We start from the raw sequence: 124,007 nt of genomic DNA, 5'->3' as shown, positions 1-124,007 counted from the left end.
GGGTCCCTCCAAATTCTCTTATAAAGTGCAAAAAAATAGAATAAATTATAAAACATCCCCTCAATATGTCACATTCATTCTCTATTTCTTTGTTTTAGAGAATAGGTTGGAGATGCTCTTACACTCATGGACCAAGCTTCCATCCAGTTTTTTATCCTCCATTTTGATTCAATTTATGTCCGTGCTAGACCTGCATCTGACCTATAATAATGATCAAAACCGTTGATATTTTAAATCTTTTAAAGAAGTACGTTCACTTAGAAAATTTATAATATAATCAGATATCGATAGTTATATTAATAGCTTAGATTTGTCAATGACTAAATAGAGGGTGAAAGTTTGGACAAAGTATCCTGTATTTTACAAATATAAGCTGTTCATGCAGCTATTGATTTCCGAACAAGCAAATTTTTTACAAAGACGTAGTATTTCTATCTAAGGTCTAAAATATGAGCGAATTTGAACATTGTTTTAGATCCTACACGGGTCCATCCACAGCACAAAAATGAACCAAAATGAAAGATAAATGAATTGAAGGTTGGTCCTAAATCCATAACCTAAAAAGTATACAACCACACACAAAATGCACACAGATATATGAACACACAATTAAACGTCACGTACAAGCAGTTCAAAAAAAATTAATAATAATCTCATACAATACGTGGTGAGTGAGTCAATAAGCCTGCAAATGAACCAAGCAGCTCGCAAACTCGGCTCCGACTCATTAATGCTCGATGATAAGCACCCAAGATTGTATGATCGAGGTGCTTAAGTCCTCTTTTTGGTAGCATATTTATTTATAATTCGTCGTTTTTATTCGATATTACCCGTAAGGTAGTTTGTTTAGTGTTATAGGTTAAACGTCCTAAAAAGGTGTATTTTGGGCACGAGGCTAACCCCCAAGAGAGTTCAAATATCTGCACCAAGTGAAACTTCTACCATGAAGACTCAAGAGCGAAGGCGTGACATGTCGAGCGAGCTCTGGAGGCCGTTGGCTGCCAAGATTTGAGGGCTGGCTTGAAGACCTGGATTTAGTCTCTCCGTATCGATACAGCCTTAAGCTGGCTGTATCGATACGCGTTGGCTTACTGGAAAGGCAGCAAATGATGTATTGATACGGATTAAGGCCATATCAATACTAGAGCTTTACGGGGAAAATAGCCTTTTCAACTTAGCAATGTGGTATCGATATAGTCCTTAATAAATATCGATACCACGAGCCTTCGGCTAGATATTTGTTATTTTTTGGACTTTCCACTTATGGAATTTTTACTACTTTTAGTATGTTTTCGATATTTTGTTGAGGGAGAGAGGTAACTTTGTATAAATAGGGTCATTCTCTCACTTCTTTGTACCTAGCACTTAATACTTCTAGTCTTTTTCTCCATTAAAGCTCTTTTCAAGCTTTTAAGTCATTTCCTTCAAGAACCTTGGCAAGTTTAAGTCATTTGTTAATTTTTCAAGTATTAAAGTTGTAGTTTTGGACTAGATTCTTCTTAATATCAAGTTTGTTTTCATTTTCATCGATTTAAAGTCATGTCTCGTTTTTATGCTTTCTTTTGAGCCTTAGCTATGACCTATGAGTGAGTAATCGCTTGGGTAAGTCTCGGGGTAATATTTCCCAAGGATTTAGGTGGTTATTTGGTTCTCAAACCTTCGGGCTTAAAATCATGATTTTTGGAATCGAACTAACCTAGCCATTTTGATCTAAGCGAGGGGTGTTAACTCTTTGATATGTTGTTTAGTCAAGAAGGTCTTGGCAAGCGGCATATTGAGGGCTTGTGGCCTCTTACGTGCTTGATACATTAGCAAAAATAGGTTGATTTAATTCCGTTTAATTAAATCTTTTGATAAACGTAGTCTTTAAAGTTAAATCTTCCGAGTGTGAGCATGCGGTCATGACTCTCGCTTGAGTTATAATGGAGAACCGGTAGCGGCCTTTGTCGAGGGATAGACAATCCTTGGACTTGCCTCTTTTAAGTTCATTAAGTACATTCGTAGTCTTTTCATTTAGTAATTTCACTGTTTAAAACAAAACCAAGTTGACCATCTTAAACGCCGAAATCCATCTCACAATACTTATAATCCGATTAAGCTATCTTCGAATTCCTGTGGTACGATCCCGATCTTACCGGTTTATTATGCTACCGACGATCTAGCCTACGCTTGGGGTTTTCTCAACCTTACATTTGAAGGCGAGGTTTACGGAATTAAGCACTCGACTTGACTCATTTAGTAATCGAGTCTAGTTCGAGCTCAAGTTTTCGACTCGTTTAGTAAACAGGAGCTCGGCTAATTGTTCAGAAAAAGCTAGGGTCGATTAAAGAGACTCGTTTAATAAATGACTAAACTCGACTCTATAAGGGTTCGGCTCATTGAGGGTCAACCCGAGATCTAGCTCAAGTTTTTTGCTTATTTAGTAAACGAACCGAACTCGAGCTCGACACAGCTCGGCTCGGCTCGTTTGCAGCTTATGTATGATCTCACATATTTATGTACGTATATATGCATATTTGCATGTGTGTTTATTATGGGTATGGTATTAGACTCGTTCTTAATCCTCTCTCTCTCTCTCTCTCTCTTAATTATGCGTATCTCAACTTATCTCTTTCCAGGTCCGGTCAGAGGTAAGCCATCCACGTCGATAATTCACAAAATATTACTCCCTCCGTCCCTAAATAAGTGTCCGGCGCACAAAACTAGGTCTTCAAAAAGATGCATTTGTTTCGTTAAAAAAATTAATTTTTTTTTTACAAATCAATAGATAGCAATGAGTTCTATTAAATTGTGAAAAAAAATTAAATTTTTTAATAAAAAATATGTATATTTTATAAAGCCTAATTTTGCGCACCGAACACTTATTTAGGGACGGAAGGAGTACTTTCTTACGGCATAACCTCAAAAATCGAACCTTGCTCAAGTGTTTGGAGAGCAAGCCCACCGACCAACTAGACTAACTCCCCCTCCCCCCTCTCTCTCTATACGTGCATCGGTGAATGTAGAAGTGTTTTAATTTTTAAGGTACGAAAGACAGCAATTTGTCCACTGACTACCGGGAACGACCAGTTGGCGTTTGGTCTTGTTTGGCAGGCCGCTTTCAATTCTTCTTGATGGAGTTGTTACCTGCCGCTGCAGTGGTCGGTTGTCAGCAATGCTGGGCTATTTTTGCTCTGCTTTGGCCTTTGAGGGCCATTTTGCTTTGCTTTTTCCTTTGGCCTGCTGTCCGGTTTAGCTTTACTCCTTTTGGGGCTAACCTCTCTTTAATGACCACAGTTGGCGTTGGAGTGACGATAAAAAATGCTCGGGATAACTAGACATTTCAAGTTAGGATGACATTCCCCTCTCTTTCTAGAATCATTATTCGACGTTCCCGAAAAATCATGTTGCGTTGTCCAGTGCCTGAGTGGTACTCTTAATAATTAACTTAGCGACAAATTATCCTGTAGGAACACTAAGAGTTCACTTTTAATTGGACAGTTGAAACTTGAGAGATAAATAGTGATGCATATTGTGCGGTGACAATCTTTTATTTGCGGGGGAGTACCCAAATATTGGCACTTCTTTCTAGATACATCTCCACACAGGAGAGAGAGAGAGAGAGAGATTTTCCTTTTGATCTTTTAGTTAATCTCAATTTATATCAAATCGAAGGTTATTAGTTATTTAGTTCCGATTCCATGTACTTGTTCATCACATTAGGGTACGATAGTATTTTCCAAACTAAAAACGAATACATTGCAACTCGCGTGATCAATTTTGAACTAACAACCCTTGCTTAACACAAAGTTTTGGTGTGAAATTCATACATCTTCTCTTTCACACATGAAAAGGGTAATCATGTAATTTCACATCACTTAAAAAAAAAAAAAAGGGACTGCATTTGGATAAAAGGGGAGTGTGAAAATTAATGCCAAAATAAAAGGCAACAAGTAAAAAACTGTTACAAATTTAAAATAGGGGGAGTAAAGTGAAATACAGAACTTTGGTGTTGTGCCATGTTTGAAGAGGTGTAAAGGCAGTTATTGGAAGAGATCTTCTCCAGTAAGAAAAGCATAGTCAAGGTCCAACGCTAACTAGCTATGATCCCTTCTTCTTAAAGAGCTTTTCCATCTTTCCCTTCTTGGCTAAATTTGAACGAAAGTTCAAAAACATGCACTTTAATCCCATTACTTTTCAATCGTCATTTTGATTTTTGTCTGCTGTCCATGCAAATTTTGCAAGCCAAAGAGGGCATTATTTGAGGGCAAAGTTCTACTCCTATTTATTATGTAAAAATGACAAGTACAAACATTGAGGATGGCCCAACGGTAATTTAAAAAGTTCTACCTATTTATAAATGGATTCACACAACACATCCAAACAACAACCGACCCCCCCCCCCCCCCCCCCCCCCCTTAAACTTCTCATTGAGGTTGATACAGCCTTAATCACAAAATCCTAGACAATGCGTTTTGCACCCGTTTTCAATTTTTACTTTACTTTGCGCTCGCTCTCTTGATCATCGCTCTTGCAAATTCTCGTTGTTTGGAATATTATTTAAAGACGCTTTCACGTCGCACTATTGCTCATGCACACGCACATGAAAATCGTGTGGCTTTGTTGATACCTAAGCTACTTTTAGTCATAATAAAATGTAATGACATGTATGACAGGATAGTTAGATCATATTATTTTTCATGCTTAAAAACCCTCTATATATCTTTATATAGAGAATTGCCCATGTTTCAAGGAGACTTTTAAAATTTAAATACACAAATCTTGAAGCATAACCCCGGGCAGAAAGTGGATTAAGAGGGGCATAAATTTTGGGGATAGGATATTCTCCAATTCAAAAGAAATGGTCCATTTCAAAATAAACGATTGTGATAGTGCTAAAGTAACAAATTAATAATTTCGGGCTACGAAACGCTTGAGGGGACTTAAAGCTCGTAAGGACAGTATCGGTAACAGAAAAAGAAGTTTGAATTTTTATCTGGTAGATTTTATGCAGAAAAGGAGGGATTACAATTAAATTTCTGATTTATTAATGGATCTCAATATACATGTGCTCCTTTCAAAAAATATACATGTGCTAATCCAAATGATCTTGATAGAAACAGCAGGGGACGCAGGATTTGTATTTAGCAAGGGTCCGAATCACATATATTTTTATATTGGTAATAAAAAATATATTTTCAAGTATATGTTGCCACCGGCGGCTGGAGGGGAGGAATTAATTTTTGCCTTTAGATCTAATTTTCCCTTCCCCTCCTCTACCCAAACCGCTTGCCACTTGTCACCGCTCTGCTCGCCGCCGGTGGCTTCTTGAGTCGTTGGCTTTAGAGCTTTGATCGGTAGAGGGTTAGACAAGAGAAAGGTTGCTCAATGACGGAGGGGAGTGTATGTTTTATTTTATTTTGTTTTTGTCCGGATTCAATCCGGTGGGCTGTTGATTTCCGTCGGTTTTTGATGCTGTCTTTGATTTGAAGCTCCGCCATCCCGAGGCGTTTGGTGTCTGGGTGCTATAGCTCCACTTATGCCTAAAATGAGCGATGATTCTTGCTTAGGCGTAAGACATCAGTTTCGTCTCTTTGCTTTTCTTGCATATCGTTAGTTTTAGGGTTTGACTGGGTCTCTGTATTTGGGTGAGAATTTGTTACTGACATATGACTTGATCTGTATTTCAATAATAATCTATAGATGTTGTATGACTTTTATAAATGAGCATGCTTCTTCCGTTGACCAAAAAAAAAAATCTAAAAATTAATATAATACGCGAGCGTATTTGGAGTTGTGTAGGGACCTGCGCCCCCCCCCCCCGGATAGAAGTGTTAAAAGGACAAGAGTTTACTTCTTCCTAAGGTCTTAGATTCAACACCTCTTGTTGTAACGAAGGCTATGAATGCAAGCTAACAACGAGAAAGAGAAAACTAAAAAAGAAATCACAAGAGACACAAGATATATGGTTTCTCAAGATGGGTACTAGAGAATTCACAAAATATTACTTTCTTATGACCTGACCTCACGATGGGTACATCCACAGGCAAGGAGAGAGACGATTCACTAACTAACGTGGAGAAAAGATACAAAGAGCTGGTTGTAATTCGTAACTCTAAAAAGGCCACAATATGAAAAAGGCCACAAAAGAATTCCCCAGAAGTCCTATTTATAATAGGCTACAAAAACGGAAACAACATAATTAAACAATGTAGGACAAAAGAATTGTAGGCATTCCCAGCACCTCTAAGATGTTATTAACTTCTTTAGAATCAATCTATATGGGCCCTACTCCAATTTTAATTGAGCTCCTGTAATGAGCGGCGGAATTGATCCCAAATATATTCGAAGTATGCATAAATGGTCTGCACGCCTGAATTATCAAAAAGCTAACTTTATCTTCAACAACCACTACTTAGAATTGAAGATAGTAGTATATTTGTACACATGGATGTGTATTATTTTGTGCACACATTACCGTCCATGTCCTAGAATAACATCACCTTCCCTCCAAACCCAAATATTCGAAGGGGAAAGACCAGCATGTGCACCATGTTTCTCTTTTCTCTCAAGTGATCACCATCTTGATACAGATATCTACAGAGATGTATTCTCTGTAGTCCTTTTTAGAGATTGGACACCGTTTATTTTCCGTGCTTGTGGATCATTTTTTTTGGCTCGTTTCTATAATTCAAACTGTTTATTTTTTGAGCTCGCCAAGAATATCAATGTCAAAAATTAATTCCATATAAGCAGATGATCGTATTATATTTATCTTCAGATAAATGGATTCTACTGAAGTGTACTAACCTATTGGGTAAAGACAAAATCATATTAAAATCTTAGTCTTCGATATGTGTGGTAGACATGGTTGATGTTCTCGGCAAGTGTTAACAAGAGTCATGATCATCAAAGTGGTTGAAAAAAAACTCACAAATACTGAAACAGTACGGTCCAATCCCTTTTACGGATTGGAGAGGATCCAAACCAATTAATCTATCTAGTATATTTTTGTGTATGTAAAGAAATACTCCTCCTATATGAAAGTGTGTGTAAAGGCAGAACGAACATAAAAGTATGGAGGAGACTAGACTTTGTTTTGACGTTAGGAATGTTCGGTTATTATCTGCTTGGCCTAATAACCATTTAATTAGTTATTTCCAAAAGCCAATGAAAAGATATCGTCTAAGTAGATCTCAATCTTAGTCCTCAAGTACTCTTTCCCCATTTCCAATGTTTAATGACCTATGATTACATTCTTCTTTACTCTTTAATTAGCTGTAACAACTGTACGTGTCTCCCACACACAAATATTGTTTCTTTCTTATCACTAGTAGTATACTGTATGTTTTAGAGGCTCAAGGAACACTAAATAAGCAACTCTTTATAAAAATATATATGATATTAAACTCTTTTCATCGGCAGTAGCAGCAGTGGAAACAGTGGATTTTCTCTATCTCTTCCGTTGTGGGTCCTTACTGTGCGTTTAATGCTATAATCCGAATCGTTCATCTTTTATGTGGGGCCGTTGTGGGTCTTACCGTGCGTTTAATGCTATAATCCGAATTGTTCATCTTTTATGGCCCACATAAAAGTAAATTAACGCCAAAAAACAAAAACAAAAACACAAAAAAACCAGCTTAATCAGACATCGATAGATCTATCAAAAGTTGAATTTTAGTTTATAAAATGGACGGTCTAATTGTGTCGAGTTAAACTGTCCATGACCATCCATTTTATAAAGCAAAATTTATATATTTTGATGATATATCTGTCGATGTCTAATTAAGCTGATTTTTTTGTATGAATATTCAACTCTGCCTGTCCTAGAAGATAAACGATTTGTCACCAATAAATACACCATAGGGCCCACAACAGCAGTGGTGGATAATCCACCATTTTCACGGCGGGTGGAAGTAATATATTGACTATTCACTTTAGAAAGAAAGAACAGCACGCCTTCGCAGAATCTTAAAATATACACCCAAATATCCAAATATATACGAATACATTTTCATATATAAGTCTCCCTCCAAAATTTTAACGTTATTTGGTGACAAATCAACTTTACGAATAACTGACATAATCGAAGGGAGAATAAATTCTTTATACCACCGGTGTAAATATTTGTTTCCTCCAAATCAATTGCATTGCGCTACGTTGCCATGTTTTATTAATTGGGACCACTGTTTTGACACGTGTCGCAATGCAATTAATTTGGAGGAAACAAATGTTTATACCGGCGGTATAAAGAATTTATTCTCAATCGAAGGCGCATGCATTACCATTTCAACAATGCTATCACTATGCGTAAACACACACACTCACAATAGAAGAGAGTCCAAAAAAAAAAAAGAATTCTCCGAAGGCATCTTGAATATAAATAATTAAATATTACTAAATATTTATATGTTTTTTAGATATTCTTCACATCTTCAACGCACTTGTTGTCTTGTCTGAACCTTTAACATTTTCCCTCTTTTTTAGAGATCCGACGGATTCCTCATTCCTCAATTTTCTTTGGGGTTACCGAAATCCACTTTAAATCAGAAAGTCCCATGCAATATGGTTAACTTATCCGATGGGCTCTTTTCTAACTGAGATGATGTCTTAAAGGGACTTCTTTGGCCCAAAATGATCTGAGTCACTTTTTCATTTGATGCATACATATTACTTAGTGGGCCTTACATGTAGTATATTGCACGAATAAGTCCAGACTACTCTCTCTCTCTCTCTCTCTCTCAAAACTTAGAGTCAGAGAAAAATTTAGTCCTTGAATTGGCCAGACTAGTTCCCGAATATGGGTTGAAAAAGCGATTCATCAAACCGTTTGGCTTCTCGACGTGCAAAAAATCACACTAATCTGGTGGGGATAGTCTCATATGGACTATGGAGACATGTTTGTCTCGAAGATAATTCTCAAAATTATACTAGGCGTGAATTTTTTAAATACAAAAGGAAGATTTTCTCCACGATAGTGATGAGCGACCAGTGTGATATTTCGCATGCACGATAACCTAACGAGGTTCAAAATACATATCGAGACCTGAGGTTTGAGATAAAGGTCCAGATACCTATGTGAATAAAAGAAGAGTTGGAAAATCAGAGAATGGGATACTACAAAAAGGAAGAAAATAAAATGCATGAACAAACATGAATACAAAAGGATAACTCCCAAAGGGCTGAAAATAAAGAAACCAGAAATGGATCATCCATTACAGAACTGAGTATAAGGGGTGCCAGGCGAATGATTTTAAGCAGGCTCCCCATCAATAACAGAAAAAAAAAAATGAAGGGTGCAAAGCAAAATTTTTTAAAGTAGACTTTCCAATATTGGGTGGAAGAGAGTTGAGTTTTATTCATCCTCCACTTAAGAAGGTGAACATTACCCTCCTTGTTGAAATGATGTGGATCTTACTACAAAGTGATGTCATGCTTACCAAAAAGTGTATTGCATGGTAAACATGACATCACTTTTTGGTGGAATCTACACTATTTCAACTAATAAGAGAGAAGGTAATGTTCATCATTTTTAAGGAGGGTGAACAAAATTGCACTCGGTTGGAAGATCACCAAGATTTCGTGATTTACTGCCGTGGTGAACGGGTGCATAATGCGTGGGAATCTGGCAAACAGTTCGGACCAAATCCTGAAGAAAGCTAAAAAGCGCGAACTTATTCATCATCAGTCATCACCTTCATCTTAGCTTAAGCCTTAAAGTAACATTGAGCCATTCCAGAGAGCATTTGAATCCATACAACCAACGAATCAACCAAACTAAACTACAATAAACTACATCATGTGCTTCAATATTGATAAGGTGTCAAGTTAGATTCAATAGTCGAGGTGCGCCTAAGTCGACACCTGCGCCTAAGTCGACACCTTGACCGTTGAAAAAAGAAGTTAGATTCAATAAGTTCATCTAGTTTCCGGTCATTTTGTCGAGATGGACGACCGAATCAGCTGCATTACCACATTTCTCATTCCCCGTTTTCCACATATCATTCAATTTAGGAAGCCAAACATGTTTCAACTTTAACTAAATGCTACATCAGCGAGCGAGAGAGAGAGAGAGATTCACAACCAAACCATCTGCAATTAACTACGTGCGGAGTAAAGAAAAATACACTGTGAAAATGTTAACATAGAAAAAGGCAATGAACTCATGGACCTGGCAAAATACAGAGAAAATAGAGTAAGTGCTACTTGTTTCCAGATCTACCCCTGAATGACTGCCAGAAAACAGGCCAGTTCTTCCGAGCCTCAGTCCAACCCAAGAGTGACCCTTCCCTCAAGGGATCCCAACTGGAGGACACAATCCCATAACTAACCCCCAAAAGGGCTGTCCCAAAGAAGACAAACGACACAATGAAGGGCACCCAGTTGGGCACGTCAATCTTCAACCCAACTTTCAAGTAATAAAAGAAAGGAAAAAACAAGAGCCCAATGAACAGAGGGATACCCACCGAGAATCCCATCCTGCTTATCATCCGGTTGGTCACTATTTCCGGAATTACCCCTTCCTCTGCATCATCCTCTTCTTCTCCCTCTTCCTCTTCTTCATCATCACTGTCAAAGCCTTTCTTCTGCTTCTGCTTTTTCTTCTTTGGCCTCTTGGTTTTCTTGCGTGAGGATCCAAAGCCTCTTGGGCTGTTCAGGGTTGCTGAGAGGGGTGGGAAGTTGGTCATGTGGGTTTGGTTTGGGTAAGGTTTTGGGGCGGAGATTGGGAATTGGGAGATGGGTTTGGTTGGGGATGAGAGAGATGAGGAGAGGAAGGGTAGTGCTCTTGGAATTGAACAGGTTTCCATGTTTTGGTTTCCTCTTTTCTCTTTGGTTTCTGGGTTTTCTTTTACATGTCTTTCCAATGGTTGGAGGTGGTGATGTTGTGGAGGATATATATTTGGACGAAGGAAAAGCTTATCTGCATCCGAGTAGATGTAAAATTACTCGGATACCCCCAGTTTCAGTGAAAGTAGTGTTTACCTATTTTGTTGTACATATGTTTGATATCGGGTCCTCTGCACCAACAGCTTCTTTGTGCCAGTTCACAGCGAAAGCTCCCGGAAAAAGAAATATCCATAGAGAAGCTTGGATTGACGGTAAGGTGCTCTCTCTCTCTCTCTCTCTCGTAGTACATCTATACCTAGTTATGTACATATGTACACGAATTTAGCGAGTATGCAGTCTTTCATGAGTGTTTTTTTCGTGGGTGTCATGTGTTTGTTATGTTGCAAATTGGATCATTTCAGGGTTAAATGTGACTGTATATTTGTTTAGGGTAAACTTTTTTCCATCAGATAATGCAAGAGTATTGTGTTTGTTTGTTGAGAAAACACATGAAAAAGTGAAGAGAGCAAGCTCTGAAATTAGCGTTTCCCCTTTCTACCTCTCCAATTTACGTAAACTCTGTGAAATTGAAGTTAGCTGGATGGTTGTTTAACAAATATGGGGATTTTTGAGCTGTTTCGATTGACCTCTCCAATTCTTACCCATTTTTTTCACCCAAATTTGGGTAGAGATTTGGGTAAGGGATCTCCAATGCTAAACCCATATTTTTACACAAATCTATTATGAAATGACATACTTTTAATTAATGAGTGGCACACTTGTAATTAATGAGAGTGAAAAGAGGGTGAGAAAAAAATGGGTATGAGTTTGAGTTTGAGTCTATCCAAATTAGGATTAGGAAATAGGTAAAACTCAAAATGGGTATAACATTTGAGATGAGTTTTTGGGCTTTTTACTCAAATTTTGGGTATGGATAGTAAAATGGGTAACGATTGGAGATGCTCTTGAGGGTTTCTTTTTCCTGTTCGAATGCTTAAGGGTTTCCTTTTCCTGTCCCTCGAAACAGGAAACCAATGGGGCCAATTGTCTAAATTGGGAAAGGGGAGGAGATAATTGCAATTAAGAAAAGTCATGTTATAAAAACGTAGTCTTTGTAGGATGGTTGATAGCAGGAATTCGAATTATGAAGTTCGTTGGTCAGCAAACTTTATATGATTAAGGTAGTTCACTTTCAATTTGGCTTCCTGTAGCAACACAGAATTCACGTTTTAGAACTTGAAAGGGTGCAATGCTCATCCACATCGGTTAACAAGAAGAATCTCTCGTTGCATATAGGTGAAGATTATGACTATGAGTAATGCTAGGTGTTCCCTTCATGCGACGTGTTGCGCCTGCCTTAGTGTGCTTCGAACGAAATGCAATGGGCATTATGCCTGTCTCGGGTTGCTTAGAATTTTTATTTTCCAGGGGCATTGTATCAGCACCCGGGTGTGGCGATGAATTTGGTAGCTTGGAGTGGCATGGTTAGGGTAGATGGAATCAACAAGGGGAAGGAGAGACCAAAATTAACTTTGTAGGCAGTAGTTCGAAAGGATCTACATTTTTTGCATATCCTGAAAAACGATTCCCTCGACATAACTCAATGGAGAAAATGGTTTCATGTAGCCGGCCCCAATTGCTGGGATTTAAGACTCGGTTTTGTTACTATCCACTTGGGCGTGTGCCTTGTATTTAAGTGGGTATATCTACTTCATAATCCAAGCCTTGGATTCCCGGTTTTCAAAACCAGCATTATTTTAGGGGTACCTTATTGTAAAGGTGATAAAGAAGAAAAAAATGTAATATCTAACTGTTAGTTTTGGAGTAAACCATTTGATTAATGCTTTATTCTGCTGACTCTGCTCTTTTCCTAAAACATGGTGGGTGGTTTATTTGAAAATTTTAGGTGATTATGTTATTAGTGAGTATAGAAAAAAATAAAATCATTTTACCCATAAAAAGACAGAGAAAGTAAAAATCCCAACTCATTGGCTGCATCAGCCCTTTTATGCCAAACCCCCTTGAACAAAGGCTATGATTTTAGTTAAACTAAATGTATCTTTTTCTTGCTATATCAACCTATTTTTGTTCTGGTCTTTCTCGCCCCTTAGCAAAATCCTTGCTGTGGAAAGAGGTGTATATACATGTGGTATGCTACTGACTAATACTGACACTGAAGTTTTCCCATAGAGAGCAAGCTGCTTGGAAGTGTATGCTCGTCTTTTGGTCAATCGGCATGTGGTAGATTGTAATTTAGGTGCTTGAGAAAGCAAAATAGGTTCCTGAGTTAGATGCGCCTAGGAGTCAGTCTTGACTACTTCTTCCATTAGTGTGTCAGACATGAGTCACATGACAGTTTCTGTCAACTTTGATCCACGAAATCACATGTTTCACATCCTTGTCATTGTTGATTATGAGAAGTTTTGAAACCTGGGGTGTAAGAATGCTTGAGTTGAGTCTTTGGGATGCTACAATGCATCACATATGGTATTACAATTTGAGGGTTCTGAACCAAGATCCACGAATGTTCAAAGCATATTCACAGGTGAATCTCAGTGTGGAAGATAGGAAAAACGACACAATGCTACAATAAATAATGGATTCCAGTCCTTAAATGCATGACCTTCCTTAATTGACTGTTTACTGATAAGGTCTCATCTTTCTAGAATCATATACCTCCTTCCCCGAGGAATATTGGTTCTATCACTCATTACCAAATTGTCTTAGCTGATGCTTCTGATCCATCACTTTTTTGTGCCATTCTGCCAATACACACGTGGTAAAATGGAGTCTGATGGCAGCTCAGATAGCTCAGTTGTTGAGCTTAAGGGTTCCATACAAAATTGGAGTGTCTAGGTCGAAACACAATTGGTGTTTTACATCCTAAGTCCAACTGATTGGCGAAATAATGTACTTTTCAGACTCTCATCCATCACATTCCTGCTTTCTACCCTAATTTACTCATTGTTGCAATGCCATTTAGTTGAACCATACACCTTCTTCGTTGGGCCGATATCGGTTGTCAAAAATTACCAAATTGACTCAGTTGATGCTTTTGATCCGTCACCATGTGGTGCCATTCTGTAGAATTAAGGTTTTTGTGTATACAGTTTTTTCTGTACATCGACCTTGATTGAACGAGATCATTTTGTTTTCAATTAGAATACAATTTGTTTGGAGACCTCCAAGAGGTAGGTTCCGTTTCTTTTCTTTGTTTTTTTTAACGGTTCTTTCTTTTTCTTTCCCGTGTTGTCCAGTAGTTTACCATGTTATTTATAGACCGAAAGTAAGTCAGTAGGAAATTCGTAGTTTTGCATGAAGGTAGTGTAAGTCAAGAATAAGAATACATTATTGTTTCTTGATTTTTGCCAATTTTTAGGTATATAATGTTGATAAAGTAATCTGAAATAGGAGTCCAACATTGGAGTTAATGTTCAGGTCCACGGTCTTCTTGTCTCTGATATCCCTCTTCTACCCTATATGTATAGGGTTCACTCCTATTAGTTTCAAGAAAGGATGTTATTCCATGGCGCTTAAACGAAGAAGAGGAGATTATTTGACAGTAATTTTGGAAAATGATGGGTACGTATTTGGGGTATGCCTTTTATGTTATTATATAGGGTGGACTATCCTCGGAGATCTGGTAGCTTTTTACTCCTTGTCGTGGAACGGAGCTTCAAAAAGTAACAACCACAACTCGTCCTGAATTAAGGACAACGAAGGTCTGATTCCTCTTTCATAAAAGGTTGATTCTGTTGCCTAGAAATCTATACATCTGTATTTAAATGTCTTATATCTAAAGTTAAACAAGTTTCCTGGAAATGTTGTGCGCATGAGACACATTATGAGTTCCACTTACTTCTTATGAATTGTTTTGTGTATACCTACTCTGATTGCAGGTAATAATGATCATAAAAGGCTTGTTCAGGAGATATGAAAGATGGAATCCAGTGCATCCGACTTCTGGAGCCTTTTGGGGCATGGGCATTGGCTTTGGCTGTGGGGTCGGATGGGGTCCTGGCTTTGGCCCTGAGGTGATCGGTTATGTTGGAGCGGGCTGTGGTTTTGGTTTTAGTGTTGGCATCACTCTGGCTGGTTTTGGCATTGGTCTTCCTGCCAATTATGTCCTGGAAGTTCCTTATTCTGGTACTCTCCTGGTTCTTCTGTGGGATTTGGATTTTGGATTCTAATCATTATCATATTTCTCTCTCCACTTTTTATCTCTATCTTCAATTATTACTCTTATTTTTCTCTCTATCTCTCTCCAATCATTACCCCTATTTCCAATCATTATTATATTTCTCTCTACACTTCTTTACCTACAAATCCAAATCCAAAATTTCAAAACAAACAGGCCCCTCACATCACTAATTAACTTGCTTTTATATGGCTCTCCGTACGTATGACTAATTATGAAATCATCTTTTACAGTCCTATTCAGTAGGTGTTTGTTGTAGCTGAACTTCTAGTAGAAGCTGATTATTGGGAAGTAGAAGCCAAAAAGCATACACCTATGAAGTACCGACACTCCAAAAGGGCACCGTGTCCACGTATTGGACACGGGGACACGCCCAAATATGTATTGGACACGCCACGTGGTGTGTCCAATAAGTTTTATTATTTTTTGATAAAGGGACACACAGGGGACATGCCGGGGACACGACTGTGGGTCAAAATGTGATGTATTTTTAATTTTGAGGGATTAATATGAAATTATTCAAAACATTTGAGTTAACTGTAATTATGCCTATATTTGAACCATGTTAATCTCATACATTCATATAGGATATGTCTTCGTCAACTACATGGAAGAAAAGAAAAAAAAAAATATGTATATATGTGTGTGTGTATATATATATATATATATATATATATTTATTTATTTATTTATTTATTTATTATTTATTTATACATGTGGCGTGTCTCCCGCCGTGTCTGTATCCCATTTATATAGAATTGCCGTGTCCTGTGTTCGTGTCCGTATCCGTGTCTGTGCTGCATAGGCATACACAATTTAGCTTCCCGAAAACCAGGTTTTGCTTGCGTACGTTTTAAGTATTTTAGCCCACAAGCCAAAAGTTCAACATGTGCCAAACGTATTGGCACGACTTCCTAACAGAAAAATTCATGAGGTCTAACACTGGCCAGTAACATGAACACTAACCTGAAGAATTAGTATGTAGGAGTTTTGGGTTTAGTTTGTATATGTTTTCTGATGTTATAAATGTGCATGGACTTCTACAAGTGTTCAATCGGAAGTTGATCTCTCTCTCTCTCTCTCTCTCTCTCTCTCCAGCTGTTATGGCCACAAGAAGTAGTGCATTGGAGATCGCCAGATCCAGTGGTTTACTCTACTTGAGAAATGTTTCAGCAAGTGGCTGGAGTAACATTGGTCCACACATCTCCGGCGTACGACAGAAAGCGCTTGGAAGGCTTTCTAGCTCCAAGCTTAGAGATTCGTTCAATTTGTCTGAGATGCCTAGGGTATTGTCTACCCATACTAGGTCTATTCTGGATCATTTACAGGAATTTGGCGCGAACTTACTCCATCCTCCCAAAGGTATGCAAACAAAGACAATTCACTGCTGGTAAATGTTGTGTTAAAACTTAGCCCTCTCTTTTCAAACTTCAGAGTTGGACTTGGAGCCCTTTGCCAAAAAGTAAAGGGGTGGATATAGTTTTCTTACATTTACTCGAAAAAATTGCCAGAGTTTTGTTTTCTTGCTACTCCATTTTCGTTTCTAAGATGATCTCCAGAACTTCAACGCCAAAATGGACCAATTGTTTAATACGTTTCATATGTTTGCTTCTCTTTTATTTGTCTTAGTCCTATTTCATCCAAACGTCTAGCATATGCCAGAAAGAGGAAAGTAGGAAATAAAAGATGTTATGACACGGGTTGGTTAATTCATATGGTGTTGTGTTCGTGTCCGGGGAAATTGTTTAGTTATGGAGATCTACTTTTTCGGGATATGTAGCCCAGGTGACCGGATCCTTCTTCCTCCTTTATGTTCACTATTGTTATACCAAGTGTAACTTTCTAGTTTGCATTCCTTGTAGTCTACTCTTGGCTCTCCAATTTATTTTCTTTTATTGTCTAAGGAAACGGTCAAAAATGACATTTTGTTGTCACGTATTTGCAGGCTTCAAAGATTGATTCCAAGGATAATTCTGACTCTCTCGATTGTATTGTATGAAACTATGAATTGTAAGCATATGATTTGACATTCTTCTAAACTTGGTCGTTGTGACAGAATTATAAGTCAACAACAAATCTATTTCGCATGGTGGAGTGAAGAGAAGGCTTCTCTGTAACTATATAAGCACTGGACAAGCATTAACAACATGTACTTGATTTGGTTCAACGATACACGACCGCCAGCACCAACAAGATCTCGGGTTCAAATTCCTTTAGAAAATACATGAAGAGAGAGTGAGAATCACCCGTTTGACGAATCAATGACAATGAAAGCTTTGGGTGTCTAATTTATTAGCATATACTCAGAGAATAAGAATATTGCTTTTGCAGACGTAAGAACATTGCCCAACTCCGTCTTGGTATCAACCAGGAAAAATTCAAACTAGTTTTTTTTTATTAATCTGATATTTAAGTTTGTTCTTAACTTTTTTTTCAAAAAAAAAAACTTCTTCTGCAAACTAAAAAGTGTGTGAGTTAACAACTGAGTCTGTCAATGAGCTCTAACTCAGTTGGCATCTCTTGGTCTTTCCCGTGTGAGAGGCCAAGGTTTGAGCCCCATTATGGGCGTTTGGGATTCAGGACTATGGATAGCCTCTGAAATCCATTGCGGAGTAATCTACTGACTTCCCGTTGGGCTTACATAATTGAAAAAAATAAAATAAAAACAACTGAGTCTAACTTTAGGATGTGTTTCTCTTTGTTTTCTGGGATGCTAGGTAGTATCTTGGTTTTCTATTCCTTTTGTTTTTGCTTTCCTAGGGTTATGCCCTGTAGTGTTTCACTGTTTGTATCTTTGCTTTTTTGGTGAAAAGAGTAAAAATTCACCAGAAAGACGTGTGTGTGCTTGTCTTTATTTTTTTTTCCCTCTTGTTTCAGAATAAGGAGAAGTTTATCCTATGTCAGATGGAAATGATTTTCGCACTCTATTTTCTCATAAATACACTCCAAAATTTATCTCTTTTTGGGGGGTAAAAATTAAAAAAAGAAAAGAAAGAAGAAACACCACAATTTATAGTGTATACTAGATGAAAGTATGGGAGTGCATTCATAAAAAAATGGCGTGCGAAATGGGCCAAAAAAGAATGAAATCTACATAAACGGGAGACTCAAAGAGTGTTAGATTGGTTTTTCTTTGGCTATAAGAAAAATTGAGTTATAAGTGACTAAATATTGAAATCTACTTATTTTTACTCTATATGATGTTACCTTAGTGACCCTCGACAACAACTTGTCAATCGTTATCATCAACCACCAAAATCAATAAGACTTCACACTTACAATTGCGCATTCGGCATTAAATATTATCAATCCATATCTCAAGTCAAATCCAACAATATTCTTGATCGACTAAATAAATGAGTTGTCATCTATCCAACGTTATAGCAAAGCAAAAGCTTGAATAAAATACTTAAATACCATTTAGTAACATGTAGAAAATTTCAATAGAAACATTGATTACTTTCAAGAGGGACGAATTATAAACAAGAAATAGAGATCTGAAAAATGGCATAACCATTTGCTCAAAAATCCATGCTAAATTTCTCTTGCATTGCTGTTTGTATTCATTTGCTCCTTTTTTCCTTGAACAAAAACCATGCCAAGCTTATTGAATTATGCTCTGAGTGCATGAACCCTCATTGGTGCCTCCATTTGATGATGAACGACTCGCGAACTGCAAGAGGTAAAAGTCCCGTTTTCACAGAGCTTGCAATCGACCTAGTGCGTATTTTGTCCAAGAAAATTCACAGAGAGATTAATTTTGCTCACAACAAGACAGAGGACTCCGAGTTGAAGTTCCAGCAATGATGCCATTAGAGACCTTGCATGAACAAAGCAAGAAACTCTTCAAGAATAACTATAATAACAAGCAGATAGAGATTCAGGTGAACGATGCCGTGGAAGAAGTTTGCGACTGGAAAATCAGCTCCATGACCCAAAAGGTGAGGACGCATCTCGTATCAAGGGGAGAACTGAGGAATTTAAACTTCTTTTGCAATGTAAATAAGATTTCTTTTGAATTCAAGTAGAACTTTTTCTTGTGCCTTCCGAGCTGGGAATAAAAATTTTGAGTTGTTTTTTCCGTAGATGAATGGTAACCATAACTGGAAAAAAAAAATCGACTGTATCGAGAAACTATAACTTCTTCATAGAAGATGGGGATACTGCCCCATAGCAAACATAAAAAGATACTAAATAGTAAATACGAATACTTTAACAACTGATATACATTCTCAAGACAATTTGTCCTTAACAGTAAAACACAAAAGCATAATCACAATTAAGCTCAAAACCAATGTCACAATCTATTTGGGTATGTCACCTCCAATTTATTTGGGTATGTCAGCATGGGCGACTTCCCGCTGATCACGCTAAATGCGCAGAAGTCCGCCGACGAGCTCCGCGATTCATCCTTGACTTTGTCCAAGACTACTATGGCTAAGCGTATGTTCCTGTCCCCCCTGGGTTCTCTCCGCTCGATTCCACGATCAATCCCAGATCCATCCATTTGAGGGAGGTCAAATTCCGCGAGTTCCTAAAGCCAGGACAATGTCCCGGTCTTGCATCCCGCTTGGACTATAGATGCGTAGCTCAGATGAATAGATGTAGCTTGCTAAACAACTTGCTTGTTTCGGTTTCTGTGACTTCTATTATACTTATTCCGATTGTCGTATAAGATGAACGATTGAGATTACTATAATAAATGCACAATGGGGCTCACAATGTGTGGTGGAAACATGGGATTTTCACCTCATCCGGAGAGAATTTAAACTCTTTCATGTATTGTACCATTTTTGAAAGAATAGTGTTCTACAAATATAAAGAACGCTGCTACTGGTACAGCAGGAGGTGCAAAGCAACCGCGCACAGATCGCTTTTGCGTCCGTCTCGGGTCCCGCAAAGATGATCGGAGCCGCTCATTTTGTTCAAAATACTTCGTTTAGGGTCTCTGTAAAAAATCATCTCAATCCAATATCCGGAAGAGTGTTTACGAATCATCCAACTTTGCTTCAAAATTTAGGCAAAATTTTGAAGCAAAGTTGGATGATTTGTAAACATCCTTCCCGATATCGGATTGAGATGATTTTTTACAGGGACCCTAAACAAAGTATTTTGAACAAAATGAGCGGCTCCGATCATCTTTGCGGGATCCGAGACGGGCGCAAAAGCGATCTATGCGCGACTGCTGTGCACCTCCTGCTGTACCAGTAGCTTTACTGAAATATAAATTCTCTTTTTCTTTTCTTCTAATTTTTCTTCTTAATTATTTTCTCTTCCCCATCCTTCGCTTTCCTCATTTTTCACGAGTTTCAAACTAAACCAACTGACCGGCGTGATCCCAAGCCTTCCTCAGTAGATGCGGGAGTTCGAGCCCCACATGGAACATGGGAGGGGTTCATGGCTATGCACAGCCTCTGAACCTCCAGTGAACTAACTTACTATCCTCCAACCCCCTAACCCACTGATGTACTACTCCTTCCGTTCCAAATTAGGAGTCCCTTTTGGGGATTCCAACTATTTAAGGGGACATGCAATGATTATACTTACAATGCCTATCATTTCTACCATTACCCTTATATTCTACCTATTTTATACGAGCAACATTTATACTCACCATTTATCAAAAAAAAAAATTCACCTATGGCTATGAGGGACATTTTTAAAAAATCACTGAATTTTTTCTTCCCTTCTTTAAAAAGGACCATCATTTTAGAATACCCACAGTGAAATAATGGACTCAATTTGAAACGGGAGACTATAAGTCATGACCAAAAAAAAAAAAAACACTCAACCGACGGCCTTAATTGAAATATTAACGCAAATGTTTTAGGGAGGGAAGGTGAGAGGACAGAGGTCATCGGCAAAAGTGAGGAAACTGCTATCTTCCCAGACTCCAAACCGTACCGCCCTCTCTCTAAACACTACCGCGCGCTCTCTCTCTCTCAAACTATAGTCGATGGGTCAAAAAAAGATAGCCCGGAAGAAGCGAGCTCCACTGGAAGACTCTCCTTCTGATCCGTCTTCTTTATCATCATCGCAAGAAGATGAACAACTCACCGACCAAGAAGAAGAAGAAAACCACTATCCAGAACCAACCAAAGAAACACCAGAATCTGAATCTTCCAAAGACGAAGAAGAACAAGAAGTTCAAGAAGTAGAAGAAAAGGTAGAGAAAACTAAACCCTCTGTTAAAAAACCCATCACTCCAGCAAAACCCCAACACCCTCAGTCGTCGGACTCCGACCCGGGATCCGATTCGGAGACCCATTTGGGCTCTCCGACTTTCACGAAGTCCATCGCTTCCAAGCCCAAGAAACCCACCTCTTCTAAACGCCTCATGCAAGAGTTTGAAAAGACTGCCAACCAGTCACAGAAGAAAAAGAAGGCCAAGGTGGTTGAGGAGGAGGAGAAGAAGCCTGTCGGCGCGATTAACAGGTTGTGGAGCGAGAAAGATGAGGTTTTGATACTGAAGGGATTGATCGACTTTCAGTCCAAGAACGGTTCCGACACGTATCCGGATATGGTTGAGTTTCATGAACTAATCAAGGAATCTCTTAGTGTTGATGTTTCCAAAAATCAGTTTGTGGATAAGATTAGGAAGCTGAAGAGAAAGTACAATATCAATGTTGAGAAAGCAGTTTTCTCACGGCCCCATGAACGCAAGTGTTTAGAACTTTCAAATAAGATATGGGGTGGGGGAAAGGAGAAGAATGGGATTGATGGGAATGAGAAGACCGTCAAGCTCAGCGATTCTGTTGTTGTGCCTAAAGAAAATGATGGGAAGGAAGGTGCATTGGGAGATGAGAATAAAGACGGTGTTGATGGGAATGGGGAGAGTAACGAAGTTGATGAGAATGGGAAGAGCAGTCGCAGTAAAAGAGCGAGAAAGACTGATTCGGTAGCTTTGCCTAAAGGAAATGGGAAAGAGGAGGTTGCATTGGGAAAGAAATTGAAAGGAGGAAAAATGAAGGATATGGAAGTTGATTAAGTGGGGGACTTCTGGGCAATGCACCCGTGCTTGAAGGAGTCGTTGGAGATGGAGACGGACACAGGGATGCCTTCCGATTTGTTAAGGAAGAATCCTGTGAGGAGATTTTTGAAGGAAAATATGAGTACAATTGGGAACGAAAAGACGATGGAGCTGGAGAAGAAGTGGAAGAATTTGCGTGCGGCTGAAGTTACTTTAGCTCTAAAGCGGGGGGAATTGATGAACGAGCAGACAAAGCTGGTGTTGGATGCAACGAATGCTTCAAAGGATTAGGGTTTTGTAGTATCGAATAACTGGTGAAGTTTTATGCTTCTGATGATGGTTATGGGGCATTTTTTTGGTTAAATCCACAGGTGTTTTTGGAATTTTAGTTAAAGTTACTACATGTCTGGTGCCGGATCGAAACTAATCGTATATTAGCCTTCAAGTGTTGGATGAACTTATTTCATATGGTTTATGTTAATATTACTAGTTTTGTTAGATATGGGTCTCGCATATTTCACGGATGATATATGCCGTTGTACACGGCTGTAGTGGTATCTAACTTCTGATTCATGTTTACAATTCCGATTTTGTTGATGAAAAACTTGAAATATGCTGGAATTAATTAGGATTTTTTCTTAAGTTGAGGTAAACTTCTGAGTTATCGATTAGTGTCATGCTTTGTAGATTTAAGAGGTCTCTTATCCAATGGATTGATTTCACTCTTGATTGTTGAGCATTTTGTTCAAGATTTGAGGAGTGAATCTGTAAACACAACAAATCAATGCGGCACTTCCTCATCGGCGATCAAACATAACTACTGAACTGATTACAAATGAGGCCGTGGCACATTCAGATGTTGTACAAATTCTTGTGTAACTCATCGTGCAAAAAAAAGAAAAGGAAGAAATAAATGCTTGAGTAAATTCAGCATTTCATCATTGTATCCTTCTTAACTTTTATCTTCAGCTTTGATAGCTATGTTTCTCCTTGTGTAAGTATTCAGCATATGGTTCAAGTTGGTTTGTCGTCATCGACAAATGGTTTATGGAGTGAGTGGGAGCATGTGTCGAGGATCTCTTTCGCACAAAATCATTCCGGTTGCGTGCAATGGTAGAAAAAACATATCCCAGAATCTGCTGTTCTAGGTATGGTTCCCCTTAGGAATTAGTGGTGAAACCAACATCGGAGAAGGCAGAAAACAAAGTTCGGTTCGGTCATTCATCTTCTGCTTGGATTTGGCCCTTACTTATTTTTGTAGGTGTCTAAAGTAGTACTCCGTAATATTTATTCTTGTCATTGACGTTTCCATATACCTGTCAGTGTTTCTGGTTCGATGGAGAGAGAAAGAGAGGAGAGAGCATTCTAGATGCCTTTGTTTGATGAGCACATCTTGGAGGATGTCCAAGATTTTGTGATAATCGATGAAGAAGGAGCGTTGGTGGAGTAGGATTCACAGACTGAGTTGGGGGCAAACAATAGGTGGTGATAGTAATGCAGTAAACCAAGACTGTGGCGGTAAGAATCGTGTATTTAAAAATAAGAAGAAGAGGGGGAAAAAAAAAGGAAGAATAGGAGAGAGAAAGCGAGTTCGGGGCAAAAGTGGCGTATATTAACAAGTTCTTGTTCTCTGATAACTTCTCTTGTTTATTTATACGCATGAAGAGAAAAAATTAACTGTCTCGGCCATATCCTCCCTTATACCGTCTACATTATTTGTTGTGTGATCCAAGAACAACGCAATTGACTTGAATTCTAATATCAAGTTAGTGCGTTTGTGGCTTTCTCTGTCCGCTACAAGGTACAATTTTAGCAAAAGAAAGCATCAGTTTTTTGGCCTGTGCCCTGGGTTCGGTGTTGGGGAAAGGGTGTTAAGGGTTGCATTCTTTTGAATTTGATATCATTTGCAGGTTGTTTCAAACCTTTGTAAATGCTTGAAAGAGAAAACAACATATCTCTTGTGCACTGCCATGGGCTGCCTTGGTGTTTCTGGTTTGATACATCTCGTTAAAGAGGTATATCACTTGATTCATTTCCATTTCACTTGATATAGCTGTTCTGATGTCATTATCAAATATGCTGAAAGATAGGTTTCAAATGAAATTGATGCATTACTTAGACTTCGACTTGAGAGTTGCAGATAAGGTGTTATGGACATATTGAAGTTAGAGTTAGCAGCTTGGTTGAAAAGGAAGAGGATACAAAAAAACCACAAAACTTCAGTTTATTGTGAAGTGTGTGTAAAATGCATACTGTTTTCCCAGTGCATTCAATATTGGCACTTCTCATAAGTAGTTCATGTTTGTTTCCAGTGCGTCCTGGTCGATTGGGGTTGACGATATGAATCTTTTTTATCCCTTAAGTTTAATTACTTGGTATCCTTTTTTATCAACACATCTCAATTCTCATCTCAATTCATGGCTCAATGTTCACCTATAATTTTCGGTAATGTATTTATTGAATTTATAAATCAAGGATATAGCTGCTGTTACTTATTTCCGTCAAGTTTAACCAAAATTTTCTTGTTTGCAGTATGCTGATATTCTTGAAGTTATCAGGAATCGGTTCAGTTTTATTGTGCTTCTGTTTTCACATTTTTAGTTGGTTTCAACTTGTTTAGGTTTTGGTTTTGAATTACTAGTGAATAGAAGTTGCAGGTCGATTATTGAATTTATCATGTTTTTGGATTACTCGGGTTTTTTTTTTTTTTTTTTAATTATTGAACGGCTTGGATTATCCGTGTGGGATCCAGAGTGGGCCCCACATGCCTGTTGGTAACCCATCGGTATGAATTTCATTGGTCCCAATAGACGGGTTCCTCTTATAAACTCGTCAGACTTCCCGATGTGGGAAGCCCACCCACGTCGAAGGTCCAAGAGCCTTTCCAACTCACAAGAGCGGTGGGTACCATGACGTGCCAAAAAATCCCGACATGACATGGCATGTCTGGGCGTCATATATATATATATATATTTTATTGTCATAAAGCACGGGACTCACAATAAGACTACATCCAGACAATTGCTTTTTCGATTGAAATCAAACACGGCTGTGGAAAACCACATTTTTCTTAGTTTTGACATTCGAATAATTGAAATTAATCAGGAATGACGACTAATGTTCCGTATGTTGGAGACCTATAACGTCTTCCATACATTATATTATTCTGTTCTTGTATTACGTTTTCGATTGTTTATTCGCTGTTTATGTTCTCCACGAGATTTGACAGAGCCGGATTGAAGTTGTTAAGTTGAGCTCTAGTGGCTGCAATACTCCCAGGGCTGTTCATGTCAAGTGTTAGGCTCTTCTGAACTTTTTCTAGTATTGCTTGCAAGTACTTCCCTTGTGCCTCTATTCTCATGTGCAACTTCTTTATACCTATTGCATATTCGAAAAGAAAAATAAAAGCTCCTTTATATTTCAATACCAAGTATTTCCGCCAAAAATAATTTTTCTGCTAATAATTTTCTTGTAAACTTTGTGTTGAGAAATTCTATTTTCTGGAGTTTGTTGCAACTTCTGAAGTATTGCAGTTGCAGGTGTATAGTTTGGAAGTGCTTACACCGGGCTTAAATTGAACGATGTGTTCAAACCAAACACATTGCCCAAAAGATTGTCTCGTTAATAGCAACATCAAACCTTCCTCAAGTCATAATAAGCACAATATTCTTGGAGATATTCTAATACGGACACTGAAGTTCCCATAGAGATCAGTGCAAGCTGCTAGGAAATGTATGCTCGTCTTTTGGTCAATTGGCATGTGGTAGATAGGTTCCTGAGTTAGATGCACCTTGGACTCAGTCTTGACTACTACTTCCATTAGCATGTCGGACATGACAGTTTCAGTCAACTTTGATCCATGAAATCACATGTTTCACATCCTTGTCATTGTTGATTCTGAGAAGTTTCAATCCTGGGGTGTAAGAACGCCTGAGGTGAGTCTCTATGCTACAATGCATCACATATGGTATTACAATTTGAGGGTTCTGAGTCAAGATCCATGAACGTTCAAAGCATATTCACAGGTGAATCTCAGTGCGGAAGATAGGTAAAACAACCCAATGCTACAATAAATATTGGATTCAAGACCTTAAATGCCTGACCCTCCTTAATTGACTGTTTACTGATAAAGGTCTCATCTTTCTAGAATCATATACCTCCTTCCCTGAGGAATATTGGTTCTATCACTCATTACCAAATTGACTTAGCCGATGCTTCTTTTTTTTTTTTTGATCTTACTTAGCTGATGCTTCTGATGCATCACTTTTTGTGCCATTCTGCCAATACACGTGGTAAAATGGAGTCTGATGGCAGCTCATATAGCTCAGTTGTTGAGCTTATGGGTTCCATACAAAAATCGGAGTGTCTAGGTCCAGACACAATTGTTACATCCTAAGTCCAACTGATTGGCGAAATAATGTACTTTTCGGACTCTCATACGTCGCATTCCTGTTTTGTATCCTAATTTAGTCATTGTTGCAATGCTATTTAGTTGAACCATACGCCTTCCTTGTTGGGCTGAAATCGGTTCTGTCAAAAATTACCAAATTGACTAAGCTGATGATTTTGATCCGTCACCATGTGGTGCCATTCTGTAGAATTAGGTTTTTGTGGATGCCTTTTTTTTTATACAGTTTTTTTTTCTGTACATTGACCTTGATTGAACGAGATCATTTTGTTTTCAATTGGAATACACTTTGTTTGGAGACCTCCAAGCGGTAGGTTCCATTTCTTTTCTTTGTTTCTTAACGGTTATTTCTTTTTCCTTCCCGCGTCGTCTAGTAGTTTACCATGTTATTTATATATAACCGAAAATAAGTCAGTAGGAAATTCATAGTTTTGCATGTAGAGTAACTCAAGAACAAGAATATGTTGTTTCTTGATGTTTGACAATTTTAAGGTATCTAATCTTGATAAAGTAATCTGAAATAGGAGTCCAACATTTGAGAAAATGTTCAGGTCCACGGTCTTCCCATCTCCGATATCACTCTTCTACCCTATATATGTGTCGGGCTCGCTCCTATTAGTTTCAAGAAATGATGTTATTTCATGGCGCTTAAACGAAGAAGAAATTATTTGACAGTAATTTGGAAAATGAGGGGTACATAGTTGGGGTACGCCTATTATCTTATTATATAGGGTGGACTATCCTCGGAGATCTAGTAGCTTTTTACTCCTCCTTGTGGAACGGAGCTTCAAAAAGTAACAATCACAACTCGTCCTGAATTAAGGACAACTGAGGTCTGATTCCTCTTTCGTAAAAGGTTGATTCTATTGCCTAGAAATCTATACATCTGTAATTAAATGTCTTATATCTAAAGTTAAACAAGTTTCCTGGAAATATTGTGCATGAGGCACGTTATGAGTTGCTCTGTTGTGGCTCTTGCAGTTCGCTTCTTATGAATTGTTTTGTGTTTACCTACTCTGATCGCAGGTAATAATGATCATAAAAGGTTTGTTCAGGAGATACGACTTCTGGAGCCTTTTGGGGCATGGGCAATGGCTTTGGCTGTGGGGTCGGATGGGATCCTGGCTTTGGCCCTGAGGTGATCGGTTATGTTGGAGCTGGCTGTGGCCCTGAGGTGATCGGTAGGATGGGATCCTGGCTGTTGTTTTGGTTTTAGCGTTGGCATCACTCTGGCTAGTTTTGGCATCGGTCTTTCTGCCAATTTTGTCCTGGAAGTTCATTATTCTGGTATCTCATCACTAACTAACTTGCTTTTATACCACTCTCTGTACGTATGACTAATTATGAAATCATCTGTTACAGTACTATTCAGTAGGAGTTCGTTGTAGCTTAACTTTTAGTAGAAGCTGAGTATTGGGAAGTAGAAGTCGAAAAGCATACAGAATTTAGCTTCCCAAAAACCAGGTTTTTCTTGCATACTTTTTAAGTACTTTTATCCCATAAGCCAAAAGTTCAACAAGTGCCAAATGCATTGGCAGGATTTCCTCACTGAAAAATTAATAAGGTCTAACACTAGCCAGTAACATGGACACTAACATGAAGAATTAGTATGTAGGAGTTTAGGGTTTTGTTTGTGTATGCTTTCTGATGCTATAAATGTGCATGGACTTCTTCAAGTGTTCAGTCAAAAGTCTCTCTCTCTCTCTCTCTCTCTCTCTCTCTCTCTCTCTCTCTCTCATGGCCCCCAGAAGTAGTGCATTGTAGATCGCCAGATCCAGTGGTCTACTCAACTTGAGGAATGGTTCAGCAAGTGGCTGGAGTAACATTATTGGTCCACACATCTCCGGCATACAACAGAAAGCGCTCAGGAAGGTTTTCTATCTTCAAGCTTCAAGATTTGTTCAATTTGTCTGAGATGCCCAGGGTTCTGGATCATTTACAGGAATTTGGCGCTAACTTACTCCATCCTCCTAAAGGTATGCAAACAAAGACATTTCAATGCTAGTAAATGTAGTGTTAAGAACTTAGCCCTCTCTTTTCAAACTTCAGAGTAGGAACCCTTTGCCAAAAAACAAAAGGGTGCATATAGTTTTCTTACATTTACTCAAAAAAATTGCCAGAGTAATGTTTTCTTTCAACTCCATTTCGTTTCTACGATGATCTCCAGAACTTCAACGCCAAAATGGACCAAGCGTTAAGACGTTTCATATGTTTGCTTCTCCTTTATTTCTCTTAGTCCTATTTCATCCAAACATCTAGTATATGCCAGAAAGAGGAAAGTAGGAAATAAAAGATGTTATGACATGGGTTGGTTAATTCATATGATGGTGTTGTGTTCGTGCCCGGGGAAATTGGTTAGTTATGGAGATCTATTTTTTCGGGATATGTAGCCCAGGTGACTGGATCCTTCTTCCTCCTTTATGTTCTACTATTATTTTATACCAAGTGTTTCTAGTTTCCATTCCTTGTAGTCTACTCTTGACTCTCCAATTTATTTTCTTTTATTGTCCAAGGAAACGGCCGTAACATGACATTTTGTTGTCACGTAACTATCTTGGGAATCAAAGAAGATTGATGCCATTGACAACTCTCACTCTCTCGATTGTATCGTATGGTTTGTAAGTATATTATTTGACAATCTTCTATAAGTCAACAACGGATCTAATTGACATTGTGGAGTGAAGCGAAGCCTTCTCTGTAAATATACAAGCATTGGACAAGCATTAACAACATGTACTCGATTTGGTTCAACGATACACGATCACCATCAAGATCTCGGGTTCAAATTCCTTTAGAAAATACATGAAGAGAGAGTGAGAATCACCCATTTGACGAATCAATGACAATGAAAGCTTTGGGTGTCCAATCTATTTGCATATACTCAGAGAATAAGAATATTGCTTTTGCAGATGTAAGAAAATTTTCCAAGTCCCTCTTGGTATCAAGAAGTAAAAATTCGAACTAGTTATTTTTTAATCTTATATTTAAGTTTGTTCTTAACTTCTTTTGCAAACTTTTTTTCATAAAACACTTCTTCTGCATACTAAAAAGTGTGTGAGTTAACAACTGCGTCTGTCAATGAGCTTTAGCTCAATTGGCATCTCCTGGTCCTCTCCGTGTGGAAGGCCAGGGTTTGAGCTCCGTCATGGGCGTTTGGGATTCAGTGCTATAGATAGTCTCTAAAATCCACTGTGAAGTAATGATGCAGAACAGAAAAATGAATAATATAAATTAATTACGCATTATTTTGAGTTTATTATTTTGTTAGGAAATTCCGTTTTAGTTGCCTCTTGTTTTGGCAACCTTATATTTCTTTCTAGTATTTGATATCCTAGTTAAAGTAGAAATTTTGCTTTTGGTAATTTTTGTTAATTAATTGATTCTGCTTCCTTTTCGGACGAATCAATTAGGGTTAAGGCTTTTTCCTATATAATAAGTTGTAAGCCTTCAGGTTGAGAGAGTTGTTTTTTATGAATTGATTAATGAAAATTGAGATTATTTCTCATTATTGTGTGTTCGTACAGGGAGTACCTCTAGTTCATACTTATTCGTGATTGTCCTTGTTGCGCGTACTTCTATTTTGACACGCCTCCCTGCATCAGTTGGTATCAGAGCTTGCGTTCGATTCCGGATCATGGCGCGACAAGGAGTTCGTTATGGTCGTTATGCTGTTGCCGAAGATGTGTATGGTCGAAGTAAAGCTGCACGAGAAGCACGAATGGTGGCGCGGTTCCAACAACTTGAGCAACGTGTGATGGATGCGATTGGCATCCTAACCAATCAGATGGCTGCCATGGCTGTTGGGGGGAACCCACCTCGCCATCGTCCGGTTCAACCTCGGTTTCCGAAAGAGGAGGAGGTGTCGGATGATATTTCTATCACCAAACCTTTGGCTGGTAACCATCAGTCGAAGGGGAGGACAAAAGTGGATGAAGCTACCATCGAGTGGCCATTCACATCAAATATTATTTCAGATCCAGTAGTGGATTGGAATAAGCTACCAGTTTTTGATGAAAAATCAATGAAGAAAATTTCAAAAAAAGAAAATCAGAAAATAATACAAAAAGAAGTTGTTACCGTGCCTGAAGATGGTGAAGTTGACTGGCGTAATAAATTTGTTGATCCGTTTTGGAATTTTATTGAAGGTACTTCAAAGAAGAATTGTTGGATTGCGTACTTAGAACAAGTTGTGACAAACAATTTTGCTTTTATTTTTCAAGACTCATCTCCACAGTTTGGGGTCGAAAAAATTAATTTGAAGAACAAGCTTGATGCAGATAGGTTTCGGCGTATTCAACTGTATAAACTCGAGGACGAGTTTCTTCAAGACGGAGAGAATGATGCAGAACAGAAAAATGAATAATATAAATTAATTACGCATTATTTTGAGTTTATTATTTTGTTAGGAAATTCTGTTTTAGTTGCCTCTTGTTTTGGCAACCTTATATTTCTTTCTAGTATTTGATATCCTAGTTAAAGTAGAAATTTTGCTTTTGGTAATTTTTGTTAATTAATTGATTCTGCTTCCTTTTCGGACGAATCAATTAGGGTTAAGGCTTTTTCCTATATAATAAGTTGTAAGCCTTCAGGTTGAGAGAGTTGTTTTTTATGAATTGATTAATGAAAATTGAGATTATTTCTCATTATTGTGTGTTCGTACATGGAGTACCTCTAGTTCATACTTGTTCGTGATTGTCCTTGTTGCGCGTACTTCTATTTCGACACGCCTCCCTGCATCAAGTAATCTACTAACTTTTTGCTAACTCCTGCTCACAAAATTGAAAAGAGAAAAAAACAACTGAGTCTAACTTTAGGATGTGTTTTTCTTTGTTTTCTGGGATACTAGGTAGTATCTTGGTTTACTCTCCTGTTTTTTTTTTTTGCTTTCTCAGAGTTATGCCCTGTAATGTTTGACTGTTTGTATCTTTGTTTTTTTGTGAAATGAGTAATTTTTTTTTTGTCAAATGGAAATACTCATAAATTAAACTAGAAAGCTATAGTCATACGGACTAAGTACCATATTACAAGTAAATTCACAGAAAGACAGTAGCATCATGTGTGTGTGCGCTTGTCTTCATTTTTTTTTTCTCTTGTTTCAGAACCAGGAGAAGTTGATCCTAAGTCAGATGGAAATGATTTTTGCACCCTATATTCTCATAAATACTCTCCAAAATTTCTCTTTTTGGGGGGTTAAAATTACAAAAAAGAGAGAGCACAATTTACGGTGTATACTAGATGAAAGTATGGGAATGCATTCATAAAAAAATGGCGTGCGAAATGGGCCAAAAAAGAATGAAATCTACATAAACGGGAGACTCAAAGAGTGTTAGATTGGTTCCTCTTTGGCTATAAGAAAAAGTGAGTTATAAGGGACTAAATATTGAAATCTATTTATTTTTTCTCTATACGATGATACCTTAGTGATCCTCGACAACAACTTATCAATCATTATTGTGGGGGCGTGATTTCTTCGTGCTCCTTCTGGTGCTGCTGCCTCCGAGTGTGGGACCGTGTATGCTAACGCCGATCTTGGTGTACCTGCAGAACCGGAGGGGGGTGTTCCTCCAGGAAAAAGCTCCGACGAACTAGTCAGCAAGCGGAGAAATGAGAAGTTTAGTAAGAAAGTATGGAGAGAGAGAGAGGGGGGGAGAGAAGTGTGTTCTTTTTGATCAGATTCTTTTGGATCCCCATCTCAGTGGTCATGCTTCTCTATTTATAGGCAAAGAGGTGAAGAGATGAAGTGCTGAGCAAGTTGGCCATACTTTCCACGTGTCACGTTCTGCTCGGTTGGCGCCTTCTAGCAGGGCCAGTTAATGAACACCACTTCCCTAGTCTTTCAGAGCCACATGGGTTGATGTCAGAATGGTCACATCGTTCAGAGATGTTACTTCGAATGTCTGAGAGGACAGCTTTCTTATCAGTAGATATTTATGGAAGGATCCGCAATCGTCTAGGTTCGGCGGGACCCACGTCCGGCATGCGGATTATCCGAGCGTAGGATATCCCGGCCGAAGAACACCCTGGCCGAACAAACGGAAGTTCATATCCATGCGCTTGATAAGACCCCGAGCGAACTTATGTGTCGTACGTTCGGGCATAGCCTACAATTGTTCGGTGAAGTATTCGTGGTTTTGTCTGTCCTTCGGTCCATCCGAGGTGAATTTTGATAGCTTTGATGATGGGCCAAACAGCGTGTGAGCCCTCATCACACCTTTTGGACCTTGTGAACCTTTGGATATTTCGGCCCCCTACAATAGCCCCTCAACTCCTTCTTTTCTTGCTCGGAAATGAAAGAAGAGTTGAATAAGAACCTGGCCGAACGAATACATAAATCCGAAGAACCATAATCCCGAAGGACTATAAGTCCGAAGAACGATCGACTAGACGAATCGTCAAAGTTGAACGGATGGAAACTATTTGAAACGCTTCGAGATGTGCGCGCAGCCTTTCATTAAATGCTTCTGTAACCGTTGATATGAATCGATGCCAGGTGCCACGATTTCATTGGGTGGTGGTACGGCACGCTTCACACCTGCCACACGTCGTTCATCGAGCGGGACATCAGTCTCCCGCCCAAATCCTACGGCCAGGGTGAGAAACCGCTTCGAATCCTGTACTCAGTATAAAAGGGGCAAAGGGAGGAGAGAGAAAATCACTTTCTCTCTCCATCTCGATCGTATCTCTGTTCAAGCGCCGTTTCGGACCAAAAATCACCAGAAATCTGCAGATTTGAAGGTTTTTGATCACAGATCTCTCTCGATTTCTCAGGTATTTCTCGAGCCCCTCCATTTCTTGATGCATTTTGAGTGTTTTTTGAATGTTTTCCCCCTTTTTTGGTCGATTCTTCTCTTTTGTCTGGACTGAAACAGCCGCCTGAAACCCAGGTGTTCATGTGTTCTTCCGAGCGTATGAACACCTGGAAATCGTGTTCTTCCGAACACGAAGGCATCTTCAAGCGTGAGGTTTTTCCAAAGGGGCAGTCTTTAAGAAGCTTTACAAGCCCTGTTAAGCTTCTCAATCTCTGCTTCCCCTTTGGGAACGCGTAGGGTTCCCCTTCGTTTCCCTGAGCGGTATAAGTCCTTTCCTCGGGATTTCATATCGCTCGGGAAACAACCGAGCAGAGGTGGGATCTCTCCTAATGACACAGAACAACGAACGTAGGCACTTAGATTCCTGGCCATGCAAATCGCTAATGGTCTTATCCCGTGCACTTATCTGTTTCTAGGTATGGAGTCTGCAAAGTCACCTTCTTCGGGCGAATCTTATCGGTCGATGGATTCCGAAGATTCGGGTTTTGGTAGATCCGATCTAGGGTTATCCGAAGCTATAAGAGATTTCGCCCGAAATTACCGAACGGGATCAAGCGGAAGGATTCCCGAGGGTGTAGAAGGAGTCGACTACCCCGCTATGGTGGCTCCTCTCCGAACAGTGGGGCCAGACCCCGATATCATAGATATAGGTGAGTCGTCATCCGAGAATCCTCATGACGAAGCAGAAGAGGAAGAGGAGACCGAAGGAGCTGACGAAGCCGAGTCGAGACAAGGGACTCCACTTGTTTCGTCAAGCCGAGCGAATGAAGGGGCCGGATTTGCTGGGGAATCCTCATCGCATCCGCCGAGGGTGAAGAGGAAGATCGTCCCGATGGACCCCGACGTGATCCCCGACCGAACGGGAAAGGACCCCTGCCCTTACTTGGAATGCTTCCAAGATAAGAAGAGCCTGGACACCTTCCGAGCCGTTTACGACATCCCCAACGACGTTATCATTACACCCGTCCAAGGGAACCGAATAAAATATGGTGACGAACATGTCACTGTCCCCTTGATGGCAATCACAGAAGGGGGCCTTCGGTTCCCGATGCACAGAGTTTTGAGAGAGATACTTCACCGCTTCAATCTCACTCCGTGCCAGCTGAGCGTCAATTCCTACCGCATCATTCACTCGGTAATCGCCCTTGCTGAGGTGAAGATGTTCCGCCTAGAAGCCTTTCATTTTTTTGAAAATTATATGATGTCGAGAAACGTTCGGTACTCTCGATACTACCTCTGCTCCCGGAGGAAGATGCAAAAGATCATTCCCGAGGGCATGTACGACTCGGAGAAGTGGGCCTCTGACTACGTCGAAGTTCGAGGAAATTTCCAATTCCCCGAACACGAATACGGTCAGTTTGAAATAGCCACACGCAGAGGAACACCGAGTAAGAACACTTGTCTGTTATTTCAAATGTTTATTTCTGCTGCTCTGATTTCAGTTGTCAAAATTTAACTAACGATTTCATGCTTTTCTTCGGCAGATACCACCAAGATCAACAAAATACTGTTAAGGGCGGCCAAAGATTGTGGTCTTGCCGACTCCCTGCTCACTATCCCAGCGGAGGAAAGAGACGCCCCAACCATCCTCAAATATACAGCTACCTACGGCGGCCGGATCCGACGAAAGGTAACTGACGAGCCGGAGCAGTCCGAGGACATCCCACAAGAGCTCCAACCGAGCTTCGACAAACCCTTCCGAGGGTCAATCCGACTTCCGACCGAAGAAGAGCCTTTCCTTGAACAACAAGAAGTTATGCCGCCGAGAAATATCAAGGAGGTTCTCCAGAAGAAGCTAGAGGAAAAAGAGAGGGAGAAGGCCCGACTGCAGAAGGCTGGAGGTGCAGCCGCTTCGGGCTCGGTCCCGAGCAGCAAGGTCCCACCTCCCCCACCCTCTAAAAAGTGACCACTGAGCGCTCCTCCTTCACCGAAGGAACCACCTGCGAGCAAGAGGGTGAGGGCGGCCACTAAGGGAAAGGGCCAAGAAGTGGAGCACCCGAAGGAGGCCGCCGCAGAAGGAGAAGGGAGGGTGACTGCCGTCGACCTTGACACCCCATGGGTGCCAAGCTTCATCACACCCGGCAAGAAACAGGTTCTTAAATCGGATAGCCTGAGGGAGGATCCCTCCCTGGCTTTCACTCTCCACTCGGGGTTAGCTTTGCCGAGGGATGTACAGAATCCCCCCTCTCTGAAAGCAGCCCTGAGTGAATACTACTATCACGTAGGGAGGGTAAGTAAATGCTTTTACATTTGCAAATTTGTTTTGTTTTTGCACAAATGCCTTATGCCTTATTTCGTCGGGATGACTTTCGTTTTGCTTTGTTTACAGGCCACCCAGTCCATAATGAGTGCCCAGCTTCATCTCACCGAATATGACAAGAAGTCAAAACTGCAAAAGCAATCGGTGGAATACAACAAGGCCCTGGCCGAGGAGTACAAGAAGGGTTTGGAGCAATCCGAGCTCGTGAGGCAAAGCCTCGAGGTTCAGGTCGCCAATCAAAACGACCTCATCAAGGGGTTGCAAGAGCCTACCGAGCAGACCAGAGCCGAGGGCAAAGATGAGGGGCTGGCCGAGGGGAGAGCCTTGGGGAGGGAAGAAATGAAGAAGGAGATGGAGAAAGAAGTGCAGGGGCAGTACGAGAAAGGATACGCCCAGGCCGAAGAAGACGTGACCGATCAAATCCTTGAAGTGCAGGATGAGATCAAGGAGGCCCAGCACAAAGAGAGCTTTATGCTCGGCTATAACATGGGTCTCGACGATGCAGGCGCTGAAGCTGACGACGAAAGGAGGAGTCTGGTGGAAATACCACCCTTCGCCCCTGCCGAAGTTACAGCAGAGGAGACAACAGCCGACGCTGTCGACTCGACCATCCTACCAGCCCCGGCCGAAGCTCCAATCCTACCGGCCCAAACCGACGCTTCAACCCCACCAGCCCCAGCCGATGCTGCAGCGGATTAGATTTGTTCTTGTTTAGTTCTGTGTTGTTTTTTTTTTTTTTTATATTTTTGAATATGGTTGGCTCCGAACAATGGGAACCCTGCCGACCATTGAATGTAACTAAAACATGGGGAATTTCTTTTTGAATGACAATCGTCTATTCGTTCGGTATGAATGTTGTTTCCAAGTATATAAATATTTGCCAAGTCTTTTTATTCGGTATATACAACATAACTCAGAAATTTTCGAAGTCTTTTCATTCGGTGGGACTGTTTATGTGACTTTGAAGTTAATAAGAGATGAACTCAGGTTTACCCATATAGTAGCCCCCTGCCTTATTGTATTGCTAAATGAATAGAATAAGGCAGTAGGATGGGAAAACTGAACCGAAAGAGTGATCATGGTTTCGAGAGTGTCTCCCGAACAAACAAATGGCTTCGAGAACAAACATATTATCATGGGCTTCGAGAATTTCACCCGAATAAACAAATAGCTTCGAGAACTTAAACCAAACAATCAAATTAGCATGGGCTTCGAGAATTTCACCCGAACAAAAGATGTTACCGAGACTAGATGAAATACCCCATATACAGGAATAAACATAAAGCAGAAGAGGTCAAATGGGGAATGCCAACACTAGCCATGGAATTTTCTCAGTTTTTGAGCATTCCACGGATTGGCGATTGGCGTTCCATCCATCTCAGCAAGCTTATAAACACCGTGCCCGATCTTCTCCACCACTCGGTAAGGGCCTTCATAGGGATCCTTCAGCTTGGTCAACTTTGTCGCTTCGGTAACCATCCGAAGGACTAAGTCCCCGACGTTGAATGGTCGAGCACGAACATTGCGGTTGTAGCCCCTTGCAACTTCTTGCTGGTAGGCGGCGTGCCGAAGGTTAGCATTGTCACGTAGTTCTTCGGCAAAATCTAACTCGGTACCCACAAGAGCACTGTTGTCGATAGGGTTAAAATTCTCCGTCCGAACTGTAGGGATCATAGTGGATAAAGGGAGGACAGCCTCCATACCGTAGGCCATAGCGAACGGAGTACGGCCGGTGGACCGCCGAGGTGTTGTTCGATAGGCCCACAAGACGTGTGGAAGCTCTTCCACCCACTTACCGAGCTTCCGATCCAGACGGCGCTTCAGCCCCCGAGTGATTGTCTTGTTCGATGCTTCGGCTTGTCCATTACCTTGAGGATATGCCACCGAGGAATTTTGGATGGTAATGTGGCGCTTCGCATAAAAAGCTTTGAGAGCGGAGGCAACAAATTGGGAGCCATTATCAGAAAGGATGGCGTACGGTACGCCGAACCTGGAGATAATGTGCTTCAAATAAAGCGTTCCACGTCCCCGGCGGTGGTCTTGATCATGGGGGAAGCTTCTACCCACTTAGTGAACAAATCTGTGGCAGTGAGCATGTACTCAAATCCTCCAGGCGCCTTCGGCATCTTGCCAACTATGTCAAAAGCCCAAACCGCAAACGGCCACGGACTGGTGATCATTTTAAGGGGGAATGCAGGTTGGTGGATGAGAGATGCTTGCTTTTGACACCGAACACAGAGCTTTACGTATTCCTCGGATTGTTTGACCATCTTCGGCCATCAATAGCCTTGTGTCAGGGCATGCTGTGCAAGGGACCGTCCTCCTGAGTGAGCCCCACAGCTACCCGAATGAAGTTCCTCCAGAACGGCTGGCACAAGGTCGTCGTGGACGACACGCAGATCGGGGCCAGTGAAAGTCCGTCGGTAGAGATTGTCATTCGGTCCCAAGAAAAAATTGGCGGCTCGGCAACGGATTTTGTACGCCTCGCGCTTGTTCGTCAGTAGCACTTGATTCTTCAGGTAAGCAACCACAGAATCCAGCTGGCTTGAGCCGAGGGCGATGGCCATAACCTGTTCAGACGGCTTTTCGAAGCTCGGTTTGGGGACCTCGTCAAAGGTGATGGTGCGACTACCTGAGGTCTTGTAGACTGAAGCAAGACCTGCAAGGGCGTCAGCATGGGCGTTATGCTCCCGAGCGATCCACTCCACTTCTACGCGTCCAAATCTTCCGAACAAATCTAAAACGTGGCTCACGTAAGCATTCATACGTCGATCTTTGGCCTGATAATCGTCGTTTAAATGCCCCACAATGAGCTGAGAGTCACAAAAGACATGAACCGAATCCGCATCCAGCCGAAGAGCAAGCTGGAGGCCTGCAATTAGAGCTTCATATTCCGCCTCGTTGTTCGTCGCCGTGTACCCAATTGAAACCACGCTTTCTTGAACAGTCCCGCTGGGTGAGACAAGGACGATGCCTGCACCAGCTCCATGAACATTAGAAGCTCCATCGACGGTCAGTCGCCAAGCGTCGCCGGAGAAGAGCTTCCATTGTCGTTTGGGTTTCTTGCGTCCGAAGGTATACCGAGCACGGAGTGGTTCGGTTTGACAAACGGACGGCCCTTCCAAAACCTCTTCTTCTTGAATCCGAGCTTCATCAGCAGCAGTTGCCAGGGCATTGGCCTCGTCTTGTAAGCCGGGAGTGAGTTCGGCAAAGAAGTCGGCCAAGACTTGCCCTTTGATAGCTGTCCGAGGCTCGAATTGGATGTCGAAGTTGGCCAAGTCTTAAGAGAATTTCAGGATTCGGCTCGACGTGTCCGTTTTCCGAAGAACAGCTTTGAGAGGAAACTCAGTGAGGACCACAATCCTATGGGATTGAAAGTAGGGCAGGAGGCTCGTTTTAGCAGAAACGAGAGCCAATGCCAACTTTTCCATAGGCAGATACCTCGTCTGAGAATCCGTCATCGTTTTACTGGAATAGAAGATCGGTTGATGGTCCATCCCCTCTCTCCGAACAAGAACCGCGCTCGTTGCATGGTCGGAAACGGCAAGGTAAATATAGAGATCTTCGTCGGGCAGGGGCTTGACGAGCAAAGGAGCGTGAGATAGGTATTGCTTTAAAGATTGCAGAGCTTGCTCGCATTCCTCTGTCCATACAAACCTGCGTCGGCTTGTTGTGATCGCTCGGAAGAACGGGCGGCAGAGATCGCTTGAACGTCGAATGAAACGGTTCAAGGCAGCAACCATCCCCGTGAGCCGCTGTACCTCTTTAATTGTCGTTGGAGCTCGTAGCCGCTGCACAGCCAAAATTTGGGTAGGATCAGCTTCAATTCCTCGGCGACTCACCATGTATCCTAGGAATTTCCCCGAGCTAACGCCGAACGCACACTTCTCGGCATTGAGACGTAGCTTCCTATGTTTTAGAACAGCAAAGACCTCTCCCAGATCTCGAAGGTGGTCCCGAGCGAACACGCTCCTGCAAACCAAATCGTCAATATAAGCTTCTACTTTTACGCCGAGCATGCCAGGAAACATCTTCGTGATGGAGCGTTGGAAAGTGGCGCCTGCATTCTTCAAGCCGAACGGGACAACCTTGTAGCAGAAGGTTCCCCGAGGCGAGATGAAAGCCGTTTTTTCCTGATCTTCTGGATCCAAAGCGATTTGATGGTAGCCCCGATACGCGTCCATGAAGCTTAAGCGCTCGCATCCTGCCGTTGCGTCTACCATCTGCTCAATCCGAGGAAGTGGAAATCGATCCATGGGGCAGGCGTCATTGAGGTTCGTGTAATCGACACAGACCTTTAGTTTCCCATTTTTCTTCGGGACTACCACTGGGTTGGCAAGCCAGGTGGGGTATAGCACTTCCCGAATGACGCCAGCTTCCAACAGTTGATTCACCTCTGCTATCACAGCTTCGGTGTGTGCGGTCGACGAGCGTCGGACTTTTTGCACAACCGGTCGCCTATTCGGATCTACATTCAATGAGTGCATGGCGAACGAAGGGTCCACGCCCGGCATGTCTTGTGGTGTCCAAGCAAAGACCTCTATGTTTCTCATCAGGAACTGATACATCTCCTCACGTTCGTCCATGCTCAATGAACTCCCGATCAAAAAATATCTTCCTTCTTCCCCAGGAATGGAAAAACGTATCAGCTCCTCGGCTGACCGTTGTTCGGCAAGTACACCAACATCCTCAATCACTGGGATAGGAGCGGCAGCCACGCATTGTACCTCCATGCAGCTCTGTTTGTTCGTTACAGTGCTGATGTAGCATTTCTTGGATTGGATTTGATCGCCTCGCAGGCTCTCCTGTCGTCCGTTCCATCCGACGAATTTTACCACCTGGTGATATGTTGAAGCAACCGCTTGCATCTCGTGTAGCCAGGTTCGGCCAAGAATGACGTTGTACGGACTTGGCGAAGTGACCACCACAAATTCGATCTCCAGGACGCGTGATCCAGCTCGCATAGGGAGGGTAATCAGGCCGAGTGGCCATACCGGGGCTCCCGTAAAACTAACAAGGGGAGCTGACGCTGTCCGAAGTTGAGCGGGAGATAATCCGAGGCTCTGATAAGTGGAGAAAAACATGACATCGGCCGAGCTTCCCTGATCTATCAATACCCGTTGTACGGTTGATTTTTCAATGGCAATAGTGACGACGAGGGCATCTGCATGTGGAAGTTGCACTCCTTTTAAGTCGTCGGAAGAAAAAGTTATGGTACCGCCGAACCTCGGATCTTCCCACTTTCGCTTTCCCGAGGCTCCCACATTGCAGACTGACGCAGAGGCGACAGCCCTGTCAATTTCCGAACGAAGTTCGGCCGCCCTTCCTTCGGATACCAGCCCTTGTATCACGCTTACGAGATTGCCAACAAGAGGGGGAGGTGGAGGAAGTGGATTTTGCCGAACGTCGATCCACTGATTGAGGTGACCGGCAGCTGCTAGCTCTTCTAGATACCTTTTGAAAGGTGGGCATTGCGTGGTGTAATGGCCACGTTCCTTATGATACGTGCACATCCCCAGTCCGCTTCCGACGGTGCCTAAGAGTACCGTTGGCCAAACAAAGAACGGCAATTTGCCAATGATGTTAAGAAGTTTATAAATAGGTTCAGTGAATACCGTACGTTCGGCGACGTATTCGTCCGGTCGGGGTTCTCTTTTCGTTTGTGTCCAGGATTGTGGCTGAGGGTGCTGAGGGGGTCGGCCCTTGTTGTTGGACTTGTTCGATGCCTGGCCCGAGCTACCCTGGCTTCCTTGCCCTTGGCGAACGTTCGATACCTGCTTCTTCGGCCCTATCGTCTTGGCAGGTTCAGCCTTTGACGTATGTCGCTCGGCCATCGCTTCTTCGTGAACGCAATCTTTCTCGATTATTGTCATGAGCTCCCCCATTGTCTTAGGTGGATTTCGTGAGAGGTCACGAAACATTGCCGAGGTTGGGTCCAATCCATTCATGAAAGACTCGGCTGCCACCCCTTGATCACAGTCGGGAATAAGGTTATAGACTTCCCAGTAACGCTCGGTATAGAGTCGCAGTGTTTCTCCCGCCGTTCTTCGCATGTTCACCAGCATTGATAACGTCTTCGGTTGAATGTTGCTGGTGACGAAGCGTTTGCTAAACTCCAATTCCAGCTCGTTAAAGCAAGAAATGGATTTGGGCTTCAACTGATTGTACCATAACATGATCGATTCACTGAGAGTGAGCGGGAAGATTTTACACATAAGAGCGTCAGAAAAGTTATGGAGGCTCATGGTTTGCCTGAAGCGGCAAACGAACGCGACTGCGTCTTCTTTTGCCTCATAGCGCTTCAGCTTCGGCATGACGAATCTGTCTGGCGGCCGCTCTTGTTGAATAGCATCCACGAAGGGGGAAGCCTTTGCCTTCCCGAGCTTCGAATTGTCTTCGGCCTGCCCTTCGGCTGTGATCTGTGGGGCGATAGGGGGAAGAACATCAGTATGCCGCTCCGGAGTCTTTCTCTTTTCCCGCCGATGGCGCCGACGGTGCTCCTCTTTTTCCCTCGGTCGTGGAGCAGCTAGCATTAAGGGCGCCTGTGGCTCCCTCAAGCTCGTCAATGGGGCGTGCCAAGGTTGAAGAGCCGGGTCGATGGGTTGGTACACGGTTGGCAGGCCCGTGAATTGATCGTAGAGGACAATCGTATTATCGTGCTCCGAACGGTTTCCTCTGCTTTCTGTTCGGTGTCGACTGCCAGAGTTGGCTGAGTGTCGCCCATCGTGACGTTCGGAATCATGTCGCGATTGAAATGAATATTCCCGGTTGCTACTGGTATGGGGTCGCCGAGGTGGATCATTTAAGTCCACGGGCCTCTTCCCACTTTTCTGACTCATCCGACGTTCGGAGCGGTGTTGTGTTCGGACAGATTCGCCTCCCCTGTTGGTTCCCGCTGTGGAGCCCGTTGCCGAGGATCTAGTACTCTCGGCTCGAATGATGCTTGTCAGCCGAGGTCGTGAAACCCCCTGATCGAGGCGCTCAAAGACAGTTCGTCGTTCGGTAACAGCTAGTTCGGCCGTTTGGGGTGGATGAGACGGTCGACTTCGTTTGTGGGATCTCTTCGGTCGACTGGGCTCGGCATGATGTTCGTTTGCAGGGGTTGCGGTCAACCCCCCGTCCCGCTCCTCTAGCCGTTGTTGCAGCATAGTAATAACCGCTGCCTGACGTTTTTGTTCGGCCAGGGCGATATCCAACTCGGTCGGTGGAAAAGAAAGTTGGCGGGTTACATGTGGAACTGCCCTAGCCGTTTGACGGGGCTCAAGGTTGATAGATCCGTAGCCTTCCAACCCAAGGGTAAAGTTCTCTGGGCCCGGAGGTGGGAGATGTTGAGCCATTTGTTCCGCGCAAATATGAAGAACAAACAGGATCTGAGATGAACAAAGGCCCTCAACGGATTATGAACGCGAAGAACACAAAGAACACCCCGAAAGTTGTTTTCTGCGATCCCCAGCAGAGTCGCCAATTGTGGGGGCGTGATTTCTTCGTGCTCCTTCTGGTGCTGCTGCCTCTGAGTGTGGGACCGTGTATGCTAACGCCGATCTTGGTGTACCTGCAGAACCGGAGGGGGGTGTTCCTCCGGGAAGAAGCTCCGACGAACTAGTCAGCAAGCGGAGAAATGAGAAGTTTAGTAAGAAAGTATGGAGAGAGAGAGGGGGGGAGAGAAGTGTGTTCTTTTTGATCAGATTCTTTTGGATCCCCATCTCAGTGGTCATGCTTCTCTATTTATAGGCAAAGAGGTAAAGAGATGAAGTGCTGAGCAAGTTGGCCATACTTTCCACGTGTCACGTTCTGCTCGGTTGGCGCCTTCTAGCAGGGCCAGTTAATGAACACCACTTCCCTAGTCTTTCAGAGCCACATGGGTTGATGTCAGAATGGTCACATCGTTCAGAGATGTCACTTCGAATGTCTGAGAGGATAGCTTTCTTATCAGTAGATATTTATGGAAGGATCCGCAATCATCTAGGTTCGGCGGGACCCACGTCCGGCATGCGGATTATCCGAGCGTAGGATATCCCGGCCGAAGAACACCCTGGCCGAACAAACGGAAGTTCATATCCATGCGCTTGATAAGACCCCGAGCGAACTTATGTGTCGTACGTTCGGGCATAGCCTACAATTGTTCGGTGAAGTATTCGTGGTTTTGTCTGTCCTTCGGTCCATCCGAGGTGAATTTTGATAGCTTTGATGATGGGCCAAACAGCGTGTGAGCCCTCATCACACCTTTTGGACCTTGTGAACCTTTGGATATTTCGGCCCCCTACAATTATCATCAACCATCATAGTCAATGAGACTTCACACTTACCTGTTATGCATTAAATATTATCAATCCATATTTGAAGTTAAATCCAACATTATTTTTGATCAGCTAAATAAATGAGTTGCCATCTATCTAACGTTATAGCAAAAGCTTGAATAAAAAATTTAAATATAGTACCATTTAGTAACATGTGGGAAATTTCAATAGAAAGATTGATTACTTTCTTTACTACCCAACCATTGAAATATTTGAAGCTCTATTTAAGACCCACTCCTTCATTGCCTATAGCATCCAAGAGGGAAGAATTAAAAACAAGAAATAGAGATCTGAAAAATGGCTCATTCATTTGCTCAAAAATCCATGCTAATTTCTCTTGCATTGCTGTTTGTGTTCATTTGCCAGTCTTATGCTGAAAAAAAAAAAAAAACATTCCAAGCTTATTGAATTATGCTCCAAGTCCATGAACCCTCATTGGTGCCTCCATTTGATGAAGAATGACTTGCGAACTAGATAAAAGTCACGTTTTCACAGAGGTCACAATTGACTTGGCGCATACCTTGTCCAAGAAAATTTACAAAGAGATTAATTCTGCTCACAACAAGACAAAGGACTCCAAGTTGAAGTTCCAGTACAACTCATGCGCCGAGGATGCCATCAGAGACATCGAACAAAGCAAGAAACGCTTTAAGAATAACGATGATAACAAGCAGATAGAGATTCAGGTGAACGATGCCATGGAAGAAGTTCGCGACTGCAAAAGTCAGCTCCATGACTCAAAAGGTGACGACGAATCTAGAGACATCGAACAAAGCAAGAAACGCTTTAAGAATAACGATGATAACAAGCAGATAGAGATTCAGGTGAACGATGCCATGGAAGAAGTTCGCGACTGCAAAAGTCAGCTCCATGACTCAAAAGGTGACGACGAATCTAGTATCAAGAGGAGAACAGAGGAATTTAAACTTCTTTGCAATGTCATTAAGATTTCTTTTGAATTCAGTAGAACTTTTTTTTGTGCCTTTCAAGTTGGGAATAAAAATTTTGAGTCATTTTTTCCTTAGATGAATGGTAACCATATCTGGAAAAAAAAATCGATTATATCGAGAAACAATACGAACACAAAAGCATAATCGCAATTAAGCTCAAAACCAATGTTCCAATCTATTTGGGTATGTCATCTCTCATCTCCAATATATTTGGGTATGTCAGCATGCATGGGAGACTTCCCGCCGATTGTGCTAAACACGCAGAAGCCCGCCGATGAGCTCCACGATTCGTCCTTGACTTTGACTAAGACTAATCTGGCTAGCGTATCTTCCTGTCCGCCCCGGGTTCTCTCTGCTCGGTTCCACAATCAATCCAAGATCCATCCATTTGAGGGAGGTCAAATTCCACGAGCTCCTAAAGTCGGGACAATGTCCTAATCTTGCTTCCCGCTTGGACTATAGATGCGTAGCTCAGACGAATAGACGTAGCTTACTAAACTTACTAAACGGCTTGCTTGTTTTGGTTTCTGTGACTTCTATTGTACCGGTTTCGATTGTCCTATAAGATGAACGATTAAAATTACTACAATAAACGCACAATGGGGCTCACAATGTGTGGAGGAAACCACGGGATTTTCACCTCATCCATAAATAATTTAAACTCTTTCATGTATTGTACCATTTTGAAAGAATAGTGTTCAACGAAAATAAATTCTCTCTCTTTTTTTTTTTGTGTGTCTAATTTTTCCTCTTAACTATTTTCTCTTCCCATCCTCTGCTTCCCTCGTTTCTCACGAGTTTCAAACTAAACCAACTGACCGGCTGTTTGTCTATTTTTACTTGCAGTCGACGAATCGACTAAGAGTTGTTGAGTGTGCTGGAAATGTGGGTGTTTGTGATGGTGGAATTTGGTTCCTTGCCGTATTTCAGGACTTCTCTGGAAGCAAACTGAATGAAGTGAAATGGAGATGAAAGAAGAACAACAAAATGGACTTTATTATTCCTCGGTGTAGAAGTCAATCGACTATGAGAACACAATCGAACAGACGGTTAAATTACAAGCTACTCCTAGAGCAAGAAATGTAAAGTACAGATAAAAGTAGAAGCCTTTGGGCGATTGATTGGGGGGTTCTAAATGTCTTCTATTCCTGTATTTATAGGCTGTCTTAGACTTAAAATTCAAACCAGATGGAATTCCCTCCTTCGATTTGAATTAAGTGGCTCCATGCTCCCTATTCTTGCTCCACTATCTGCACGAGGCGGTTACTTCTCCACGATCTCACATGTTCCCAATGTGGTAATTACTCCAACTGCCTGCTTGCATTAACTGTCATGCCCACGATCCGTGTGTGATGCATATTCTGAAACGTGTTCAGTCGAATATCAACCGTCGATCAGTCCACTTGATTTTTCCTTAACAGGCTTCATACTACATTCTGTTTAATTAGTCTAACACGTGTAACGTTTTGACCCAATCGATCATATTAGACTAAATACCAAATTATGGTGTAAACACCGGCGTGATCCCAAGCCTTTCTCAGTGGAGGCGGGAGTTCGAGCCACACAAGGAGCATGGGAGGAGTTCAGGGCTATGCATAACCTCTGAACCTCTAGTGAATTAACTTATTACTAACCTCCAACCCCCTGGCCCTAACCCACTGATGTACTAGTATAAATTACAGAAATTCTAATCGCAAGGAAGATTTGTAAGGAACCACGCAAGGAAAAACGCGTTTGGGGCCATTTCGGGTCCCACAAAAATCTAGAAAAATATCTATAAATTTTTGAATGTTATTTTATGGGGCCCTATAAAAAATTAGCTCCAACAGACATCGGGAAGTATTACTTTTGAATTCAGGAATAGCCCAAAATGCATTTTTCCCTGCGTGGTTCCTTGCAAATCTTTCTTGTGAATAACAGGGCTCACTAGTATAAATTACGGAAATTTTAATCACAATGAAGATTTATGGAAAAACTCATTTGGGACCATTCCGGGTCCCACAAAATCTAGAAAAATATCTATAAATTTTTGAATATTATTTTATGGGGCCCTGTAAAAAATCAGCTCCAACGGACATCGGTAAGTATTACTTTTGGATTCATAGGGGCAAATTGAGCAGTTTCGTCTTACGAATCCCAAAGTAATACTTACCGATATCCGTTGGAGTTGATTTTTTATAGGGCCCCATAAAATAATATTAAAAAATTCATAGATATTTTTCTAGATTTTTGTGGGACCTGAAATGGCCTCAAACTTGTTTTTCCTTGTGTGGTTCCTTGCAAATCATCCTTGCGAATAGCAGAGCTCTTCAATGAACACCCTAAGAGAGTCCTGAAACTAAATAATGAGTCTTAGGGTGTTCGTTGAAACGCCGTAAAGCAAAAAAATTCATTAAGATTACAATTAGTGTTCGGGAACTAATTACGAAATGTATTTTTGCAAACGACATACTAATTCAAAATACAAATGTTATATTTAGGATTACTTTTTTTTAACTATAGTACAATTTAATAAATTTGTTAACCATTATTTAGCATAGATCCTCTTAAACTGATTCAGTAGTATGTTGCTTCAAAACAACGAGCACGAAAATCCTCGTTCTAGCACGAGTCGTCCACCTGGTGTTACTAGAAAATCCTTAACCGTCTGGGATGCTCGTTGAAAGGCTTTAGAGCAAAAAATTTACTACGACCATCTATGATGAAATGATCAGAAAAATAACATCTTTGTACCGGTTCAAATGAATTGAAAATTGAAACACTTATTTCTTTTACACCTTTTATATATTCAAAAATATAGTTAAAAATTAATCCGACTGTTTTTTTTTCCTTTTTTCCTATATATATATATATATATATATATATATATATATATTAAAAAATATAATTAAAAAAATAAGTGTTTCAATTTTTCAATCCAAATAAAGAGTTTTTGGGTGTTCGTTGAAAGGCCTTAAAGCAAAAAAATTACTTAGCACAGTCAGGATCCAATCCAATCACGGACTCAAATTGTTTTGGCATTATCAATTTCTTATTTTAAAAGTAAAGAAAATATGTTAAGACTGGTTAATGTTGTACTTATACATATTCATTTTTTTATATAGATTTTTGAAAGCATAGAAGATATGTTAGCTTGGGCGCGGAGCGTTGGTCTTAAATATGGTATTCTGGTGGTTAATTGAAAATAGAATTTGAGTTAACTAAAAAAAAAAAAGAAGGGGGGAAAACGGGAAAGGAAACAAATAAAGAAAAAAATTGAAAATTAGAAAGAAAAAAAAAAGGAAAAAAAGAAAGAAAGAAGGATTAAAAGTGGAAAAACCGGGAGGGAGAATAGAGAAAAAAAGAAGAAGAAGAAAAATGGGAAAAAAGAAGGCGGGGGGGGGGTTGTTAAAACGGGAAAGGAGGGGATGGGGTCCGGGGGGTGGTGTCAGGGGGGAGAAGCAGCTCTCTATTCGAAATAAAGATTTGCATAGAATTACGCAAGTAAAAACGCATTTGAGGTCATTTTGGATCCTACAAATTTTTTTAAAAATATCTATAAATTTTTTAATATTATTTTGAGGTCCTATAAAAAAATGGGAAAATGACGATCCAGAACGTATTTTGATAATTAATACCCGTTAAGGACATGCTAAGAACATTTGTTAATACTGAAAATGTCCTTGGTGTGTATTAATTATCAAAACACGTCATTGGCCGTCATTTTCCCTAAAAAAATCAGTTCCAACAAATATCGATAAGTATTACTTTAGATTCGTAGGACGAAACTGCTCAGTTTGTCCCTATGAATCCAAAAGTAATACTTACCAATATAAGTTGAAGCAGATTTTTTACAGGCCCCATCAAATAACATTCAAAAATTTATGGATATTTTTCTAGATTTTTGTGGGATCCGAAATATCCTCAAATGAGTTTTTCCCTGCGTGATTCCCTGCAAATCTTCCTTGCGATTAAGATTTTCGTTCATTGAGAGGCTTTGGAGCCAAAAATTTATTACGACCATTTAGGATAAAATGATAAAAAAAAATAACATCTTTGCACTGATTCAAACGGATTGAAAATTGAAATATTTATTTTCGTAACTATATTTTTTAATCTATAAAGGATAAAAAAAGAAAAATAAAATAGTCGGATAAACATGATCAATTGAAACACTTTTTTTCTCTCAATTGCTTTACAAAGCCTAGAATTAGACTTGAACCAATTATTAAAGAGAAAAAAAAATTGAAACCGTAAAGAAAGAAAAGGAAATAAAATGAAAAAAGAATAAGCAAATTGTAAAGAAAGAAAGAAAGAAAAAAGAGAGAGAGAGAGAGAGAGAGAGAGAGAGAGAGAGAGAGGCGGGGATAGTCCGGGGGGGGGGGGGGGGGGGGGGGCGAATAACAGGGTTGTCTAAATTATGACCCCAAAAAAAAAATAAAAAAGAAAACCCTACCGCGATCTTCCCAGACTCCAAAACCTACTTCTCTCTCTCTCTCAATCCATAGTCAATGGGTCAAAAAAAGATAGCTCGGAAGAAGCGAGTTCCCTTGGAAGACCCTCCTTCCACTCCGTCTTCTACTTCATCATCATCATCACAAGAAGATGATCAACTCACCGACCAAGAGGAAAAAGAAAACCACTATCAAGAACCAACCAAAGAAACACCAGAATCTGAATCTTCCGAAGACGAAGAAGAACAAGAAGTTCAACAAGTAGAAGAAAAGGAGAGAAAACTAAACCCTCTGTTAAAAAACCCATCACTCCAGCAAAACCCCAACACCCCCGGCCGTCGGACTCCGACCCGGGATCCAATGTGGAGACCCATTTGGGCTATCCGACTACCTCTGATTTCACGAAGTCGGTCGCTTCCAAGCCCAAGAAACCCACTACTTCTAAACCCCTCATGCAAGAGTTTGAAAAGACTGCCAACCAGTCACAAAAGAAAATGAAGCCCAAGGTCGTCGTTGAGGAGGAGGAGAAGAAGTCTGTCGGCGCGATTAACAGGTTGTGGAGCGTGGAGGATGAGGTTTTGATACTGAAGGGATTGATTGACTTCCAGTCCAAGAATGGGTCCGACCTGCATCCGGATATGGGTAAGTTTCATGAACTAATCAAGGAATCTCTTAGTGTTGATGTTTCAAAAAATCAGTTTGTGGATAAGATTAGGAAGCTGAAGAGAAAGTACAGTATCAATGTTGAGAAAGCAGTTTTCTCACGGCCCCATGAACGCAAGTGTTTTGATCTTTCAAAGAAGATATGGGGTGAGGGAAAGGAGAAGAATGGGATTGATGGGAATGAGAAGACTATCAAGCACGACGATTCTGCTGCTTTGCCTAAAGAAAATGATGGGAAGGAGAGTGCATTGGGAGATGAGAATACAAATGGAGTTGATGGGAATGGAAAGAGTAGTCGGAGTAAAAGAGCGAGAAAGACTGTTGAGCGAGAAAAACATTTGCCCGAAGGAAATGGGAAAGAGGGGGTTGCATTGGGGGAGGAATTGAAAGGAGGAAAATTGAAGGATATGGAAGTTGATGAAGTGGGGGACTTCTGGGCAATGCACCCGTGCTTAAAAGAGTCGTTGGAGATAGAGACAGAGACAGGGATGCCTTCCGATTTGTTAAGGAAGAATCCTGTGAGGAGATTTTTGAAGAAAAACATGAGTACAATTGGGAATGAAAAGGCGATGGAGCTGGAGAAGAAGTGGAAGAATTTGCGTGCGGATGAAGTTGTTTTATCTCTAAGGCGGGGGGAATTGATGAACGAGCAGGCAAAGCTGGTGTTGGATGCAATGAATGCTTCAAAGGATTAGGGTTTTGTAGTATCGAATCACTGGTGAAGTGTTATGCTTTTGATGATGGTTATGGGGCATTTTTTTGGTAAAATCCACAGGTCTTTTTGGAATGCTTTTGGTGATGGTTATGGGGCAATTTTTTGGTTAAATCCACATGTCTTTTTGGAATTTTAGTTAAAGTTACTACATGTGTGGTGCTGGATAGCAACTAATCGTACAATAGCCTTCAAATACTGTTGGATGAACTTGTTTCATAGGGTTTATGTTAATATTACTAGTTTTGTTACATATGCATGTCGCATATTTCACGGATAATATATGCCGTTGTACACGGCTGTAGTGGTATCTAACTTCTGATTCATGTTTACGATTCCGATTTTGTTGATGAAAAACTTGAAATATGATGGAATTAATTAGGATTTTTTTCTCAAGTTTGAAGTAAAATTCTGAGTTATCAATTTGTGTCATGCTTTGTAGATTTAAAAGGTCTCTTATCCAGTGGATTGATTTCACTCTTGATTGTTGAGCATTTTTTCAATATTGGAGTGAATCTGTAAACACAATGTAGAACAAATCAATGCGACACTTACTCATCGGTGATTGAACATAACTACTGAACTGATTACCAATGAGGCCGTGGCACATTCGGATGTTGTACAAATTCTTGTGTAACTCATCGTGCAAAAAAAAGTAAAGGAAGAAATAAATGCTTGAGTAAATTCAGCATTTCATCATTGTATCCTTCTTAACTTTTATCTTTGGCTTTGATAGCTACGTTTCTCCTTGTGTTAGTATTTAGCATATGGTTCAAGTTGGTTTGTCGACATTGACAAATAGTTTATGAAGTGGGTGGGAGCATGTGTCGAGGATCTCTTTCGCTCACAATCATTCCGGTTGAGTGCATTGGTAGAAAAAACATATCCCAGAATCTGTTGTTCTAGGTATGGTTCCCCTTAGGAATTAGTGGTGAAACCAACATCGGAGAAGGCAGAAAACAAAGTTCGGTTCGTTCATTCATCTTCTGCTTGGATTTGCCCTTACTTATTTTTGTAAGTGTCTAAAGTAGTAATATTTATTCTTGTCATTGACGTTTCCCTATACCTGTCAGTGTTTCTGGTTCGATGGAGAGAGAGAGGAGAGAGCATTCTAGATGCCTTTGTTTGATGAGCACATCTTGGAGGATGTCCAAGATTTTGCGATGATCAATGAAAGAGAGTTGGTGGAGCAGGATTCACAGAATGAGTTGGGGGCAAACCATAGGTGGTGATAGTAATGCAGGAAACCAAGACTCTGGCGGTAAGAATCGTGGATTTAAAAGTAAGAAAAAGAGGGGTGGAAAATAAGAAGAATAGGAGAGAGAAAGCGAGTTCAGGGCAAAAGTGACATGTATTAACAGGTTATTGTTCTCTGATAACTTCACTTGTTTATTTATACGCATGAAGAAGAAAAAATTAACTGTCTCAGCAAAATCCTCCCTTATACCGTCTACATTATGTGTTGTGTGATCCAAGAACAATGCAATTAACTTGAATTCTAATATCAAGTTAGAGCGTTTGTGGCTTTCTCTGTCCGCTACAAACTACAATTTTAGCAAAAGAAAGCATCAGTTTTTTGGCCTGTGCCCTGTGTTCGGTGTTGGGGAAAGGGTGTTAAGGGTCGCATTCTTTTGAAATTTGATATCATTTGCAGGTTTGTTTCAAACCTTTGTAAATGCTTGAAAGAGAAAAACATATCTCTTGTGCACTGCCATTGGCTGCCTTGGTGTTTCTGCTTTGATAGATCTCGTTAAAGAGGTATATCACTTGATTCATTTCCATTTCACTTGATATAGCTGTTCTGATGTCATTATCAATTATGCTGAAAGATAGATTTCAAAGGAAATTGATGCATTACTTAGACTTTGACTTGAGAGTTGCAGGTAAGGTGTTATGGACACATTGAAAAGGAAGAGGATACAATAAAACCACAAAACTTCAGTTTACAGTGAAGTGTGTGTAAAATGCTTACTGTTTTCCCAGTGCATTCAATATTGGCACTTCTCATAAGTAGTTCATGTTTGTTTCCAGTATTTTGAGGATCTAAGCTGTTGATAACCAAGCCAAACTTAGCCTGTGTCCCGGTTAATTGGGGTTGACGATATGAATCTTTTTTCTCCATTAAGTTTAATTACTCGGTGTCCTTTTTTATCAACACATAGAGTTTTCAGATATGTATTTATTGAATTTATAAATCAAGGATATAGCTGTTAAAGTTATCAGGAATCGGTTCAGTTTTATTGTGTTTTTCTTCTGTTTTCACATTTTCAGTTGGTTTCAACGTGTTTTGGTTTTGGATTACTAGTGAATAGAAGTCGCAGGTCGATATGTATTTATTGAATTTATCATGTTTTTCGATTACTCGGGGTTTTTTTATAAAAAATTATTGAATGGCTTTTTATCTGTGCCGGACCTGGAGTGGGCCCCGCGTGCCTGTTGGTACCCCATTGGTATGAATTTCATCGGTGACAATAGACAGGTTCCTCTTATAAACTCGCCAGACTTCCCGATGATGGGAAGGCTGCCCACGTCGAAGGTCCAAGAGCCTTGCTGACTCACAAGAGCGGTGGTACCATGACGTGCCAAAAAAATCCCGACATGGCGTGTCTGGGCGTCAGATTTTTTTATCATCATAAAGCATGGGACTGACGATAAGACTACATCCAGACAATTGCTTTTTTCGATTGAAATGACTGAAATCAAACACCGCTGTGGAAAACCACATTTTTCTTAGTTTGCAACTTTCGAATCATTGAAACTAATTAGGAATGACAACAAATGTTCCGTATGTTGGAGACCTATAACATCTTCCCTTCATTATATTATTCTGTTTTCGATTTTCATTTTCAATTGTTTATTCGCTGTTCATGTTCTCCACGAGATTTGACAGAGCTGGATTGAAGTTGTTAAGTTAAGCTCTAGTGGCCGCAAGACTCCCAGAGCAGTTCATAGCTAGTGTTAGGATCTTCTGAACTTTCTCTAGTATTGCTGGCAAGTACTTATACCTATTGCATATTCGAAAAGACACAGAAAAGAAAAATAAAAGCTCCTTTATATTTCAATACCAAGTATTTCCGCCAAAAATATTTTTTGTGCAAATAATTTTCTTTTAAACTTTGTGTCGAGAAATTCTATTTTCTGGAGTTTGTTGCAACTTCTGAAGTATTGCAATTGCAGGTGTTTATAGTTTGGAAGTGCTTACGCTGGGCTTAAATCAAACGATGTCTTCAAACCAAACACATTGCCCAAAAGATTGTCTCGTTAATAGCAACATCAAACCCTCCTCAAGTCATAATAAGCACAATATTCTTGGAGATACCCTAATACTGACACTGAAATTCCCATAGAGAGCAGAGCAAGCTGCTAGGAAGTGTATGCTCTTCTTTTGGTCAATCGGCATGTGGTAGATAGTAATTTAGGTGCTCGAGAAAGCAAAATAGGTTCCTGAGTTAGATGCGCCTGGGAGTTTGACTACTTCTTCCATTAGCATGTCGGACATGACAGTTTCAGTAATCCACGAAATCACATGTTTCACATCCTTGTCATTGTTGATTATGAGAAGTTTGAAACCTGGGGTGTAAGAACGCTTGAGGTGAGTCTCTATGCTAAAATGCAGCACATATGGTATTACAATTTCAGGGTTCTGGGTCAAGATCCATGAATGTTCAAAGCATATTCATAGTCACAAGTTCACAACTCACAGGTGAATCTCAGTGTGGAAGATAGGTAAAACAACCCAATGCTACATTAAATAATGGATTCCAGACCTTAAATGCATGACCCTCCTTAATTGACTGTTTACCGATAAGGTCTCATCTTTCTAGAATCATATACCTCCTTCCCCGAGGATTATTGGTTCCATCACTCATTACTAAATTGACTTAGCTGATGCTTCTGATGCATCACTTTTTGTGCCATTCTGCCAATACACATGGTTAAATGGAGTCTGATGGCAGCTCAGATAGCTCAGTTGTTGAGCTTAAGGGTTCCATACAAAATTGGAGTGTCTAGGTCCAGACACAATTCTTACATCCTAAGTCCAACTGATTGGCGAAATAATGTACTTTTCAGACTCTCATGGCATTCCTGTTTTCTATACTAATTTAGTCATTGTTGCAATGCCATTTAATTGAACCATACACCTTCCTAGGTGGGCTGATATAGGTTCTGTCAAAAATTACCAAATTGACTCAGCTGATGCTTTTGATCCGTCACCATGTGGTGCCATTCTGTAGAATTAGGTTTTTGTGGATACGTTTTTTAATACAGTGTAAACACCCCATTCTGGACTGTCCGGCTTACTTTTTTTTTCGGTCTTTTATTTCCTCAATGATGATTACAGTCCAGAACAGTCTAAGGATGATGGTGTGTTTTGGGCTTTGAGCGTTCCGAACCCCATTCAAACCCATTTCAAACCCTTCAAACCAGAGCCAAACGACCCCAGCCAAACCCAGAACTGGCTTACGCCAGTACCATGGCGACGTACGCCAGTTAACTGCCACGTGTCGGTCATCGACCGTTGACTCAGTTATCACCGGCGCACGCCAGTCAGTCTATGGCGCACGCCAGTCAAACCCAGTCAAATCAACTTTATTCAGCCACATGGACGAGACTTTTTGGCCACCCTGACGTTGGCTACAGTCTCCCTGATCATTGCATTCGGCAGGGACGTTCCCCCTCTCTCCTACACCCTCCATCAAGCCAAGTCCCATGCATTTAATGCATGGGAGGCTCCCTCTCAAGGCCAAACAGCCCTTAACCCCAACTGATCAATCCATTGCTCAGTCTCTCTCTCCTCTATAAATACCCCCCTTGCATTCATTTGCAAGGGGTTAACAACATTAAGACTAAAAAGGTCCCTTCTTCTCTCCTTTCTTGTTTTCTATCCTTCTCCCCTCCATTGAAAGAGAAAGGAGAGAAGTCCACTTCCACATACACCCCACTGTCCACCAGTCACCATCCAGCCTACATTTTCAACCTCAAAGCTCAAAGCCACCTCCAAGCCTCAACACAAAAAGGTATACCACCTTTGTGTGGCTTTCTGTTTTCGATTCCTGAGAGGGACCAGTAAGGTCCAGGCTAGTAGTCAATACTAGTCCTGGCCCTGAACTGGTAAAATAAGACAATCGTGTGAGATCAAACATGGCGCACGCCAGTACAATAATGTTGTACGCCAGTAATGGTAGTACGTGCACTACTGGCGTGGGGATCATCGATCACCTTTACTGCTAGTTTATACTTCTGTCAATCACCTCAGCATGTTAATAACAAGTTTACTACTTTCTGTACGTTTAGAACTGCATTAGCTGTAGTGGTTAATACCTATTATTTGTCTATTTAGAAGGCCTCTAGGATCCTTCTGGTCATGTTCCAGAGCCCAGTTAATGCAAAGCCAACCACTGACCCTATGGTATAACTGGCGTACGGTCTCCTAATACTGGCGTACGGCAGTGTCACCAAGGTCCAGTGACTGGCCATTGCACTCAGCATGCTTTTGGCCTCTTTTATTTTCCCACACTGTTTCTGGGATATTCTGTTGTCTTTCGTGGCTTGAAGCCGTCTTGCCTGTCTGTAATTACTCATATTCTGCTCCATTAACTGCATGGTTTGTTCTGGGTGTGCGCTGGTCCATTCCAGAGCCCAGTGGATTGCAAACAAGGGCTGTGAGTTCATGGTAAGTGGAGTACGCCAGTGGCGGTGTGGCGTGCGCAGGTTGTGTCAGTATGCAGTGGCTAGGCCAGTGCATACTGGTACGATGCCTGCTCACACCCCTCTCGAAACAGCGTATTCCACCTTATTCAGACTGCTCACGGCGCTTGTTCTCAATTTATATTTATTATTGCAAGCAATACCATCCATAAACATTTTTGTCACATAAACTGCAATGTGTTACAGTTTTAATCCCCCTTAACTGCTCCCCGCCCTAACTGGCTAAAAAAATGATCAACTGAGAGAAAAATGGAAAAGTTTTACAAAAATGCCTGAGTAGAGATCGATCTCCGGATTGGACGAGAGGGGTGCCATAAAACCCTTCCCCTCTCGTAACCTGGCTCCCGAACCTCAGATATCGAAGGTGACGACGGATCAGTCTACAGCCTTTTTCAAAATCAAACAAACGTGGCAAACGTTTTCGAGTTCGGTTCCTTGGGTGTTTTCACCGCTAAAACCCGAGTGGCGACTCTGGATCGAAGCGTTTCGCCGCGCTTTTCCAAAAGAGGGCCGCACCCGAAATTTTTAGAAGGCAAAAACGGAAATTTTTGGGGCGTGTGCCCACATACAGTTTTTTCTGTACATTGACCTTGATTGAACGAGATCATTTTGTTTTCAATTAGAATACAATTTGTTTGGAGACCTCCAAGCGGTAGGTTCTGTTTCTTTTCTTTGTTTTTTAACGGTTATTTCTTTTTCCTTCCCGTGTCGTCCAGTAGTTTACCATGTTATTTATATATAACCGAAAATAAGTCAGTAGGAAATTCGTAGTTTTGCATGTAGAGCAACTCAAGAATAAGATTATGTTGTTTTTTGATGTGTGCCAATTTTTAGGTATCTAATCTTCATAAAGTAATCTGAAATAGGAGTCCAACATTGGTGATAATGTTCAGGTCCATGGTCTTCCCATCTCCGATATCACTCTTCTACCCTATATGTGTAGGGCTCACTCCTATTAGTTTCAAGAAATGATGTTATTTCATGGCACTTATACGAAGAAGAAGAAATTATTTGACAGAAATGATGGGTACATAGTTGGGGTATGCCTATTATCTTATTATCTATGGTGGACTATCCTCGGAGATTTAGTAGCTTTTTACTTCTTGTTGTGAAACGGAAAAGTAACAATCACAACTTGTCCTGAATTAAGGACAACTGAGGTCTGATTTTGTTGGGATTTGTCCCACATCGATTAATTATCTCATCCAAAACTAGTATATGAGCCTGGGCGGCCTCTCCACTCCTGGACAATTGGTTTGGAGTTGGATGCTTTAACAGATTCCTCTTTCGTAAAAGGTTGATTCTGTTGCCTAAAAATCTATGCATCTGTATTTAAATGTCTTATATGTAAAGTTGAAACAATTTTCCCGGAAATATTGTGCATGAGGCATATTATGAGTTGCACTGTTGTGGCTCATTTCACTTATTTATTGTTTTGTGTTTACCTACTCTGATTGCAGGTAATAATGATCATATAAGGCTTGTTCAGGAGATACGAATGATGGAATCCAGTGCATCCGACTTCTGGAGCATTTTGGGGCATGGGCAATGGCTTTGGCTGTGGGGTCGGATGGGATCCTGGCTTTGGCCCTGAGGTGATCGGTTATGTTGGAGTTGGCTGTGGTTTTGGTTTTAGCATTGGCATAACTCTGGCTGGTTTTGGCATCGGGCTTTCTGCCAATTATATCCTGGAAGTTCCTTATTCTGGTATCTCATCACTAACTAACTTGTTTTTATACTACTCTCTGCACGTATGCCTAATTATGAAATCATCTTTTACAGTCCCATTCAGTAGGTGTTTGTTGTAGCTGAACTTTTAGTAGAAGCTGAGTATTGGGAAGTAGAAGTCAAAAAGCATACAAAATTTAGCTTCCCAAAAGCCAGGTTTTTCTTGCGTACTTTTAGCCCATAAGTCAAAAGTTCAACTTGACAAATGGTTCAGCAAGTAGCTGGAGTAACATTGGACCACACATCTCCGGCATACAACAGAAAGCACTCGGAAGGTTTCTAGCTCCAAGCTTAGAGATTCGTTCAATTTGTCTAAGATGCCTAGGGTATTGTCTACCCATACTAGGTCTATTCTGGATCACTTACAGGAATTTCGCGCTAACTTACGCCATCCTCCCAAAGGTATGCAAACAAAGGCATTTCAATGCTAGTAAATGTAGTGTTAAGAACTTAGCCCTCTCTTTTCAAACTTCGGAGTAGGACTTGGAACCCTTTGCCAAAAAGAAAATGGGTGCATGTAGTTTCTTACATTTTACCCTTTGCCAAAGTATTGTTTTCTTGCAACTCCATTTTCGTTTCTAAGATGATCTCCAGAACTTCAATGCCAAAATGGACCAAGTGTTTAATACGTTTCATAGGTTTGCTTCTCTTTTATTTCTCTTAGTCCTATTTCATCCAGACATCTAGCATATGCCAGAAAGAGGAAAGCAGGAAATAAAAGATACTATTAATTATGTCATGGGTTGGTTAATTCATATGGTGGTGTTGTGTTCATGTCTGGGGAAATTGGTTAGTTATGCATGGAGATCTATTTTTTTCGGGATATGTAGCCCAGTTGACCGGATCCTTCTTCCTCCTTTATGTTTTAATATTGTTATACCAAGTGCAACTTTCTAGTTTCCATTCTTTGTAGTCTACTCTTGGCTCTCCAATTTATTTTCTTTTATTGTACAAGGAACCGGCCAAAAATGACATTTTGTTGTCACGTATTTGCAGGCTTCACTCTCTCGATTGTATTGTATGAATTGTAAGCATATGATTTGACATTCTTTTAAACTTGGTCGTTGTGACAGAATTATAATTCTAGTGGATCAGTGGGCTCTATAAGTCTAGCAACAGATCTATTTTACGTTGTGGAGTGAAGAAAAGCCTTCTCTGTCACTATATAAGCACTGGACAAGCATTAACAACATATACTTGATTTGGTTCAACGAGACATGATCACCAGCAAGATCTCGTGTTCAAATTCCTTTAGAAAATACATGAAGAGAGAGTGAGAATCACCTGTTTGATGAATCAATGACAATGAAAGCTTTGGGTGTCTAATTTATTTGGCTGTTTGTATCTTGGCTTTTTTTTGGTGAAATGAGTAAATTTACCAGAAAGACAGCAGCATTGTGCGTGTGTGCTTGTCTGTGTTTTTTTATTCCTCTTGTTTTAGAACCAGGAGAAGTTTATCCTATGTCAGATGGAAATGATTTACGCACCCTGTTTTTTTCATAAATAGTATTAAATACACTTCAAAATTTCTCTTTTTTTGGATTAAGATTTCAAAAAAAAGCACAATTCACGGTGTATTAGATTAAAGTATGGGAGTGCAGTCATAAAGAAATGGCGTGCGAAATGGGTCAAAAAAAGGATGAAATCTACATAAATGGGGAGACTCTAAGAGTGTAAGAGCATCCACATCAGAATCTTTACTTGCCCCATTTAGCTAAACAAGAGAGGAAAGCTTCATTTACAGGCATGCAAGCATCAGCCTCGCCTTTGCTTCACTCCAAGTTAACATTGATACAACCCTACGAATTCTAAAACTACTTTTATCGATATCAGATTGAGTTAATTTTTTTTCAAGAATTCATAAAAAAAATATTTTAAGAATGACTTGCTGTTTGAATCATCTTTGTAGGATCCATAATGGGTCCCGCAAAAATCATAAATTTCTTGCACATTTATTGTGCCCCAAACAGGGTCCTTGGCAAGAAATATTTAATTGAGAAGAAATTGAAATTAAACCATAATCTTAATGGAATAACTTTAATATAGAGAGAAATCAACATGTTTTTATTCAATATGATGTTACCTTGGGGACCCTGGACAACAACTTGTCAATCATCATCATCAACCACCAACATCAAAAACGTATTTAAATTATTAGTTTATTTATCAATGAGACTTCACACTTATAATTGTGCTATAAATATTATCAATCCATATCTCAAGTCAACTCTAACAGTATTCTTGGTCGACTAAACAAATGAGTTGTCATCTATCCAACATTATTAAACTATTGCAAAAATCGAAAGTTATAGTTTCATTATGATGACAACTCATTTATTCTTTGAACAAATTAAATATATAGGCTGTCATATAAGACCCAACCATTGAAATCTTTGAAGCTCTATATAAGACCCACTCCTTCATTGCCTATAGCATCCAAGAGGGAAGAATTATAAACAAGAAATAGAGATCTGAAAAATGGCACATTCATTTGCTCAAAAATCCATGCTAATTTCTCTTGCATTGTTGTTTGTGTTCATTTGCCCTTCTTTTACTGGAAAAAAAAAAAAACACACTATTCCAAGCTTTTTGAATTGTGCTCCAAGTCCATGAACCCTCATTGGTTCCTCCATTTGATGAAGAACGACTTGCGAACTGCAAGAGGTAAAAGTCGCGTTTTCACAGAGGTACCTAGCGCATATCTTGTCCTAGAAAATTTACAAAGAGATTAATTTTGCTCACAACAATACAAAGGACTCTGAGTTGAAGTTCCGGTACAACTCATGCGCCAAAAATTACAAGGATGCCATCAAAGACCTCGAACAAAGCAAGAAGCTGTTCAAGAACAACGATGATAACTAGCAGATAGAGATTCATGTGAACGACGCCGTGGAAGAAGTTCGCGACAGCGAAACTCAGCTCCATGAACCAAAAGGCGACACGCATCTCATATCAAGAGGACGACTGAGGAATTTAAACTTCTTTGCAATGCAATTAAGGTTTCTTTTAAATTCAAGTAGAACCTTTTTTTTGTGCCTTACGAGTTGGGAATAAAAAATTTGAGTTGTTCTTTCCGTAGATGAATGGTAACCCTAACTGGAAAGAAACAATAAAACACAAAAGCACAAAAGATAATACAAACAGGGCAACCTACTTTCACAACTAATATATATTCTCATGACAATCTGTCCTTAACAGTAAAACACAAAAACATAATCACAATGAAGCTCAAAACCAATATTTCAAGGAAACCACAGAAGAAATACAAAGAGAAGGGTGATTTGGATAGGCAATACCAATGTGATCAGAGAACGAAGACGAGAAATACTTCATTTCTCGCACAATTTTCTGATGCAAAAAACGATATAAAACAATGGAATATAAAGAACACACACACACTTTGCTTTTCTCCAATATATATATATATATATATATATATATATATATATATATATATATATATATATATATATATATATATATCGGGGCGGTTCCGGGGACACCCAAAAAAACACCTCATAGTTCCCGATCAAATTTTGATGATCCAAGCCGCTCAATATGATCAGAACGTGATTTTAAGGGTACCTGCAAGAAATCAGCAAAAAAAATGATCGAAAAGGGTTTGATCCAAACAGTATATATATCGGAACGGTTCAAGGGACACACAAAAAAAAACACCCCAAATCTCAATCTCATAGTTTCCGATCAAATTTTTATGATCCAAACCATTCAATGTGTGCAGAATGTGATTTTAAGGGTGCCCGCAAGAAATTAGCAAAAAAAATGACCGGCAAAGGCTTGATTTGAGCAGTTTTTTTTTGAACCGTTCAATAAAAAACTATTCGAAACTATTCGGATCAAGCCCTTCCCGGTCATTTTTTTTGTTGATTTCTTAAGGGTACCTTTAAAATCACGTTCTGATCACATTGAGCGACTCGGATCATCAAAATTTGATCGGAAACTATGAGGTTTTTTTAGGTGTCCCCGGAACCGCCTCGTATATATATATATCTTAACTTCCTATCTCAATTCAGCATGAGTACATGGAAACCTAAATTTCATACAACAAAACCAAAGGGTAAATCAAGTTTGAGATAATTTCCTCACATTGGCATGAAACCAATTCATTGGTCTTCCAATCATTCAATTTGCCAGTATAGTTTAGGGAGTTGGGAGGCAAGAAATTAGGAAGGAAAAGAGCACAACTTTCCTCTTGATAGTTAGTTCTCCGATTTAAAATTGGACATCATAATTGTACAGATGGGAAGAACCCCTACAGCAAAGATTGTTTCATGAAGATGATAGGGAGGATAAGAAAGGTTCAAGGAACAGAGAATACATACCATTCAAGAAACAAAGCTGAGATGGCTAAAGATCGAATACTTCAAGTGATTATCTAAACATTAGCATCAAAGTTCTATTTTTTGCAGAATAATAAGTTCCCAGTCCACCTGAAATTCTAGTTAATATGCATCCGAATATAGTCCGTCGAACAATGGGGATAGTCCCATCAAGAGTGAAAGTTTCCTCCTTGAGCATATATCTAATTCTTATCCAACCAAAACAAAATTAAAAATCGAAATCTTATCCAGGAAATACCACCAAGAATTAATGTTAAAGGAAACAAACAAACAACCACCATTTCACTATGATTATTTTTATGAGTAAAATGAATTGCTTTATTACACGATGATCGGGCCCAATGAACCCAATTTGATCTATAGTACACATTGGTATTTCAAGGTGACGCTACTTAAGGGGAACTAAAATTGGAAGTTCAATCTATCTACTCTAAAAAAAAAAAAAACTCATATCCGTTTCTGAAAGAAATAGAAAGAGAGCGCTCTAAATGGAGTGGAACATAAACAAAAGACACAAAATATACCTTAACCCAATCTAGTCAACTGTCAGCTGGATGCGAACTTCTAACACCAGAATGCCTAAATCTTGAAGCAGAGTAAAAAACATACGACAGAACAACAGCAAGAAGGACACCAAGCACCATCATAAATAGTTGGAAATTCGCAAGCAACTCGCCTCTGACTTCACTACCTGATGAGTGACATGAAATATTATCCCCCTTGAGTTGGCAACCTGAAGGCATCATTGGGCCATAGAGAGTGAACGCAGTCTGATAGAACCAGAGGCCTTGGAGTGTTATTCCAATTCCATTGCACAAATCAACTGGGAAGCTTGTCGGGAAGAGGGCTCCACCAACAGACGACATAATGCATAGGGCAATAAGGAGGAATAGGATGAGGTGGTAGTATCCCTCGAGCCCCTTGTGGGTAGCTGAGTGGAAGTAGAATAGGAGATACTCTGCGCAGAATGCTGAGGCAGCGATCAAGCACAAAGCTCCTTCTGGCAAGGGAAGAAAGCTGAAGAAACAGGAAGGTAAGGTTTTTTTTTTTGATCGGCAACAGGAAGGTAAGGTTAGCTTTACATTTGTAGAAGTCTCATTGTGCTTCATCAGATGTTGGAAGTTAGATACGAGAATAGAGTTTTTACTCAGGGGGTCAAAGCTTTCGATGAGCATTGGAGTTGTAATTTGGTAATCAAACATAAAAGTCTCTAAATACTCTCACTTCCAAGTATACTAGTCTCACTACATGCAATATCGAACTTCAGAAAGTTTGTGTAAGGCTCCACCTTGAACTATATAGGAGTTTATAAACAATTGATGCCTAAAAGCTCCATAGTTAATGTGCTCATGAAGCCTTCAGAGGCACAGTCCAACTCAGGAGACAAAAACATTTGGAGGCCCTAGGGCCAAATATGAACGACACAGTCAGATGCCTTAAAACTTCATCGATTTGTGCCTAAAGTTGAGAGAACATGTCAACTCAACACATGTTTAAACAAAGCATCTGTCTAACTGTACTTTTGCTTGTCCTTCTCCACCACTGCAAGATTCAATTATCTAAAATAAACTGAAAATTAAAGAGTTTTTTCCTTTGTCTAACTCTTAAACTCTGAAGAAGTCAAACAAAAATTGGTTTAAGAGCTAGACTAGACTTGTATTTAAAGGAGACTAATATTTAAGCCGACATGTATACAAGAATTGGATAGTTTTAGAAGGCACTTTCTAAGCTTTACACGACCACTATGAAATGGTTAGAAGACTACAGAAGAGAAAGACTGACCTGGTTTTCTGCGATAGCAGTGTGACAACACCAAAGATGAAGAACATGAGAAGCATTCCGGAATGCTCAAAATTGATCATGTGAGAGGGGTCCAATACACCGTTAACAAAGAACCTCAAGCGGGTAGCAACCAAGAGCTCTATACACAGGTCAATGAAACCGCCAATCACTATAACGTAGAGCTCCAAGAACTTAATCCTACCATTGAAACCCGGCACAGGACTCCAAACACTAACCCGAAATGATGTGGGGTCCGAGATGTATCGGACCACGGAGCTCCACGTGTGCCACATCCCAACCAGAAGAAACAAGGTCCCTGGAAGAACATGCCCTACGAAAGAACCCATCACACACTCTCTACCTCTCTTCTAATTACCAAACCAAAACTTATGTCTCACTCTCTCAAATTAATTCCACAAATCACATCTGTACCTCTGAAAATCAACCTAGCTACCAAACCATGAAATGGGTATTTCCTAATATGTTCTAGATTGCGCACAAATTCTTTAACCAAGCCTACAGGATCAAATTGGACAAATTGGAACTTATTTTCTAGTATATGTTCTTCTGTGTCTCCTCTACTTCTCCCTTCAAGAAATCAAATTGGGACAAACTCCCTTTCTTTTCATTTCATTTCTTCTTCTTTCTTTTTTTTTCAATAATTCAGGGTGTTTGGGAGCTTACGCGCGCATTCCTTGAGACCAATCACACTGTCCACGGGGGGAACAAACTCCCTTTCCTGGGAATCAAGCAGTTAGTTCCTGTTCCAAACAAAACAAAGTACTTTCCATCAAATTACTTTCACTAATGCACTTCAAAAATCACAGTTCCCAATCAACCATGAGTGATTAAGGTCTTCGTGAACTATTTCAAATCTCAACGAATTTTTAGTATCAATTATGACAAGTCAAACTCATGATTCACGGCTGTTACAGCCCCTATGGATCAAGTGATTCGCTAAGAAAAGAAAGGATTGTAGTGTCTTGCCCTCATTCAGAGTAAATAACAACAACTCATTTACCAAAAAAAAAAACACATCAATTCATTCATGTAGAATCTACTGTATATGCGAAGATAATGCAAAGGTTTGCAATGGACATACATATACAATCGTGTATGATTTCCGATAGCGAAGGGTTTTGATTTTGGAATGATAACTCTTGTTGCAAAAGTGAAGCCCCCAAAATCAATCTTTAGAAGATGACCTTTCCGAGAGAGAGAGAGAGAGAGAGAGAGAGAGAGAGAGTGTGTGTTTTGTAAAGTTACTGGCAGTTTTTGAGGGGGTCAAAAGACTCAAAACCCAATATTGTGGTTTTTTTTTCCAATATTGTACACATATCATAGCGGGTGTTAGTACAGTGACGTAGTCATAAATTAATGTTAGTGGGACACCTTTTAAACAGACTTTAACACACACAAAAAAAAAAATTATACTTCGTAATAAACAACACCAAAATAATAATAAAATGCTTGTGCTAAAAATAATTTTAAAAAAAAAGCTAACACATTATCAAAACAAATCAATTATTTGAATTGTCTCAACGGACCAAGTCTAATAGCATTTAGATACACAATAACTAAAATATTAATATTTAGCAATCTTGATCCAATCAGAAAAAATGTACTTTTCTTTTCAAACTTTATGCTCAAACTTCTAATTTCGTCACGCTTTGTGAATTCTATCGGCAAAGACAAGATTACTTTCAAAATTGTGAATAATTAATGAAGTATAATGCATATAACCCATGATTTAGCCACTTACAAATTTGGACATTATGTATTGAGGAGTTTTAAATAGTGAGTGGCGACTCTTTCTTTTTTCATTAAACATCTCACTTCGCAAGTGCAGTGGAATTGTTGTAATATTTTTTGGAAACAAAAAGTTGAGAATGAAATATATACAAAATGTATTAAAGTGATTAAATAAAGAACAATTTAAGAAGTTAATTACAGGAAAAAAATACAAAATCTGGAAAGAAAAAAAAAAGAGTATTCAGTGGGGTCACGTGCCCCCGCACTGTGTTAGTATGTTAGTCAACAGGGATCCAGAGGCTATTCATAGCCATGAACCTCAAATTTGCCTCCCGTGGGGTTCGAACCTCCGCTTCCACTGAAATATATTCGCATAAAGCAAATTTTTTTTGATCCACGCATAAAGCAACATAAAAAGTGATTTTATGAGAACACTATCACAAATTTATTAGCTATTATTGAAATTTATCTACTATTTATTTAGGAGTATCAATTTCCTTTGTAGATGTGTTTGGTTCAACAGCCTCCAAATTCCCAATTCTAATTTTATAACTTTTTTATTTTTTAGAATTAAAAAATGAGAAAGAAAAGGGGGAGGTACGTGGGAGGGGAGAGGGGTGAGAGCGAGAGGGGAAGAGAGAGACGTGGCCACGTTTACCCCAATTCCTTCAATTGTCTCTATTTTTAATAAATACTAGTACATGTTTTATTGTTTTTAATTTCTCCTTCACTTTTAGAATTGTGCTCTCTTCCACTGTTCCACCATTTATTTTATTTTTTCGTTTTCCACTTTTGGCAAATTCGGTTTGTATGGTTTTCTTTATTGTTTCGTTTGTTCATTTATATTTTTAGTAGCTATATAGTCGCTTTGTTCCGCCGTTGTCGTAAAGAGAGTTTGTTTTTTTATGATACTAATTCGTGGCTGAAACATTTCAAATTGCTGTGTTCATTTGATGTATGAGAAAATTTTAATTTATTTTTTTAAAGTCTCAATAACCTGTGTTGTGCCCGTTTAATACACAAAAACAAGAAAAAACCAATGTGAATCTTCTTTTTTCTACTATCTCGTGCATCAAATGTGCGCAATGCTAGTATATAATAAGAATATCAAATGTAATTCGCAAAGTCAAGTGGGGGCTGTGCCCCTATGGAGGTAAACAAAAAAGTTCTTCGGAATGAGGGAGGTCCGCCCCGGTTCGAGATTATGCTTCGGTAGTAACGTTATCTCAATTTGGATGGCAAGAATTTTAAGGAGGAATGAGAAGGAATAGGAATGTGATGTCAACTTTCATGATTCTCATGTTTGAGAGAGACAATAATAGAATTGTAATTTCTAACAACACATCTAATTACATTACCAGGTTGAGTAGGAATTTAATATCTCCCTTACCACATGGGAATCTTAAATTTCTTGCTCAATCAATAAAAATATAAAATATTCACTTCGATAAATTTTCAAAATAATTGATTCATGAATAAGATTACTGAATTAACCCAAACACTGGAATGAAATTACTCCAGGTATTATATTACTAGGAATCATATTCCGATTCCCACTCAATAAAATTCATAGAAATCAAATTCCTAATAATCACATTCCTATTGAAAATTTTGGTAATCCAAACTGAGCCTATAATCAAGCGCTTACCATCTTACCAAAACTCGCAGGTAGTGGTAAGGGGAGTTGAACCCGCGACCTTGGCTCTGATACCACTTGTAGGATCAAGCGCTTACCACCTTACCAAAACCCACAGGTAGTGGTAAAGGCGCAACTCTATTTCCTTATACCATAGCGTAGCAGGCCCCAAGTGCCACGGTTCGACCCGCGTGGGCAGGATGCTGGCCCGCGACCAACAAGATTCAAACATATTTTTTTCTCAAAATACCCATACAATCACATTACGCTCAAAATTAGCATTTGGTTCCGTAACTAAACTAAATTAGTATTGCAAATTTCACTTTTCATAGCACATAGTACATCCCAAAAAATGGCATCACTCTTAGAACATACATCCCAAAAAATGGCATATGTGGCTAAGAAAATCATACGCATGGCTAAACAAAACAAAAAAGAAAACGAGATATACATACATCCAATAAAGCATTGAATGAAACCAAAAGCACAAAGACAGCCTATTAAAAGACCCCAAGATCACAGGTTTTTTTTTTTTGTCTGTTACATCCCAAGATCACAGTTTGATCAGAAGATCACAGTTTGATCATTCTGATTCCTGCTAGACACCTCTTGAAATATTCAATGGAGTACTCTTTCAGGTCATACTTCCCCTTATCCAAAACGCCACTCTAGTCTTCACTAACTCCACAATCTCTTCCTTCTCCCCAAAAACTCCTTGATAGAATTATTATACAGTATTTCTCAGCAAACTTCAAATTAGTCTCAATGATTTTAACACTCTCTTGATAAAGCATTTCATACTTTTCTCTCAACTCCTGAAAACTCTCAACCTCTTCCTCACTATCATCAGATGATTCATGCTCTCTAAATTTAGATTGAAGGGATGCCCTAAATGTAATAAAATTCGTGTTATTCTCTTGTTCTTTCTCAGGCTTGTTGGAATCACTATCGTCATCCCAAATTATGTTGACTTTTAAGTGAGTCTTCTTTTTTAGTTTGTTAACACATTCATGTGCTACAGTGCTAGATGACCATAACCATAACATTCATAACATTTAGGCCCTAGTGGTGCCCATGTTTCTTCCCTTTTTTCTTTTCCATGAGAGGAATTAATTCTTCCTTTGTTATTGGATTTTTTAAAGCCTGAATCATTGCTAGTCCTATTCTTTTTGAATAACTTTTTAAAGTTCTCACTATTTAGTTTTGAAGTAAGATTTGAATAATGGTTCATATTTTTATTCATGTTCATTATAAAACACTAAGGATCCGCTCGAGAAAAAAACTTTCTTAACAGTAGAGCGACCTGCTCTAATACCAATTGAAAAATTCCTCTTTCGCTATCTAAATACTCAACAAGCAAAATAATAGGAATTGAAAAATAATAAACGATGAACACAATGATATACTACATGAAAAACTCCTTAAAAAGGATAAAAACTACAGGAGGAAATCATACCTCTAAAAATAATCATTGTGCAGTTGCAAGCAAACTTACCTACAATTATGAATCCTCACCAATCACCTTAAGTTCTACTTGCCGAATCCGCGTACATTGCACCAAGTGGTTGATTGCCACATACCTTGAATCCACAGGTCCTCCGAGACACTTCCAACTCAGTAGAAAACCCAAATGAACGGCATACAAATAGATGGAGAAAAATCTGGCAAGTTGCTCAAGCACTTGTGAAAGCTCTTCCAAAGTTCCTCGAGCACTAAAACCGATACACGTTCCCATATTTTTCACCCACTGATTTCGAGATATCCTTTCCTTATACACTGCAATAATCACGAAATTCCCTTGATTCCTTCCATCCTTTTTCCTTAACAACCTTTACCTCTCAATTATACAATATAACTTCCTAAACAGACAGCTCTAAAAATAGAAGGAAAATAAGTTACAACATAATAATGAGGGAGACCAATCAATGTGTTTTTTGTCATGGAATTTGCCAAATAAAACGTGACATTACACGTTCCATACTCACCCCCTATTGAGTCCGCACAAATTTTGTTCCTGTGCATAGAACAGGTACAACACGAGTAATTCAAAAAGTAGATTGAAACAAGTGGCAGTTAAGTTTCGTGGAAACATCAAGTGCTTCATTTTTCTACTTCCTCTATGTTCTTCTCTTTGTTGACTCTATCAGTATCGTTTCTATAACTTCAAGACGGAAGAGGTTTTCCATAGGCTTATAAACTCGCCAGACTTCCCGATGTGGGAAGCCCGCCTGGTCAAAGGTCCAAGAGCCTTGCTGACTCACAAGAGGGTGGGTACCACAACGTGCCAAAAACTCACGACATGGCATGTCTGGGCTTCAGATTTTTTTCACTATCACAAAGCAAGTGACTCACGATAAGACTACATCCGACAATTGCTTTTTCGATTGAAATGACTGAAATCAAACACGGCTGTGGAAATTCACGTTTTTCTTAGTTTACAACATTCGAATTGTTGAAACTAATCAGGATGACAAAGAATGTTCTGTATGTTGGAGACCTATAATAACATCTTTCATTCATTATTATTCTGTGCTCGACTACATTTTCGATTGTCTATTCGCCGTTTATGTTCTCCACGAGATTTGACAGAGCGAGATTGAAGTTGTTAAGTTGAGCTCCAGTGGCTGCAAGACTCCCAGAGCAGTCATGTCAAGTGTTAGGCCCTTCTGAACTTTCTCTAGTATTGCTTGCAACTACTTACCTTGTGCCTCTATTCTCATCATCAGCAACTTCTTTTATACCCATTGCATATTCGATAAAGACACAGAAAAGAAAAATATAAGCTCCTTTATATTTCTTTTTTTTGACAGAAAAGATCATCCCATATAGTAAGAAAACCACATTACAGACACCCTACTTCAAGGCTTCTCGCACTATCATGAGCCGCCTTGACTAATAGTCTTGACACTTTAACAACTTTGACAACATAAAAACAAGAACACAACAAAAGAAAATCACGCAAAGCCATAGTAAGAGACGGACAAGCCTTCTTTGGCTTCCACAGACCCTGAACGAAAACTAGACTATCAGTTTTAATACAAATATTAGGAATCCTACTATGATTAGCCCATTCTAGAAGCAACAACCCTGCTTTGATCTCGACCAACGCAGCTGACGAAGCTTGACAAACAGCAGTTTGGAACGAACCCGCATCTGCACCTCCCTCTTCCACCCATACAGCTGCTCCTCTGCCCCGTGACCTTGTCCCATGCACCATCTGTCACAAAACAAGCGAAGAGCTGGTCTTCTCCTATAACGCCCTGCTTTACATACAAAAAACAAGCATCCCCTTTGTTACTCACTCCTATGCTCCCAACAGTCACGCCTTGAAGAGGAGACCAGGAACGAATAGACCTGCAAAGAGCAGCAGTTCCTGAAAAGAAAGCCAAAGCTTTATCAACAGAGCCCAATATCAAGTATTTTATACCCTATTGATGTAAGAAGTGTTAGTTGTAAAGATTTGCCGGTTACACAAAAAACAAGAGGAATCATTTTTGGGGAACACAAAGCCAAAGGCAATGGCCAAGATCTGTAAACGGAAAGGGAAATGATTTTGCCACTCTCTTTTTTATTAACGCCACTCCCCTGCAAGTGTATTTTTGCACTAAAAATACACTTGCAGGGGAGTGGCGTTAACAAAAAAGAGAGTGGCAAAATCAACAGCCAATGGAAATAACCAAAGATTGTGACCTACTACAAAGACGAGGATAGAATTCGAGAAAGTCTTACAGCAGGGCCATCAAATGAAAGATATACCTCAAGCTGCTCTTGTAGCTTTTCTGTAGTTCAATCTGACACGTCAATGCCTCTGCAATTGGCATTTCTCTGTCAACATAGAACACAGGGAATGTAAGAATGGATTTACAGTCAAAACCAAAATTTCTCAAACTATGACTAACTCTTAGCTCCAAGTAAGAAATGGCCACTCCAAATAAACAAAGAGACTCTAGTACAGGAAGTTGGGACCTTGTTCACTGTTAACTATTGATTAATTGGTAGTTGCACCAGAGGAATGCACTTGATAACCTAAGTAGGAACCACCTGGACACAACAAAAGTTTGAATGAGAAACATATTACGAAAGCCAAAATAGAAGAGGATGACTTGGAGGAAATTAACGGAAATGAGATACTACAGAAACGCAAGTTGGAAATTTTGACAAATAGAAGAGGAGAGGAATTAAAATTAACTCTTCCAAAAGCTTAATATGACCAAAATTACCATAAACATTTATTATTCAAAATCCAGAAACAAAACAAGAAGCAGTGTAGTGAGAGAGATTCACTAGTGTAAGGTCATTCTATTCATCTTTAGTGGTCTGGAATGAGGTTGCACTCACATGAAAAAAATAAAGGGTGGCAAGAGATTGAGCAGTCTTCTTGGTGAGATTATTTAGCGTTCATTGCAAGTAAATGTACTCACCATTGTTCTCGTTGTTTTGTTCCGCCTTGTTTTGTTTCATGGCCTGCTGCCCAGGTATATATTTCTATACACCAAACAATCAAAAAAACTATAAGACCGGCAATTCATGGAAAGCATAATTGTCAAGGATTGCAATGCACACAGAAAACAAAAGCAGACCTGTAAATGGCTCTTCAAATGGTACAGTGTCAAGCCCTTTAAACCCATTCATTTCAGCACAAACTTTGGAGTCGCTTAAGTAAATTGAAACCCTTGTGTTTGAATTTATGATGCACGTAAAGTATACCTAAAAATGCCATTAACAATAATAAGACAAGGAAATTAACCAACTTACTTTCAAAGATTGAGATTAGGGCTTCCTAGTACATTATCTACCTCCCGAAATATGACATAAAACATGGCATTTGCAAACTATTTGAGTTATACGCATAAATTGGGTTGACAATCATAGCATGCCACAACATATTAAGGTCACCCAAGCCAATTCCAAAAGGCAACACAGATATTACCAATATCGATGCTTCAAATTTTACCTAACAAATCAAAGAAAAGCTAATAAGACAATATGGCACATATCTAATAAGACAATTACTTAATTATTCATAGCGTACCCAGTCACACCCCGACACTCGACCTCAGCAGCCAACCCAAAAGAAGAGCTAATAATATGTGGCCAGAATTTCATTGTTCTTTAAGGAACTTATTCAATTGAAATTTCTTCCAAATCTATTGGATAAGTATGTACCAACGACAAGCATCAACTCATTGTTCAACAATTTAGCTAAAAGCTTTATGAATAACCTGGCCCAGGTTATGTGACAGGCTGACACTTGTTTATTGTGGCCGTTATCATAGATTTCTAGTAAATAGAACTCAATTGAACATAAGATAGCTTTTGCACAAATATCTAGTCATATTGATACTTGCAACAGTATCAAGACACCATCTTACCTTTTCCTGTATTCGAGATATTTCTTTGAAAATCAGAGACTGTGGTTGTGTTGCCCACATGTTTCTAAGACAATGTTGAATTTAATTTTAAAAATCTTTGGAGTCTGCAGAAAGCAGGACCAACGACAAGTCGCGTACTCCTCTTTCTTGTCAAAACGCATTTAAGTGCATGCATGGTCCCTTTTCGAGGACTCTTGGGCTGTCACGGGCCTTAATCTATGGATTCAGGTCGTGACAGTCTATAAAGGGACAAAGGTATGCTGAACAAATAAGCACTAAGTAGTGTATGACTAGTATGCCACTATAATTCCTGTTAAATGGGAAGACCAATAGACTAACATATGCAATTATTGAGCTTAAGCTAGAAGGAACCACGGCTCTCCCCAATTTTACAATATTCTAATTGCACCCCATGTAAATTCACGTACTTATCTAAAACGTAAACTAATCTCCAAAAATTGAATTAAATTTAACGCGGTCTCTCAAAATTAAGGTAATTTTTCCTTAGTAAAGGAAAGCTTCTTATCTAGTTCATATGCAATTATTGAGGGTTTTAGTTACCTTATAAAAGGGACGAAAAGAATATATGAGAGTGACACAGTGCATTTTGATCGATGAAAATTAGTACTCCTACTTTGGCTCTCATGTAAAGATCCTGGTTCTGCCCTTTATTTGGAACAATTTTAGCGTAATCATGGCAATGGCATGGCATCAGTAGACAAGGAACTGAAAATTTGGATTGTTAAATTTCATGATAGTTCAAAGAGAAGGAGAAGCCTATCGTGCACACTAAAAAATTTGGCGATAAAAAAATGCTTAACCAAAAAAATGCACAACTATTTTGGAGTGTACCGTACACTCACAATTTATAACTACTTCAAAAAAAAAAAAGTGTAACTAATGAGTCGAAATATGCGTACCACGTTCTGAAAGGCACGCTCAGATGCCTTGTCATCAATTTAAGGCTAAAGTTAACAGAACATATCAACTCAACACATTTTCAAGTGAGCATGCTCCAAATGTACTCTTGCTAGTCTTCCTTCACCAAGACATTCTCTGTGCTTCTAGTTCTTAAGCTTTAAAGGACTCAAACGAGAATTGGTTTAAAAGCTAGAATAGACTTGTAATCAAAGGAGACTAACATTTAAGCCGGCACATATCCAAGAACTGGGCAGGTTTAGAAAGGTATTTCCTAAGCTTTACGCGACTGCCATACGGCACTAACAGAATGCTTCCTTATAGTTCGAAAAACGTACTATGACATGTCCTGTTATCAAGTTGGTTCATTCAAAGTGGATATAGAATCATAAACTTTCAGCCATGGACAAACTAGACAAGTGTTCAAATAACGGAAGAACAGTTTCTTATTGAACTGAAGAGACCATTTTTCTACCTATACGAGGCAAGTTGATAAATCAAAAGACAGAACAGAAAATATTAAGCTTGCTCACCAATTATCTCCTAAAATAACAATCAACTCGTAACTCTATGCTTTTCTTTGACCACTGCTAATCCAAGACTCCTCCATCTCCCACCTTTCATTATATTATCATAGCCTAGTGACGTGGATATTATGATAAAGACAACTAAATTCTGGGTGACACTATTTTACTTTAAACGTATCAGGAAACTGGTTATGTCATTATTTAACATGGAGTGATGCAAACCTTAATTAAAAGGATATGCATCACAACCAGGAAACCAAAGAAACTACATTGGAAAACAACTTACAGCATAGAATTGCCTAGAAAGTTCTTCACTGGAAGTGCTTCACTTACGGCCATTATAGGCAGTAATGTCCTGTACATTAAGGTTCCTAATAAGTCTAATTGCTTCTAGAGTTGCTTTGCTACGCGACTCTCCAAACTGAAAAACAGTTTTGATTCAATTTGTTAGTCTGAGGGTGACTGCCTTCATGTGGCTTTTTGCTTCTTTTGTTTAAGTCAGCCCAAGACATGAGAAAAAATTATTTATTCACCAGAACCCCAGGATTTCATTATATGAAACTGATTGAATAATATTCCATATGTAAGACTACCAGGATTGTAGTAATGACTACCAGTCTACCACCCATATTGGGATAGAGATGACACAAAAGAATATAACTCTTTATGGAGTCAGAATCATCGATTTAACTCTACATACGTAGTCAAGTCCCATTTGCTCTGCATAAGCTTTGCAACTAGAGGAAGCTTAAGGCACCATTTTCTACTCTTATTGCTTTTTCGAAAAGGGCAGTGATTTTCGCAACTCCCCGAATTACTAACCGGACTCTAAAAGGAGAGTGCTAAAATCAAGTCCTTATAGGGATTGATTTTCGCACTCCCTTTTTTTAGTGCGGTTAGTATGGCATTCAGCACACCCTAGCACTCCCTTTTATTTTTCTTGGTTTCTCAATTCCCTAGCACTCCGTTTTATTTTTCTTGGTTTCTCTAGCCCCATAAGGATGTAAACCAAACAGAAAAAAAAAAAAAAAAAAACCCAGTCTCCTTGCCACTTAAAAAGCCTTCGCTTCTACGGAATAAGGGATAGTACGGTAGTAATGGGTGGAAGAAGTATGCTGGCTGGCAGGATAGAGGGGAAGTAAGGATACACGATCAAAGACATCTGAGGGTCTCAAATCAATTGTTAACAGCTTGACAGTCCAAATTTCTAACAAAACTTCCACATGGCTGAACAAGCCTTCAAGTTCAGTTGCTACTAAAGGAGAATAAAATTGCAGAGAACATGAAACTTGTAGGATCCCTACTTTTCAATTGCCACAATTTCAAAAAAGAAGAAACATGTCACTTGAAATTACATATGAAATGGCCAGAATACTAAAGAAGAGAAAGACTGACCTGGTTTTCTATACACAGGTTAACCTGGGAAGAAACTCCTTTTCCTGGGAATCGAGCAGTTAGCTCCTGTTCCAAACAAAACAAAGTTCTTTTCCCAATCAACCATGACTAATTACGGGTTTCGTGAACCATTTCAAATCTCTACTAATTTTCAGTAACAATCGTAAAAAGTCAAACTCGTGATTCACGGCTGTCACAGCCCCATTTGGAATGACTAATAAGTGATTTGATAAGAAAAGAAAGGATTGTAGTTTCTTGCCAAATCACTCATTCAGAATGAGTAATTTGGTCAGAAATGGAGAGAAAAATACAAAAATGATATTTGTTTTTTTATGGGCATCTTCTCCTTTCTCATCCTAATGGTGAGATTTCATGAGAAAGGACTCCAATTTCTTATCACACCATTTCTCGCAATCAAAAGGGGTTGTTTAGTTTTCAACAACGTGAACAAGAGAAGCTTACATACTTTTTTAAAGTGCAAGTGGCAAAAATTCATTCATGTAGAATATACTGTATACACGAACAGGTAGAAAGGTTCGCAATGGACGTACTTGTACAATCGTGAATGATTTCCGTCAGCGAAGGGTTTTGACTTTGGGATGATAACTCTTGCAAAAGTGAAGCCCTCAAAATAATTTCTTTATTAGTTGACGACGACCTTTCAAGAGAGAGAGAGAGATACTTGTACTGGTACTGGCAGTTTCGGAGGGTGTGGGGAGGGGGTACATATAGAACTCCTGAATGTGTGCTATCTTATACCAATCCTCCCCATCCTCTTTTTGACAGCGCCTAGCCAATTCCGGATCACATCCACTAATTGATAAGGTTTTGAGTTTGGCTAGGCTTTGAATGCTCTGCGGAATTGATTGAATCTTGGGGCAGCAGGAAATGCTCAACGATTGAAGAGAAGAAAAGTTTCCCAACCATTCAGGAAGCGATGTGAGCTCTGGATAATCAGAGATCGATAGAGATTGCAGTGAAGTGACATGTTGCAATGCTTCAGGCAAAGTCTTCAACTCTTCACAAATAAGAACCTCACCCCGACTCCAAGATGAAGGCCTACCGCAAAGAGTTAGGTCTCGAAGGGAACAGAGGTGTTTAATGCTCTCCGGTATTGCCACCAACTTGGGACAACCTTGGACATCCAATACCTCTAAGGCAGTGAGGTGTCCAAAACTTTCAGACAAAGAACTTAAGCTGTTGCAGTGACTGATCTCCAGATGTTGCAAGGATTTTAGGCTTCGCAGCCCGTGTTCCGGCAAAGACTCAAGCTCGTGACATTCCACAATTTTCAATGACTTCAGAGATACAAGACCTGACAGGTTTCGAGGCAGCACTTTAAGTTTGCTAAACACCGTGATTTGTAGAGATTCAAGAGAAGTAAGGTTTTGCAACATTTCTTCCGGAAAAGAAATCGCATCGTCGTTGTCATAAACGGTGAGGGAGGTGAGGCAAATAAGATTTGAAATCGAACTTAGCATCACGTTGCTGTTGCTGCACTCATTAATGCACATCGTCAAGGTTTCTGAAGATGAAAGGCGTGGCAAGGTCAATTTAGGGCAGTTCGAGATGAATATCTTGCCAAGACGAGGGAGTAGATCTCTTCCTTCCTCCCTGGACAAACCTTTTAAATTCGGTAAATCACTGATATAGAGTTCTTCCAAAGATGGGAATCCTCTTGCTGATCCAACACTGGGGAAGTCATTGTCAATGTACTCAACATAATCCATTCCAGAGATTCTGAGGTATCGCAGGGAAGGCAAATGCCCAAACGGAGGAAGTAGTAAACAGTTACTACAGTTGAATAGGTCAATAGACACTACATTTTTTAGAGTTGAATCCCTCATCCAAAGAGGGAAGTGGGCACCTTTGTAATGGTGGATAACCAACTCTTCAACATTATGGTGAGGTCCCAGAGCTTCAAGTAGTTGTTCAACGTTTGCTTGTGATTCCCAGTCGCAGTTACGACTCCAGCCCAACATAAGAATTCGAAGTTTGTGTTTCCCGACCAAATTGGCTTCTTTGGCATCTATTGAACTCCTCACTCTCTCAAGATGTTTGATGCACAGTTCTCCTCCTAGATCTAAGCGCTTCAATTCAGCTAATTGTTGATTTCCACTCTTACCCGCACAAAATAAACTTAATGTCTTCAAGAGGGTTAACTGCCCAAGCTTTGGAGGCATGTCATGAATTTCCCTACATCGTTTCAAATAAAGATGTCGAAGGCTTCTCAGGTACTTCAAGTTTTTGGGCAGCCTCCGAAGCTTATGACAGTAGTTAAGATTCAATGTTTGTAAATTGTGGAGGCTACAAATTGATTTTGGAAGTGACTGGATCGATGTTCCAGAAAGGTTTAAGAACCTTAGATGTTTTAAATTGCCAATCGAAGATGACAACTGAACCATTTTTGCACCACTAGCATCAAATGCTCGAAGCAAACAAAACTTTCTAAAGTCACAAGAAAACTGATCAGATGCATCCTGAGTGGCGTGGAATGGTTCCCGATACTGTAGTAGAATTGATCTTAAGGATTTGACACTATGCAATGATTTGGGAAAGACAACTGTATACTTAGTGTTACCAAGCAACGTTACGTGGTGAATTCTCTGTTTTGGTATACAACTTGAGATTTGATTCTCCATGATATGAAATTCATCTTCCATAACAGATTGGGCAAGATCGTGCATGAGATCATGCATTTTGAACAAAATGATGCCTGAAAGATGTTTTTCCACATCTTGGAAAAAAGATCTCCGACATAATTCGTTCCAAATGTGATCACCAATATCTTCCAGCTCCAATTTTCCTTTCCACGAAATATATCCATTAGCCATCCAAAGATAGATTAAATTTTCTTTCAGAATTTTACAACCCTTTGAAAAAACAGCACAATAAGCAAAGCATCGTCTCAATTCCAGTGGAAGGTTGTAGTAACTTAACCTTAAGGCAGGCAAGATGGAATTTTCACCATGAGGCAAGTTCCAAACTTCACTTTCGTTAACCAAAATCCATTCGCTTTCCTCACTTTTGAAGCGCAGTAACCCTCCGAGGGCCTTTGCAACTAAAGGCACACCCCCACACTTCTTCACTATCTCCTTTCCAATGTCCACAAGGTCTTGACGTTCTTGATCTCCATAGCCAAATGCACGTTGCCTAAACAACAACCAGCAATCATCTTCGGAAAGAAATGACAAGTAAAGCGGTGGGATAGTTCCCATGATTGAAGAAACCTTTTCAAGACGAGTTGTGATGATAATAGAAGCGCCTTTTGATCCGCAACCTAGTACACACTTCAAAGTATCCCACTTGTCTTGATTGTCATTCCACATGTCATCTAATACAATCAGGTATCTTTTTCCATTCAGGATGTCTCGAAGTTGCGTCTGTAAAGAATCTAGGTCTGAGGCTCGAAGTTGCCTCTGTAAAAAATCTAGGTCTGAGTCTTCACTAGCTTTTCCACGTACAGATTCTATTGTCGATTGTATCACCCTTTTCACATCGAAATCCTGAGAGACATAAACCCAAATTTTGGGCTCAAAGTGGCTCTTCACCCTCACAGCATTGAAGGCCATTTGTGCAAGCGTCGTCTTTCCAAGTCCCCCCATACCAATGATAGGGTACACAGAGACCTCATCCCTCTCACATATATCCTCCACCAAAACTTTAACAATCTTTTGTTTGTCTTCGTCTCTTCCATACACTTCTGGTTGAGTTAAAAAGGAGCTGGTTTCGCGGCTGTTAGCAAATTCATCTCGCTTACTCACAACCGCCTCGCATAAATGAAACTTGTTGCGCTCTTCGGCAATTGCATTCAAGTCCTCTGTGATCTCCTTCATTCTATTCCCTATCTTGTGACGGAACTTAGTGTTTTCAAACGGATGTAACACAGAAGTGCTTACCTTCTTCAAAGAACTAGAGGTCTGGCCTTTGGTTTTCCATCGCAGGGCTTCCGTTGCACAATCATCCAAGATGTCATCCACCTCATAGGCAGCACCTTTGAGCTTTCGCAGCCAATCTTGTATTGCTTTGTCTTGCAATTGCTTTTGCTCTGCATCTTCGAGGACTGCCTCGATCGCGGAGAGCGTGCTCGAGAGCTTTTTCATCTCTTTGTCAACCCTCCAAAGCAATCCCACCTCTGTTTGGATCAAGGAGTTGAGATTTTGGAGCACGACGGGAAGAAATGACAAAGCCATATGGATGATGATCAGTTGATGGTATCTGGATTCAAATGTAAGCTCAGAATTGCACAATCTGCTTGCAAAACCGAATCACCCAATTTGATTATCTGAGAAACTAAACTGTAGAAGAGACCACAAGTATTGTGGTTCTACTTTTGCCTCTCTGTCAACAAAGACTTGGCCAAGGCAAAGACTCTCGTCAAGTATATGTGTTCCCACTGGTGGACACTAAAACGTGGGCATAGGCCCCAGTAATCAATAATTCAGAAAGTAGATAGAAACAAGGGGCAGTACTTGAATGTTCATAGCTATTAGGTAACTTCATTTAAGTTTCGAGGAACCACCATTTGCTTCATTTTTGCAACTTCCTTTATTTCCTTTCTCATTTGCTTCATTAGGCTTCACATGGTCATTTAAGTTGAAATACATACATACTACAACAAACCCTTATAAGTCTTTTTTTTTTTTTTTTTTTTGGTTATCTGACCTATACATCTTTTTCGCGCCATAGTCATGCTTGGTGCAATGCCGGCTCCGGTGTTTGGATTGCCCAAACCCGACCCCAAGCTTGGTTGCCCACTTACTATTAAGGCATAAAATATAAAAGACATATGAGTAAAAATAAAAATAAAGGTTACATGTTGTGGTTACGGATTATTTTTCTTGCCCCATGGTGGGGGTTGCCCCATTCCGTGGGTTTATGGGGCTTACCCAGGGGCTGACTTGGTGTGCTCGCCATTGATGTTTCAACAGGGTTGATGGAGAGAGAAACCATTAGAAAATGGTTTAGAATAACAAAAGAAGGAATGGGATTTTCAGTTTATTTAATTTTTATATTTTAACTCTCTTGTTTTAGCCATCCAGGATTTCAGTTTACTTGTAAGTTTAAGAGGTGTATCTATTTAAAAGCGAGAAATTTTTCAGTGCCGGATGCGCACAGCCACGTTGTGCCCATGCGCGCATCTTGGCCATCCAAACATGTTTTGAACAGCTCAGATTTGTTTGGGTTTGAGGAGTTGTTTTGGTAATTTTGCACAAAATTTACCCAAACGAATCTAGGCCGTCCAAAATACGTTTAACAAATCTAGGCCATCCAAAATACGTTTAACAAATCTAGGCCGTCCAAAATACGTTTGGACAACTGAGATGCACGCACGGGCACCACATGGCCGTGCTCACCCGGCATTAAAAAAATTCTCTATAAAAGCATAGTCAAGGGGATGTGGGTAAATAACGGTTACAGAAGGGTCGGCCTTAAAATTACTGGGTGTCCAATGCGAACATTTTAAACGACTGAAACGAGGCCCCCTTTATAACTCACAAATAAAATACTTCTAAAAAGATGAGTATAAGAAACTTGATAATCATATCGTTAGGTCAAAAGATGTTACTTAAACATCACTATTCTCATATTTCTAGCGGCAAAAGTAGTAATGAAACTCTCATGCTAATTTTCGCTCCCTACAGGCATAACACAAGTGTATATTCGGGTCCTCGAAATTAGATAAATCGTAGAGACTCACTACGGCCGCATTCTCAACTTACGCTCAAAGACGGTTCTTATATAGAGAAAAGAAAAAGAGGGAAGAGAGTAGAGAGTAGAGAACACATAATTTCATGGTGGGGTTCACATCAAATAATTCGCATCATTAATCATTTTCTCATCACCAGATTGCATACATCAACTTTTAATGCAAGTGCGAGTGCATATATCAACATTTTCTCAACCAATCTTTTATTGCTTTATCTTTTATGATTTCGCTCAATCGTGCAGACTGGCCGGAGAGCGTGCTCGACAGTTTTTTCATCTCTTTGTCAACCCCCCTCCAAACTAATCCCAGATTTTGGAGGACAACCGGAAGAAATGACAGCGCCATATGGAATTAAAAGGTAAGATCAGAGTTGCACAATATTATGCTTTGCAAACTGAATCACCCAATTTGAGTATCTGAGAAACTAAATTGTAAAAGAGACCACAACTCTTGGCTTTACCTTTCTATAAAAAAAAAGACTCAAGACTGGTGGTGGACACTATAACTTGTCCATAGGCCCCAGTAATAATTCAGAAAGTGGATAGAACCATGGGGCAGTTGAATGTTCATAGCTAAGTTCATTTCAGTTGGCTAGAGAGGTTTCTCATGGGCCTTATAAACTTGCACAAACACGAGGATCAAAAAAAAAAAAAAAGAAAGAACGAACTCACACGCACTCTCCCAAACTTCCCGATGTAGGAAAGCTAGCTAGCTCCACGTCGGAGGTCCAAGCGTCTCTCGACCAACAAGAGAGTGGACAACGCGATGCGTTTAAGAGAAAGATCCCCATATGGCACATCTGATATCTTTTATCGTAAGGCAGGAGACCCACGGGAAAATCACATCCCGGCAATTGTTGTGGAAAATTACCCCTTGAAAATCCTGTGCTTGTGGAGACAACATCACAGTGGACTTTTATTTTGTAATTATTTGCAGAATTTCCATCAATGAAACTAATCAGGAATGGCTGAGAATGTTACCCAAATTTGAGCGCTATATCATCTTTCTAAACATAACTTGGAATATCCACTAAAAATGGAAAAAAAAAAAAAAAAAACAAGGCCATCGGCATTCACATATTCTGATGAAAACTTGTTTATAAATGCATTTTTAACTCACTTTTTTGATAGCTCAGTGTGCCCGGACGAGTTTTCGCACTTCTCGACCAATTCCCGGGGGGAAATCTCATTGTCTATTAGCGAGGGGCCGGTTTAAAGCCAGGGCAGCATTTTATCTCACGAAACTGCTATTAAGCTCAATACTCAATGTCAAGATGGGAAAAAAGATTAAACTCTAGGCCATTCTAGGAAAAGGATTTCATGATCTTTCTTTAGATTCTTAATGTAAAAAAACACCCTACAAAGCTTATGAACACCGCCAAATGGTATCGGCTGATGAGTCAACATGGCAAGATTCTCAATTATACATTCAAGTCATCTATCTAAGCTTAGTATTGACAGCAAATGTATGGAAGATATTGAGGTTAAACCACGTACTAAGGTTGCATAACATCAAAGGAAAAGGTGAAATTCAAAAATTTTAACTCCTAACTCCTATATGCTAGTGTCTTGGTTTCCAATTCAGGTCCACTGGTACCAAAAAAGTCATAGCTTCCTCTGGTATTCAAATCAAAACTTATGGAACCGCCTTCGACCTTAAGCTTGATGTCTTTCTTTTCCAGTTCCTCTCCAGAGAAAAGAGACCCGTTTGTTTTCATGTGAATGTCATTCGTTGTTATTCTCTTCTCAACTATGTTTTCGTTTGTTGTCTCCTCGTTCATGTTCTCCATGAGATTTGACAGAGCCAGATTGAAGTTGTTAAGTTGAGCCCGAGTGGCTTCAAGACTCCCAGAGCAGTTCATGTCAAGTGTTAGGTTCTTTTGGGCTTTATCTAGTATTGCTTGCAAGTACTTCCCTTGTGCCTCTATTCTCATCTGCAACTTCTTTTGTACCTATTCCATATATCGAAAAAAAATTAGGCTCACTTTGTTTCTATTTCAAGTATTTACCTCAAAAACAACCTATGTGTGAGTTCTTTACTTGTGAAATTATTTGTATGATATTTCATTTGTTGGTACTTGGTTGCAACTTTTAAAATATTGCAATTGCAGGTGCTCATGATTGGCCTACCACATTGATCAAAAGAATATCTCAGTAATAGCATTAGAAAATAGTCCTAAAGCCTCAAATATGCATCCCAAATGTATTCCTGAGGGCGGGCAGTAGCACATCAACACGGTTGTAAAATTACTTACAGAAAAGAAATTGGAAGTCGTATTCCATCAATCTGATGTAAAGTAATTTTAGTTGTAAAGATTTCGCTGGTTAAAGGCAACCAAACACCAGAAACCAAAAACCAAAAACTTGGGTAATCATTCTCGGGAACATGTTTTACTTGCCAACAAACGAAGCCTAAAACAATGGCCGAAGTGCATCACATGAACTAGCAAAACTTTGTTACCTACTACGGAGAAGAGGCATAGAATTTTAAGGAATACTCAAAGTAGAACCACAGAACTATCATATCATAGATATCTACCTCAAGCTGCTCTTGTAATCTTTTCTGGACTTCAATCTGACACCTCAATGCCTCTGCAATTGGCATTTCTCTGTCGAAATAGAACACAGTGAAGGTAAGAATTGATTTAGTGTAAAAACCGAAACTTCTCAAGCTATGATTAACTAAGGGCTCCAAATAAACTGCTTGATTTTGAAGAAACAAAACTACTAAACGAGTACTGGAAGTTGGAGTTTGGTAGGAAAATACCCTTGTTCACTGTTAACTCCTGATGAATTGGTAGTTGCACCAGAGGAATGCACCTGGTAATCTAAATAGGAACCACCTGGACATATCAAACATATTCAATGATAAGAAAATAATGAGAAAGCTAAAATAGAAGATGATGATGACTTAGAGAAAATAAAAGAAAAAAGGAGATACTATAGCAATTAGCAAGGCAAGTGGAAAATTAAAATTAACCCTTCCAAATGCTTAATATCAACCAAAATTATATACTATATTCACTATTCAAAATCAAGAAACAAAATAAGAAATCACGTAGTCAAAGAGATCCACTATTGGCAAATCATTTCATTCATCTTTAGAGATCTTAATTGAGGTTCAGGTTGCATAGTGAGATAAAAGTTAAGGGTAACGAGATTGAGCAGTCTTTGTGGTGGGAATCTCTAGCATTCATCGTCAGTAATAATGTACTCACCATAGTTCTCGTTGTTTTGTTCTGCGGTGTTTTGTTTCTTGGCCTGCTGTCCAAGTCTATACTTCTACACACAAGACGTTTTGAGCAATGTTAGATTGGCAGCAGCAGGCATAAAGCTGAAGGATTGCAATACATAGAAATCAAAAGCAGACCTGTAAATGGCTCTTCAAATGGTACAGCGTCAAGCCCTTTAAACCCATTAATCTCAGCACCGACTTTGGAGTCGCTTCTGCAAATTGAAACCCCTCTCTTTGAATTTATGTCGTACATAGACTATGGTTGTAATGGCCATAAACACAAACAAGCCAAGGAAATTAACCAACCTACTTTCGAAAGAGTGAGATTACGACTTTCGAATCCATAATCTACCTCCCCAGATACAATATAAAACCTAGATTTAGCAAACTATTTGTGTATTATGCATTAGCTGGGTTGACAGTCACAGCATGCCACAACATATTAGTTTCACTCTGGTCAATTCCAAAAGGCAACACAGTTCATTACCAATATCAATGCTACAAATTTTGCAAATAAAATCAAAGGACTGCTCATCACTTTGAGGATTCTAAATTTGGCATATATATAAGACGACAATTAAGTAATTACGCATAGAGTACCCAATTGCGCCCCTATTCCCGGACCCACCAGCCAATATAAAAGAAAAGCTAAAAAAATGAGGCCAGAATTTCAGTATTTCAAAGAAGTTATGCAATTCAAATTTCTTCCAAATCTATCAGAAGAGTAAGAACCGAGGACAAGAATCAATTCAAATTTCCATATTCTATCAGTGCAGTTGTCTTGTTCAACAATTTCCCAGCTAACAGCTTTTCGAATTAGTTGACCCAAGGGACAAAAGGTATAGTGAACATTGAAGCACTAAGCAATGTCAAGAGGTGCGCTAAGTTGAACCAGATACCTTGAGTTATAAGAAAACGAGTTGTGTGCGACTAGTTGCAAATAATTGGATGCCACTATAAATCGGCTAACCCTACAATTCCGGTTAAAATGTGTGGACAAATAGTTCCAATAAAAACTAAGAAAACAACCGAATAAGGAAGATCCTGTTTATGCCCCTTAATATTGAATGAAATTTATGACAACATATTTAGTCATTGAGCTTAGGCTGGCAGTAGCATGCCTCCCCCCAATTTTACAAAATTGTAATTTTATCCCTTACAAATTCTAGTATTTACTACTCCATTTGACTAAGAAAATTTTAATCACCAAAAATTGATGGAAATTTAGCTTGGTACTCTTAAGACTAAGGCAATTTTTCCTACATAGATGAAATCTTCTTATAGTTTCTTACTTACCATATGCCCAAAAAGTACATGGGTATTTCAGTTACTTTATGGAAAAGACAAAATGATACTACGCTAACGATGAGTGCATTTGCATCGGTGTAAGTTAATCTCAAAAATTTTGGCTCCTGAGTAAAGATCCTGGTTCCGCCCCTTATTTGGAGCAATTGTAGAACATCGGGAGCAATTGTAGAATACCGGTGGCACAGGGAACCGAAAATCTGGATTGTTAAATACAATGAGAGTTCAAGATAAAACCAAGGAGGAGAACAAATGCTCTTGATTTCACAATTTGCCCCCCCCCCCCCCCCCCCCCCCCCCCCCCCAAAGTTGCTAAATGATAGTAGCAAACATACTGTGTGAGTGGTTTTTTTATTTGATTTGTGCCAAATTTACAACATCCCCAGCAAGTTCATCCATTATCATTAAAACTAGTAATCTTTTGATTGGATTTATCATTTATGTCCCTTGTCAACGATATCGAACGACACCTTCACCGGAAAACATGATCTCATCCATCTTGACAAACTACTACTTTACATCAAGATCCCGCTTTTCTGCAGCCTAAATGCGGAGGTGCCACGCCAATTTTGTAACAATAGTCAAATTGCTTCCGCTAAATAGTATTTTGGTTTATGTAGGTGAGAAGAATGAGAAATCCATGAAAATATGTGCTTTAGTCCATTTCATTTAGCGAAAACGCAGCTTAACATATCCAAGCCGTCAAAAACATTTTTCAGAGATTACATCGACCGATTTCTGCAGTCCAAACCCAAACTGCAGCGGTAGAGAAGTCATTTCCTCAACACTTTACGCATAATAGAAAATGGAATTCTAATATTTTTTTTACCAAAGATTTCACTATTAAAATACTTAGAATAGCCAACATAATGTAATAGAAGGAATCAATCACTGTGTGTGTGTGTGTGTGAGAGAGAGAGAGAGAGAGACTGACTTTCAGGGCCACCCAACTTGGTGACGGCGTCGACAAACCGGTCGTGAAGATCGGCCGTCCACCTCAGCCTGGGCTTGGGATCTCTGGACATCACCACCCCGCCACTGCTCTCATATGGATGATATTCACTACTCCCTCCTCCTAAGTACCCTCTCTCCATTAATCCACAAAAATCCTGAAATTCTCCCTCTCAATCGCTCTGCCTATACTACACACGTATATATATATATATATATATATATATATATATATATATATATATGTGTGTGTGTGTGTGTGTGTGTGTGTGTGTGTGTGTGTGTGTGTACAAAATTATCAGCCCCTGCCTTTTTCCCTTTTTCTTTCCACAAAGAGACGAAATCAAGGGAGAATGAATTCCACCCAAAAGCCAAAGCAGTGAAAAAAAAGCTTCAACTACAGAGAGAGAGAGAGAGAGAGAGAGACAGAGTATGTAAGAAGCTGCCACCCTGTGTGAGAAATGGGGGAAGGATATGGTTGTTTCCTAATGGGTTGAATTCAAAAGTAACAGAATTTTATCCAAGAAGGAAAAAAGCACACACAGACACACACAGTTGAAAAAAGTGTGGACAGCGAATTGATTTCTCTTGATGCCTGAGAAACCAATCTAAACACCGGAGAGAGAGAGAGAGAGAGAGAGAGAGAGAATCCAACTGCGAAAAGTACATATGAAGAAGAACAGGGCAGGGGAAGAAAAGGGCAGAGAGCTTCTCAAAGGCTCAAAAGCAACTGTCTTTTAATCCCAACCGGTTGGCCCGGTGGTCAGGGCATGCGGCTTATTAATTTGCTTCCGTTTAAGATTTCAGATTCGAAACTTGACAAGCACTATCAACTCCGTTGATGCCAGTCCATACGGAGCATTAGCTCCAAAGCCTCAAGTCTAGTCCGCACTAATAGACGATGTCACGATGCGTGTAAACTGGTCCGGAAATCTCTATTGTGTCTCAATTTTCAACTCTAACATGTACATTCACGACAGGGCATTTTTTTTTTATGTGTATGGATGTGGGGGTAGTACTGGGTATAGATTTGTTGCGTGGAAAAGGACAAGCAGAGAAAAGATCGGCGACGAATCTCAAGCAACATGATAGTCGGAAATTTTAAAAATAATTAAAACTATGCTTCATAAAAATTTAAAAAAAAATAGTACTCCAGTGACAATAATTAAAAACTAGTAGTATGCAAAACTGATGGGGTACAGTTCATGTGGACGCTTGGTTTTCTTTTGGACCCTTTGATTTTTGCTCAATTTAGGGAACGTTTGATTTTTTTTTTTATCAATTAAGGGGTCGTTTGGGTGGTGGGTACTGCTATTTATTTGCTGCTTATGGCTCTCTGGCTTTGACTGATGGTGGTTCTTCTGAGTGGGAAAAAAAAAAAAAAAAAAGATGGTGCTGTTTGCTTATGTATTATTATTTAGATAAGAATCCTCTCGTCCCTATTTTGCGGATTTTTAGCCGGCGTGATGCGATAATGAGATGGAATTCCTATTGAGAATTTATTATGTAGAGTTCGTCGAGAATATTAATTATGTCTATAATCACGTCAAGCTCTCATCAATCAACATGCTTTACAGGTCAACATGCTGATTTGTTATGGTCTCGCCCCTAATTTCAAATAATAAATAAGCAACACAAGAAAATAAGGAAAATCGCTTGACTACTTTATTTTCAGAAAAACCTAACGTAATAAAAGGTGAGGTGTTATACTTGAGCCACGTATTACAAGTTGTATGAACGGTAATTCGAGTGACCAAAACGTCTTTGGAAAATATTCTTAACTCAACTAAAATTTACAAGAGCAAAGAATAAGAGCGTAAACATAAAACTAAGATCGAGAGCGCGGACCGGAGGGACAATATTTACCATGGACTTTGGGGAGAGGAAAGGGGTGCCAATTGGAAAGGGAGAGGGGGGGATGATGTGACACGTGGGTGCCAGCGTGGAATATTCGCCCGTAATTAAGGGATTGGAATATTCGTGCACTCACATGGTAGAGAGGGTGTGTGTTGATTACAAACAAGAGAGAGAGAGAGAGAGAGAGAGAGAACACGTTAGGACGTCTGGGCGAGGGAGAGGGGGGCGGTTGGGAGGTGACGGAAGAATATTCTCTTGACAAAATACAAAGGAACAAAATGGGGAAAAGGCCAGGCTGGGCCGAAAGAGGATTGTTTTGGTTTGGTCCTACTCCTTGGCTTGGATAGCTCTCTTTTCACTGATGATTTTGTAGCTAATGTATTGTTCGGCAATCTAAGATGCTCTATCACTCGTGTGTGATTCTCTTGTGACGCAAAATAAAAATTTAGCAGAATCTTATTGTATCATTTGAGCGGATTATTTTTATGGATATTAATGTGTGTTACTATTTTTTATCGATATTGTTGGAGTTTGTCTCATATTGATTAATTATCTCCTCCCAAACTAGTATATGAGCATGGGCGGCCTCTCCATTCCTTACCAATTGATTTTGGAGTTGGATGCTTTAACAGATATCATGATATGTCTTGTTTTCATCTTCTTAAATGTATTGTATTTGTCTTGAGAAGAATGGTTGGTTAGACGCCGTCCAATGCTTATAAGACAAAATATGTTTCTGCTAAAGAGTGTTTTGGCTTAATAATTCTTTTGGATTATTTTTTGTTTTTATTCAAAATCGTTTGCCTTTGTTAGTTTTGCATGGTAAAATATGATATAAAAATTTTAAGTTATACTCATGAAAACCAAAATAATCAAAAAACTCTTATCCGTTTTGGATAATTTTTTACTTCAATGAACTTTTTTAAGATTTTTATAATACTAACATTTTACTTTTTAAATTTATGACGAGACAAGCCTATTCCAAAAAGAAATCAACGAAAAACTAACATAATCCAAAGGAAAAATTTTAAAATGACACCTGAACTTTGCACCAAATGTCACATAGACAATTGAACTTAAGTTTATTTCAATTAAACACATGTACTAACAAAATCCCCAAATTTAGACACATGAACTTAAGTTTATTTCAATTAAACACTTGTACTAACAAAATCCCCAAATTTAGACCCCCGCCATTATACTCCGTCCCAAAAATTGCTGACATGGCATCTCCAACCCATTTAAGTTGCCTCATTGCACATGTTTCTAACAAGGGACGATGCACCCAAGCAAAACCCATAGGCAGACTTCAGGTCTAGGGTTGAAGTGAGGGAGATGGTGGAACAATAGGCAGACTTCTAGAGAGATAAATGGAGGGAAATCAATTAGGTTAAGGTCATTTTCCCTCCAAACCATGTTTTTTTGCCCAAACCCAGTTCTTCTTTCTGCTCGGCATACTTCTAACGATGGGTTTCGTTTGGATGCATTGTCCCCTGTTGGGGCAACTTACACGGGTTGGAGATGTCATATCAGCAATTTTTGGGACGGAGTATAACGGTGGGGGTCTAAATTTGGAGATTTTGTTAGTACAGGTGTTTAATTGAAATAAACTTAAGTTCAGGTGTCTAAATTTAGGGATTTTGTTAGTACAGGTGTTTAATTGAAATAAACTTAAGTTCAGATGTCTCTGTGACATTTGGTACAAAGTTCAGGTGTCATTTTGAAATTTTCTCTAATCCAAAAGGAACAACTCAAATCGCTAAATGAGAGCATAGTGAAACTCGTTTTTCGCTACCTGAGAGATCATATGAGAAATTTGAGAGATTTCTTTCTCAATGTTTGGATATTAGTTTTGGTGAGCAGAAAGGGAGAAGTGAATAGAATGAAGTGCAATGATGATAAATGGAAGTGGTTACATTATACTTCTATCCTAATATTGAGAATAACCCTTTTTCGGCATGAACAAATTTGTAAAACTTTGGCACAGAAGTGGTCTCGCAATTGTTCAAAAGAATAAGCTCACTTTATATTTAAAGTGAAATTGAATTAACCGTGGGGGACAGAAGAATAACCAATTAAAAATCATCTCTAAACCGCTACCCCACTATCCACAACAATCTATAATTAAAATGTGTACACATGCCATCCTTCCAGTTTGTGACAATACACACGATGGAATTTTGCAAATACGTGAACTTTAAAAAAATAAAAAAAAAGGCAAAAACTTTATTTTCTGCTTTATTCTATCTTTTGCCTCCAAAATCCATCCAACGCTTTCACATTTCTATCCTTTATGATAAAGCAATTGATAAGTTCTATCATGAAAACTTGACATGATAGTGAAATTTCATATCCAAATTGGTTTGTATTACTGTTAGCCCAAAGGTTTCTATAGAATACCTTATTGATTTTTGATGATAACAAAACATATTGGAATTGAAATATAATTAATATTGTGATATTTGGTACTCATTTGAATTCATGTTTATTTTGTAGGATTTGGTTGAAGTACACTGGAAATATTGCTACACCAAATCGCTATCTTCAATAGTCAAGATAAATTGAAAGCAGGAAGATTAAGGACAAATCTTCTCCTAACTTAATTGGCTAGAGATTGATTCAAATGGATGGAATTATTAGTTGCATGATTTTATATTTCCAACGGCTAATGGAACTTCCCAAGTTACAGATGGCTTGCATTTCAGTGGCAAAGAAATGGAAACTAGATAATTGATTGGCTACATTTTTGTTGACTAGAAGAATTATCTCTAACGGCTAAATGATGGGAACAAGTCCAAGTGGAATATGGCTACCTAAATGGGTTCCTAATGGCTAGTGTGGAAAAGGATGGATTTGTGTAGTTGATTTCCAAATATGAAGTGGTGCTTCCATGTTCATTGGTTCAAGGATATATATAAGGCCAAGGAAGATTAAAAGGATGCAGAGTAGAGCTTCACGAAAAATACTCCAAGGCACATACTGATTAAATCTCTCAATACTCAATTCTTTATCTGGATATCTATACATTTGTGATTTGTGTGAGAGTGCTTAGTTTGATCTCCATTGTAAAAGGAATTGTACATCCTTATTCATACTCTTGTGAGTGATTACTTTTTGTTACTAGCACCGGAGTCAAAACTAGTTGGGTTAAGTGTGACACCAGAGTCAAAAGTAGTCGGAGCAATTGGGGATAATTGCTCGTTGTAAAAATTGTCTAGCACCTGCGAAACTAGAAGATTGTAATTATTAGAGATAGTGCAGCAAATCCCAAGTTAGACACTTAGGAAGTAAACTAGGTCGTGAAGTTGTGGACCGAACCACTATAAATCCTTGCGTTCGATTCTCTCTTTACTTTCCATTTTGCATATCAATATTGCATGAATAGAATAGTATATCATTGAAATTGGAATTGTAGTTGAATAGATTGCATCCAATTCACCACCCCCCCCCCGGCTTGGGTTGCTGTTTGGACCAACAATTACTATTATATCAAACTGGCTCTTAGCTCATCTATTTATACCCTTTACCTTCAAAGGAAGTCGGATCTCATTCAGTTTGGTCCAGTTTCAACCATTTGTAGGCCTTTCCCGAGCCTACAATAATGAACGAAAGCGTTCACTTTATAGAGCTCACCAAAAATAGCAACCACGTCAAAAATTACGTTGATCAAATATCGATTGATATAATTTCAAAACACATTAGGATTGCAAAAAAGGGGGGAAAAAATTAAAAAAATAAAAAGAACAAAATGCAACATTAGATTGCAACTCATTTGACCCAATTTTCTGAATCGTAATGCATTCCATTTGATACAATTTTTCTAAATCTTAATGCATTTCAGAATCATATCAAATGATATCAATCAACATGATTTTCAACATGGTCCATGTTCTCAACGAGCTTTAAAAAATGAACGATTCCGATCATCGCTATGAGCCCGGGAATGGCCGAAACTGGACCCCAAACTAGATGGGAGCCAGCTCCGCTTGTAAGGGGAGGTCTAGGGTTCGAGTCTATGTTAAGACATCGAACCCCCTTTGATTGTTAACCTACTAATTCCTCACTAACCCCCACTGATATATATACAATATTGGCAAAAAGAATTTTCGCATATATCATTACGTAGTAATCTGACCATCTTTTTCAGTTAACAAAACGGAATCATTTTGCACAGTAAGATACAGTACTTCATAACTGCCCCGAACAAATGTTAGAAGATCAAACAAATGCACAAATACGAAGTGAAAAACATAGGACACAGAATGTTATGCCAAATACTCCCTCCGTCCCATTTTTAAAGTCCAGTATTTCATTTTGGGTTGTTTCTTAATAAGTGTCCATTTTATAAAATTAGTGGGTAAAAATTGGTACGTTTTTCATTTTGCCCCTAAAAGTATATTCTATTTTAAAAAGTTTGTGAGAAAATGTAATGATAATGTCTTCATAGAGAGTAAGTAGAGAAAATGGAGATAAAAGTTGATGTGAAAGGTATAAATAATGTTTTCTTAATAAGTTGGAGTTACGAAGCGGGACACTTAAAAATGGATGGATGGAGTAATAAATGGAGGATCCAGAATTTTATTTGGATTAGCTGAAAACATTTGACAAGAAAGTGAGCATACAGATCTAAAATCAGTGTACTTTACCAGTGATTTAGCTAGGTTTTTCAACCTTCTCACCCTGGTTGATCCCTCTACCATAATCTTCACCCACCAGAGCCGCATTTAGCATTATCAGTAGACTGGGAAAAAATATCTAAATTATGCTGTCTAAACATTCTAATCAGAGTACAGAAAGTTTACATAATCAGCAATGAACAATGACTCACTAAAGGGTTCCATGCTAGGAGACCTTTATGCGAGCAGCTACCAAATTGGAGAAGAGGAAACATGGTTCAACACCATGACAGCTTTGACGTTATCACTGCCGCATTATGTCAAAGAACTGCATAGAACAATTAGTCTTATTGTGGTCGCATTGAAAGAATTTCTTCAGTTGGGAATCTTTGTAACGCAAACTTGGATGGTAGGGTCATGAGGGGTTCGTTTCCACCTAGCTTTTGGGAGGCCATTCCCATGGCATAGCCTAAGGCTCGTGCAACGGGAACAGCCACGGCATTTCCAACTTGACGGTACCTGCAAAAAAGCAAAGAGAACTAGCAGTTGCAAAGCTTGCTACATCATGTTTGCTAAGTCTAAGTAGCACGGACACGGACAAACACACGACGTGACCTGAACACATCGACAGGTTAAACGCCTATAATGGATATGTCATATACACCTAGCAAGTTCCAGTGATAATTGAAATGCAACATAACAATCAGAAGACTATATTCTCTAACTTCCATCATATCATTCAAGGGCAAGGTAAGTGGTGGCAAGCTGTCTTATAAATGACCGACCATTCCCCCGAAGACCTGGAAATTTCAATTCTTGCCTTTGGTCATTACGGATCATACTCTCACTGCCAATAAATCGTGGCTCTGCCCCTACATCTACATCGTAATTGCATACATCAGTCATAGAATTGTGTGGCCCCCAAATGCCAATGGTTATCCAGTCCTAAAAAATATGAAGATAAATTTGGACAAATGTTTGTCGGGCATCCAATGCATGCACACAACACACCACATTCTTAGAAATGTCTGTGCAACTTATGAGAAGGTGAAACCCAATAAGGCAAAATAGTGAAATACCACATTTGTGCGATTAGAGTGGTGTTTTGAACTTATATCCTAATTACTTGAACTTATACTCTACAAAACTAAAAGCAGCTAATTGTTGTGGTTGATTTCACATAGGCGCGAGGAACTTTGTGAGTCTTTGTAGCCCCTTAGAGAGCCCAATCCAGAGCAAAAAAGCCCAAACAGCCCAAAACCCAGTTTCCGAGGTAAATCGATCTACTCGCCGGCAGATGGATGTGGCTCCTGCCACTTCGTTTATTCCCCAGAGGAATCTTTCAGCCCAAATCTCCCAGGGAGATCCATATCTCGGCCGCCAATTCGATTTGCCTGAACTTCTGGAAACACAGCATCGTGTTTGATCCGAGCCCAAACTCCTCCCACCGTTCGGCCAGCTTGGTGGACACGAATTGGACTCTTCGAAATAGAGTTTTAAGCCTTCAATTATTCCTATTAACTGAATTAATTTAATTCGTGTTAATTATCTCCTAATCTCTCTATATATAGGGGTCTTCGGGTTCCGAAATTACATAACTCACATTCCACCTCCCAACTCTGCCATATTCTCCCCTCATACATCCACAACAAAATCCCCAACTCCCCGTGAGCAACCACATCCGAGAGATCAAACCCCAAAAAACCCAATTAGTTCTTAGGATTTCGTGAGTCAATCACTGCAATTGACCTCAATCCGAGCAATCCAATCTAGGAAGGATCAAGGTGGGAAGGCTACAAGGCCTTCGGTTTGTTTAATGTTTGTCATGCTGTTATTCTAATCTTGTTTCTTCATTCCTAAATTTTATGTTATGGTGTAAGGAAGAACACCGGCCAGCACTTCGATGTGCCGGCCGATACACTAAACGAGTGCGATCTACTAGCCGACAAATCTATTCTGGGCCAACAGATCGTTTGCTGGGACAGTTTTATTTCCTGATGTATACTATTGTTTGCTCTGCATAGCGTCTCCCTCATCTATCTTGTGTGGTTAATTTACTGTTTTGATAACTGTATTAATTGTTCAAAGGCTTAATATATGGTTTGTGTGCAGAATCAAATAAAACAACGAAAGGTTTCATGTTGAACAAGTATGGGCCAGCCTTTGTGGCTGGGCAGAGAGGGGTGCCTAACACCTTCCCCTCACCATACTTTTGGCTTCTGATTCTAGAATCCCTGTCCAGTTTCTTGGTTCCTAAAAACCAAGTGGCAACTCTCAGTTTTACAAGTGTGCCGCAACGGGCACTTTCGATTAAAGGTACGCCACAACGGGTGCCATGACACATCAGTCACATCACCATAATCAAACATCTAGCCGATCACTGTGTGGCGACACCTCTCCGAGGAGGTGTCCACATGTACGCTATATGAACTATATTTCTTGTTTAAGTTGACTTCTTTTATTCTACACCGACGTAAGTCTTGGTTTTTTTAATCAGCTGCCCCGCCGTAATTCTTAATGTATTATCTTGGAAATGTATCGGAGAGTCATATAGTTGGTGTTTATTTATGCTAAAAAAGAGCCAATCAAAAATACTTCACAGAATCAACAAATGTAAACCTATTAACCAAATTTCCATGATAAAAGACCCGTACCTTCCTTTAGTAGTCCCACAGAACCTATAGAAATCAGGGAAGCCTTGCAGCCTGGCATATTCCCGTATTGTTAGGGGTCGGTCCTGCTCTGGATGTAATGCTGCCTAAACAAAAATCATAGACTGATATCCTTGCAAGAAGTAGGTGAATTGTAATGCCGAAAAACACTAGCAAGGAAGTACTGAATCGTGAAGACTAATAAAAACACTAGCAAGTACCGAATTGTGAAGACTAGGAAAAGTAACAACGGTTGGCACCGTCTCATCCCACCATAATCTTGCAAATGGTCTGCACATATAATTTTAAGTTCTTTTAGTTTGAGCACAAGAATAGATGATAAAAAAGCTAAAAGAAATAACAAACCTTCTTGATTTCCCTTGTTCAAAAGTGAAGACGTAATCTGGAACCTATAAATAAACAGAGGACAATTCTGATTATTGTTAGGTCAATATATCCACACAAAACTGTTTTTCTCTTATATTGTCGTGTGGAAAAGTTACAACAATCTACTTCAGAAAGCCCTTTCATAAAAGAAAATAACAACAAAATAGGACATGTTTGGAGTCTTTGGAGGTGTGCTCCAGGATTGAGCATGTTGCAAGACGCTTGAGCGAAAACCATTTCGCTGCATTGAATGGTCAGTCGGACCTCTCAGGCTTTTGTGATCATAGTCAGGTTTCTGAAGTCGCTCTAGCAAGTTTGAACTCACTTGAGAGAGCTGGTTTCGCTTCAAAAATAAATGTCAATCCTGGCTCTCAGCAGATTGCTCAGTTTCAGTTGCCTTAAAAGTAGCTCAAGCGACTTTGGTCTCGCTCAAGCATATTGGTCAGGACAGGACTTCTGTACAGATTTGTTCTTCATACCTGACCGAAGCTGAGAGCCGTTTTTATACACCAGAGCTGCAGAAATCTAAGCCTAGTTTCTAGAAGCCACAGAACTGTCACTAGTTGAACACAAATTTATGGCGGTTAAAAATTTAAGCCAAGAAGAGCTTGGCTTAAACTTAAACATTGCAGCCTTTAATAACACAAGATATTGGTCTTTAAATCTGAAAAGACATGTCCATTCTAAAGGGAGACCAAGAGTTCTATAGAAACAGGACTCCTGTGGTTTACGACACACTTGTTAATTCTGATCTCTTTCTCTACCTGTCTCTTGCTTTCTATCGCTTTTCCTTTCTCTCCCGTTTACACGTACTGCTAGTATTTTCCATATAATTCTAGGCATCCAAAACATACTTGGCACTCATCTGCTACAACTGTGAATTGCGAATCAGACCGCCATCAGCATTCTGGGCCGAATCAAACTGACGCCGTACCTCTTCGAGTCTCACAGGCTATTTCCTACACCCTTATTTACTGTGATTTTTGTTTCTCAATCTGTTTTCAAAGTTCCTGATGTATCATTCATTCACAACTGGAGGTTCTGTTTTTACTTTTTGAATTTGAATTACTGGTAGAGCAACAAGTAGAACGGTAGTACCTAATGCCTATGGTACATGGAGACCTAGCTGGCTAGCTTAGATCTATGATCTTTGAATTCATTGAGGAATCTCCATGAGTTTTGATTGAGGACTACATCATCTTCGGGAAAACATTCAGTTGAGAATCAAAGGAACTCAAAGGAGAAATCCTTTGACAAGCAAAAGATTGGAAGCTAGGTAAACCCGGAGTGGATGGATTTGTATACGGGTGGCATTCCCTTAATGCGTTGTTTCTAATATAATTTATTGCTTATCAAAAAAAGAACCCGGGGTGGTTGGATTATTGACGATTCCAGCAAAAGGAGTGGTGTAGGTGGACTCACTAGAGACTTAGATCCCTAGGATGTGGACTGACGAACAGGAAGATCTCTCCTAAGTTCCTAACTACTCATTGATATAGTGCTTATTCTCTCCCATGAATTTTCCCCCATCTGTAAGTTTTTTTCAATTGTTTGTTCCTACAATTCAGAATTGATTAGAATGGAGCTTGGCTGAATGTTAAAGTAGAATTGTCTTAGTTGCTGGTGAGCCTTAGATAGTTTAGGTTCTTTCACATTGGAATTAATCGTGGTAGCAAATCAAACTCAAGTGTCAAGAGTACCTTTTCAAATAATAATGAAAAAAGACAAGTAACAAAAAATGGTACATGCATGAGAGAGAGAGAGAGAGAGAGAGAGAGAGAGAGATCACTTTTACTATTGGATATATGAGACACTTAAGGAAAATGATACTCTTTCTGAATGAAAGCAACAAACTGCTTACCATTGGCTTTCCTGATGGTAACATCATTTGCTCCTTTTTTGGATCTCGAAGTACCACATTGTCTGGTCCAACTACCACACCAGGGAGGTCCCTAAAATTTGCTCCCTACAATAGTAGTAGATAAATAATCACAGAAACCTAAGAACTCAGATATGATATAAACAACAAACTTGTCAAACCTTTTTATGTGGAATCTGGCAAACTCGTAAATAATCGTCCTCGTTCAATTGATAAGGTCGATGGTCATATAACACAGGCTTTTTTGCATCTTCAATTCCTTTTGAAAATCCCATCATCTCTAGAAGAAGGAAAAAAGGGAAAAAGAACAACTATATTGATCAACAACAACCAGGCTACAAGCAAGTGGACTTAACACTGTGTAGATCAGTCATCTCGTATTAAGAAAGGAGGCATCAGATACAGACTCGCCCGAATGGAAAAAAACAAATGCAGACAGCGATAACATAAAACAAGCTTGTACAATAAATATGACACTCGAATATCAATGTCCTCACTTGAAAAAAAAACTGTGGAGTCAAATAGAAACCAAACATATCCTAGTTTGAATCAACAAATCATAAATACAGATACAGGACACGTAAGACACATCATGGAAACCCGACACAGCATTTTAACAGACAATCCAAACCCGACACAGCATTTTAACAAACAATCCAAACATAATACCATCGAGAGAAGTACAAAAACAACCACCTACTACATATGCATAAATAAGAACAGTCACTGAATTCATGTTAAAAGTACATTCTTATATTCCAATTTCAAAATAGTAAGGACTCATTCACATATTGCATACTAGAAAAAATGTGTACATAGAAGTTACAAGCCTATTCTAGAAACGTTCTTCCATAAGCAAATGAAAGTTTGAAATTTAGAACTTGGAATATTTGGATATCTACAGAAGAAGACCGATGAATATATTATCTTTTGTACATTACAATTAGTTCAATAGTATCAATTTTAAACTTGCCATTTTTTCATGGCTGACCTTAGTTGCAGGGAGCTCCTAAAGTGGTGCTGCACCCAACTTAGGAGCCTCTTTTGCGCTCCCAACTAAGGAGCTTGACGGGAGCCCACTCCCATCGAGATGGGAGCTCGCTCCTTACGAAGATGGGAGCTTTTGTATGATCTTTGCACAAAAAAACAGGGATTTATCACTCGGCTTTATTAATTGGTCTTTGATGAACTCATATATCTAGCCTAAATCATGATATCTTGAAAAGAAAACCATATACTATAACACTAGCCCATTTCTTACACTTATGGAGGACTTGGCCCATATTTTTGCTTCCTATAATGATTGTACGTTCAAAGTGAATTCTCATGCTACATTATTTTCATAATATATGTACACGCCCCTCTCACACTCCCAACCTTGGGAGCTTCGGTATTCCCCCGCTTCCGCTCCCGCTTCATGCAACTAAGTGGCTGACACAAACAGGCTCACCTTCTGGGAAGTGTTAGTGCATCATAGGTTTAATTAAAGTAAACCCCATGCATTGTGCCAAATGAAACACATCACATACATCAGATTCACAATTTATCCACATGTGCCTCATAATTATAGTTAACAAGTAAAGAATTAGAGTAGTGTCAAAGATATCATCATTTCTTGCATTTCTGGAATAATTCATCTACTGAGCTCACAAATTTTAACTCCATCCATTCAGTAGAAGAATCTGTGATAGAATCTATGTCACAGGCTCACTGTATATGCACCATTGTTGAATTCCGTTATACGTCCATGTGTTAGACCACGACAAAGGTAGATACCATATTCTTTTAAATACTTCTTTTCTTCTTCAATAAGTTAGCATTTACTCGTACATACTAACATAGAGCAATTTATTCATAAAAAATCTTTCCATTTTTTTATACATAAAATAAGTTAGAATTTACATACTAACATAGAGGGTCCTCTCAAGGACATTTTGCAAAACAGAAGTCGTCAGTTAAATAGTGAACTTGAGTTTTTATACATGGCCGCATTGGCCGCAAATCCAACTAGAAATATTGGAGACTTCTCAAACCCTTGCTCAGCATCACTTGACATGGTTATAAATCCGTGTAACATAGGATAGGACTTAAAAGTATAAGCATTCAGAACAATTGGGAAGATGGAGCAACTGACCACTGCTAACATTTCTACATTCACCCATAACCCATTTCAGAAACAGCATATACAGATAATGTTTGCCTAACAGCAGATTAAAAAAATAATAATGTTGCCTAACAAAGAGAACTAAAAAGATCTTCGGGTGAAAATTACGCTGCTCCTAGTTCTTCAAGATTGATGCATAACAGAGATTTTAAATTGCACCTCATTCGTAATGGCTACACTCAAATAAAAAATGCCCTAATTTTTTTTTCCTTTCCTTAGCTTTTGTGGTAGTAATAGTATATAGGATACTATAGATATAAATGTCTTATATGGTATAACCCCGATACGTTCACTTTGAAGCAGAATGGAATGCAAACCAATGGAACTTGTGATATTTTAATACACTGGAATATCATACATATTTCCCCATACACCACTAAAACCTACCCCAGATAAAAAAGAAAGGTGCATGCATACCTTTGTTTTTTAATATCCTTTCTTTGTGTCACATTATTAATTGCAGATTGACTGTTTTGGTTCTCACTATGTTCACAAGTTAACAATATAAACAAGGAATTCAATAGCAGCAAAATGATTTATCATTCTTGACAACTATAACCAATAATAACTCCATCATCCAGATTGCATATGACATGATCAATCACCAAGAAAGACTATCTCAAATGAAAAACTAGCACGTCAAAAAGGTAAATGATCAGTCTGACGAAACAATAGAGAAGAATATTCAACTGCAGTTCAAAAACAGGCACCATATCAAGATTCACTTGCCATTCTGCCAGTAAAAGGTAGTTTCATTACCATCTTTGGTTAACCTTATATATCTCTGGAACTCTGTTTCTGGAGGCTTTTCGTATGCCATCTGCTCTCGTTTTTCATGCCAAGTGACCTACACAATTAATGTAGATGAGACAGCAGTGAAATGGTATCAAAAAAACAAACCAACCCAATTAAATATGATTAGAATACCGCAGGAAGATCAGAGATGGCATCACGAAGAACAGCGGCTTCTTCAAGTTCACGATGTTCGCCTTCATCATACGCAACAGTGTTTTGCTGCAAATGAAGCTCATTACATCTTAGATACAAAAACAGAAAAAGAAAATCCAACTTGCTCATGTAAGTTAAAAGTAGTACCTCAAACTCAGATGGTGGCCAATATCTAACTACAACATCATGAGTAGGACGTGGAAATTGGGGTAGTTTCTGCAAGGCAGAAGACATTCATCAATCGCCTGTTTGTGCACCACACGAAAAAACTCAATGCAAGTACAAAAGACTCAAATGGATCTATTATTTTCCAAATTCTGTTTGGAAGAATAGAATAAGAAAATCCAGTTGCCCGATGCTGTTTTACATAAGCTTTTGACAGTTTGAAATGAATTAATGGTAAGCCTAGTGTGCAGAGCTCAACAGTGTCTACAAAGTGCCTAGCATTTGGCCCAATTACAATCGACCCAGTTGATCAAATGGGGGAAGGGGACGGGTTGGAAACTCATCTACTTAATCTGGAAAAGAAACAAGGAGAAGATAGTCACCTCGCAAGGAAGAGCACCCCACAAGAAAACACGCAACCGGAATTGTGGAAGACCGTAACAACCAGCAGCAATAGTTCCAAGCCTCGCTTGATATCTCATGTCTACCAAACGACTTAGAGCATATCTTGCAAGAGAAGCTTTGTCGAACCTCAAAATGTCGACGACATTTTCCATCAATACATACTTAGGCATTAAGAACTTCACTATGTCCATAAAGACAACAATTTGATGATTTCTTTCATCATCCAGTGGGGAATCAATATTTCTGAAGCGATTATAGCCACTAATTCCTTGGCATGGTGGGCCCCCACAGAGCACGTCAACATCGCCCTGGTGTATATTAATGTATTTAAGCTTAGCAAAAACAGATACAAAAGACCCATAAATTTGATTTTAGGTGCCAATTCTCACTTTACTCAGCATCCAGTTTGTCAAACCCGAATAAACAACTTACCGGAAGTGGCAAGATCTTAGATTTAAATCCACTTCTGACAAAATCTTGTATCCGTTCTTGGCAATTACTGACAGAAGTAAGTTTTGTAAGTTACTACACCATAAATAGAAAAGAATACCCCAGTAACAGTGATGATGACAAGAAAAACAACAAGAATAATAAATCATAAATAGATCTTTCTCATATTGTTCTTTAATGTCATTATCTTATTGCTGAATGTATTAGAGAAAGCCATCATATTAATAACCTCAATCCTTCAATTGGTTCCCATGTATCATCATCCGAGCTATATCCCTTCCAGCGTACCTAATAAAATAGCTATAAGCGAAATCATCTTGACAAAAACTTAAACCATGATAATATGAAGTAGAATTCATCACACCAAAATAAAGCAGAAAAACTGTGAAAAAATGCTTGAGCTAACGGAACCATGCTACTGTTGGCAAGGAATAGGTTACTTAAATTAGAAACAAGTGAACACAACTATTTTCTTAGGACATTAGAGGAGAAAATATTTCGTCTTGTGTGACCGTAGCCGATGTGCTTCAATCATACTACCTCCATCCAATTTTGTTTTTCTTTTGGTAGTTCCAACATGCTAAGGGACATGCATTTAATGCACTAAAATTCAAATAAGAAGGTGTAGATTTCCAACATTACCCCTTACCTCTGCTTTAGAAACTATTCTTAACCATTTGTACTGGAGAATTTGATAAAACAAAGAACGTTTAAGATTTTACTTTTGCACAGAGGACCACACTTCGGGGGACATCCCAAATTTGAAAGATGGATAGGCAAAATGAGTGAGAGGGTATACATTTCGTCCATAAGCCGTGTGATTAGTTATCAAAACATAGCTGGTAACATTTGAGTACTAATGGAGTTCTGAATTGAGGTTCTTAGATCACCATAGCACAGAGCTTACACCATGTTGTAAACTTGTAATTTCTGCACTAAATTACAAGGGAAACATAGCTGGTAACATTTGAGTACTAATGGAGTTCTGAATTGAGGTTCTTAGATCACCATAGCACAGAGCTTACACCATGTTGTAAACTTGTAATTTCCGCACTAAATTACTAGGGGATGAAAGTGTTCAAATGGCAGCCTTGCAACACACAATACGTAAGGTAATTCGCATTGGGGACATGATAAAATAGAAGTTTACAAGTGGGGTGTTTATGAGAGCCTGAAGCAAATGATAATGATTGTGTGCATTATTTATTGCACGGCTGATGATCTATAAACATAATGATACGCAGATTTTTAATCACCCTCAAAGGATATGTTACAAAACCTAATGCGTCAAACATGTTTGTTTGAGAGCCAATGCTTCAATCATCTGATTTCAGTTGCTTTAGACCTTCAAGTTAGCAGTAATTTAATAGTTTGACTGTAGTCACGGTTCCCAATAAGATAACAAAGTTCTCAAGCTCTTTGAGAGAGAGAGAGAGAGAGAGACCAGAAAGACCATGTACATGTAGGCATTAGTGTACAATTGGTGGTACCTTAAATTTTAACCCACGTTTGCCTCTTTTGCCGGTATCTCCGTAACAAATATCAACCAGGCGCAGTACTTCATATTCTCCAGGACGACTCTTAACATCAGATGGAGAATATTCATTGATTTTGACTTCTGTAGTGTCTTCTGCTCTAGATTCATGTGTTGGATCTAAATTACTCAACACATACCATTGGCATAGCTTTTCCCATCCTTTCACAAGTTCTAGAAAATCTTCAGCTGTCTCATTCCTAACCTATAAAATGCAGCGGAATTATGAATATTTCCTGCAAAGGGTGCTATAAATCACCAACCTGGTCTGTGATCTAACAAAACTAATCAATACTCACTTGCGTTTCAGGATGATTTAGTCTCAAGCTCTCACATGCAGATTTATTAGCATCAACTGCCCATCTCTAAAACAAAGGGCAAAGAGAAAGATATATCAGGTTGTGTCATTATGAAAGCAGCTTTAAATAAGTTGATATACTAATTTAAGTAAATTTCGACGATTACCGTCACAAGATTCACACTTGAAAGTTTGGCACCTAGGCAAAATCCAGTCGACATTCCACCACAACCAGCATAAAGATCTAATAATGCCAAGTCAGCTTTGTAAGGTTGGCAATTGGCCATTTCCTCCAAAGGAGTTGCAGTGATCATGGCACAGAAAGCCTCGAAATCATCGGGGGTGGTTAAGTTAGAGCTCTCTGCAGAGTCATCTGAACGAATGCCAAAACTTTTTGGTGAATAGTGGGATGGAATTTAAACGGATGGCTTTTTAAACTGGGTTCTTTATTAATTTATTGAGCATCTGAGCTTGCTCAAAATGTACTAATTAAGAGTTCCAAACAATAATCAACCAAACAATAGGTTTCAATTTTCAATAGATCTAGGAAAATAAAATAGGACAAAATGCAGTCAAGAGGAAAGACATAGTAGTAGTTGAATCCACAATACAATTGAAAGATGGAGTAGCAAGGATAAAATATCCCGAATACTTTTCTTATAATGCCTTGCAAATCCAAAGTTGGATAAGAAGTAAGAACTAAAACTAAATCCTAGAGATGTAGACTAGAACCCAATACTGAGATGAGGTTCCGCAAAGACAACAATGCAATAATAAGAAGACTCTTATTCATTGGTAGAAACTGAGAAATACAACTTGTAGAGCACCCGGGGCAAACACAGTTTAGAACTCATACCCAACAAAAAGCTTAAGCCAGTACGGATTCAGTAATCAAATGGCTTATTATTTCTGATTTTCTGTAACTTAGATATTGTAACAGTAGAATCTAAATTCTATGGAAAATAACCATATCCTAAACAAGTAGCATGCTTTTCTTCATTCAATTTCTCTTCAAAATGAGCACACACTAGAGTGAATTCATACCAAACTCAAAGGTGAACCCAAGAGGTTTTGCAGTCTTCCTAGAAAATATGATCATTGTATTTACAGGTTTGCCTGAAATGCTAGCATTGTTCAAATCACAAGGTATATTGGTATAAGCATAAGAACTGCTGATAGCCTTACCAGTGAGCAGGGTGCGAAATGTTGAATATTCTACACAGTACTCCATATCATAGTAAAAATCAGATGGTTGAATAGAATTTGGTTGAAAACCTAGCTGCAAAACACAAAACGATGAAAAGCAAAAAAAAGAATATGATATGCCCAATTCTAAAAAAGAAGCATGGCTAACCATAATGCCTGTGAGCAATTTGAGAAAAGAAAACATTTAAGGCATAATGGCATATTAAAAAGTATCAGTGCAAGAGCTATAGTCATGGAATGCATACCGTTGGAGGAATTTGAACGACACTGAGTTTAGAAATAATGCATTCTAATAAATTATCATTCATTAGAGTAGAATAGAAGAGGCGCTTCTGATCATGGAAAGCGGCTTCCTCCTTCATAACCTGGAGGCAAATATCAAAAGAATCAAAAACTATTTGGCTTAAGTTATATTGCATGAAAAAAAAGAAACTAATATAAACCACATATTCACCGTATCTTCAGCTCTAAAAAACCACTGAACCCTGAAATAATCGTCGCCGTCTGTTGTCTTGAAAAATTCCAAAATCTTGCCAACATGTTTTTGGCTTCCATCGCCCTGAAAGAATTCTTCAACATGTAAATCTTACCGTCTTAAACAATAAGACTGACTGCACAGTTAGCATTTCTCATGCAGGAATTTCAATATGAGGTGACATTGTCATAACGAAGACCCTCAATTTATGCTAACTCAAGTAAATCGAACAAATAATAAGGGAGAAAGTTGGGTTTGAAAGACAATCCAAAAAATTAAGTTGCAATCACCTTTATGTATGCACAATCCCCAAGATTGAATATGCAACTGGTAACTTGAGCTTGACTATAGTGGCAATCCACATTCAAAATAATTTCATCCTCCTCCCCCTCACTGCAATGATGGACATGCACAATATTAGCGGACAAAGGAAAAGCAAAAATATGAAGGGTAACAAACATTAAAAAAACCAAAGAAGCTTAACAAAAACTACCTAGGAGAGAAGTTCATAGTTACCACTCACTTTAATTTCCAGCTTTGGCACTTAGTATTTTTACTCTGCAAGCTCCAACAAATTCATTCTCAGATTAAAATATTCCAACCACATTTGGAAATAAAAGAAACAAATAAGGGACGAAAGAAAAAGCTGGAATAGAACATCATGGAAGACAAGTGTAGCATCAAAGCACTTCATGCATGCGAATAAACCAGACTGCAAATATCAAAACAATTAGTAGAGGTTCATGTGCAAAAGATAAGGTGACTATACATCATACAGCGAGGGCACTACTACCTTCCCCTTGCTCCTTTTCGCTTTTCTTATTCCTCTCCTTTCTTGTACTAATCAAACATGATGCTTCAAGCCTTCAACTAGGCCAGGCCACTACAAAAGTAATCCTCTTTCTTTAATTGGAATACTGGAGATATACCCAAGACACCCCAGTTTATTTAACACCAAGTCCCCCAAAATTTTAACAGGTGAAGTACCACTCCCACGCCCTACCAAATGACCATAATACCCACCATAACCTAAATCATAGCCCTATAACCATCATCTCCTACATTTTCTCTTCAACTACAGAACCATCGTAGCCTTTCGCTCTCAAGAATGTGTCCAAATCCAAGTTCGACTCAGCCATCAGCAACTCCAATGCTTCGTGAGCCCTTCTTACCTTGATGACCCAGCTCCTTGGGCATGGAACATCAGTATGTCTAGTGTGGGAACCACAAATTAACAAGGAGCTGAGTTGTACAGCCAATACATCTCAAATACTTTGAGATGATGGGACATAGTAAGGAAACACCACCCACTGGTTTTGACAAAAGCCATCCTTAGAAAACCAGAAGGCTTCAAAACGAGGCTGCTTTAATTAAATTACGTTGCCGAAATTGCGAGGTCGTCTAGACGTGAGAGGTGTGTTGCATGTTGAGGTCAAGGTTGAGGGAGAGAAGGCAGAGAAGGAAAGGTCTAAAACTGAACCCAAAGTAGTTAGCCTCGCCTATTATAAGGACCAGAAGGAAGAACAATACAAGGCATGTAAAAAATCCTACTGAGAGTGTTGTAAGGCAAATACCGCTGTTTCATTACTCATATTCGTGAATTATTGGGCAAGTACCCCTTGTTGTTTGCCCTTGAGAGGAAATTAACTTGACCGTCAAAGGATATTTTCAGTAATCAACACCAGCCAGAGTGCCGCTAACAGTATTCTGTCTTGCAAAGAGTTCAAGTCACTAACAAAAATGAACGTCTTTCAAGCAGGAACTCAAGGAGTAATGCCCATCATAAGAGGAAACCTAAACCCAGCCTCCCCAATTGGCGACCAAAAATGGGAGTACACTTTAAGTTGCCAAATATGCAATGAAAAACAAAAACATAGTTGAAAGATCACAAAAATGTTGTCATCAGAGCACTCCTCGATTAAAATAAACCAAGAGTTGCTTGTGCGGCTGGAGAAGCAGGAGGAGGAGCTTAAGCACTTGAGACAAAAGGTCAACCAGGAGAAGGACAGCTCCAAATGACACAAAAGGATAATGATTGAGAAAGAAGGCTATGAAGGCGCTCCAGGGAGCACAGAATACGACAGAAGGAACATGACTGGAATCGTGTGCATCACGAGCATCATTCTTGAGACCAAGAGAGCAAGAGGGAGAAGGAGGATCGCCAAAGGATAGAACTATTGTGCCGAAAACCACACCACGATCCTTCTAAAACAGATTAGGGAGCAAGATTTTACGTGGTTCCCCCATTCAGGGTAAATCCACGGGCAGCAGATTTTACTGTGAAATTAGGGAGCAAGATACACCAATCACTCAACTCAACCTCACACTATCATATTTCTTTGGTTCTCACCTTAGTAGCAAAATCCTTCTATAATGGTGCACTCCCAAGACGGGAGCTCGAATCAGCTCTAGGGAGCTTGACGAGAGCTCGCTCCCCTCGAGACGGGAGCTCACTCCTAACAAAGATAAGGCAATTATTCTATTAATTTTAAGGGAGTTATGCCATTGTGGAAATAAGAATATGTCATATTAGACAAGAAGTTGGGAGGGTAGACGGTGCAGGGTTGATGGTCTCTCATATTCTTTATGCTGATGACACACTCGTGTTTTGCAATGCAGAGGCAACACAAGTGGGCTATCTCAGATGTGTTCTTCTGTCCTTCGAGGCCGTGTATCTAGAAAAGTCAGAAATGATTCCGATTGGGGCGGTTGAGGATATTGGTGCTCTTGCTCAGATTTTGGGTTGCAAGGTGGCGTCTCTCCCATCGATGTATCTTGATTTGCCTTTGGGATCATCTTTCAAATCTAAGTCTGCGTGGGATTCGGTTGTAGAAAGATTTGAGATGAGAATGGCGGGTTGGAAACGCCAAGATATGACAAAAGGAGGTAAAGTTACTTTGATTAAAAGCTCCCTTTCAAATCTGCCCACTTATTTTATGTCATTGTTTACCATTTCAGTTTCGGTGGCAAGGAGGTTAGAAAAGATTCAAAGAGACTTTCTTTGGAATGGTGTGGGGGATGAGGTCAAATATCATCTCGTTGACTGGGATACAGTTTGTGCTCCCATTAGAGAGGGAGGTTTGGGAGTGAGGCGCTTAAAGTTTTTCAATCACGCTTTGTTGGGCAAATGGCTTTGCAGATTTGCGAGTGAAAGGGAGCGATGGTGGAGGAAAGTAGTTGTTGCGAAATATGGTTCCGGATGGGGAGATTGGTCGTCCTTGGGTGTGAGATCGCCTTATGGGGTGTCGTGTTGGAAAGGGATTATGAATGGATGGGATGCCTTCGTAAAGAACACCCATTTTCGGGTTGGTGATGGGAGAAGGGTAAAGTTTTGGGAGCACGTGTGGTGTGAGGAAGTGACCTTGCGGGAAGAGTTCCCAAGTATTTATAGTTTGGCTAGCGACAGAGATATTAATGTTTCCAAGTATCTCCATTTTCATGAAGGAGTTACGGTTTGGGACATCCGTTTGCGAAGGGATGTGAATGACTGGGAGGAAGAGGCTTTGATGACGTTGCTTTCTAGAGTGTATGGTCTCCAAAGACTAGGAGGAGGAGAGGATGAAATTCAGTGGAATTTATCCAAAGAAGGCTCCTTTCGGGTGAAATTCTATTATGAATCTTTTTTTGGATGGGGTACTTCTTTTCCTTGGAAAGCAATCTGGAAGACGAAGGCGCCTTTAAAGGTGAGTTTTTTTGTTTGGTGTGCGGCTCAAGGCAAGATTCTTACCATTGATAATTTGATCCAAAGGCTGAGAATCATTGTAAATTGGTGTTGTATGTGCAAAAGAGATGCGGAGTCGGTTGATCATCTCCTCATTCATTGCCCGGTGGCTTGGGAGCTTTGGACTATGGTACTTTCTTGGTTTGCTATGCGATGGGTCATGTCGAGGAGTGTGATGGAACTTCACCCTTCTCCCATCCCCACACCACACATGATCCCAAAACTTTACCCTTCTCACATCGCCAACCGCCATATGAATATTCTTTGCAAAGGCATCTCACCCATTCATGATACCCCTCCAAAGTGCCACACCATAGGGCAAGCTCACAGTGAGAGTAGACCACTCTCACCATCCACATCCATACTTTGCTACCACCACCTTCCTCCACCATCTCTCCCTTTCACATGCAAATCTCCAAAGCCACTTACCCAACAAAGCTTGATTGAATAGTTTTAGCTTCCTCGCCCCCAAACCTCCCTTTCTAATGGGAGCAGAAACCGTATCCAAATCAACTAAATGGTACTTAAACTCTTCCCCGACTCCTCCCCAAAGAAAGTCTCTTTGTATCTTCTCAAGTCTCTTAGCAACCAAAACTGGAATGACGAAGAGAGACATAAAATCGGTGGGTAAACTTAAGAGCGTACTTTTGATTAAAGTCAATCTACCTCCTTTTGGAATATGTTGGCACTTCCACCCTGCCAACAACTTGCTACAGCATTCATTGAAGCACCGGGCAGAGAAATTGAGATTTTGAGAACGATGCATATCGAACTCTTTCTCTGCCACACAAGGACGGATTCCTCTTCCATGGATTCACAGTTGGAGAGAGATGGAGCCACGACACAAAGAAGCATCAATAGTGTGGTGCTAGTGCTCAAGTGGAGGCGCATACTCACGTTTGCATGGAGACGCGGAAATAGGTGCAGATGATGGGGAAAGGCGCAGCCACGCAGGTGAAGCATCGTGGATTCAAGGATTCTCACTAGTCACCAAGGTGGAGATTGTGGGAAAGGTGGCTAAAATCCTGCCCATGGTCAAAGATTGGGTTAGCGGAGAGGATAGAGCTTGCTGCCAAATTTGGCAGATATCCAAATCTCCCAAGCATGCCCATATCTTTTTGAGTGGAAAATTAGCTCTAGGCATGGATGAGAACAGTGGGTTCACACCCCCTGTACAGACTGTATACTGAGTTGCATAGGTGTGGCAAAGATGTAGAGGGCGGGATGAGGTAGTGAGAGAGGGGGAGCCGGTGGTTCTCCCCCGGGAGAGGTTTTTTTAAATATTCATCGTGTAGTCAATTATATTGAAATTTTCTCTCAAATTTGTGTGTGACTACTCGATCCACATCAGTCATTTGGTAGCTTCATTCTATAGCCCCTTAGTCGACCTCGGTGAACCTAATTAACCTCGGGAACAGGTTTGGAGGCTAAAGCTCTTTCGATGGAGCCTTCTTTGCTTGGATACTAAGGAAACAATTCTTAACGGTTTTAACTTTGAGAAAGCAGCGTGAGGCCTTCACGAATGGTGTTATATACATATAACTAATATAAGCAAGGGAGAGTCGGTGAATAATTTCATTTATATTGCCTAAATACCCTAGCATACTCGGAACTTGCTCCTCACCATCTTTGGAGTAGCTTGGGTCATGTCGTTCACTGTCACAACTCTTGTTTATTGTTGATATTGTACATGCCTGAAGAGGGGTGATGGGAAGGTTGAAATATTGCACCCCTTTCCATTCTGTGATGCATATGGAGGGAAAGAAATTGCAAGACCTTTTCAAGGAGAAGACTGTTCAGTAGTGTCATTATAGGGACGGTGCTATGTAATTTATTCTTTCCTTGTAGAGATTATCTTTCCTTCCCCTTGGATTATTTTGTGGAGTTTCTGGGAGAGTTCAAAGCCATGTGGACCAATAGAGGGTTCGGGAACGTTCTGTAGCTTTTTTCTTCTGATATAAACTTGCTTGGTACAAGGTTTTGTCCCTTTTTGGTGCCTTTACATGATGCTTATTGCAAATAAGAATCATGATAAAGATCAAAACTCACGTCAAAATCTGTTAGACTTTGTCCCACATCGCTCATCTAAAGCGCTTGGTTAATATATTCTAGAGATTACTCAATCATGATATAAGTCATAACATTTAGAACTCCATGTCAAAATCTACCCGTAAACATCAAATTAAGTTTGTTCTATTCTATTGAACAGCAATATCCCACATCCCTTCTCAAATTAAAACAAGCATATATCATTTACCCAAACTTAAAATTCGAAGTGTACCTTCAACTCGTATCTCCAAGACCACCTTTCTCGAGCTTCTTCCTCCGCAACCGGCTCTCCAACAAAGAAACATGTGGTAGATTTCGTCTTAGGAATCTCCTTCTCCGAAGAAGGACGCGTCTTTATCTTCTTCGGCTTCCTCTTCTCCATCGAATCACCGAGCAATTCAACCAAACCCGACTCGCCATCATCACTCTCCCTCTCACCGAAGCGAAACCGGACCTCCCGAGACCTCAGCCGCTTCCCATCCGAACCACCTCTCTCCAAACCGCTCCCGACACTCTCCCGTTTCTCAACCGGAGACAATGCACCGAGTGATTTGAGCTCAAATACGCCTCTGTACTTTTTCGAGGCGGGTCTCGACGAACAATTCTCAGCGGACAATGCGGGGCCCGAATCGATCGCCGGCAATGCACCAAGCGATTTGAGCTCATGTACACCTCTGTACTTCTTCGAGGCGGGTCTCAACAAACACTTCCCGGCGTACAATGCGGAGCCCGAATTGATCGCCGGCAATGCACCAAGCGACTTGAGCTCATATACGCCTCTGTACTTCTTCGTGGCGGGGCTCGACGAACACTTGTCGGCGGACAATGCGGGGCCCGAATCCATCGCCGGCGCGTCCAAAGCGCTGGAATGTAGCACCAATAGGCTCTCAACGATCAGCGGTGTCGAAGTCAATCTCGGAGATCTTCTCAGGCCCGGCGTAGGCGAGCAACTCTCGGCCACAAATGCGGGGTCCAGATTGTTTGCCGACGCATGCAGCGTCAGGGCCAGGGCGTTTTTGGAACTTGACGGCGGTCGCTTTTTGGCCGGCGATTTGGTAGCCGCGGCGGCAGGGGGTGGTGGGGTCAGTCTGGGAGATCTTCTGAGGGAGTTTGGTTGGGGAGTGTTTGGCATTGTGGATTTTGAGCTGGACGGGGTTTTCTGAGGGGTGTGTAACGGCATTGTGTTTGGGTGAATCTGGCTAGGGTTTGAGAGAGGAGTGAGAGAGAACAGATGATGAATTGATGATGGTGTAATTGGAGTTTTTCTTTTAAGGGAGGGTTTAGTAGAGTTTGAAAGCGTATCATTAGGTAGGAGTCAAAGACTCGGTTGGTTTAAGGCTCTGTTTGAAACATGTGGAAAGGAAAGGAAAGGAAAGGAAAATAAAAGAGAGGGAAAATAGAAAGAAAGTGAATTCTTTTCTCTTGTTTGATTGCAAAAAGAAAATGAAAAGAAATTAGGAAGAAAATGGTTTTCTCTTGTTTGGTTTCAAGAGGAAAATGGAAAGAAAATGTTCTCTTGTTCAAATTAGGCACTTTTTCCATTTTCCTCAGCCGTATACTCCAGACTCCAGAGAATTCCTTTCTATTTTCTTTTCCTTTCCCTTATATAGGAACCAAACAACTCCTAAAGAAATTATTTTTTTTTCCTGTTTTTTTCTCCCACTTTCCATAGGTTCCAAACAGACCCTAAGGGTTTTAAATTTTGTATTTTAATTATTTTTTTATTTTTTAATTATTATTCTTTTTTATTTTATTTCTCTAATTTTTAGTTTTATTTTTAAATCATTATTTTATTTCTTTTCACACTATTACCTACAAATCCAAATCCTAAATCTTAATATCAGGTTCTCAACACCGTACTAGCTCCTACTGGTATGGAGCGTATTGATACCGATGAGATATCGAATATCGTTTCGGATTGCTTTATCTTAGTAGTGTTATTTTTCTATATAAAATAATTTATTAGTATAATATACACATTTATTAAAATAAAAATAAAATGTTGTCCGATACCATCCGATATTTGTTTATTTCGTCTGGTACTCCATATCTATCCAACCGATAATTGAAGCATAAAATAAATTTAAATATTGTTTGGTATTGTCCGATATTGACGTACCGACCGGTACGATTTAAGGCGGAACAAAATTAGATGCATAGAGTCCAAGATTTGAACAATATATATACGTACCGGCCGGTACAATACAAGATTCATAAACTTTTTTCTTGAACGGCATAGGATTCATAAACTTGGAAGGACTGGGGAGTTTGTTCAAGAGTGGGGATGAGAATGAGTGAGGGAATTTGATTTATTTTTAATACACCCGTTTCATAATGACAGTTTCAGGTTCTCTCTTACCTCTTTTCAAATCAAAAAATTAACTACTTTCGTGCATAAATTTTTTCCCACCATATTAAAAATCTTGATTAGTACTTTAAGGTGCGAAAAAATTCAAAAAATTATACACGAAAGTAATTGGTTTTTTTTATTTAAAAAATGGCATGGCTTTTTATGGTGGACTCTTAATATAAAACGGAGGGAGTATTTTTTACCATCTATAGGGCTCGTTTGAGAGGCTAATTATTTTTTATTTTTTATTTTGGATTGTGAGTTGTACTCTTTCCGTCTCAATTTAAGTGTCCATATTTTTATTTTGGGATGTCCCAAAATAAGTGTCAACTTTCTAAAAATAACCATCAAAATATGCCAAACTTCTAATTTTTGATCTAAAAAGTACACATTGATTTGACAGTTTTTTTATATTCATGTTATTTTCAGATTGACAATATCTTTCAATTTATAATATTTTTCATGATTTCGAAAACTTTGTATAATAAAACTAATTGAAATCTAGCAAACAAGATCCATATTATATACGGGGTGTTTTTTAAGATCCAGATTGAAAGATATTAGCAATTTTCATACATATAATTAACTTCACAGTTTTTAAGATTAATTTTGAAAATCTAGAGTAAATATTTTGACTTCTTAAAATGCACGATTTCCCTTAGAGGACAATTAAATTGGGACAAAGGGATTATTAATTTTGGATTGTAGTCATAATAAATTATGAATTTGATAAAGTGTTTGGGAGATATGTGTAAAATAGATTTTACAACAGAATAGTGCTTGGAAAGATAATGTTCAAAATAGAATATGAATTTGGTAACAAGTCCAAAATGAGAATGGAAAAGCTCTTCCAGGGCTGATTATCAGATTGTGCATCTAAAGTGTAGTTTTCAAAATGCATTGTGCTATAATCTATTCTCACAATGCATCTTTCAAACGAAAAATGTTGGACAATATATGGATAATCAAAAAGCATAAACCAGCTTCCAAACGTAACAACCTGTGTCAGTTGACCTATTAACACTCAGCTTAACCACATGGCTCTAAAGGTTAACATCATGTTATACAGTATCTTCTCATGTTCATTTATATATGACTTCCATTTTCATTTCACTTCCAATGTGGGATCTCACCACAATCTCCCCACCTTATGATGCAACGTCTTCGTCGTCTTGGCCCAACAACCTTTTCTTTGGTGATCATGGTGTGACATTTAGCTCTGTACAACACATCATTATGCTCTGATTCCAACTGTAATGACTCACGTCAGCTAACCTACTAACTCTTCTTAGTTTAACCACGTGGCTCAAAAAAAGTTAACTTCAGGTTATATAGTAACTCCTCACGTTTGTTTATATATGGCTTCCATTTTCATTTCACTACTGATGTGGGATCTCACGCCCTTAGTATTTACATTAGCTTAACATCTCCAATGGGCCTCTCTATATTATGAATAACCCCACACCTAATTAGAGAGAGTTTGGGTGTTTGTCAATATAAATGTTTGTGGTTATAGTACAATTAGATTAATGAGTTGTGCTACAGCAACAAACACTTATATACACAAACATCAAAGCCTCTCACATCATGTGTGGGACCCACAAACTACACACACAAACTCCACACTTAATTTGAGAAAGAGTGAAAAATTCTTTGGTCTCAAAAATTATTTAGTGTTTGTAGTTGTATACCTATTGTATCACAAGCTATCTTATTGTGTTCAAATATGAGTTAAATTGTGTATTAAGATAATAGTATTGCCGTATTGGGTCATTTTTTGTGTGTTAAGGAAACATTATTAGGTGAACTTTGAGCACTACCACGTAATATCCCAACATCATTTTTCATCGCACATTTCTGTAGGACACAGTATAAATCAACAAAAGTTGACTAGTAGATAATTACTTGCGTTAAGACATTGTCAATTTATTATGTGGGCAAGTACTCCAATAGATTACTTAACGAAACACTACAATGAAATTGGGGTCCATGTGGTGCAAGGTAGGGTTGCTCAAAAAAATTCGGTGAACCGTGAAATCGGCCTGGACCGATCCGTACCTTTTGGATTTTATCCATAGATTAATGATCCGGACACGGATTGAAAATTTAAAAAATCGTGACTCACGGTTCGGTCCGCGAATTTTCATTACGAAACCTTGAATTAACCGAACCGGATGATGAGATATTTATTTTATATAAATAATAATATATATGCGTGTGTGTATTTATATAATTAATTGTTATTAATATTTAAAACTTTTTTCTACCAATTTTAGTATTTTATCTTATTAATGGGATAGAGTGTAGATTTGCAACACCCCCGATTTTTATTCTAAAAATCAGAGTCATTAAATATATTTTTTTGAAAGTTTACTAAATTAAAGTTCAAAAATCTAAAACGGATAATTCAACATAAGATTCATTTATTACAAACCAATGTGGAAATACTAAAAATAGTTTTTTGTGGTAATGAAGTAGACAAAATAACAGAGCCGACTCCTAAGCTTGATACGGATCCCAAGTGTACTCTGGCTCGGCTCCCACCTCTGGATTCTCTTCTATATAGAACTGCTCGCCTTCGAGGTTCTGTGTCTCTTCCTGATTTTTTGCAAAATCTGGCACGGTTGCCAGGCCATCCGTACCTAAGTGATAAAGTTGACCCTGTAGTATAATCCAACCCAACTACCCCTCTTACTTTACAGCTAGCAAATAACAAGATAATAATGATGCGAAGAAGTAAACAGAGATTTTTCACATAAACCGATTTATTACTATCCAACCCTATGTGAGATCTAAGATCTCATCCGCGAGATCCTTTCCTCCCATACCACTAACTATGACCGTGTCATGGGAAATCCCCATTGTTTGTCCTGCACATGGGGTCCTAAATGAATACACATAAATTATGTACTTAGTATGAATTCATTTAAGACCATAATAAGGGGCACGATTACCCTTTGAAACTTCCCATGGCGTACCATACGTTAGGATTGCCACCATTTCTAAGCCACTAACCATGACCGTCTCATGGGACAATCCCCCCTTACTGGCCTTGCAAGGGCACAATTACCCTTTGGAACTTCCCATGAAATACCATGCGTTAGGGTCACCACAATAACATCATCGGGCCCCGTAGGTCACCCTTAGCCATGACCAAATCATAATCCACGATCTCACAACTTCAACACTTTACCATTTTTCTATTAACGTCTATGTGAATTATATTCGTGTACCACCCCATGTCTCTAGGATCCAATCTAGCATTCAAATCAAGTATTGGCGCAAGATACAATTAATCAATAATAATTAAAACAATTAATAAGCAATGCAATCACATAACTTTTTATGAATGGACCGTTGCCCTTAGTCTTGTATGGCCACGATGTCAATAATAAGGTAAGAACTTTAAAATATATATATTTTAGGCTCTTATTAATTATTTCTAAGAAATTAGATTGATAAAACAACTAATTAAATACATCAATTAGGTAAAAATATTAGTATCAATTAGATAAAATATTAGTATATATTTTATCGGAAGGTCGAAAAGTCGATTCGAAACCATTTTTAAACATAACCGAACGGACCTTGCGGTTGTGGTTTCTGTCGCAAGGTTGGACCAAGTCAACATAGCGGCAAAGCAGTCCACCGCAACCTTGAAACTGGTTCTTGCGGCCCGAAGGTTGCAGCCGCAAACTCGCTGACAGATTCGAATTTTTTTCGTATTTTGCTTTGGTTTCGATGCATCGATCCATATGGGACTATGGGTTATGCCTAAAAACACTTAATATACTTAGAGAAGTGGTTGGAAAGGATTATAATACCTTGGTTTGGATCGAATTGATTCACAAACCGAAACTTGAATTTTGGGGAAGATGACTTCGGTTTTAGTTATGGAGGAAACTTGAATGTTGTTTAGTGATGCTTTGGGGCGTAGGAGGTGATTTGTATGGTTTAATTGAGTTTCGGTTGGGCGTAAATACAAAACCCATTTTTCTCTCTCTTACTCTCTCTCTCTCTCTCACTAAAACTCCATGGATTGGAGCTTCGATTGGCCATGGTTTCTTCTCGATTTTTACTCAGTGGAGTGTGGAGGGTGCAAGGGTGAGCTTGCGGGTCAACGGCGTGGGATATATATAGGTGAATTTGGAGGAGATGATAAGATAACATTTATAGAACTTTGATCTCTTGGGTATTGAATTGGATGAGATAAGATTGATTTTTAGGCCAGGGGGAGAGTATGAGAAGGATAGAAATGAATTAATCTCAGATTTTTCTTAGTGGTGAAGGAAATTTTTGATTTGGGGAAGGGGGAATGAATTTGGTTATTCTTGGAGGTGAAGGATTTGGAGAAGTTATGGCTGGAGAGAGAGAGAGAGCTAAGGGAGGGAGAGAGACTGCAGGAGAGTGAAGTGAGGGAGATGAAGTGGTGTGTGCATGTACGTGAGAGAAGAAAAGGGGGGAAAAAGATGCGTGCATGCATAATTGGAGAAATAAAAATACATATGTATAAATATTAAAAGAATACTATTATTATTATTAATTCTATTTAAAAAATTACGGTTGTCACAAGATGTACATAAAATATAGGGGATAAATCGTAGTTTTTTTTTATAAGTTACTCGTACCCCTAGTTCAGTTTTAGTAGTTCGTTTATTTTCTAGTTTTTTTTTATGTTATTTAGTATAATGATACAATCTGCTAGTGTTTAGACTCTTTTGAATCTAATTCCTGAAGTAGACCTTTGGTAGTTTATGTAACAAGTATTTTATAGTGGTATTAAACTTAATTCTGAGTATAACCTTCTTCCCTTTTAGTATGAGATATATACTTGAGCTTTATTTTTGCTAAAATTCGTTAATAAAACCGTAACTGATCTGCGAGTCACAGATTGGACTGGAACCAGACCGTAGGACTTTTGGTCAGAACACGAATTTCATGTTGTAAAAACCGTGACTAGCGGTTCGGTTCTAAGAATTTAAACCGAACTGGACCGCGAGCAGCCCTAGTGCAATGGTGCACTATAGGGCTGTAGTGCGTATTTCGAGTCGTACATCTCACCTCTCAATGGTTCAGATGTCATATCGACAATGGACAACTTGGATCAACAAGAACCATGATGAAATACGGATCTTTGATTATCGACGACTCGAATTATGCACAACAAAGTACACCTTCGTACTTTGTTATAACGCGCAAATTTCTTTGATATAGTATATAATAGCCATTAGAGATGCTCTTTTATACTACTAGCTTACATAATTACATTCATAGAAGAAGAAGAAAAAGATGTCCCAAACAGCCGCATCCACAACCTCTACTATCAAAAAAGTTGAGAGCATAAACTCAAAGCCACCTTAAAGGAAGTTCTACAATAAAAAAAAGTGAACATCGAGCAAGGAGCCAAATTTGAATTCAAGACTACGACAGTCTATAAGTTTTCACCATTTGGCTAACAATATGATTGCGTGAAACCAAACAAGAATCGTGAAGTCAAAATGTTAGTGTTTTACACTTGTATGGGTCAATATCTTTATAATTCAGAATTGTTTTTGAAAGATATACTTCGATAATCTCTCGTTCATAATCTTCAATTGTTTAAAAATTCATTAATTTGTGGCCCTTATCGAACCCACTTTTATGATTCAGCCATTTCTTAAACCTCGTCAAGAGCATCATTCGTGTCCAAAAAATTCTTTCATCATCCCACCATATTTACCTTAGAAAAAACATTACAATGCCAGATCATAGTTGTAAGGACTCGTATTTTTCGGATATTGTTTAAAAGTTTTATAAATGTTAGAAATTGAGAAAAATGTGAAATATATTGAGTTTATTTCATTTGGGGTTAATGTGTTAGGATTGCAATTTGAGGGAGTGCAGGTGTGATTTGTGTGGGTGCTAGTATATAAGTGTGGGTGTGTGTGTAGGAGAACAAAGTTCTCATTGCTCTCTCTCTATCTCCCGACCGATCTATCTCTCTCTCTCTCTCTCTCTCTCTCTCTCTCTCTCTCTCTCTTGCTCTCTCACTCAAAAATTCACCAAACCCATACAAACCCACCTCCAATTGATCTTTTATCCTCATTGTTGAGTTTGAATTTCGTGGATTTTGCTCAGAGGAAGAGGATTCGGTCGATTTTGAAGTTTCGGAGTCTAGGGCTTGCTCAAATCGCGTGGGTTTCGATTCTTGACTTGAGGTAGGGATTTCTTGCACTTGTTATGTGTTTATGTGTTGATTTTGCACATTAATCGTGCTTTGATTCGTTGTTTGTTGTTGGATCTTTGCCTTTTCTGTAATGACCCGGATTTTTGGTAAATAAAAATTTCGTTAAATATTTAAATTTTATTTTAACTACTTGGATTTGCTACTAAAAATTTCTTTTTAATTTTAATAATCCGTCATAATTAGATTTGAGACTTATAAAATTATATCTTTCACGCCGAGCAATCTAGTCATTTTTTAAAAACAAGTATACTTATAAAAGCACTTGTATATTTTCCTAACGAGTTAGATAAAATCTTTAAATTATATTTCTTGGCTGGAAATCTTACTTGGCAAGTAAGGTTAGTTTCTAACCGATTAGTTTAAGAAACCGAACTACCAATCCACCTAGTTACAATTTCCTAACCCTAAATGGACCTTTTTGACCGTCTTTGAGCCTTATGAAACCCTCCGAACCCTATTGAACCATTAGACTATAGGAGTAATCATTTTATTCCTATGTTTAGTCATTTCACTTTACCTAGCATCATTACTTACCCTACCTATTGGATAATAAAGGCAAGGGAAAACTTTAACCTTTGGTCCATAATTGTTAGGGAAAATATTATCCCTTGGACAATAGATTCCCATGACTAGTCATATCAAATTATTACCAATATTCCTTTACCCATTGGTCCATAATTGTTAGGGAAATTTTTATCCCTTGGTTAATCAACCTTAGACTTGCCATAATGAGAACCTAGATTTGACTAGTCATTCAAGCTCATACTTACCTTCTTTAACCAATGGTTAATAAATGCTAGGAGAATTTTTGACCATTGGTTAATAGCAATTAAGTTGCCAATAAAGCCTTGATTTGACAATACAAAATCATGGGCTAAGGAATCTCATCATTTTGCTTCCAAGGAAGCAAGGCTAGCTTTGCCATGCATGCACACCTATGTTCTAGTCTTAAAATCCTAGACTCACTTTCCTAGACACTCATATATATACTTGTACACATATATATATAGACCAAGAGAGAGAGAGAGAGAGAGAGAGAGAGAGAGAGAGAGAGAGAACCGTGAGAGAGAGGGAGAAAGAGGCCGAGAGTGAGAGAGTGAGATGGAGTGTGTGCTTGTGTTTTGATTACTTACACAAGCAACCTTTATAGCCTTAAGCCTATTTTTTGACTACATGCCAACCCATTCTAGTCTTCCAAAGTACAAAGCTAGCCCATGATTATATTCTTTCTTGCAAGCAACCTCCCCATAGACTTGACAAGTCCAAAACCCTTCATGATGACCTAAGATTTGGCCTACAAATGGAAGTGACAAGTCATGGAAGACTTGGCATGCTTTCAAGCTTGATTGGACATGACAATGGAGCAAATCCATGGGAGGAAGGAGAGAAGGGGGGGCCGGCCATAGAGGAGGAAGGAGAAGCTCAAGTGTTGGCTATAAATAGCACCCCATGCCTTCCATTCAACTCACACCTTCACTTCTTGCTCCCACTTCTCTCTAGAAACCATTTCTGTTTTTCCAGGCAGCTTACTGCCCTCCACGAATCTCTATTTTTCTCCTGCTTAAAGTAGTTTTTAGAACCAACTCCCTTCGAGAAAGTTGTAGAGCACTTCGAAACCTTCAAGTTAGACCCAAGAACCATCCCAATCGGTGAAGAAATGACAAAGATATTGGCATCCGAAGTTCAGTAAAAATCTCGGATTTCTATTTCCAGACAGCATACTGTCTCTGCCTTTATCACCATTTTTCTCCTACCTAAAATAGTTTCTAGGATCAACTTCCTTCACGAAAGTCGTAGAGCACTTCGAGAGCTTCAACTTCGACCCAAGAACGATCGTATTCGGCCAAATATTGACCAAGTTACTGCCATCCAAAGTTCGGTCCAGATTTGCAAGTTCACCGCCCGTAGAAAATCTTCCAACTAGCTTATTCGGCCCCGACTAAGTTTCGGATCAAGGTAGATAAATCTCTACTCATTTTCCCTAGTATAACTTTAGTTATTTTGCTTATGATAAGGCAAGTTAAAGTATTAGGAATAAATAGCAAGCTCGTTTTACAAAATCTTGAAATGACATTACGATCATGTAGATAAATCTCTACTCATTTTCCCTAGTATAACTTTAGTTATTTTGCTTATGATAAGGCAAGTTAAAGTATTAGGAATAAATAGCAAGCTCGTTTTACAAAATCTTGAAATGACATTACGATCATGTAGATTTTCTCTGCTCACTTCCCTAAGTATACGTAGAACCCTAGTCCAATAACTCTACGTATAGTCTAGAATCTACGTTAGAAAGTAGCATGTTCTTGATTCAAAGTATCAATATCGTAGATAAGATTATCTATTGTTTGGTTTCAAGTAAATAAGCTTATCGTTTAAAATGCATGATTGTCAATAAGTTTATCTCACTAATGGAGGTAGGAACATGTTGGATAAATGACTTTGTCTTGAATAAACATATGTTGTATTGAATTTCTCAAAAAGTAAGATATAACGATTTTCGAAAGATAAGATTTTAACGCTTGAATTGAAGTATTCATATTTTGATCTTTTCGAGCATGCTTAGCAATATAGAATTGGATGATCTTGTTAGATTACAATGAATGATTTATGGTTGCGTATGTGAAAGGTCCTACCGCGGAGTCTATGCATGAGAACGAGACACGAAAATCGAGAAAATAGAAACATGACACCTAGGGTGTGGTTAACAAGAAAAATGTGTTTCGAAGGAGGAAATATTTTTGAAACTACATAATGACCGATTTTGATGGCATTATGTGAGATGTGTGTGTGTGAATGTGTGCCAATGGGAACCCGGGACGGCGGAACCATTGTGAGGATACTCGGGAACCCGGAACGGCGGAACCGAGGTTGGGTGTGTGGCTTGGTTATCCACGGAGAGGAGCCAATGCAAATGTGTGCCAATGGGAACCCGGGACGGCGGAACCATTGTGAGGATACTCGGGAACCCGGAACGGCGGAACCGAGGTTGGGTGTGTTAAAAACGGATTTTTGAAAATGTTGATTTGGTGAAGAAAAGTGAAAATGGAGACACGGTCTACGATGAGTTGCGTAGGAGAAACACAGAAAAAAAAAAACATGGACACCAACGATACTTGAATAGTGAATGTGGATGTGTGATTGTTACTATTCGTCGTATATGACTTACTGTTTGTAAGTTAAGAGTTAGTGGGTAGGGTTTACTCTATTGAGCGTTGTAGCTCACGGTGTTGCCTTTTTGGTGACCCTGACATATTATATGGGTGGCGACGCCGGTATAATGTGTCAGATTTCTTAGATGAACAGGATAAGATGTACACCGTGGAAGCTTTTGGAGCAGAGGAGCTTGCTAGGATGGAAGAGCAAGCAAAGTAGTATTAGGAACCCTAGTTTCCTTCCTTGTTGAATAAATGTACCTTTTCCTTATGATGTATTTATGATGTAATAATGAGCCAGACTCTCTTTATTATATAATAAATGCCTCATTTAACGTACCCAAAATTGGGGGCGTTACAACTTGGTATCAAAGCTTTAGGTTCAAAACCTCGGCCATGGGTAGAATGGGTAGATCCATAAGATAGTTTGACCGTTGCACAAACGTAAATTGAGTTTAAGTTTACCGTCTCAAATTGGGTGGAATTCTGTCAAAACAATCTTCGGATTGAAGCAAGGCACGGAATTGGCAGTACGGCCGAGCTGGGAATTCCCGAACAATTGGATGATGACTTAAATCAAGAATC

General features: G+C 39.4%; 7 protein-coding genes across 19 annotated transcripts; 2 read left to right on the top strand and 5 right to left on the bottom strand.

The window, feature by feature from the left end:
- Positions 1 to 10,055: 10,055 nt before the first annotated feature.
- Positions 10,056 to 10,945, bottom strand: LOC131306635 (protein PAM68, chloroplastic). Its single transcript, XM_058333007.1, has one exon. The coding sequence runs from the start codon at positions 10,785 to 10,787 to the stop codon at positions 10,182 to 10,184; it is 606 nt and encodes a 201-aa protein (XP_058188990.1). The 5' UTR covers positions 10,788 to 10,945; the 3' UTR covers positions 10,056 to 10,181.
- A 19-nt stretch (positions 10,946 to 10,964) lies between these two features.
- On the top strand, positions 10,965 to 17,176 carry LOC131306636 (cadmium-induced protein AS8-like). 5 transcript variants are annotated; one of them, XM_058333011.1, is made up of 5 exons: positions 10,965 to 11,083; positions 14,295 to 14,528; positions 14,706 to 14,952; positions 16,103 to 16,366; positions 16,950 to 17,176. In XM_058333011.1, the coding sequence occupies exons 3-5, from the start codon at positions 14,712 to 14,714 to the stop codon at positions 16,961 to 16,963; spliced, it is 519 nt and encodes a 172-aa protein (XP_058188994.1). In that variant the 5' UTR covers positions 10,965 to 11,083; positions 14,295 to 14,528; positions 14,706 to 14,711; the 3' UTR covers positions 16,964 to 17,176. The 5 variants fall into 5 exon arrangements, with proteins under 5 accessions (XP_058188994.1, XP_058188991.1, XP_058188995.1 ...); XM_058333012.1 differs by having other exon boundaries at positions 10,969 to 11,078; positions 14,427 to 14,528; XM_058333009.1 differs by having other exon boundaries at positions 11,013 to 11,078; positions 14,245 to 14,528.
- Positions 17,177 to 19,088: 1,912 nt separating this feature from the next.
- On the bottom strand, positions 19,089 to 65,388 carry LOC131306634 (uncharacterized). Of its 5 annotated transcripts, none has more exons than XM_058333006.1 (4): positions 65,189 to 65,388; positions 64,087 to 64,847; positions 62,829 to 63,321; positions 19,089 to 19,107 (listed from the first exon to the last, which is right to left on the bottom strand). In XM_058333006.1, the coding sequence occupies exons 2-3, from the start codon at positions 64,431 to 64,433 to the stop codon at positions 62,844 to 62,846; spliced, it is 825 nt and encodes a 274-aa protein (XP_058188989.1). In that variant the 5' UTR covers positions 64,434 to 64,847; positions 65,189 to 65,388; the 3' UTR covers positions 19,089 to 19,107; positions 62,829 to 62,843. The 5 variants fall into 5 exon arrangements, with proteins under 5 accessions (XP_058188989.1, XP_058188987.1, XP_058188986.1 ...); XM_058333004.1 differs by lacking the exon at positions 19,089 to 19,107 and adding an exon at positions 60,546 to 61,035; XM_058333003.1 differs by lacking the exon at positions 19,089 to 19,107 and adding an exon at positions 60,972 to 61,039.
- LOC131306632 (STOREKEEPER protein-like) lies at positions 20,843 to 59,285 on the top strand. Its single transcript, XM_058332999.1, has 5 exons — positions 20,843 to 21,395; positions 49,638 to 51,767; positions 52,161 to 52,264; positions 57,705 to 57,922; positions 58,940 to 59,285. Exons 1-2 carry the CDS (start codon positions 20,961 to 20,963, stop codon positions 50,487 to 50,489), a joined length of 1,287 nt encoding a protein of 428 aa, XP_058188982.1. The 5' UTR covers positions 20,843 to 20,960; the 3' UTR covers positions 50,490 to 51,767; positions 52,161 to 52,264; positions 57,705 to 57,922; positions 58,940 to 59,285.
- Positions 64,098 to 80,033, bottom strand: LOC131306631 (putative disease resistance protein RGA1). 2 transcript variants are annotated; one of them, XR_009193943.1, is made up of 3 exons: positions 79,121 to 80,033; positions 76,238 to 79,084; positions 64,098 to 64,225 (listed from the first exon to the last, which is right to left on the bottom strand). XR_009193943.1 is itself a non-coding variant. In XM_058332998.1 (2 exons), the coding sequence occupies exons 1-2, from the start codon at positions 79,877 to 79,879 to the stop codon at positions 76,313 to 76,315; spliced, it is 3,531 nt and encodes a 1,176-aa protein (XP_058188981.1). In that variant the 5' UTR covers positions 79,880 to 80,033; the 3' UTR covers positions 76,091 to 76,312. The 2 variants fall into 2 exon arrangements, 1 of the variants encoding a protein (XP_058188981.1); XM_058332998.1 differs by lacking the exon at positions 64,098 to 64,225 and having other exon boundaries at positions 76,091 to 79,084.
- Positions 80,034 to 82,697: 2,664 nt separating this feature from the next.
- Positions 82,698 to 87,597, bottom strand: LOC131306633 (myb family transcription factor PHL11). Its single transcript, XM_058333001.1, has 6 exons — positions 86,870 to 87,597; positions 84,766 to 84,842; positions 84,614 to 84,677; positions 84,163 to 84,238; positions 83,935 to 84,004; positions 82,698 to 83,347 (listed from the first exon to the last, which is right to left on the bottom strand). Exons 1-6 carry the CDS (start codon positions 87,027 to 87,029, stop codon positions 82,943 to 82,945), a joined length of 852 nt encoding a protein of 283 aa, XP_058188984.1. The 5' UTR covers positions 87,030 to 87,597; the 3' UTR covers positions 82,698 to 82,942.
- Positions 87,598 to 93,307: 5,710 nt separating this feature from the next.
- LOC131306629 (DNA (cytosine-5)-methyltransferase CMT2-like) lies at positions 93,308 to 112,983 on the bottom strand. Of its 4 annotated transcripts, XR_009193941.1 has the most exons (23): positions 111,924 to 112,982; positions 106,445 to 106,479; positions 106,212 to 106,314; positions 105,901 to 106,005; positions 105,692 to 105,811; positions 105,426 to 105,519; positions 105,285 to 105,356; positions 104,408 to 104,613; positions 104,242 to 104,307; positions 103,899 to 104,147; positions 102,638 to 102,696; positions 102,391 to 102,457; positions 101,937 to 102,266; positions 101,536 to 101,604; positions 101,368 to 101,454; positions 101,200 to 101,287; positions 98,438 to 98,556; positions 98,259 to 98,363; positions 96,377 to 96,420; positions 96,232 to 96,301; positions 96,014 to 96,117; positions 93,572 to 93,878; positions 93,308 to 93,484 (listed from the first exon to the last, which is right to left on the bottom strand). XR_009193941.1 is itself a non-coding variant. In XM_058332996.1 (22 exons), exons 1-22 carry the CDS (start codon positions 112,869 to 112,871, stop codon positions 93,707 to 93,709), a joined length of 3,312 nt encoding a protein of 1,103 aa, XP_058188979.1. In that variant the 5' UTR covers positions 112,872 to 112,982; the 3' UTR covers positions 93,308 to 93,706. The 4 variants fall into 4 exon arrangements, 2 of the variants coding, with proteins under 2 accessions (XP_058188979.1, XP_058188980.1); XM_058332996.1 differs by having other exon boundaries at positions 93,308 to 93,878; XR_009193942.1 differs by lacking the exon at positions 93,308 to 93,484 and having other exon boundaries at positions 93,738 to 93,878; positions 96,014 to 96,113; positions 111,924 to 112,983.
- Positions 112,984 to 124,007: the final 11,024 nt, after the last annotated feature.

This window comes from Rhododendron vialii, chromosome 11a (assembly GCF_030253575.1).
Source record: "Rhododendron vialii isolate Sample 1 chromosome 11a, ASM3025357v1".
Taxonomy (NCBI): domain Eukaryota; kingdom Viridiplantae; phylum Streptophyta; class Magnoliopsida; order Ericales; family Ericaceae; genus Rhododendron; species Rhododendron vialii.
This window is presented reverse-complemented; position numbering and strand designations above follow the sequence as displayed.

Coding starts and splice junctions, on each gene's coding strand:
- LOC131306635 (XM_058333007.1), bottom strand. CDS start 10,787: ATGGAAACCTGTTCAATTCCAAGAGCACTACCCTTCCTCTCCTCATCT.
- LOC131306636 (XM_058333011.1), top strand. CDS start 14,712: ATGATCATAAAAGGCTTGTTCAGGAGATATGAAAGATGGAATCCAGTG. Junction 14,953..16,102: donor CCTGGAAGTTCCTTATTCTG/GTACTCTCCTGG, acceptor CTCTCTCTCCAG/CTGTTATGGCCACAAGAAGT.
- LOC131306632 (XM_058332999.1), top strand. CDS start 20,961: ATGGGTCAAAAAAAGATAGCCCGGAAGAAGCGAGCTCCACTGGAAGAC. Junction 21,396..49,637: donor AGAAGAAAAAGAAGGCCAAG/GTGGTTGAGGAG, acceptor ATGAAGCCCAAG/GTCGTCGTTGAGGAGGAGGA.
- LOC131306634 (XM_058333006.1), bottom strand. CDS start 64,433: ATGGGTTCTTTCGTAGGGCATGTTCTTCCAGGGACCTTGTTTCTTCTG. Junction 63,322..64,086: donor CTGCTATCGCAGAAAACCAG/GTCAGTCTTTCT, acceptor CTGTTTCTTCAG/CTTTCTTCCCTTGCCAGAAG.
- LOC131306631 (XM_058332998.1), bottom strand. CDS start 79,879: ATGGCTTTGTCATTTCTTCCCGTCGTGCTCCAAAATCTCAACTCCTTG. Junction 79,085..79,120: donor AAGCTAGTGAAGACTCAGAC/CTAGATTTTTTA, acceptor CGAGCCTCAGAC/CTAGATTCTTTACAGACGCA.
- LOC131306633 (XM_058333001.1), bottom strand. CDS start 87,029: ATGGAGAGAGGGTACTTAGGAGGAGGGAGTAGTGAATATCATCCATAT. Junction 84,239..84,613: donor ACAAAACAACGAGAACTATG/GTGAGTACATTA, acceptor TGATATGTCCAG/GTGGTTCCTATTTAGATTAC. Junction 84,005..84,162: donor GGAGTTAACAGTGAACAAGG/GTATTTTCCTAC, acceptor CTATTTCGACAG/AGAAATGCCAATTGCAGAGG.
- LOC131306629 (XM_058332996.1), bottom strand. CDS start 112,871: ATGCCGTTACACACCCCTCAGAAAACCCCGTCCAGCTCAAAATCCACA. Junction 105,520..105,691: donor TCGTTCAAATTCCTCCAACG/GTATGCATTCCA, acceptor TGTGTTTTGCAG/CTAGGTTTTCAACCAAATTC. Junction 105,357..105,425: donor ATTTCGCACCCTGCTCACTG/GTAAGGCTATCA, acceptor CTAGCATTTCAG/GCAAACCTGTAAATACAATG.